At 40.2% G+C, this 114917-nt stretch overlaps 1 protein-coding gene and 3 long non-coding RNA genes across 8 annotated transcripts; 1 reads left to right on the top strand and 3 right to left on the bottom strand.

The window, feature by feature from the left end:
• Nucleotides 1-9699: 9699 nt before the first annotated feature.
• Nucleotides 9700-11616, bottom strand: LOC146753770 (uncharacterized). The gene is made up of 2 exons (XR_014939099.1): nucleotides 11324-11616; nucleotides 9700-10069 (listed from the first exon to the last, which is right to left on the bottom strand). It is a non-coding gene; the product is annotated as an uncharacterized LOC146753770 (long non-coding RNA).
• A 12452-nt stretch (nucleotides 11617-24068) lies between these two features.
• LOC107306492 (uncharacterized) lies at nucleotides 24069-46401 on the top strand. 5 transcript variants are annotated; one of them, XR_014939097.1, is made up of 8 exons: nucleotides 24069-24497; nucleotides 26491-26531; nucleotides 39117-40672; nucleotides 41197-41281; nucleotides 41407-41696; nucleotides 42073-42159; nucleotides 43316-43410; nucleotides 44264-46401. It is a non-coding gene; the product is annotated as an uncharacterized LOC107306492 (long non-coding RNA). The 5 variants fall into 5 exon arrangements; XR_014939098.1 differs by having other exon boundaries at nucleotides 26438-26531; XR_014939095.1 differs by lacking the exon at nucleotides 26491-26531.
• Nucleotides 46402-56367: 9966 nt separating this feature from the next.
• ARRDC3 (arrestin domain containing 3) lies at nucleotides 56368-70216 on the bottom strand. The gene is made up of 8 exons (XM_015849702.3): nucleotides 69833-70216; nucleotides 66839-66920; nucleotides 64431-64578; nucleotides 63130-63232; nucleotides 62524-62780; nucleotides 61972-62134; nucleotides 60987-61141; nucleotides 56368-59170 (listed from the first exon to the last, which is right to left on the bottom strand). The coding sequence occupies exons 1-8, from the start codon at nucleotides 70110-70112 to the stop codon at nucleotides 59114-59116; spliced, it is 1245 nt and encodes a 414-aa protein (XP_015705188.1). The 5' UTR covers nucleotides 70113-70216; the 3' UTR covers nucleotides 56368-59113.
• Nucleotides 70217-71009: 793 nt separating this feature from the next.
• On the bottom strand, nucleotides 71010-72989 carry LOC146753769 (uncharacterized). Its single transcript, XR_014939094.1, has 2 exons — nucleotides 72854-72989; nucleotides 71010-71831 (listed from the first exon to the last, which is right to left on the bottom strand). It is a non-coding gene; the product is annotated as an uncharacterized LOC146753769 (long non-coding RNA).
• Between the last annotated feature and the right edge of the window lie 41928 nt (nucleotides 72990-114917).

The following is a 114917-nucleotide window of genomic DNA, read 5'->3' as shown; positions in this document are numbered from 1 at the left end:
TCTGAGAAATATTTATTTTAATTACTCCTTTTTGTTTGTTTGTTTGTTTTGTTTTGTTTCATTTTCAGAAATACTGGCCAAACAGAGGGAATGTTTTACATATCTTATGAAGTCAGTTAACATCTAGATCACAAAACACGAATTTACTGCCTGCAGAGCACAAGTCTTCAGAATTCATTAGTTCCAACTAATTGAACTGCCTGTTACTTCTTTCAGCCTGGTATCCTAGGGAGCCAGGAGATATGGTTTAGCTGTTTTCTGTAGGTATGGTAAAAGGAGGACGGTTGGAGTAGATGATCTTGTAGGTCCTTTCCAACACTGTGATTCTATGATTCTATGATCTAACTCTAGAAGGAAAATTGTTGTGTTGAAACTAATTAAAGACCTTCCTTTTTTTTTCTTATATAAGCTCTATATTGGTGGTGGTAATACATGTTTTGTTCAAAATTAGGTCCATTATTCTAGTTCTTTTTCAGGGGTAGTGGGGAAGAAAGAAATGCTTAATTCCTTGTAATGGAGAGAGAGAACTTCTCTAACTTCTCTAGTAGTTCAGTATTTTGTGAGTTCATATTTCATTTCAATAAATAATCCGCTACTTATTTCTGGGGAGGTTTGAAAGTAAGAAATTTGCATTACTGTGTTTTTGTAGACAGAACAACACAGAGGAAAGGAAAGGAATTGGACGTTTAACCTCACTCAGTATGAAGAAGACAGAAAGTGTCTTCCTGATATAATCCACAGAAGGCCAAAACTAAAAACAAACCTGAGATCGGCAACAGTGGGCATTATTATCTTAGTTTTAGCCTGGTTATTAACAACTGTGGGACTTAGCCTGCAGTAATCGTTTTCATTTGTGCTGGCAGCATGAGGCTGACAGTGACCACTCTGCTGCTCCTCAAGGTCAGATACTGACCCCCCTGCTCTCATACATTTCTCAACATCGAATTGCACCAATTGGGAATTATACATTATATTTACAGGTTTTAAAATCAAGTCTTGACTGAATCTATTATGAATATGAATGCAACTTCTGTTTTGCAGATGGAGAAGTTGGATTTCCAAATCTCCCACAAAAACCTGACATTCAGCTTTAGTTAATGCAGCCCAAGGCTTGGGTTAGTGCAACCTCAACAAAGGCAGCTGAATGTTGTGAGTGACACATCTGTTTTGGAGACACTTTGTCTGATCACAGCAGCATGTTTACATTGGAGTTTATCAGTTGTCCTCTATGATCCTGTGTGTTGGCGTACACTTGGCCTCCATCCTGGCTCCACTGATATGAGTGAAGGTGAGAAGCACTGCCTGGACAGGCCACATGGGTGCCCAAGGAGGATTAGGCCCTCTCACCATGTCCCAGCATCAATGTCAGCCTTGGCTTTACCCTGCAGAAAGAAGTGTGACAGGCCCCAGAGCGTCTAATGCTCACATCCCCACCTAAGGTTTTGAGGGCCTTGTTTTTGACAACATCAAGAATGAACATATGCTAGACCAGAGGTGTATTGATGGTGAACCACAGTGAGAGTGTTGCCCACACCATTTAAGAGCTGATTTCACATTGTTACTCAAGCCGAACTGAGTGATGATGGCTGCAGATAAACACTGAGCCTCTGATATCAGTGCATTTCCTCCTTTCTCTAGGCTGGGTCAGCCTTAGTTCTGCAGCAGGAATAGTTGGTCAGACAGGCCACTGTCTTGGGAGCACCTTCTAATGTTGAGGACACTGAGGACAGTGTCCCAACCTACAGAGGTTGATGGCTGAGGCTGAAGAATATGTGCATGACCCTCCACCCCCACCCTTCTCACATAGCCTTTTTACATGAAGGATTTAAGTAAAAGGTGCATGTCAGTATTAAAAGCAGAGCATGGTATAAAACTTGGCAACTAACATAGCTCCACAAGAAACAGGACAGTCAAGTCCTTGTCTGAAGCCACTGCTCTTATTTCTGGCAAAGACTTTAGTGACATGAAATGCACTATCTGCTCTCTAGTTTGCAACAGTTGTGCCTGCAGCAGGATTGCCCCTCTGGGAGGTGTTTGCATAAAAGCAGAGACAAAAGTAATTCTGATTCTGTCACCTCCTTTGTCCAGTGTCTTGCTTTCTGCAGCCACAGTGACAGCCCTGGGCAGTGCCAAGGGTACATCTCGGGTCTCCTGCCTCCCCTGATCTCTGGAGATATCTCTTATGTCTAGGATCAGATGATAGGGATGAACTACTCTCAGAGGAATGTTGCTTGCATCCAGATAGCAGGCCTAGATGGGACAGAGATAAAACACTGCCAGTAAGTCAGTGCTTTCAGTATCTTGAGGGCAAAATTCTTGAACAAGAATGGGTTGCACCTGAGCAAACCCACCTTTAAGTCTTCAGTTTGGGTAGTATCATGAACAACGTATGTTGTTGTCATGTTTTGGAAAAGGTTTGTTGTCTGGACCTGCAGAGCATGGGAATGACTAGCATTGTAAAGAAAGAGATTTGGAAACTGGTCTGGCACAAGCTGAAAGAGAAAGGTCATAGGAGGCTTTAAGACTGGTTTTTGAGAGTCACTGTCAACCACTGGGACTCACCTCACTGTGTAGCACAGCCTGCAGCCCTGCACCAGGAAAGTCAGGTCTGGCTTCCTCATAAGCAGGACCTAGGGAGTACGTGGGCATCAATTTTCCCCATCTTTGCTCAGCTAGATTAGACATTCAATAAAGATGGGTTAAAATGTTGTGTTACAAAGCTTACCCTCAGATGTTTGGCAAGTTTTTCTTTGAAGCCATAAAAGGAGCTCTGTTTGATTCTGAAATGTTGTTTCAGGCTTGGTTTGTTTTCTAGATTGATCTTTAACTGCTTTCCAAAGTTACTACATGGTCTGAAGAGAGACACTCTTCTTTTGATTGATTGTCAAGTCTGAGGCTGAAAGTCTGACTCTGGCCACATAATCTTAATTAATTCTTCCTCTCTTTGGTTTTCCATACGATGGTGTCCCCTATGGCAAGAATAACTTTTTGGTTCTTTCTGTCATTTTTTTTATCAGGAGGTTATATAAATGCTGTACAATTGGTGCCTGCAGAAACAGGTCAGCGTATGTGTTGTGAGGGCAGATGGTATTGTGGTATGTTGTGAATGGGAGTATGCATCCTGCCTACTGCAGTAGCCTGCTGAAATAAGGGCACAACTGGTTCTGAGCCCACTAGCTCAATGAATTCAGAATTCAGCTTCTGCCAAAGACATTATTTTTCTTGAATTAGAAAATACTCTCTTAAGCTTTTGCTTCATTCATGTAGAAGCTTCAGGGTACTGGAGTTATCAATTTGTATAAAAATAGTGGGAAAATATTAATAATAAAAAGCAGCAGTTTATTATAATATTGCTTTGGTAACCACAGAAAATGTGAAGGTTTTTCTATGCATCACTAAGTTGGAAACACAGCAATGATATAGATTTTGTTAATGTCTGGTAAATCACTCTTGTTGTTACACTCTTACTTAGTTCATTCCAGAATGCCTGACATTGATTTAAAAGCAAACATACTTCACAATGTTAAAGGAAAGGGAAAGGAAATGTTAGGAAATGTTGTAGATAACATGCTGAGTTCCTTTTTTGTGTGTGTATGGTTTTCTTTTTCTCCTTTCCCTTTTCTTCTTTTCTTTTTTCTTCTTTTTATTTCTCTTTTTCTTTCTCTTTTTCTTATTGATATATTTGATCGTTCACAAATACAGGGTCTTCAGTATCATCTAAAGATCTAGGTTACATTTTGCTTGGAGATAATGTATTTGTTTGGACTCTGTGGCCAAATGGGAAGTCAGAGGATATTTATGAATAGTGCATTTCACTGAAAGTGAACGCTTCTTCTCATGGAAAGTCACTTGAATAATCAGTCATTAATTTGCAAAACAAACAGCCCAAAAGAACTTGGCTTGTACCTTCCATACACATCCAAGAGGATTTAGTCAGAATTAACTAGGTATACAAGCCTATCACGTGAGGCTTTGCTGCAGTTTCCATTTGACTGCAGACTATCCATTCTGCACCAGCAAGAACCCCTGTGCCATAGGTGAACCAAAGTGATTTGGACCTCCATATTCCATACAACTAATTAGTAATGAAACATACTGAATTTTCTAATTGTAAGAAAGTGCCCAACATCTACAAAGCCCACACCAAAGCAAAAGCATAGCAACTTCCTACCTGCCTCATTTAGGCTTTCCAAGTCACCCATCACTCTAATGATCCCTTGTTTTTCAAACTGTACCAGACACTGCCAAATAAAATATAACCATTTAATCATCTTAAATAAGAGCTATAACAATATTAGCCACTGCCTAATAGCCTTTTTTAAGGCACTAAAAAAGTAAAGTCTTGCCAAGAATACCGTTACCCTTCTACAGTTTAAATCAATAAATCATAATTGTACTATGTACTTTGACCTCTTTTCTACCACAGTGTGGAAAACAAACAGCAGGAAGCCAGAGACTGGTTAAGTAATCTAAAACAATTTGTAAACTATAATTAAAGTGACTAGTTGGGCATATTAATTAGTAAATCATTCACTGTGTCAACAGTATATAAAAACACTCAGTTTCAGTAAAATATTAGCAGTGCAGTACTCCTATAATGTGATTGCTACTGTCAGGACTGAAAAGGGCTATGTCCTTTTCCACAGTTTCCATTCAGTGTTTGAATGTGAACTGATGACCACATGGTAGAAGTCAGCTAATCAATTTCAACCATTCCACCAAAGTTAGATGTGTCATAAATTATGGGTAGCCAAAAGTGCTTTATTTCTAACCACTAATTATGGATATTTTCATCAATATTCCCAAACTCATATTTCTGCAGACACAGGTCAGAGCTTCTCCTGTTTGCATTGCTCTCAAGTGGTTGCTTTCTGTCAGCAATTTTCAATTGCTTTACTGTCATTCTGCTAAAAGTCGGTGGGGCAAACAGCCATTGAACATTACAGCAAGCAGGATTATTTGTGACTTTGATATAAGAGTGTACTCAGTGAAATAAACATACTCTGATAATGCACACAGAAATTCCAGGCAAAGTTTGTTCTTGACCTTGATTCTGGCAGCGATCAGATCATAACTTGAATTTGTGAAGGAAAGTGAAGAGAAACAACAACTCTCCTCCCCTGCAAGAAAGGGAAGGAAGGAGAGAGAAGCCAAGAGATGGGATATTCTTAAAAACATGGCATTTTCTGAAAGAATGGAAAGAGCGTGGCTTTGATGAATTTTCTCATTGCATTGCCAGCTCTGGATTCCTCAAAGTGCATCTGTGCTGCAGGGATTTACAGCAGGGCAGGGCACATTCTCCTGGTCAGACATAAAAGTTTTAGGTACCTAAACGGGGATTTAAGAAGAATTTTTATGTTACCATCAAAACACCAATCAAAGCCTCTGGGCTTCCCCCCCTTGCCCTGAAATGGCACTAGGGCCACTTCCTCATCTACTGCCCTGAAATACTCATGAACTTGATGCTTGTACCACAGCGAAGAACAACATGGATTTGCAGGATCAGGATTGTGCTTACACTACCAAAAAACAAATCCAGATTTTTCTGGAGGTCATCTCAGGCCTTCCTTTTATACAATAATTGAGCCACTGGGGCTCAGGTCCAGGAAAAGAGCACTGCCCAAAAGGCAGATGTACCACTTTCCTCAACTTGTGAAATTAGAGGTTTACTGTCATGCCTGCACAAACCTACACAGTGCAACGAAGCCCTCAAAACACACACATGAGAAAGAAAAAGTAGAATTTACCTTGGGAGTTTCAAGAAGAGAGCTTGCACAAACACACATCAGAGAAAGCAGCCATGCTTGCTCAACAGAACACTTCCCCAGTGGTTAAAGACAAAACAGATGTTGGCATGGTTGAGAGGGTCCCCTGGGGAGGATGAACTTAAATCTCCATGTGCAGGTGTTCTGAGCTCCATTTCAGAAAATAATCATTATTAAGAAATCTTCCAATAATTGTTTTTGTTATTGCAGGAAGTTAGCTCACTGCCTAATAGGCAGTCATTGCTCAGTCAAGTGTAAGAGCATAAATAAGAAAATTAACTAAGCTGCTCATGAGTCACTTTGTGTACCTCCTATTATTTTTCTTTTCCTTTTTTTTTCTTTTTTATTTTTTTGGCACATTATATGTACAACACTTAGCTGTTCTGAGCAGCTTAATTTGGAAGTTCACGTACACATAGGTGTGTTTATAGTAGTAAATCCTTGCTATGGCTGAAGTGCAGCACATTTACTTTGCAGTCTTCTAAGTGAAGAAATATTCAAGACTTTCAAGGCCTGATCTGAGGCCACAGAACAGTTTTGCTACCATGCTAGATAGGAGCAAGATCATACTCGAAGAAGTTTAGTCTAGAAGGGCAAAGTGATAGGAAACTTGGTTTATTTGTCTTTAAATGGCTGGAGAGGACCTCCATTTTGCTACTGTAGGCACAGAGCACATTTGTTGTTAGTCTGTTCAGGCAACCGTATATACTTTATTTCTGAAACTGAAAGGTTTATTACTTGCAAAAAAAGAAAATAAATAAAAAGTTTATATATATATATATAATTTATATTTATATATAAGAGTTTATATATAAATATAAAAGTATCAGATTATTTGTAAACTTAACATTTTATATGACAGTTGTACTTCCACAAGTAACAAGTCAAAGCAAGTGTCTGTGAACAACACTTAGAATAAAATACGTGAGCACTGAGTGAACACACATGAATAATGTGTAGATGGCACTGCAAGTCAGTGAACATATTTCTGTCAAATAGACCTCTGCTTACACTGGCTGTCCCTTCAATGAGCCTTTTAACCATTTTGATACATACAGGAAAACTCTATTACAGAATAGAAAATTGCAGCTCAACAACTGAGCCTCTAAATTTTTCCTTCAGATGGTTGCTCCGTTTCATAAGCTCATTAGTTACCAGAGGTAAATCTGAACACTGGTAGCTTCAGGGTGTACTAAGAGCAGAAGATTTTCATGTTGTGAGTATTTTTCAGATCCAGTGTCCCACTGCATTCTGTATTTATCCTGCTAAAGGGCTGTGAGACTCTTTACTGTAACTGCTTAGCATCTCAAAAGAAAAAGGACAGCTTTCCTCTATTCCATCTAAGGAACCTGAGCACACAAATACCTGTAGAACCAGACAAGATTTAGAACAGAATCCTGGGGAAACTGGCAGGTACAGCTGCTAAGCTGCTGTCCATCATAGTTGAAAAGCTGCAACAATCGAAGTCCATAGTGACTGGGGAAAAGGTAATATCACATCTTTTTTGATAAGATTAAAAAGGAGCACTCTGGGAACTACCAACCAACTGGCTTCTCCTCAGCGCAGAGGAAAATCAAGGACAAGTTCTTTCTGCACACTTTGCTAAGGCACAGAGGAGATATGAGACAGCCAACAAGGAACATCATGTACAGACTGACTGCAAAAGGCATTTTTTGATGCTAAATAATTAGCAAAACTTTTGATAAGCATTAAAATATGTCTTTTGCAGTCACTCTGTACATGATGTTCCATGTTGGCTGTCTGAAATATCTGTGTCTTACATATGCCTTAGCATAGTGTGCAGGAGGATCTCTTCCTTGATTTTCCCATGCACTGAGGAGAGGCCAGCTGGCTGGTAGCTCCCATGGCATGTCTATGAATTTGCAGGTGAACTAGTTTGCAATTCAGTTGTATCTTTTCTTTCTTTTAGAGATCTCTGCTCAGTTTTGGCTCAAGTGTTGGTGAGGCTAGTACTCTCTGGTACCTTATTTTTAAGTCATACTAGTTTTGAAGATTAGTGCTTTCTGTTGTCTTTAACCAGCCTTGAAGATTTCTCTAATGAAACACTCATATCTGTAATGATACAGATACAGAGCTCCAGATTATTTTATCTGTGAAGTTTATCATGCATCCCTGCACACTGTTGCGCTGGCAGTGTGCCATGTTGAAATAAATGAGTCAATGAGACAGCACAAGAGAAAAATTCTGATTCATCAGCAGATCCAAATGTCTACACTTGTGTAATCTGAAAGGGCTTCATGTAATGCTCAGTGGTCTGTTGATGCTCAGTAAGGTTTGGTGCTTTGTAGATGTCTCTTGGTGTCAAGAGGTTTCTTTCCTGTGGTGATACAGTTGTAATGTCATGCAACTGTGCCTTACTTAAGTAGATACTCTTTGCCAAGCTATTAGCTCCATTCCAAGATCCTGTTAAGAGCTGATAGCCTTCCCTTAGCTTCAGCCTAAGCTGTTACAATTTTACTGTTGCCTTTTTTGTCTTTCAACAGGGAATGATGTACAAGAAAATTTTCCGCCGCTGCTATTGGTGAAAGCTTGGCATGGCTGAATATGAACTCTTCCTGCTTGCCTTTTCTTCTTCATTAGGTTCATTGTACACTTAAAGCTTACAAACAGGAGGAAGGTTGGCTTTTTACATGGGAAGATAGTAATAAGAGAAGGGAGAACGTTTATAAACTGAAAGAGAGGAGATTTAGATTAGATAAAAGGAAGAGATTCTTTACTTAGATGAAGGTGAGGCCCTGGCACAGCTGCCAAGAGAAGCTGTTGGTGCTCCATCCCTGGATAGATGGGGCCCTGGGCAGCCTGGGCTTTACTGGGGAGCACCCCTGCCCATGTCAGGGGGTTGGGACTGGGTGGGCTTTGTGGTTCACTCCAACCCAAACCATTCTGTGATTCTATGATTTGTTGGTTAAACAGATTTATGTGTGTATTTTTGTATGTATTCACGCATCTATCTATCTACCTATTTATTTATTTATTTATTTGGGTCAGAGCATTTGAGGTGTGTGGGTCTGGGGGGGGTGGGGGGGCTGTTGGTTGTTAGCCTCTAGTTTTACTGCCCTTGTGAAGAAGGGTCTAAGCTTTTGCATTTGTCAGAACCATCCTTTGCAAGGCAGGGAAACTCTTTGTACCAAACCACGTACTCTAGACCAGATGTAAAGATTTTCCCCGGGAATCTGTACTGCAGGAATTCAGAGATCTCCTGAAATGGTCTCCTCCTGCCTACACTGGTCACTCACTCACTTTCTGCAGAAGGTATTGAGTCATCTGTGGTTGATCTCACTGCAGAGGCACTGCTTCCTGAGGTCTTGTTCTCCTCACCATCACCTCAGCTGTGCAGTTTTCAGGGTAAGGTTGTGGGGACAATTCCTGAAGGGATCAGTTTCATGCCTGTTTGGTCTGTGCACACTCAGCTGCAGCAGAACAGGAAACTTTAACAGCAACATACTGACAACAGCATGAAGTTCTGCTAAGAATTCTGTCTGAAAGTGTGATGCTGTACCATCCACTCACCAGTGAGGGAATTCTCACAGTGCCTTTGAGGTAGGATGTGTCATCTGTGTAAAAAAAAACACAACAAGCACAGCTGCTTCTAAAGGCACCTGAACCACATCTCAGGAGATCATAGATTCTGTGCTTAGGGTTCATAGATGCTTAGAGTGCAATTTTGAACACAGAGTTAACACTTTAGACAAGAAAGAAAGTGGAGATGTGGGTAAGTATATGCAGCTATTGTTTTCCTGGGAAAACTAAAGTGTTTAGTGAACTTCCTTGAAGAGTGAAGTTTTGTTGAAATTGTCATTAACTTGTTGCTTACCAGTGTGTTCACAGTGCCATAATTACTCTCTTGTTTCTTTGCATCAATTGTCCATGCTTTAACTAGTTTCTGTTGTGATAAAGACAACCCCTACAAAGGTTACACTAAATAAGTTAAATATTTCGATAATTCAATACAACACACACAGTGCATGAAGCAGTGCAGGTTTCCACCATTCCATGGCCAGGAGGATGCTCAGCAGAGCAGTGCATGTCCACCAGCCTTTGTGCTGGGAGGAATCACACAGAGTCTCAGCTCAGTTCCTGGGCCAAAGAAACAGCTGTTCATTTCTCTGTGTGCCTTTTGTTGGGTACGGATGTCAAAACAGAGCTTGATTTCTGTGAGAGGACATTACTTTTCATCTCTCTGCATCTTCCTGTTTTCCACATTGTTTCCAAACAGCAAGGGAGGGTTTGTTTTGTAACTTCTGCCTTGGAGCTGTCCTCAGCAAACGTGGGTGGATGCTGCCCTGATGGAGATCAGAACAGATAAAGGTTTACGGAGTTCAGTAATGAATATTCCAAAAGCGGTTTTTTATCAGTAGATGAGCTTTTGGACTGATACATCATATTATTTTGCACTGGGACTTGCAGCAGTATGTGGAAAAATCATAAACTGGTTTAAGGGCTTAGGTTTAATTAATTGATGTTGCATCATACACTGGACTAGAATGCTGATAAGCATATTTATGCCCTGATTTAAGGCTTTGCTTTGCAGTTGAAACCCAGTTTTAAAAGAAATAATAAATGAACATTTGTCTTTCAAACTATAGGGGTTGCTCTAAAAGTTCTGCCTCCTATTTTATGATGTTGGCCCACAGTGTCAGAGGCGGGTGTTGGTGGTATGGCAGCAGAGATTGAACCTTCCCACTGATATCCTGTTACATGTTGCTGTGCAACAGATGGCAGCAGAGGGGCAGCCTGATGGAATGGTGTCTGACATGGAAGAGCACATAGAGCAAAAGTGTCACTGCATTCTTCCATCCAGGAAAAATGGAACCCACTGATATTCATTGATGTTTGCTGAATGTTGATAGAGACCAAACAGTGGATGTGAGCACAGTGGGGCAGTGGGTGGTACGTTTCAGCAGTGCCAACAGTTGGTGACAGTGGGTCACCTCCGCTGGTGCCAATTGTTATGTGCATGGTATGCAGACTTTTGTTCATCACCAGCAAAAGAGCATTGCTAATGCTGGTAGCTATTTTGAAAAAATAAACTAATAAACTGTATTTTTTAGCTGAGAATTTTCTCTATCAAATAACGTTAATCTGCTTTTTGCATCTGTTGTAGCTTCCATGGAAATGAATAAGAGGCTATGTTAACAAAGTGACCTATACTTTGGCAGTGTTTTTAGAACAAGGCTCAACCTCCTTTTAACCTTTTTTTTTTTTCTTTTTTTTTTTCTTTTTTCTTTTTTAAAGAATAAGTCTAAAAGACAACAATATTCTTTCAGAAATACAAAACAGCAGGAGCTAAATGCTATTCTCCAGTATTATGGCATTGAGCTGAAATAACAGTGAAGTTGCATTGCATTTTTCCCATCTTGGAGAGAAAAGCCTGTCCCCAGGAGCTTGGAAAATGCCTACTTTTTCCAAACTGCTAAATAAAACTGTCAGTATAATTTTTTTTATTTGTTTGTTTATTTATTTATTTATTTATTGCATGCAAGAGAGAGAGAGGAGAAGAAAATGGAGTGGGTAGAAGAGGAAAGGAACTGACTTACCTGTAATGGCCTGTAGAAAATATGCACTGACCAAACCTGTTTAACCTTTATTTGAATAGTTTAAACAGATGGCAGTGATCTTCTTGATCAACAATATGAAGTTATTATCAACAGTAAAACATTCTTGTGAGTGTCTGCCAAACCCTCCATCTTGGCCAGTGTCACTGGGACACATCACTGGGAGCTTATAGAAGGAATGTGTTTCTTTTTCAGAATGCATGATATGATATCCCCTTCTCTGTGCTATCACTATCTGAGCACAGGTTGTCCCTGTGTCTCCTATCACAAATGCGACTGAGCCAGGAAGGTTATTAACCCTTCTGCACTGAGTGAAGGTCACTCAGTCGGCTCAGAGGCTGCAGTGTGAGGATGTGATCTCCCAGAGGATTAATGAATAGAGCACTGGAAAACTTCATCTGGAAAAGTTGTCACCAATTTGATATACAGAATAATTTCAGCACATTTCTTAATTTGGCTGTGGAAAATATTCTGATGAAAGTGGAACAGCAAGACAGCCATGTGGTGCTTCTCATTGTAATTTGCCTTTTGTTGTTTTGTAGTGAGGGCTCCAACCTTTTCCATCCTTAATTCACTTTCCATATAATGGAGATTCAATGCTTTGGAAATGGCAGAGGTGAGGCAAAAAGTTTGAAAATCTCAGGTGACTAAATTTGAATGTCATGTTAATGTTGGATTTGATGGAGCATTTAGTGTAGAAATCTGAGTTTGTGGTGAATGAAACAATCACCATGATTATGTGGTGAATTTATGTTCAAATATTCGATTACTCTAAAAATCCTTGTTTTCAATAAGCTTTTTCAGGATGATAACTGGAAGAGAGTACTTTGTAATTTTATCTTCTTCTTTTATTACCTCCATTACCTGCCCAGAGGTGGTTGTCCCTGTCAAATTTTAAGGTGAAATTCACAAAGGACTCAAGTCACTGATACGGAAAGACATGCTGATCTGCTCTGATGCTTTACAGTTTTGTCCCACAGTTGCTGCTACTGATTTAAGACCACTGCTGCTAGGTGAAAATAGTAACAGAATCCCTTTTTTCCTCTTTTCTTGATATACTGTGGGGGAAGCTGGAGGGGTAGGGGTAGTGGGCGGGGTTGGAAACAGCTTTTCAGTGTGGCCTGCAACATTGAATGGGAAAGTTGTGGTATTCTGACAAGGATATATTAAACCTGGAGGAGTCAGGCAGACTATGATTACTACTTACGTTCCCAAAGGGTTTCACCAGTTTACTTTATTATTATTTTCAAAAGTTTAGAAAGCAAAGACAAATTGTCCAAATTCCACCACAGCAGAGTAAGATGCTTTATGGTGTTGAACTGGTTCCTTATCATCCTTGATCAAAATCATAAGCTGACAGGTGACTTCTGGTACATTATATGGTATTGACACCCACTGAGTAGCAGCGTATTTCCCAGGTCTCACACAAAGAGAAAGCCTATTCAAAATGGAGTCTAGAGAACTACTGTTTTTTAACCCAGTGCATACAGGGAAGGAGCTTACATTTATTTTTAACCAGATATAAGCATAAACTAGTGATAAAGGACAACTTCAACAAAAATTGCAAGATATTTTTGTCAGAATAGTTGGAATTTGGCAATTGGTCTGTGTCCTGATTTTCCTCCCCTTGGAAAAATAGAACACCTTTAGTTCACGCTGAACCTCATGAGGGCTATGAGGTCTCTGTACCCTAGAAACAATCAGGCTGTTGCTGTTTTGTAACTAGATTTTGCTGACTTTGAATAGCAAATCTTAACAAGAAAAATCAATACATTCAAGATAAATATACAAATATGTTGCAATCCTGCAGTATTAAGCAAATGTCAGGCAAACAAACATGTGTGGTATTCAATTTTCCATTAGTCATTTAGAGTGGAAAAACTTACATGGTTGTCACTTACTGGGGTAGGGAATTCAGCTCATTTAACAAAGAAACCTCAGTGCAGCATTAGGCTCCTTAGTTAACATACATCTCATTCCAAAGGTACTTTGATATTTCTTGTGCTTATATAAGATCAGCTGTCACTGAAAAGCTATAAAACACATGTGGACTTAACCAAAAGTAGGTCCTACCCCTCCTTGTCAAAGTTCCATCAACTAAAGCAGAGCTATACAACACTGAAGTGTAATAATGATCTGGAATCTTCTTAAATGGTGTATTTAAAAAATATGGAGAAAACACAGAACTTTCCTGTGCTGCTTTAGCACATGCAGTTTCCTTCTCTGCCTGGCTCAGATGAATGATTTTTGCTGCTTCCCAAACTGAGATTCCAAAAAAGCTGCTTTTGACTTTCTTTTCTCTTGCTATGTTGCTAGCATTTGGGGTAGGAAGGACAGCATGTATCTTATGTATCTTATGTAAGTAGGGCTCTAAGGCTAATCAGTGCATCTTGACCTGAAGCAATTCTTGTCCTTTTTTTTTTTTTTTTTTTTTTTTTTTTTTTAAACTTTTTTGTTTTTCAGAGGAGTTGGTCAGAATTTTGTCAATTTAAGGGGAACTGTCTCATATTCACACACTTTCTGCATCAGGAAAAAACAGACACTGGCAAGAAGAAAAGGAATCTGTATGTGTTCTGTCCCAATATGCTGTACTGACTAATGAAACAGGGACTGATGGTGACTCAAAGCTGAATAACTTTCATTTTTAAGAAGCTGCTAGGCACTCAGTCATCAGAATGCTGGTAATTTAGGCTACTCTTAACATCTGCCATGGCATTTGTTAATTACTTTCTTGCTGCCTGTTACTATTCCGTGGAGGCTCTGTTCTTGCATCAATTAGGATCAAGCTCAAGACACAAACAACTGAAAGATATGTAAGATGGATGATTTTCCAAAGGCAGCTCTGTGCCTTTTCCATGTTGGTTTCACTGCTGGGTAAAGAATACCTCAGAGAGCAGGCCAGCCGTGTTTTGCTGAGAGGCCAGAAGTGTTTGGTTTGAAGGTGAGGGATCAGGATAAGGAACAGCCTGCTCATGTGGAATTTTATCAGGAAGGGTGACTCACAACTTTGGAGCTTACTGTGTCTGGGCCCATGCTGCAGGCAAGCCAGTCGCTGCCCTTTATCAGGATGAGATGCTGGGGTGGGCACTGCCCTTGGGCAATAGGCTTGTCTTGAGGCAACAGAAAGAGTGTGTTTAACCCCAGTTGCTCTTCCATGGATGCTCAGAGTAACCCTGTCATGGAGCAGTGTGTGGCTTCTGGGTAATGTGCTCCCTTCTGCTTGCACTAAGGCAGCCACTGCTGAGGGAAGAACTTATCAGTGCCACACCAAGTGCAAGCAACAAGGCCTGACCCTGCTGCTTGCCTCAATGGGCTGACACCATCTCCAAGGCTGAAAGGCCTCCAACTTCCTTAGTTTGTTTACAGTTCATATGAGTCCTGTTCTTGCCCTTTAGAGACAGAGCTCATTTTGGAAAGAGTTAACTTGGCAGTCATCCCTGTGGATGAATCCAAAGCTAACCACTTCTTTTTAATGTATGTGCGGCTCACTTTTATTGAAAGCACTGGCTGTAATGAAGGGTGATACAACAAGCTTCTACCACAAACAGAGTATAATTCTGTGCTCAACATTCTGCCAGCATGTTTTGCCTTCACTGGGTTTTGGATTTGAGAAAGAGCACCTGGATCTTGCAGGGCTGTGAGATTGAGGGCAGGCCTGCAATGTGCCTGTCTGGAGGAGCTCAAGCAGTCCTTACCGATAAGCATCTCTGAGCAGAGAGCTGTACCTCCCTGGAGGTTTAAGGGCAAGAGTAACTAATTACAGATTTTTTTCTTGCTGAAACTCTTCTGCTCAAGAGCACATAATGATAATTTTCTAATACTTAACAAAGACCAGGGCCAAATGAAACTGCTTAGCTCTTAACTCTAAAGTTCCCTCCAGCAAACTGAAGCAGAGAAGGTATTTTTAACACAACATATCCAGTACATCAAGCAGAGATACCTCATGTCTTGTAATAAAGCTGACCTTTTATTTTAGTTTTCCAAATTACCAAATGGCTCAACAGAACTAACATGAAAAGATATTTGGTAATACCTTCACCTTGTGTCTGAAATGTGTAGTATACAGAAGGGAGTTAACTGCCTATCTGCAGCAGTTGGATGTGCCAATTATCTGCCAAATGGCTTGCATAGTTGAATGACTCCATGTAATTTTGCTGACATCCTGTAGAGAGATGTTTGCAATAGCCCTTCAACATACATAAAATCAAGTAATGAAATGGCATGCTGTCCTTTAAAGGCTTTTTGTTCCTTTTCATTTTATTTATTTATTTTATTTTATTTTTGTTAAGCCTGTATGATAATACCTTTATCATCATACTTTTAAAGAGTGAAATAAGTTTTGAGTGAAGTTGATTTCTGCTCTCCTGTCAGTTTTTCCCTTTTGACTTCCTTCAAGCACTGTACAGTTTGTCCAACAGGTTAGAGGGCCCTGGTTTCCACTTGAGGGAACTTCTGCTTATTTAGTGAGTGGTGAGGTAGATATCCCCTTCCTTGTCTATTTCCTTTTCCTCCTAAGGCTCTTACTCCTACTGGCAGCTGGGTTACATTTAGCACAGTTGTGTCAAGTGTGCCCATTCAGCATCATTTGAGAATGTTGAATTTCTGATTAGTTATATACACTGTTATTATATGGAGTACTGGTTTTGTTCTCAGCCAAAGCATCTCTCTCTGTGGAAATCAGGCTCCTCATCAACACGGAAAATCTGGGTAGGCAGAACCAATGTGAGAGCACAGTTGGAAAATAGTCATTATCATGAAGACAGACTGAAAAGGGGAAAAAATGACTTGAAGAATGAGATTTATTTTGGTTTTATTAGAAAGCTTCTGAGGAACAGAGCTGTCACTTGTACAAATAAATATATGTTTGCTTCTAACTGCTTCCAGCAAAATTAACTCTGAGTTCAGATATCTTCCCAGGTTTGCAGGTGACAGTGAGAGACAGCATATTCCTACAAGGGAAGAAATTCAATGCTTCCCTTGCTCAACTCCTTGCAAATGTTGCTGAAGGAGTAATTTTGAATGGAATGATACTGGTCAGAGGAAAGAGTTATTATCTTTGGCCTTAAATTGTACCGAACTGCATAGGTTACCATAAAATTCTCTCCTGTAGAAAGCTGTCATGTTTTTGTTTGGTTTTTTTTTTTATTCTCACATTCTTCCCATGAGCAACACAGCATGGGCTCAAAACAGCAAATACTTGTACTATTACACAATAAAACTGGCTTCTTGGGAAAGTGTGAGGAGCTAATTCTTAATCATTTCTCAGACCCCCACCTCCAACCCAGCTTCTAAAATGCACTGATTGTGGACAAGGATGTGATATTCTTTTGGTATTTAGCCATCTGCATGAACCATATCACCACGAGTGTCTAAAATACAAGAAGGGTAATTCTGTTTAGCCACAGAATTGCAGAATCATAGAACCACAGGGGGTGGGAAAAGACCTTTAAGATCATCTAGTCCAACCATCCACCTACCACCAACGTTGCCCATTAGTCTATGTCCCTTAGTACCACCTGTACACCTTTCTTGACCACCTCCAGGGATGGTGACTCAGCCATCTCCCTGGGCAGTTCCAGTGCCTCACCATTCTTTTGGAAAATAATTATTTTCAAATATCCAACCTGAACTTCCCCTGGTGCAACTTGAGACCATTGCCTTTCATCCTATCGCTGTTACCCAGGAGAAGAGATTGACTCCAGCCTCAACACAGTCTCCTTGCAGGGAGTTGTAAAAAGTGATAAGGTTTTCCCTGAGTCTCTTCCAGACTAAACAGTCCCAGTTTCCTCAGTCAGTCCTTGTAAGATTTGTGCTTCAGATCCCTCACAGTTTTGTTGTCCTTCTCTGGACACATTCCAGAGCTTCAGTGCCTTTCTTGTAGCAAGGGGCCCAAAGCTGAACACAGTACTTGACGTACAGCCTCACCACAGCTGAACACAGAGGGACGATCCTGCTGGCTGCACTATTTCTGATACAAGCCAGGATGGCACTGGCCATCTTGGCCACCTGGGCACACTGCTGCCTCATGTTCAGAGGAGGTTACTACTAATGAGTGACATGGAAAATGTCCACAGCTAAATCAGTGCTGTGGACCCACCCACCCAGTGCTTGTCTTGAAAGTCTCCAGGGACAGCACATCAATCACATCACTAGGCAACCAGTTCCAGTGCCTCACCACCCTCACTGTAACAGACATGTTCATTATATCCAACCTAAATCTACCCTCTCTAAGCTTGAATCCATTTCTCCTCGTTCTATCACCACATACCTGGCTAAAGAGTCTGTTCCCTTCTTTCCTGTAGCTCCCCTTTAGATACTGAAAGGCTGCTATTAGGTCACCTTGCAGCCTTCTCTTTTCTAGGATGAACAGTCCCAGCTCTCTCAGCCTCCCTCAACCTCTTCATAGGAGAGGTGTTCCATTCCACGGATCATTTCTGTAGCCCTTCTCTGAATGTGCTCCAGCAGATCTATGTCTCTCCTGTACTGCAGACTCCACACCTGGATGCAGTACTCCAGGTGAGGCCTCATCATCACAAAGTAGAGGGGCAGGATCACCTCCCTTGCCCTGCTGGACATGTTTATTTTGATGCAGCTCAGGATACAGCTGGCTTTCTGGCTGCAAGGACACATTGCTCACTAATGTCCAGTTTCCCATCCACCAGTACCCCCAGGTCTTTTTCATCAGGGCTGCACTCAATCCTTTCACCCCCCAGCTTGTATCGGTAATTAGGATTGCCCTGACCCAGGTGCAAGATCTTGAATTTGCTGAATTTCATGATCAACTGCTGGATCCACTGCTCAAGCCTGTGTAAGTCCCTCTAGATAGCATGCCATACCTCTGGTGTATAGACTGCACCCCACAGCTTGGTGTCATCAGAAAAATTCCTGAGGGTGCACTTGACCCCACTGTCAATGTCCTTGATAAAGACACTAAAGATTATCAGCCCCAGCACTGATTCGTAGGGAAAACCACTTGTCGCTTGTCTCCATCCAGATGTTGAGCCATTGACCACCACTCTCTGGACTTGATCCTGCAGCCAGTTCTTCACCTGCTGAAAAGTCTACACATCAAATCCATATCTTTCCAATTTGGAGAGAAGGATGTTTTTGGGTACCATGCCAAAGGCATTACTTAAGTCAAGATAGATGACTATCAGTGGCTCTTTTCTTGTCCATTGATGCAGTGATACCATCATAAGAGGTCACTACATTGGTCAAGCAGGATTTGCTCTTGGTGAAGCGATGGTGGTTCTCCCATATCACCTCTCTGTCTTCCACATGCCTTAGCATTGCTTCCAGGAGTATCTGTCCTTGATCTTCCCTAAAACAGAGATGAGACTGATTGGTCAACAGTTCCCAGGGTTATCCATTTTACCCTTTTTAAAAATGGGTATGGTGTTCCCTTTTTTTTCAGTCACTGTGGACATCCTGTAATGTCCAGTACATTCACTTGCAAGACTGTTCTGGAGACAGGATCCATATTTAGATGAGTAACTGAACATTTTCAGTACTACCCAAGTGACTCTGAAGGACCATGAAATGTATGACAGTTGTGTTTGTGAAGCTCAGGGGGGAGGTCTTGATATATCTGTGCCATTTCCAGCCACCTTTGGAAACCTATGCAGGATGAGTGAAACAAAGGAGGGCTATTAAAAAAAAAAAAAAAAAAAAAAGAGGAAAAAATAAAAAATAATCCCTCTACCTTATTAAATGTTTAGAGAGGCAGAAAATAGGTGGTGAGCCATCTTGCAGATTAATATAATTTTCTGCAGAAATGCTGGGCAAATACAGTGGAGTCTGTAGGTATCAAGAAGAAAACAGGGAGATGAGAAACAGCCAACGTGTATTTGTCCAGAACAAACCACATCTAACCAATTTAATTTCTGTCTGTGAAAAATAAGGAAAGCTTTCTTAACTGATAGATACAGCAGATGTTACACATTCTGCTTTTCATAATAAATTGTTGCATTGTTTCACCTGACACATTTTTGGCAAGGAATCACAGTTAGCTGTATGTGCTGATGGGCTGATGTAATACTAATTAGAGAATCACAGAATTGTAGAGTGGCTTGTGTTAGAAGGGATCTCGAAGATCATCAAGTTCTAACTGCCCTTCTGTGACACCTTGCTCCTGGATCCCAGGACCCCATCCAGCCTGTCACTGAATGCCTCCAGAGATGGAGCATACATCCACAAATTCTCTGACAATCTGTGCCAGTGTCTCATCACACTCTGATTAAAGAATTTCCTCTCAACATCCAAATCTCCCCTCTTTCAGTTTTCTCCTATCACAGCCTGTGTAAAAAGTTGATGTTCTGTTTATACGCTACCTTTAAGCACTGGAAGGTTGCAATGAGGTCTCCTCAGAGCCTTCTCATCTCCAGGATGAACAAGCCCAGCTCCCTCAGAGTTTCTTCATAGGTGAGGTGCTCCAGCCCTCTGATCATGTTTGTCACCCTCCTCAGAGATCTCTCCAACAGCTTTGAAATGACTCTCTGAAGGTGTTAAATTAATGTTAGTAAATACAAGAAAGACACTGAGGCTCTGGAGCATGTCCAGAGAAGGGCAGCAAAGCTGGTGAGGCGTTTGGAGCACAAGTTTTATGAGGAATAGCTGAGGGAGCTGGGATTGTTCAGTCTGGAGAAGGGAGGCTCAGGGGAGATCTTACTGCTCTCTACATCTCCCTGAAAGGAGGTTGTGGTAAGGTGGAGAGGTAACAAGAGGTCCTTTCCAACCTTACTGATTACATGATTTGATGATTCTGTAACCTCTGTTCAATACTCATCAATCCTTTGTACTGAATGATGAAATAACAGTACATTCATTAAATCTGCAGATAACAGAGAATGAGAATGTGTGGACAAGCTTGGAATTAAAGCTGATCTTGATGAGTTGGCGAATACTAGTCTACAAGAGCAAATCCACAGCACTGTGTATCAGTAGGAACTACCACCTCTTCAAACGTTTAATGGAGAACAACTGAGTAAGCAACATTTCTGAAAATAAATAAATAAATAAATACCTGACTCAGTGATGATTGTAGTCTACAGGTTTTGCAAGTCAACAGCACAATTTGGACGAGAGTAAACAATCTCCTGATGTACAGATTAGAAGACTGCCTGTGAAATTAAGGTCAAATAGTCTTTCCTCCTTGTGTTTAAGTGCAGCAAGATTTCCATGGCAGAGCTGTGTCTTAGTTAGCGTGGATAAAGGAAAAATCACTTGGAGAGGATCAAGAAAAACATCAGTTTGTCAGGGATCTAGAATAGAAGTTCTTCAGAGGAAAGATAAAAATTGTTAATGTGTTTACCTAGCCAAGAGGAAGCACGCCTCCAATAGAAAAAGTTGCAAAAGCAAAAGTATGTCCTTCTACGCAGGTGGCAAGTACATCAGAAAGCAATGAACCAAACTTGTAAAAAGGGATCTTTAATAGTTAAGGTTTCTACATAAGAAAAAGGAAGTACTCTGCTGTGGAGCACTGGTGGTCTGACGTAGCTGTGGAGAACAGGTTAGGCAAACGTTCTGGAAGGATATGTGTAATTAAACCTGCTTCAGAGTAGAGGCCAACATTAGGTTTTTCACACCTTCTAGTCTGTGACATTGAGTACTCATACAGGAAACTTTAACCAAAGGTTCAATAGATTTGCAAGCCTCGGTGCAGGAAAACAGCTTGGGATGTAGTTCAGGACAGTAGCAACTGACAGATACTTGTAAAACAAGCCTAGGTTGTAGGTAAGATTATGTTCTTTCAAACCTTTTTTATGTTGTGGTCTCACATACAATAGGCAGTTTATGTATTTTAATGATTTTCAGTCTGGCCCCAAGTGGAGCTGTGTTGCTGGATGTCAAAACTCAACCAGACATGCTGAATAAGTGTGCACAGAGGGATGAATTTTGTGTTGTGAATGTCTAAGTACACAAAACTGTTTAATTCACATTGCCAGATTGGCATGGACAGCCTTTTTGTGCAGCAGTTGTTCCTTTTAAAAATAGCATGCTTCGTCTTAGCAGTAAGTGAGAAACAAATAGCTCTTAATTTGTAATGGAATTGTTTACTTTAGATCAGTCATTCATTTGTAAATGATTCCATTATTTATTTCAGTATCTTGGTGGGCAAAATGTTATTAAACTTTGGAACTGTATCTCTTTGTCTTTTGGAGCACAAAAATGGGAATAGAAACTTTCTTAACCTCAAATTATGAACTTTGCTATTTTTTGTGTTTTATTCATTTCCCTAAAAATTCTGAGTGTTTGCTCTATCTGCAGATGAACAGACATGTACTAGCTTCCTTGGAAAGCAACAAGATTTTGTTGCTTTTGCTTGTGTGTACTTCTCTCAAGGTAATCTTTCTTTGGCAGATTAATATCTATTTCCTTGGATTTTTGTTCATACAGAGAGAGTGTGTATGTGTGAAAATGAACATACTACTGGAAACAACCACAGGGAAGCTAAACAATGTGGATGTAAAACTGACACTACAAGAATGTTCCTTTTCTCTGCCAATATCAAGCCATAGGAGTTTGATGTTTGAACTATTTAATAGAAGGAAAAGTAGTCTGCATTTGGCTTGTGAAAGAATTAAGGGTTGCAACTGAGAACAAATATCATCCTTTGAGATGAACTGAATGCAAAAATTTTGGCCGATAGAAGAAATCAGCAGGAGAGAATGCAGATGAAGAGAGTTTTGTGTGCATGCAAGCTTGAAAAATAAAATATTAACTAACTTGCACAAGTAGACCTTTAAGCAGAATAAACTAAAGAATTCAAGAGAACATTCAGCATTAGTAAAGCTGCATCTTACAACTCTAATTTGCAGCCTTTCTGCCTTGTCTAAGTTGAATAAAAACATTTTCCATAAGAAAATGACTGAAGAGGCACTTTTAACATCACAAAGTATGCAATGTTTTGGAACATTCATATTGCTACATAATGTTTTTTAAGACTTTGTGCAACTGACTTTTAGATTTTACCTAAAATCCCTTCAAAATCCCTGGCCCCAAGGATGGTGTCACTAACAGGGATTTTATTTGTTTGGTTGGAGTTTTTTGATCATGTGTTCGTCTACATGACACCAACCTACTGGCAACTGATACAATGTACATGACTCAAAGGGGGAAACTGATCTTTGTCCAAGTAATTAGCAAGGCTGACCAATAGAGCTTTAATTAAATTTGAAGGGAAAAGAGATAAAGTCAGGTTACGGGACAAGTAAATAAAGTTGATATTGTTATGGGAATCTGCCACAGGCCACCCAGACAGGGTGATGGCACAGATCAATTATTCCTCAAGGAAATCTAGATTGGTTACCTTTGTCATTATCGATGACTTCAGCTTGCTTGACATTAACTGAGAACACCACGCAGCTGATGCAAATACATCCATACTAAACTTGCAGCCATCTCTGGACTTGTATGGAAACTACTACTCCAGCTGGATGCATTTATATATTGTGTATGTAAGCTTTCATGTCTAACTGTGTCACCATTTTTTTTTCAAGCTTTCTTACAGAAGCAGCAATAACAATGTTTTTAATACATTAATCTGTGGTATCAACTCTATTTCAGGAGTGGAAGATTTTTCAACTAAGTGCCTGTAAGAGATTATTCTTTTATACCTTTGCCTCAAAGCTTGCTGAAGGACACAGATGAACAAGTCCAAGTAAGTCCTGGGCCGGTGGTTTCCTTTCCCAGTGAATCAGAGCCAAGAGGAGTGAGGCTTGCAGCAGACAGCCTTCCCCACTGGCCACCTAGCCCAAAGCTTAATGGAACTGGGAGGGTCTCATTGCCAGTAAAAACAACTAGGCGAAATATTGATCATAAGCCTAATTCTCTCTGGACACTGGGCTGGCAAAAGGGTGTTCCACGAGATTTGATGAATGGATTACCCACAGTCAGGGTAGAGAAATTAGTTAACTGGTGGCCAGAACAAAAGCTCAAGAAGCTCAAGGAAAGCTGATGCCTTCACCCCCTCCACCAAATGAGCGGGAGCTGGGCCATGAAAGGTTGATACTTTAGCAAGCTCACAAGGAAGGGAAACAAGATTTTCTATTTAATACCTTCTGTCCCAAGGCTCCACCACTCTTGCCATTACCCTTGTGAGTCACAATCCAGTGGAACCATACTAACAAAGCCATAAAAAGGGCAAGTCAGTGTCTTGTTTTACTTTACAGAATTACTTGGATTGAATGCAGAAAGGACTCTAACAATCTGTGTTTTGTGACAGAAATACTGAAAATTTGATCACACTGGAATGCTGAATATACCTCTTGATTACGTTTTGTATTTTGGTTGCAATCGTACTGTTTTGTGTTGTTGTGGGTGGTAATGTTGTACTTCTATTTATTTGTTATTGTTAAGTGCATGCTTGTTGTTAAATGTATGATTAACACTTCTCCTTCCTATTCATTATGTAGTATTCGTGTCGCCACTCCTGAAGAATCACAGGGTGGTGTCTGTGGCAAGCTGGTAGTGTGTGCTGCTGCAACTCTTACGTTTGCTTCTATGTTTTACATAAAATGTTGTATCCTCTCTGAACTTTGTAAACTAAGGACAAGCCCAACACATCAGGAAATATTCTGTAATGGTTGTATGAAACATTTGATTCCCCCTCCCTCCTTCTTTTATCCTTATTTTTGCTGTCTTTTTCTCACCATCATGGATCGTCACTGTCCCATTTTTTAAGCAACCTTTGAGTCATGGTAATGTAAGAGATTATTCTTTTATACCATTGACTCAAAGCTTGCTGAAGGACACAGATGAGCAAGTCCAAGCAAGTCCTGGGAAAGGGTTGAGAAATGCTTTGTCTGAGACAGCAGATGGACAAGGCCAGGGGAAATGAGAGATAAGCTGCAGATGAATGACCGTGAAGTGGTCTTTTTTGTGCGCTTATCTCAAGGAAGTTAGCCATCTCAGGGGGTGCATACGACTCTTACCCAAGCACGGGACATTACAACTCTTACCCAAGCACTCGGGGACCTTACGTAGTGTAAGAGGCCATGCTTTTTACATTACTGTCTCAAAGTTTGCTGAAATGGACAAGTTCAGGCAAGTCCTGGCCAAGGTTCCAGGACTGCCTTTGTCTGAGACACACAGGAACCAAGGTTCGAGAAATCCCTTTGTTTAGGAGATGGACAAGTCCGGGAGCTACGAAAGGGAGGTAAGATACTGATCAATGGCCCTTAAGTGGTCTTTTGTGTAGGCCTATCTCAAGGAAGATGGCCATCTCTGAGGACTGATGGCCCTTAAGTGGTCACTTCACTACAAAAAGGAAGAAATATTCACTCTGCCTGCAAGGAGAGCTGCTGGTCTTGTGTGCTCTCTAGAAAAGATTAATCCAGTGCTGTGAAATCAAAATGTGTTGAGAGACTGTTCCCAGACAAACAGCTGCTGCATTAGATTTTCATCATCACAAGACTGATGAGATTTACTTTGGTCTGCTTTTTTTTCCATTGGCACAGAGCCCCAGTGATAACAATTCTTGTCTTTCTGCTGGTTATATTTTAACCTACCTGCTGGTTTTCTTGCTTGAGGAGTTAAACAACATAGACTTTGGGGGCAGGTCTGAAGTAATTTCACACTGCTACTTCTGCTATTAAATGTCCAGTCCTCTAATAATTATAACACTGTAATGCATGTGATTGACTTATGTAATGTAGAGTAAATTAATTAATAGATGTTCTGGGTATTGGATTGCGTTTACTGACAACATCTGAATGCATTAGTGTTATTACCTTTCTGTGTGTAATGTATTACAAGGCAGGAATATATAAATGCTTGAGGGATATTTCAAACTTTAAGGGTAAGCAGCACTATTTCAGCAAGCCATACATCCCCAGCAAGGGTCAGGTCCAAATCTAGAACTCGATTCCAACCAACTCCAGTATTTCCAGACTGCTTTAACCTTTCTCGCCTTTTATTTTCCAGTTTGAAAGTTAGGCTTCTGTAAGGCTGAGTAGTCTAACACTTAAAATAATCTCCATCCAGTATTCAGTGCTCCTCTCTTTGTTGTTCAAGGAGTCTAGCAGGGAAATGCTGCCCAGAAAATGTGAAATTTTTAAGGTTCTTTATGTGCATTAACTAACATGCATGTGCTATACACACGTTTTGTTTTCTTACCAGCATGGCCTTTAACTCCCATAGCGTCCTTTAGTATATCTCAATTTATAATCTTACTAAGCTCTGTTCTTTCTGTTTCACAAACACAAAAATATTTGAGCAGAACAGAATGAGTCATAAAGGCTGCTTCAGAAATCTGGAGTGGTTTAGCAATCAATGTGACATGGTTAGTTTGTTTCTTGAAAGCTTAAATAACCCACTTGATATACAGGAAAGTACATTGCTTGACTTAATACTTCCTTTAGCAGCTAGTATTTGTTTGGTACTTGGGATTTGTGGAATGTGTGCAAGACAAAGCTCACATTTCTTAGAATTTCTTCAGGACGACTAGTAAAAGTGATAGCTAAAATTACACAGAGGATAGGATTACACACAGAGGATATTCACCTATCCTCTCTCCCAAATTAACTGACCAAAATAGAATAAATCAGTATCCAAAGGCTTTCATATTCCATAGAGGCATAGTTAGCAAGTTAATAACTCAAGATAAAATAAATTGCCATTTATTTACTTAGTTATTTACTTGTTGAGAGAGACAGTTTTAATCAGATATATCCTTAATGAATTTCTTAGCATTTTTCCAGAGTAAAAGAGATCCCTCTTATTATGTTCAGTGTAGACTGAATATTAAAATACTTCTCTGGCTTCAAAGTAAACGTTAAGAACACAACAATTATGAAACTTTCCCTTGTAAACCAAAGTCACCTCTGTCACTTTGTTGGCCAGTACAAATCTGTCTTCACTTAGAAAGAGGTAAATATAGTTAAAACAAAACAAAACAAGAACAAGAAAAAACACCAAAACCAACAACTACAAAAAAAAAAAAAAAAAAAAAAAAGACCAAAATCTTGCCAAAAGAATACATCACAAATGTTATTATCCTTTGTGGAAAAGCTAGAGAGGGTTTTCAAATGCTAGAGAAGTTTTTAACTCTTCATTGTAGGAAACCAGATGGTTATCCTTTCTGTTCCTCCAAAACAGACTTTCACTCCCTCTGAAAACTTGAATTAATACACTGCAATGTGCCATTTCAGCTCTGCAGGACATAAATCCAGAAACGATGGTGTTACTAGTGGTAAGTTCATTTTGTGCTGTGTTTTGGAATCCCTCCTATAGTCAGTAAATGTACAAATATGATTCATCAGATGGTCTATACACACATAATAGACATATATGTGGGAGCATTAGATCTGAATATTAGCAAGTAAAGCATTTCCATGAAGTAAAGCCTTGCAGTTGCTCTATGGTTTGTCTGGGAAACATATTTGTCAGAAAAGTGCAGTAGTAAGTAATGCTTGTTTCAAAGCCTTGCCAGTTTCAAAATGAGGGTGCAAGAGGGAATAGATGAATTGCTGCATAACTTTTTCTTTCCCATTTCCAGTTGTTTCTTTTTCTATAATAATAATAATAATAGTAATAATAATAAATCCTTCTGAGATTAATATTTTGCCATTTTGAAAAGCATGGGTGTGGAATGTCATTCTAAACTCTATGATCTTCAGAAATAGGAACTGCCAGACCTGGCAAGCCTATTTCTGGGGAGACAGAAGTTTCATGGCAAACCACATACTTGCAGCTGTGGGAGCTAGAGGTTTCATAATTTAGTGCTTTTCATTCCTACACATATTGGGGAAAGAAAGTGCAAAGGGGCAATACTGCATCCCATAGAGAAAGACGACTTGGAGAAAGATGTTGTAAGACAACTGTCTTGCAAGATCATTGGTTACACTACTAGTCCCAAAAGATCATTACTAAGGAATTCCTCAGTAATGGAAGTGTTGTGGAGGATTTGGCAAAGCAAAATTTAAATTTCAAATTATGTAGATTCATGACATGAAAGTGCTGTCTTTCTTATGTGAAGGAGCAGAAATACAAATGCAGATTTCTAAACTATTTAATAAATTTTCGATTTGACTCTTGAAAGACCTTTAGATAAAATGATTTTAAGTCCAAATGTGTTTTGACTGGGAAACAATAACAAATTCTGAACTTTAACCCAACCTTTTAGCTTTATCTGAAAAGAAAGAATGTAGTCAGTGCAACATGATATATGTATGTCTTTATTTATTCCACAATAGAAATAAAGCACAGCTTACAGTGAATGAGTGCCTTCAGAAGAGCATTTCAGGTGCTGTGGTGCAAAATACTTAAAGCTTGTCCTGGTGGAAGTGAGAAGGGCACAGTTGTGAGCACTGCCACAGACCTGGGGTAGGAAAGCTGCTTTATTCTGCCTCAGTTTCTCCAGTCTGCCACTCATGGGTTTGATGAAGGACAGGCTGGTGAAAGCTAGCAGAGCCAGGTCTGTACCCATTTTAGCTCTTTCTGTGGGGGAATGTGGTTTGTTTCTGTCCTACAGGATTGCCTCCCATCCTCCCTCAGTCTTTAAACAACTACTAGGCACTGTTGCAACTCCCCTGTAAGGAGGGGAAAGCAAGAGGATAGCTATTGTCAGAGCACCCTGGGGCAACACCAGGAGCCTTGTGCAACTGCTGTCTCTGTCATACTTTCATACTTCCATGAGACTTGTTTGTACCTTTTTTTCCCTTTTTTTTTTTTTTTTTTTGATTTAGCTATTTTATAATAAAGTTCACGTGAGTCCAAAGAACAACAATAAAGCCAGTAGTTTCCCAGTAGTGATGACTTCTGGCAATGAGTTTCATATGTCCTAATCTGAAACAAAGGCAGTACAGGAAGAACGAGTGACTCAGTCGTTGATGCAGAGTCCCAGAAAGTAAACACTGTCTAACTAGTCCTATCTGGTTTTTAGGAGCTTGAACCAGGCAGTTTGCTGCAGATGGATTTCTTTTGAGTGAGTGTGGGTATGTGTCAGGAGTTGATGTAGTTTGTGAAAGCGTTCTCATCAACACATCCCAAAGCAGAATTTAGATGTCATGAGGGAAGGAGAGAGGAACAGGACCTCTTTTTCTTACAGAGGAAGAATAGAAGGCACTTAACACACTACCAAAATCTGTGCATGTGCCTAGGCTTTACCTATGGTGCAATCCTGTCTGCTGAACCTACAAAGCTCCCAGCAGCTTCATGGCTCAGCTTTGTGGAGCACACCCCTCACTGCACTGGTATGGAGGTGTACTCTCCCATTTGCTCCCATGGAGGTGAGCTCCACCTGCTGAGCCTCCTGTCTGGAGGTCTGTGAAACTGTAAGGATTTCACTGCCTGTGGAAGGAGGACCGTAGAAAAATGAGCTCTGGCTGCAACCTTCTTCTTAATATCCCTGGCAACTCCCAGGAGAAATAATGTATCTCCTTGCTTGCTCAAGTTTTCAGTCCCTTCCTTCACAGTGGGAGTCCCTAAAATCACAAATCTTCCCAGAAAAGCAGATGGAAGAGGGAAGGCAAGTGACTCCTCTCCAGCACCAAAACAGTGACCCCTGAAGAATGTTGCTGCACGTATGTGAACTAGCTCTGTGATTATATTTTAATAATATACCAACATGACCTTTGAATTAGCTGTCCTTCCAGTCATCCCGGGGAGACAATGGCAGTCAGTGTTTTGCACAGCACTTCTCAATGCATGTTGGAAAACACTGCCATTGCTAACTCTTTCAGAGATGGAAAAGCTGCCAAATAAGAAATCAAGTGTCTTTAACATCGTTAAAGTGGAAGCACAAAGCTAGGGACTGTGGGCAGCTTTATCTGCCTCAGCAGCTCAGGCCAACATTCTTTAGGCATCAACATTTCCATAGAAGCTAAGCATTTAGCACTTGCGCTTTGGGATTTTCAGACAGTATCTTCTCAAATTAAGCAACTGAGCTACTGACAAACATCTTGTTAAATTCTGTGCAAGTTATTTAAAAATCTAAAAGTAACTTGCATGATTAGTGTTCCCTTATCATGTTCAGGGAAGCACTAGCGGCATTTCAGAAATGAGAACACCAGAAACACTATCTACTTAGCGTTCTGAAGCGAATAAAAGCAACTCGGTTATCAACCCAAAATGTTCTTCGTTGTTTTATTTTGCCGCTTAGTGCTAGCAGCCTGTACCAAGCACTAGCTCGATTTGCGTCACAGCTAAGGAGAACTAGCCCCAACCCTAATTTTGTGGTGTATAGCAAAGATAACCTTATGACTCTGCAGCTCGGGGGGTGGCAAGGCTAAGAAGTCGGCGTGATAGAGATATCTACGATATGTGTATATAGATAAGCATTTTTGCTGCGGAACAGCTACCTGCCGAGGTAGCCTGACCCTTACCGCGGCTCATAACGCGCTCACTCAGCCGCTTTAACGCAGAATCAGCGCACGAAATGGCAGCGCTGGGAAGCGCCGGGGGAAGCCGCGCCGGGAGTCCCCTGACTCAGCGCTGAGTCACCGCCGCCCCGCCGCAGAGCGCGCCCGGATCCGCACGTCGCGGCACGGGGGGACAGCCCGAGGACGGTGTCCAGCACCCCCTTTCCTACGCTGAAAGAGGGAGAAGGGAGAGGGGGGGGGAACAAAACAAAGTAGCCATCGGAAGGGAGGTGAAAAAAAACCGGAAAGAAAGAAACCAGTAGCAACAAAATAACCCACAAAACAACCAACCCCCCATTCCGTCCCTCCCTGCCCCCCACAAAAAAAGTAAACTAGCAACTAAAACAAACAAAAATATCCAAATCAACCGGAAATCTCTACCCACCCCCTCCCCACGCTGAATTAAGACGTCAGACTCCTGCCGGCTTCTTTGTGGTGTTTTCCCCCCCTCCCCTACTTTTAATGAACTTCTGGAGGAATTTAGTTCAATTTGGAAGCAGGAGTTTCACATGTAACATATGCTTAGGGCCTCAAAGCAAAAGTGTATTCTTTTTGTATGATTGAAAAGCCTGTTGGAAGCTTTTCTGTTGTATGCATTCACTTGGACTGAAGAAAACAACAGTCCCTCCTTCCTTTGTCCCTACGACACACAAGGCTCCAGGTTATGCACAGAACTCCTGATTATGGTTTGCCATTAAAAGTTAAAATCTTGAAGGATTAAAAAAAAAAAAAAAAAAAAAAAAAAAAGAAAGAAAGAAAAAGAAAAAAAAAGAAAAAAGAAAAAAGAAAAAAGGAAAGGTTGTTTGCAATATTAGCTGAATGTCACAAACCCTCTGCTTAATCCAGTGAAGCTCCTTGTTTTGTGAATAACACTATTTTTGCGTGTTACTCTGCCCTGCTGTAAAACCAGTTGCAGTTTGTTGTCACGGTCTGAATTAGCACATTCAGAGACCTGGACTCGTTGTTAAGCAGAACTAACTTCTGAGTAAGTGAACATGCTTATACAAATTCCTGCTCAGCAAACTACTGTTCCATGCTCTCTGCTGGGAGAGTGAGAGAGACTATGAGCTTCAGCTTCGTATGTTGCAAAAAACAAAAACAAAAACCAAAACAAAACAAAACAAAACTTAAGCAAAACTGGTTAAATGGAGTGTATCAAATCTTCCGTGTGCAAGGCCAGACCCTGAGCTTCTCTAATCAGCGTATCTGTAATTCTCCTTACGTCTGGCATCACCCGAGGGATGTATTTCACTTTATCTGATTGCCTTCAGCATGCAGAGTTTGTGCTGCGTCAGAAATGCCTGTTGTTATTTTTGACTGTGAGACATGTGGAAGTATATGTACATGCAAAACGAATGCAGTGCTGACTTTCATTATCGGTTTTATGTAACCAGTCTGGATTTCTCTTTTGTTTTTTCTTTTTGTTTTTGTTTTGTGTGCATGCGTGTATTTTGTCAAAGAAAAGCATTTCTAAAAGTAACAGGTAGTTCACGGAGTTTTAAATTCCTTCATTTTTTTCTGCCCAGACTGAAAGGTTTTCAGAAAGCAAGCATCAATCAATACCTAAGGTCCTTAAAAGTGATTTAATATAAAACAACAACTCCTTTCAAATTATTATTATTATTATTATTATTATTTTATGTATTTTTGGCAGAGGGAGCTGGTGGAGGCAAGGGTTTGGGGGAAATGACAGGCCATGTTTTGCTTTGAATTAAGTGCCAGCCTTTTTGTTTTGCTTTGTTTTTTTCCCCGAGCTAAAAAAAAATGTCAGCTGTTTTAGGCTGATAGTGAAAAAGGAAAGTGAAAAGTCAAAGTACTCAGTTTCTCTGCAGCCTTTCAAAAATGAGACCGATCAGAAAATGTTAAGAATTGGATACTAAAAGTTAAAGATGCTAAAAATTGAAAATGACCACCATACTTCTTGTCTCAGAATCTCTCAGTGTATTTGGAAAGCATCACAGATACAGTCTGTTAATAACTTTCTTCATTAAAACTGTTTTTCTCCAGTGACTTTTCTCTGCAGATGAGTGCTAATCTGCCTCCGCAAGAAAACTAACATTCTTTGATGTTCAAAGTCAGCAACTCCCATCTCCTTTTTCTTCATTGCTTTTTATTTGGAGTCCAGACTTTCCCTTATCTCCAACCAGGAATGCAACTTCCTTTCAAGATCTGATCATCCCCTGGGTTTGGCTCTCCCAGGCTCTGTCATGGCTCCCTGGAAGGAAGGCCTCACCACCTAGCTGGGCATGGTGGCCTTACAGATACTGCAGGTGCAACCTCAGGCCTGAGCATAGGGAAGCATATCTGCTGATGTGTGATCTGATGATAAGGTTGGAAGGAGAGGCTCTGAGGGACAGAGAGAGGACAGTACATGTGATCCTGAAGGCTTTGGAGAAGGCTGAGGACTGATGATGGCTAAGGGGAGGTGGAGGGATAGCAGAGAGCTGAGAGACCCAGCCAAGAAGAAAAAGGGCTATATGGCCTGACTGGATTGATGTAGAATTGAGAACACAGACCATGCCTAAAGGAGCTCTTGTGTTGTTTCATTTCTCTTTTCTAGTTTCTTATAGAAAAGCTTTCTCATGTTCCAAACATGGGAGGCACTTAAAAGAAGCTGTCCCAATAAGGAGCCACACAAGCCTGTTTTTCACAGCTGTTGTGTCTGTGCAGCCACAACACCAATGGGTACAGCTGGTTCGGATCAGCAGATATGCTGGGTTCCTGTCCTCCAGCTCTGCTTTTGATCCAGCAGCTGGAAGCAGGCGAGCCTGGCACACAGTGACCTGGTTTCTGCACTGTCCTTCAGGAACTTGTCAGCAGTCCAGAGCACATTCTGTAGATGGCAGCCTGGTGACGGAGCACCTCAATAAGAGCCCTGCGCAGGCTGGCTTGGTGCTATATTTACTGCTGTTTGCAGTGGTGTCAGGAGCAGCTCTCCAGGCGCTTCTAGCATGGTCAGAACTTGCAAGCCTCAGAAAATGGGTGTTGCACAACAGAATTACATCCAGCATGAGTTGGCATAAGGTACCACTACTCAGCCTGACCTACTGAATATCACCCCTACCTTCCCTACCATGGCACTGACGCTCCTCACAGCCTTCCAGCAGAAAACTATTTTTACACACTTGGTTTTCTGCCAGTTTCAGTCCCTGAGTTGACTTACTGTAAGGTCAGCTGGGCACTGGTGCCAATGCAGGGGGGAGCAGTGGGTTGACCAGAGTAGAGAAGGACAGGCTGTCCTGCCATCCGGCTGTCCTGCTGTCCCTGCAATGCTAAGGCAGAGAGAAAACTGAAAACAAGATAAACCCGCTGTAGGGGGTGAAAAGAAAATTTATTTAAACATCCTTCTGCAGCACCCACAGAACATTCCTTTTATGAAGACAAAAAGGATATAATTAGCTCGAACGTTTTTATTCTCTAGAAGGGAAAATGAGAGTTCAGACCTCTGAAAAGCAAAACAGCTGACAATTGCTGATTTTTTTTTCCTTGCTCTTTTCTTTTTGTACTATCCAGAAGTCTGTGGTAACATTATGCCTACCTAAGAAGCTAAAATCCCCCAAAGAAAGCATTTGAAAATAGACTCAAATTGCTGTATAAGCTTGCACATGCATATAAGTCATTTAGCTGTACATGCAGACATGTTTTCTTTTTTTTTTTTTTTAATCACATCTTCATCAGTGAGCTGCATGTGCAGAAGATAGAGGGTGGTTTCTCTTCTCTGACTTCCCTTCAGTTAGCCCAAAAAAATCCGACTCACAGTGAAATATATTTTGTATGGGTTTGATGGCCTTAGCTTTCAGCCTTAGCTTCCAAGGCTCAGACAAGCTAAGATAAAGGGAGGTAGAACAGTGCCCAAACTGAGCCCCAATCATGTGTTCTGTCCCTATGGCAAGCAGAGGGGGATCAGACTTAATAAACTTTTCCATTGCATATCAAATGGAAAATAGAGAAAAAAAAAAAAAAAAAAAAAAAGATTTCTGCAAGTTATTCAGCTTTTTATTTTTGTATTTTCTCTGGTTAGATACTTCATTATAGTTCTGGCATTGAGACCTCAGGCCATTTCATACTTATAATCACAATTCCTTTAGAGTCCTTCAGGGTTCACCTTCTAGTTCTTCAAACCTGACTATGAAAGACTAATATATATTTTTCTTTCCTAAGAAATTGCTTAAATTCAATGTCAATGGAGTCACTCTTGAATCAAAAGGCAGAATTATTGCTGCTGCATGCTTGCTGGCAGGGACCAGCATGGGAGGGGAGTTCTCTGGGAGGGTAAATCATCCTCTCACTCATGGGGCTAATGAGCTGAGAGTGTTAAGGAGATGCTGAGCTGCACTGCTGTGGTTATGCTCCTGAACTGTATGAGGCCTGCCAGCCCAGCCACTTTCACTACAGTACTGAAAGGGTGCAAAAAACACTACATCTAAAGAAAGAGGAATGTTTTGCAGAAACAGAAACTTGTGTAAATCACCTCTGAGCAGATGTTTTGAGTGGTGCTGGTGGATCAGCAGTTTGAGGTCAGCAGTAGCTTGCATAAAGCAAAACTCATAAACAAGTTGGTGAGTCAAGCTCATTTCCTTGACTAACAGGAATAGGATTTCATAAACATAGCAATCACTTTGTGCTCTCCAAACTGACTGTGAACTCTGCAAGCCAGTCGATGTAGCATAGGAACAGGGGGCAGGCAGCTGCTTCCAGAAGCTCTTAAAGAGAGACTGTGAGAAAAGAGGCTCTTTCAGAAAACATGACAGACTTTAGACTTCAGATAACAGGGTGTCCTTGTAGTAGGACTTAAATAATGTAATAGGACTTTATTTCTGACCTGATTCTCTTTAATGTTTACAGTACATGTTATCTACTGTGGCCTTATTACCCATTCTTAATGTGTTTGTGTAATTAAATTGTGCTTTAAAAAGATTCAGCAGGCAAAAACAATCTGCTTAAGAGCACAGACTCATAAATTTCTCCGTCTTTCTGGTGAGGCAACAAACATCTTCAGATCCTGTTTACTTCATTGGAAACTCAGATGGACCAGATTTATAGGAGAGTTAGGACTTCACCAATGCAATAATTTACATGTTAAATTCAGAACACTGCTACTCCCTCTGTCTTATTTTTGCCAGCCCTGTAGAAATGCTATACTTCAGCTGTTTTAATAGAGAATGTATTGTGGGTGTTTGGTCAAGTAGGTAACCCAGATTTTAAAATATTTTAATACTTAAAAAGCTGGCAATATCTCCTGTTCAAAAATATTCTGCCCTTAGTTCTCATTGCAGCTGCAGTCCAATTGCCCTCTATGAACACACTTTAATGGACATTTCATGCTTGCAGTCACAATGAGGCTTGGGTGTGGGTCAGCTGATGCAGATAATATGCTGAGGCCCAAGCGTGGCTCAGCAGTTGCCTGTTGGAGGCTGTAAAGGTAGCTTTCACATACCCTTCTTCAGATCTCAGGCTGGAGCGGAGTCTGCAGAAACGCTCCTCCACTGTTCTGAGGGCTTGAGAGCATTTGTCATTAATGCTTTTTGTCATTAATGATCCTATCTTAAATCTTTCATGCTGTTGACATTACAAAGATATTGAAACATCACAACGTGAAACTAAGACTTTTTGGACAAGGGGTTGGTAAATAAACTATTAACTATGCGGAGGGAGAAATGTTTGTCTCCTTACCTCCCTGACCTTACCTTTCTCTGGTTTCTTAATGAGATTTAGCCTTGATGGAGAGCCAGGACCTCATGTAGGTCATTTGAATTCCTTGGATTCTTCAGCCAGGTGTTCCCTCTTTCTCTACAACATACTACCACCATACAATCACATTTCAGTCACTGCTCTGCCAATGCCACTGCTTTTACCCTTGCCATCAATAGGTTGCGTGCAGGCAAAAGGAGATGGGAATGTGACTTCCTGCTGGTGCAAGGTGATGGCATCCTTCCTCTTCCTCCATTTTAGTGAGATAGTGGCAGGGCCTAATGGAGCAAGCTTCAGCAAGACCATCAAAGGGAAGCACCAAGTCAAGCACAAAACTAGGTTCATAGTTTCTGAGATGTTCTAAGTGTGAAACAGCACCTTAACATGCAACAGTCATAATAGTGAATGCTTCAAATCATTATTCGACAGTGAGGTTTGATCATCAACAACCACTGCTTCCCACTATTCTGCTGTACCTATATCCAGTAATATTCACGCTACCAAGTTTTAGTGTGTGTACTAACCTTCTGCCTGGGTGATTAGTTCATGCCTCCATCTAGGAAAATGCAAAATGTTGAAGTGAAAGTTAAACGAAGAAGATGGATTGGCTAGCAAACTTCTGTGGATATTTGTACAGCACTTTACAACACTGCAATTACTTTAGCTAGAAAATATAATTACTGTAATTATTTTGGGAAAACATTTAGCAGAGAAACTTAGATTGGAAACCCAAAGAACTTAATATTGCTTTCTGACATATGGTTATGATGAAGCTGTAGATAAAACCTTACTGTAATGGTATGTGTAACCTCCATGTTATAAATCAGAAAAACATTTAGGCTCCTCTCTGGAACCAGAGAAACATTGTGCGCTACTGCTGAAAACAGAAACACAACAAGAGAAAAGTTTAACCTTATAGCCCAGGAGATTTCCTTTGCACCATGTAGTAAATACAAAGACTGAAACAGTAACTGGTAGAACTGTGGGATGGAGAAACATTATAATCTGCTGCTGACAAGCAAGTGGCATGTAAATCTCAGAAACAACATGAGGAGCCCTGATCAAGCCAGAAGAAGAAGCTCAAAAAGCCCTGTAAGTGAAGTGCTGGTTTAGCTAAACAGCACCAGTGAGAAATAAGTGGCATATTCAGTGTAATATATAGATTATTTCTACATATTCCTTGACCAGGAATTCACAATAGTATTGAGGGTGTAACAGGAAAAATTTGCTGCTAAAAGATAGCTCATACAGCAAACATCAAACTGAATTTCAGACAACCCACTATTCACATTTACATTAAGCTTTCCACATCTGTTCCATATCTATTTTATGTTAACCATAATTGAAAGCTGTTACCATCTGGATTTTGGGTGGTCTACAAGGAATTATCATGAAATGAGTAAGTTCAGATATGAATTACATTTCATTCTAAGTCCTCTGGTGGATTGTGGGAGCTGAAACGAGAAGCCGAAGAGCACAGACTTGTATGGAGTTTGAAAGTATGAAAATAATTCTGCTGAAAATAAGAAAAACTGTCACTTTCAGTCTGGAGAATGGTGGGCTGAGGTATAGAACCTTTCATAAGATGATATTTGATTATTTCACAGAAACTTCTAATAAGTATCCACATGTCAACAGACCTTACACTTCACAGAATCTGTTATCAGGTGAGGGATTTTTTTGTTCTGTATCTGGTGCGAAATCTACTTCAACCATAACAATTCTACTTTTATAAGCAAGAAATTTCTAAACAACTAAAAGAGCTGAAACACAGAGTAACTTCTTTGCTTCTGGGGACCCAAAGGCATGTTTACTGCAAATTCATGTCTGGACTGCCTTACAGACTGGATACTAAGTGTGTACAAGCTAAATGATAAGTGCAAATTCTTTCCTTTTGCACAATTGTTTTCTTGTCTTTGAAGTCTCCAAATTGCAAAACAAAGGTACTTTTGTGAGAGTCAGGACTTCCATTTGGAGGGGAGGGGGGGGAAAGCAACAAAAACAGCATGCATCTTTGAGTAAAAATTCAATTTTATGGCCCTTGGCTTGGGCGTTACATCAGTAACTATACAAAAATCGAATATATACCATTCATATCACAGAATCATAGAATGGTTTGGGTTGGAAGGGACCTTTAAGATCTAGTTCCAATCTCCCTGCTGTGGGTAGGGACAGCTCTCTGTAGACAGGTTATTCACAGCCCCATCCAGCCTGGACTTGAATGCTTCTAGGAAGGGGACATTCACAACCTCATTGGGCAACCTGTTCCAGTGTTTCACTACCCTTTACTTTGTTTTCATCTTTGTTACCTTTTCATCTTTCTTATCTTTGTTTTCACAACCCAATTCTGTTTCCGTGGAATTTAATAGTACTTTTGCTACTGGCACTGTTTAGGGCTTGTTATAGGCTTCAGGAGTAACTGTCAATGTCAAGAGCTTCATGAGGTATAGGAAAATGTAACCACGTAGCTCTACAATACTGACTAAGATAACAGAATTTGATCTGAGACTTCCAATTTGTGTTGTTCAGTGGTTCAATTACTGTTTGCAACTGCGTACTGGTGAGCTTCTGCTTTGGAGTATATACTGGATTAATGATTCTCTCCAAACTGAGTCAGGCCAATTTATATTTGAGCATTGGTATGGTTTTAATCTTCTGATTAAGTTTGTAGATATAAGACTGCATACTAATGAATGGCACAAGCTGAAATTAAGACATTCTTGAGAAAAAAAAGCAATCTTTCCAACACAGAATCATTGAATCTTTTTGAGTTGGTCAGGACCATTTAATGTCACCTAGTCCAACTCTCCTGTAGTGAACAGGGACACCTACAGCTACAGAAGACTGCTCAGAACCTGGTCCAGCCTGACCTTGAGAGTCTTTGAGGACGGGGCTTCCATCACATCTCTGGGCAGTCTGTTCCTGTGCACCACCCTTACATATTTCTGGTGGGACTGGTAGTTATGTAAATAGTTCAGGTTGCTTATGTTCAAATCTGCCTGGATTTTCATTCCACACTGAAAAAAATAAAATAAAATAAAATAAAATAAAATAAAATAAAATAAAATAAAATAAAAAATGTATTTTTGAAAGCCTGTCCCTGAGACTAATACAGATAGCAAGTCTTTAGATGAAATAGCTGGCAAAAGTGTCAAACTTCTAGGAACTCTATCTGTAAAACAGAGCTTTCCACAAACAGGAAGTGTTAATTAACTCCAAAAATATCCACACCTGCCTAATCCTTGCAGAATCACTGAAAGGTAGTGCTGTAGTGAATTTTTGTGGCAAAACTTTATGATAGACAATTTTGACTTAAGAAGAGGCATCCACAGCTGTAGTTCATTTCTATCTTGTAGTATATTTTTATTCCATAGGCCAAGACCTGTGGTTATTAGCCACAACCCCCAAAGCAGTAGGTATTAGCTCACATGGGAGAAGGGTTGTTATCATAAAAATTACCTACTCTGTGTCCTTTAAGCACGAATCTGGGCTGGAAAGGAAATTTTCCTTCACCTGTGAGTGTTGCACAAATTATTTGATTCTTGGTCATGGGTTCAGTGTGCTTTCCAGCTATTTCAGCTTCCAAATGAGTTACAGAAAAATGACAAGTAGAAGAAATCTGTAGAGAAAACAGGAAGAAAGTATGATTAAAGCAGTATTATATGCTGTTAAATGTCATGCTGTTAGATGGTTAACATTCTGTCTTTGTTTGCATATGTGCACAGGCTGAGAGCTGGAGAAAGACAATAGTTTCTTCATCAATTGTCATCCTCACTACGACATGGGAGGAATGAGTCAGGAGACTTGAGACTCAGTGGTCTTTTACTCTTCTGCTGGTCAGAAATGGTGGGTTGCTTGTTTGGATCTTGAAATTAACATCTCTGCCAAGGATAAACACACAGTGAATGAAAGAAAATGGAGAGCAGCTGGCAGTGACTCAACAGAGTCCCCCACCCTATCCCTTCAGAGAATATTTTCTTAGGATTTGTAACTTGGTTCTCAGTAACGTTAAGTTCCATTTAAGATGGACGTAGAAATACGTAGTATGTATTTTTGAAGTCAAAGCAAACACTGAAGAACAAATTGTGAAATTTCATTTGGCAGCAGGAGGTTGCATCATTGGCTTTCCTTTCAGCCTCAGGAGGTTTCATAACATCTGAAGACATCATCATGAGTGTGAGAAAGCTGACATTTAAGAGTCTAAGAATGGGAAAAATTATTAACCATTAAGTGTCAAGGATGTGAAGTGTTTGAACCAGTATTCATAGGTTGCTTAAAGAAGTCATGATTGCTCACAAATAGGAAATAAAACATGTTATGCAAGGAGGAATATGTATTCTTGGGTCCTGTAAAATGTTTCCTTTATACCCACCCCGTGATACTGGGAGCCTCCATACGCTTCCATTTTTCAAAACTTTAGAAGCTCAGGTAGTCTGGGCACTTATGGTGGAGGGCCATACAGGAGCACAGGATGGATGATACAGATGAGTTATTGTGTGAGACTGAGTTCTTTTTTTCTTGAGTACCAAATGTACATTGTTTTGCATAAAAACTCATCACCCATTTTGCTGTTCACTAACGTAATATTTAGAGGTCCTCCTGTAGAATTTTAAAATTTGCTTCATTGATTCTTCCAGATGATTTTGTGCTGTCAGAGGTTGCTGTCATATTGCTATTGATTCTTATCTTTAAATTCTTTCTGTGTAGAATGACTGACAGTAATCTGTCTTGCTGACAGCTTTCTCCTACAATGAAAAATGACTTTCTTCCCTACTTGTAAGTCCCATTTGCCAATACTTTGGACATAAAATAGAGGATGACATGAAGCAAAATTATCTAGCTTTTGTTTATGTGGATATGTGTGTTTATCTACATACATATGCATATATGTGTGCATATATGCATATCTATTTTAATGGGAAGTGTCTTAATTTTCTTGGTTTGCAATTTTATGCTATGATGCTATTTGAAAGGGTGAATACCAGTAGGTCTACTATAAACTCTTATGTATCCATGTTAATGCTAATAACATATAAAAATAAAGACAGTATAACTTAATCTGGCTGTGAAAATATGTACTTCTTTTTAACCAGCACTGCAGTGCAAAGATATAGTTTATCTTTGTTCATGGATTTTGTGTGATGTTTGGCAGGAGGGGTTGCATCCTTTTGCCAATGTTTTTTTTCTTTTATTGTCTTTAGAAAATTTACATTGTTTGTGAATTATTTTCAGCACAGTCCTAAACCCAGGAACCAGCTGATCTTTCTCTTACAAGTCTGTGGTATGTTTTGAAAAGGCTGTCTAACTGAGGTTATATGTTGCAAAAACATCATCACTTTTATATGAAACAAGAAGACAAGTAAAAACGGAGCAGGACAATCATTTGACTGACTTAGCTGCTTACTATCATTTTATGCAGAAGTACAAGCTCTCAGATGTTGTTTTTTCTACCCCCTTTTCTCACTAGAAGAAATTTAGTTTGGAATAGGAAAAGCAGAATAGGGAAAACTGTCCTTCTATACATGACTTCCAGTCTTAAGTTACTAACCAAAATAAAGCATCCCTGCATAGCTTAGATCTTCTATTCATGTATTGTAATTTTACCATCTCATAGTCATGTTATTTGTAACCTAGCCTTTAGAAATTATTTTCTTTTAATGAAAAGAAAGGATGCATTCAAAACAGATGTTATAAAATGCTATGTTAATATTTCCTATAGATTTGCAACTATTACCATTTGACTAGAGTTCCAGCATTTTTCTCATAAATACCAATTTCATACAAAAACATTTATCTGTGTTATAGGACTGCGCATTGCAAGTGGAAAGTGATCCGAATAACCAAAACACTGTTAGATATCTTCCACACGAGTGACTCATTTAGCCAGCTGGTAAAAACCAACACGTTTCATTGTTTCTAAAGAGTGCTCTTATCCTATTTTCTAAAGATTTAACAAATATATTACATAATCAGGTTGAGGGAAGTAATTGTCTCCCTCTATTCTGTCCTTATTAGGCCCCACTGCATTCAAGTCTGGGGACCCCAATGCAAGAAATATATGGAACCACTGGAGCAGGACCAGAAGGGAGCCACAAAGTTGATCAGAGGGCTGGAGCACCTCTCCTATGAAGAAAGCTTGAGAGAACTGGGCTCGTTTAGCTTGGAGAAGAGAAAGCTCTGGGGAGACCTCTTTGTTGCCTTCTAGTACTCAAGGGGAACACAAGTGGGATCAGCTTCTTACATAGGTGGGGATAGGACAAGGAAGAATATCTGCAAACTAAAAGAGGGAAGACTAAAGTTGGAATGTAAGTGTAAGCTTTTTTTTTTTTTTTTTTTTTTTTTAACTCAGATGGTAGTGAAGCCCTGGAACAGGCTGCTCAGAGATACTCTGGATGTTCCATACCTGAAGGCATTTGGGGCCAGGTTGGATGGGCCCTGAGTAGCCTGACTTGTGGGTGGTTACCCTGATCATAGCAGGGGGCTGGGATTGGATAGGCTTCAAGGTTCTTTCCAAGCTAAGCCATTTAATGATTCTATGGATATCATCTAATTAATTACAGCATGATTGCTTACATATGTTTTTTGAAGGCACAAATTTATATGCAGTCAAGACTGAGGACTGTAAGTGGTATAATGTATGGTTTACACTTTACTTGCTCACCAAATTGTGTTTGCTCCTAGCTGGATCTTTCTGACATGCAGAGGCGGGGACTCATCATTTCTGCTACAGAAGACCACCAACAAAATAGAATTACTACAGGATACAGGGTGATGATTCACTGGATGCTCTCTCCCTTCTGAGTAATGACTGAAGCATAGCTGATGCTGAGGATGGAAAAGACAGCTTGTCAGAAAAAAAGAAAACAAAAAACAAAAAACTATGGCTATTTTTAGTGCTGTCCTTATATCTTGGTCAAAATTTCCTCTTCCTGAGACTTTCTAAGCTGTGTTATGACTTCAGTCTGCATTGGTAGTGCTTTAGGTAGAATTAGGGTGCTTTGCTGTACTACGGCTCAGCATTTATGTCAGTTACTGCCGAAAGTTTTATGTTAAAGTTTGTTTTAACTAAAATGAACTGACTTCTAAAAATTTGCAGATGTATACACATCCCTGTAGACAATAAGCAAACTGTTGTAGGGATTTCCCTCAGTGCCTTTTCCTACTGTATCCAGCCCTGGTACATTAGTCAACCGAAAACTGGCTATACCTGTTTATGATATTTCCTGTGCCATGCCTAAGATACAAGATTTTGAAATTATATTTGGAATATTTTTGAAATGTTGGAATTTCATGAGGTAATTCCCCCCTCATTTACTTTTTTCACATTTCTTAATGCAATAAGGTATTGGGAAAGTAATGACAGAAATGTCTAACAAAGGAAGAATTATTTCATTCCTATACTAATAGGAATCACCATTCAGACAAGACAGCTTATACTGAGGATGTGTAATGGTTCTTGTTCAGTTTTCCTAACAAAAAGATGTGCTCAATTTAATGAGGTGCATTTTTGTTAGATGTATTGTTAAGATATTAAAATAATATTAAAATAATATTAAAAATCAGCCTTTCTGATTTATTTTCGATTTTCTCCATTTCCATTCAAATGTTTTTGTGGGTTGATTTATACATATTGTTCTCAGTTCTTAAGGTCCCCTAAGTATGGTTCATTATCTTCAGAAATTAATGTGGAGGAATTACTCAGCATATATGGGTCTATGCAATTACTACCTGCTACTAATGTGAACATTTTGGATACACTTTTTTTTTTTCACCTTTTCCTCTCGTTGGAGGATTAGCTCTCAAGGGAGCTATTTCCTAGCTATTCACTATTTATTTATTTACTTATTTCCTGAACTCATGTAATTTCTGTTTGCAGTTTGTAAAATTAATCTTTTTTAAGTGTGCCTTTGTGTTTCCTATACAGTTTTAAACTAATCCATGGAGCAAATGGACAGTCCCAGGAGGGGAAAGAGAGTTATGGTCATCTAAGTAAATTTAGTATCTGAAGCTTTTTGCAAGGTAATAAACTACATGTTGCTATACTATATATATATATATATATTTTTTTTCCCAAGTGGTAGAAAACTTTCTCTTACGTTTTTCCCTGTGTTGTTTTTACCATTTTCCCCATTCACTGAGTAGGGCAGAAGTGGCTGAATATTGTGGCTGAATTACTTTCCTTTTTGTGTATTGAGGTAATTAATGGCATAGCTTGCAATTCAGAGAACGGTAATGATTGATGTATTGGGTACTAAAGGCTCACTCGCTTAAGATGCCAGCCCAGCCCTGAGACTGTGACTTAGATTTTGCTCTACCTTGTTTTATTCTGTATCCTTACAGGGATACAGAAACTCCTTCAGGGCTTTTCCTGAAGAGAGACGACACAATCAGCAGGTTCTCTGTGTTCAGCTGTTGTGCATTAAATGCTTGCTGCAAATACATTTTCCCATCTGCGTGGCTTGGAGGGAGATGGAGATGTGGAAGGAGAGCAGCAAAAGCTAGGACGCTCAGTACCAGGAGCCCCGCTCCAGCTGCTGACAGCAAGCTTCCCGGCTTTTGTTGGCTGCTTTGGACAGGGGGGGGGGGGTTGACATCGACTCCCAGGGGCATTCTGAAGAAAGACAAAGTCTGCTTTTGCATTCAGGTTTCCTTCTAGAAGGCAAATCCTACTGTGGAGTTTATAAACAGGGCTAAGCTTTATTTACCTAACAGATAAGGAGTTTTATTGCTTGCAGTGTTATTTATGACACTAGGAAAGACAAACAGAAGGATTAAAGGAAAGATATTTATTGTAGGTACCCAAGGGAATATTTTCGTGAATAGGGAGTTTAATAAGTGCCAAGCTGATTGTTTTCCCTGTTTCTCTCTACAGAAGCAGAGTTACAGGATTGTCAACATATGAAAAAGTGTTTAGTAGTCAGTGTACAACATGGTTGTGTTCATCAGCTGAGAAAAGTAATGGCACCTAACAGTGAAACAACATGGGAGTAGCACAGCCTTGGTGCTGAACTCATGACGGAGGAAAACTCTGGGTCCTCTTCTCATTATTGTGTGTCCTGAATTGACATAAAACCACAATCCTCTTGGGCTGGGGGCTGGGTAGAAGTATGTTGGAGACATAAAGATTCTGTGATCCTATGATGGGCTTTGGGACCAATACTGACCTTGAAAAGGAAATGTCTGCTGCCTAAGCAAATGCAATGAATAACCCTGTCCTTGTTTGAAAGAGACAGCTGAGGGGACGACCTAGCTCTGGGCATCTACAGTGCTGTTCTTCCCAGCTGTTTCAGAATTCCCTCACTGCAGAGCATTTGTGGATGATCAAGCCAATTCAGAATGAAGACTGATGGATTTTCCTATGTTAATTAAAACTCATTTAATACTGCCAAGGACTACAGATGAAGCTGCCAGACATCTCCCTTCTCAGCATATGAACATATCTGTAATGTGTGGCCTCACCCTGATGTTGTGCATCTCAGAGTGCAAGAGGTCAGCTTTAAGGGCAGCTGAGAGAGGAAGCTGCCTTAGGCAGCTGCTTGTGATGGAAGGCAAGAAGGATGAAAATATGAAATACTTATCACTGCTAGCAGTGAAAAAATCAACAAGAAGGAGAAACTGATTTCTTTTTGTCTGACTTTTTTGCCTATCTTTTACCCAGTTAAAACTGGGTAATGAAGTCAAAGACAAATGGTGATAAAGTGAAGTGTAAAAAATAAGCTAAGGGAGGTGTAGCTTCTGTAACATTCTCATTTCCTTCTCCATCTCTTTCTCTCTGTTCTTCCCATTATCTGTCATCAACTATTTCCTGTAAGCAGCATGTTCTTTTTGCTAATTGTGCAGAAATTCATACTCTCATCTATTAGCACTTCATGGTTCCTGTCTGTTACAGGGTAAAGTATTGCCAACTCCAGACATTCCAAAGAAATTACAAAAGTGGATTTTTCTTAAAAAGAGGAAGTTTGAACTTGCTATGTATGGGTAGTGAATATCAAGTTTTTGACGTCAGAATGCAATCTGGTTGTGTTTTCAAGTCTCCCTCCACAATACTCTAGCCATGTATTTGTTTTTTAAGTAAAGATTCTCCTGTTATCTTTTGCTTCCAAAGGCAGAAGGGTTATGATTTTAACCATAGAACAAAACTGACCTTCTCATGATGACATAATAACAGAAAATAAAATTTGTACATTTTTCTTTTTTTTTCTTTTTTTTTTTTTCCTTTTACTGGGAAAGGAGAAGAGAATCACAAAGCACACCTGCCTTCCAGCTTTGATGCCTTGTGCTGTGGGTGTTCAAACAAGTCTCTGGGTGTGCTCAGCGGGAGCTGAGTGGAGCCTTCATGGCAGTTGCAGCCCCTCGCAGGGAGTGGAGGGCAGCACTGAGTTCTGCTCTGTGTGACAGCAACAGGGCCCGAGGGAACAGCATGGAGCTGAGCCAGGGAGGGGCGGGTGGGGGTCAGGGAAAGGGTCTGCACCACAGGGTGGTGGGCATGGAATGGGCTGTACAGGGCTGTAGGCACGGCCGTGAGTGCCAGAGATCAATGAATGCTTAGACACTGCTCTGAGATGTGGGGTTTGGATTTTGAGTGGTGCTGTGTGGAGCCAGGGTTTGGACTCAGTAATCCTTGTGGGTCCCTTCCCCATTCAAATTTGGGGTATTTTCTGATTCTGTGACGCTAAGTCTACAGCACAGTCCAGCCTCAGCCCCCCGTGCCAGTTCCTCCTTCAGCAGGTAGCCTGGCCATGTCTACAGCACTGACAGAGCCCTGGAAGTTATGAAAATGGAGCACTTCTGACCGCTGGGCTCAGCCATGGTTTGAGTTTGTGATGTGTCACGTGCTCCCCACCTGCAGTCTGAAGATAACTCATCTGTTTATTGGATGGCTCTGAGGATGGGTTAAATAATTTGTGCCTGGCATGGCTTTAATAACGTCAAAGTGAGTGTAGTACACTGTTGCAACTGCAGTTACTGCATCCTGCTAAAAAATAAATAAATGCAGACTTTGGCAGATGAGTCTTTGCTTAGTGAATGTGATGCTATCAGGGTCTTTGAGAGGGCATTGCTTCTTCTGGCTCCTTCCCTCTGGAGAAGCTGCGAGAAGCCAGGACGCGCGTGCTATGGATATGACTGCTAGAAACAGCTGCTCGCCATTATCTGCAGCAGAGGAGTATGTCAAGGCTGACTGGGGTGACTCAGAATTAAAAAAAAAAAATAGGAGGGGAGGGAGAAAGGGAGGTAAAACCAGGCTCTGGTTCACCAGAACATGACTCAGCTGCTCAGTAGGCCCTCTGCTGAAGCTCACCATGCTGGTCCTGCAGTGCTGCATAGTCCGCAGCAGCAGCACATGCAGGCAAAGACCTGCGCTGTGTATTTGGCAGGATTTCACACCAGAGCTGTCCCAGCATCGCATTGTGGTGCTCAACAGTAATTTACCATTATGAACAGGAGTCTGTCCTGCAGAATTTTGTCACCCCTGAATTTTCACGTGGCTCCTACTTGTGTGTGAATACACACGTGATGAGGAAGGAACAATGCTGAAAAGAAGAAGTGCCGTAAACCTTGTAAACTTTCACTTCTTTGTAACAACAAAAAGGGTGATGCCATTATGGCTGTTTGGATGTGCTGGGATGCACAACACATCAGCTCTTTTCCTCCTTCATTTCACTTTCCAAGCCTATGTACTTCATAAATCCAAAATGGGTGTCTACCTTTTAGCACATCTTCATGCCCCGGTGGCACAAGTGGTAGGAATGCCGCCTTGCAACACCAGGGCCCGGGGTTTGAATCCCCCCTGTGGTGCAAGTGGTAGAAGTGCCGCTCTGCAGCACAGAGGCTCGAATCCCGGGGGTTGGACTCGATGATCTCTAAGGTCCCTTCCAACCCGCACGAGACTATTACTATTACTATTACTATTACTATTTTAAATGTGCTTTTCTTCAACGCATTTGTTTCTTTGTTTCAGCATTCAGTCTAAGAAAGTTATTTATTTATTCCACAGCGAAGGCTTTTAAAAGATTTTGAAACATATGGATTAGCTGCATGTGGCGACAGCAGGAGTGAGAAAATAAAAGTGTTCCATGCACAGGTGTGCTCTGAGATTTATGACCCCAAGCTTACCAAATACATGCTAGCAGATGCTAAGAGGGATATCTCAGTCTGGTGAGTTAACCTCCCTAATCATTTAAACCTGGCAAAGTGCTGCCTCTTCTGCAGAGTGTGAGGTGGCTAACAGTGTTTTGATAGCTTGCAGCAAATTACATGCACATACTTGAAAACAGGAAAATAGAGAATCTTATATGCAGCCCCATCACCTCCAAACTGTGTGCTTTACCAGGTTAGCTTCAGCGGGCAATATAAAGTTGCAGAATTCTGTAAAATAAAGTGTAAACGTTTTTGTAAGCAGTAAGTTTTAGTTTTAAGTGTCCAGAAGACTTTTTGTTGTGTTTATTAAAGAAGGAAGAAGGGAAAGCATTTTCAGAAAGGAGAGTAAATTGCTGGTGTCTTTTTCTGCCTAAAAAGCATCCATCCTCATTTTTAACAAAATCTTAACATTAAGTCTTTTTCAGATTTTATTTTTTCCTGTCAAACTACTTGATGTCTTTTAGTCTAGCACTGTTGAAATGTGTTGCTGATTATAGCAATTGCCTAGTCTTCCTTTACTTAAAAAGAAGCACTTGGAATTGAAAAACCATAACGAAGGAAATCATTTGGGTAGCTCTCCCTGGCAAAGAATCCCTTCCCTTCTCCTTACAGAAAGTGCTGCTTGTATGTTTTATGATTCACTTTTCATGAAACCTCATTCAAGTCCAAAATTATCCAGGCTTCACTTAACACTTTATGGTCATACTCTAAGATGTGGGAGATGGAAAGTATGTGGAATATATTGCTATTTAAAGTCTCAGGGACTGCTCAGCTTTGAAAATTTGAAGGCTGTACTGAGATCATAGTGGAAAAAGTGTATGAAGGTGGGAAACTGGTCTTCAAAATACTTAATGTGTTATTTTAAAGACTATAACATGAGTTCACTAATACAGTTTTCAAATACTGAGTCTCCAGCATACTGAGGCTTCTATGACATAAGAATTACTTTGGAATCAGAAAAAAAAAAAAAGAAAAAAAAAAAAAAGAAGAAGAATATGGTTAGGTGCTGCACTTAGTGAAAATGATCAAGGCTAAAATGTTCAGTAGAAGGCTGGCCTAGCGCATAGCTGCAGTTGTTGCATTAGATAGTAATGTTTAAACTTGGCATATCTGTGTGCAAGGGTGTTTATTAATCCACTCTTTAAAGACGCAGGACAGCTGGGAGCAGTTGCAGAGAGCAAATTCAAGACATAATTTTCCATCCCATTCTCAGTGGAGTACATTCATTAGCTCCACTGTACACTGAATGTTCTCAGTAATATTATTATTTTTTTTTCTCAAAGATGTATTCTTGCTGAAAAGTTTCAATTGGATGCAACAAACACTGAATATTAAATCTTTGACTCCAAGACTGAATGAAAGGCAAAGATGGGCACTGAAATGTCTGTAAAAAGTGGAGGACCACAACTTCAATTTACTTTAGGTTAAAAATGTCAGGTTACCTTGGGTTATAAGAGTTATCTATAGTTAACCTTCCCTTGTATAATATATCCCTGAGAAGGAAGCTCACACATCATTTCCTAAACCTGAAGTTTAATTAGGGACCTGGGGAAGAATTAGGTCCATGGAGACCCCAAGGGTCTTCTTACCTTTTTCAGGGCCTCCAACAACTTCTTTCCCATAGTGTTCTGACCACTGTGTTCTGACTATTGGCCCTAGGTTAAGCTTCTTGGAGCTACCCTTAGTTACAAGCTGTGGTGTGCTGCATGGAGCTGTATTACTGTACAAAAATTCACAGGAGACCCTTTTCCACTGGTAGGAAATGGCTCCATTTGATAGAACACAGCTGGTCTCACCTGGGTGCCATCCTTGTGTTCAAGGATAAGACACCCTGGAAAGGTGTTCTTCAGCGTGGTATGCATGCAGTGCACTTTGCAATGCAGATTTCTTTCTTGCTGTCCTTGCACACACACACTGCATTAATGCAAAATTCTCCATTATGACAGACATTCACTAAGTGTTTAGTTCATTAAGCTATAAAAATAAAACCTCAAACCTCGCAATGTTACCTAATTTATTATGAATTAATTTTGGAACCTTCCCTGAATCAAGCAGACCAGTTCAGTACAAATACTGGGACATGGTGATCTCAAGGATATTTCCAACACAGATGGATCTTGGGTTCTAAATCAGCACAATTGATATCATAAACTCATTAGGGAATGGGGTGTGCTACAGTAAGTATGGAGTAGTTATGGACACACTAAGACTGTGTTGCTGCCCAGGCTCACACAGCCTTCACTAGTTTTTGTTGCCAACTCCTCAGGTTTGGGCTGAAACAGCCATACAATGAAACTGCAGAAGTCATTTGGTCAGTAGGTCACCTGCATGGAGTGGTCTGGTGAGGGACAGGGCCTTAACTGCACAGCACATTCTGCCAGTAGGATGATGCAGTCCCTTTGCTTCAGAAGGAACAGGTTACATTTCAGTACCTTCACTATACATGTCTTAAATGTCCTACATGTTCTGTGTTCGTTTCCTCTTTGTCAGTGTGTGGAGATGAAATTTTGAGGGTCAATGCCATGTGAGTGATAGATTTTTTTTTTTCTGCAGTTTGTCAGAGAGGTCCCCTCTAAGAGTCACTTGTAAAAAAAACTGAAAAATAAAATAAATAATAATAAAAAAAAGACTTTGAATGCCTCACATTTCCTTTAAATAACATAGCTACCCAAAATAACATCTTTGATTAAAAGTCACAATATTTATGTTTCACCATGTCCTACTTACTGGCTCATGGGCTTTGCATCTGGCCTGCTGATTTATTTGACAGACACAACATCCAGCATAACCAGGCACATCGCCAGCTACTCTTCAGATGTTGGTGCAGGGGAACACACCACTTTCTCAGTGGGTCAGTACCCCCAGAAAAGCCTTTTTTCTGTCTGCTTTGTGTTCGTGGTGTGGTTGGAGTGCAGTGTTCCCCTGCTGCTTTTCTTCCACAGGTATAAAGATGAATTGAGAAGCAGAAAATTTTCTTTCCTGGAGGTGTAGCAATCATAAACTAGAGTGAGAAAAAACTAAGTTAGAGAGCTGTTGTATTAGGCGCAAGCGGGCTTTGAGTTGTGATGCGTTAGGACCCTCTGCCTTGAGTTAAGGACTAATGACTTGTGCAGTCCTGGTGGGCGCACTTACGTTATTAATCCTTACGTGTGTAGCTTTAGTAGACGATAAGCATAGAATATACAAGTGTGAATAAGCTTCAATAAAGGGCCTATCACTGTTCACCACATTGGTGTCACCTCAATGATTGGCCAAGCTGCAGTCTTCCAGGGAAAAGGACACTAGAAGTCTACAAATGGTGACCCTGACTTTCCTGAGGAGTGAAGCATCTGTCTGTCTAACGGTGCAGGATCCCACTGTGGAGCAGTAACACTTTACTCGCGGAGTAGTGGAAGCCCGGAGGCAGGGAGAAGTGAGTATAACTCTCTGTCAGGCGGGAGGCAGAGCCAGGTTCCCCCTAGGAGTTTAGGTGGGAGGCAGAGCCAGGATCCCCCTAGGAGTTTAGGGGAAGTGCCGGGTGTAGGTTTGACGTAGGTTTGGCAGGTTCGACGTACGTTCGGCTGGAAGCGATATGAAAGCCATTATTAAGGTGATTCTTCATGCATATTGCAGGAAAAATGCTCCTTCTAAGAAGGAGGTTGCAGCGGTACTCTTGCTGCTGGAAAAGGAGGGGTTGTTATCATCCCCTTCTGACTTATACGATCATAATAAGTGGGATGCGTTTACTGCAGTGCTCTCTCAAGGGGCGTTGATCACCCAAAAAGCCTCGGAGTTTAAGGTGTGGGGTTTGATTTTGGGTGCGCTTAAGGCAGCAAAAGTAAATCCACAGGATGGTTGAAATTTTTATCTTTTTAACTCAGCAAAAACAGCCTATCCCCTCCAAATCTGTCTGATGATCTTTTTTGCCTATTCCATGTACTGTGTTTACCCAAGTCGAGGCCAAATAAATAAATAAGTGAGGCAGTAAATAAAGACAGCCATCCAAATCTTAATAACGCCCTGCAGAGTCTGAATAGGCACTTGCAAGATTCAGTTTGTACAACTGTGTTTGTTGTAATCCATATAAGCAGATAAGACGTGAAAAGCCTGGGCCTGTTATTTCTGTTTCTTTAATAAGACCAGTTGCTTACATGCTATTTATTTGAATAATTGCAACCATCTTCTTCCCCCACCCTTCCTTTTTCCTTTTGGAGTGCAACAACTCCTAGAAATAACCAGAGTCAGCTGTGAATTCTGGAGGCTCTGCCAGGAGCAGGCAGGCTCTGACCCTCACAGGGAACAGAGTGACACAGTTCCTTGTCCCCTGGCACCAAAGCAGGTGCCAGGAGAACCTTTTTAAGCAATCACACTAGGAGGAGTAAGCTGATTTCCTCCACAGCTGCTCCCCAGGGCGGTCGGTGTTGGACTGAGCAAGGATGCACTTGCAGGTGAAAGGCACTTGATATCTGTGCTGTCCTCTGTGAGCTGTGCTGTGCAGCATCGCACCAAGGTGGAGAAGGCTGGAGGTCCTGGGTATGAGCATCTGAATGTAGTCCCATAACAGCATTTTGAACCCCCTTATTAAAACTGTCACCATATTTAGCAAGATCTATGAGCCACAGAGGCAGAACATCTTCTTATAAGGTTGGAAAACACAAGAGCATGTTGAAGTCCAAAGTGTCCTCTCTTGAACTTGCAAGAACTCTGTTCCACGTAACAAGTAAACAGGCTTCTTGATGGCATAAATCAAAGAAGCTCCCGCCTGCTCAGAGTACACGTGCAGGTGATGGAGGCGAAGCAGTGTGCCTGGCGCTTTGGTATATAAGATGTTCCCCAGAGGGTTTTGGGGGCATTCTGCAAGGGACTTTCCTGCTGTAGTGTGCTTATGAGCTGCAGATTGCGTTATGGAGCTAAAGATATCTCTGTGTTCGTCAGTGGCGGGATGTCTGGCTTCTTTCTTGGTGGAGGATTTGGGCAGAGAGGCCAGTGCAAAACTTGGGTTTCTTCTTCTCACTGCATGCCCCGCTTTGCTCCCTTCCCCTTAGGGTCTGCTCCTGGTGAGCCAAGGAGAAAGAGATGATTTGTTTGGAGTATTTTGTACTTATCAGCTGGTTGCCAAGAGAGTGAGGTTAGCAGAGCTGCGCTCTCTGCTCACAGCAGCAAATAAATGGGAGCGACGTGCTGCTCGCACTGTGCGTCGGCTCCAAGCTTGCTTTCAAGTGTATTTGTTCTCATTGCTTCTGGGAGTGCCAGAAGTCTCGTTAGCATGAGGGCATGCAAAAACATGGAAGAGCACCAAAAAGATGCCAAAGAAATGAATGTGTTTTAAAATGACTTTCTAATTGCAGATTGTAAACAAAAAAGATGAGCACGAGTGTATGGTAATATGGCCTACATTAGAATAGGCTTTCCATATGTTAGTTGTGTGAAAGCAATGTTTATAAGCCAATTTACAGCTTCATTTCATTCTTATTTTTATTTTTATTTTTTATTTTTTATTTCAGATTGTGTATGTTGTTGTAGCACAGTAGTAGGACATGTTATCTCTCAGGTAAAAAGGTATGAGATGGCTGCAGGATATAGGAGAAATAACAGGCACCAAAGTAGGGTATTTTGGGATACTGAACAGTTTGAATAAAACACAGGAAAAAAAAAAAAAAAAGAATATAGTGGAGTAAGAGAAGATTGTTACCTGCTTTGAGTTAATTTGAATTATAAGGGAGAAAAAGAGGGGAAAAAATGGAATAGAAGTAAGCAGTGTTGTGTTTTGAACGACATTGTTCTAATTCTGCCAGGGTGAAGGATTGTTTTCTCTGTTTCTTTGGGAGGGCCCCCTTGTGCAGTGTAATTGATGAACCATGAATTGCTTCAGGGGAATGCAGCCTGGTCACAAGTAATAGTGTCTGGTGCATGACAGCACAACAGACAGCAGCATCACTGCCATTCCTGTCTTGACCTTAATGGGCAGAGGGACATTTGCTTTCATTTGTGAGAGGTGGTAAAATAGCTGCAGAACACCAGAGCTTATTTTTCTTTGTGTATACTACATACCAAATCCTGAAACAATTTTGGAGAAACTGAGCTGGAGTTGGAGGAAACAGGATGATCTGTCTTTATGGGCAAGATAAAGAGGAAAAACGGACAGGTGTTTGCAACTCCAGTGCATTTAGTGTTTACCCAAACATGAAGGTGTAAATTGTCTTCCTGTGCTCAGCTCTGGTGAGGCTGCACCTTTAGTGCACTGTTCAGTGTTGGGCTCCGCTCTACAAAGAAGACATTGAGGCCCTGGAGCATGGTCCAGAAGGGCAATGAAGCTGTGAGGGGTCTGGAGCACAAGTCCTAAGATGAATGGCTGAGGGAGCTGGGATTGTTCAGCCTGGAGAAGGGAACACTCAGGGGAGATGTCATTGCTCTCTACAACTGCCTGCAAGGAGGTTGTGGTGAGGAGGGGTCAGCCTCTTCTCCCAGGTAACAGCAACAGGACAAGAGGGAATGGCTTCAGGTTGTGCCAGAGGGGATTCAGATTGGATATTAGGATAAATATTTTCCTAATACAGAACTAGAGGAGCCACGGAAGTATTTATCAAGTGCTACTTGTTAGCTGGTGGGCAGACATGATAAATTTGCCTTCACGATTGCTGTGACCATCTCCAGTGGAAAGTTTCATTTTGAATCCAGGCAGACTGATGACAGCAAGGCCTTGTTTAGAACTTGGCAACTGCATTAATTTTCAAACAAAAAACAATAACGTATTAGAATATGCAGTGACATTTTCCTTCTCCTGTACTTCCCCCATATATTCTTTTGAAAACAGAAGAATCATAATGTCTTTGGAGAAAGGCTGACTGACATCACGTTCACCAATAAACTTCAGAAGTAACATTTATTAAGTCAGTGAGCAGCTGGTAGTTCCTGGCCTCCCCGACTGTGAGCATTTGGAGAAGGAACACAGTACGAACACCAGGGAGCTCATGGCTGGGTTCTCTGCTTGTTTACAGTGATGCATGATGCTAGAGAGATTTTTGTGGTTACCTGTGAAACTTCAGGATAAACACTTACTTAATACCTGGCTTTGCCTTTTGAGACTACTTCCTTACTACTTAGCTTTTCTTTTTTTTTTTTTTTTCCTTTTTTTTTTTCTTTTTTTTCCCTTAATCTACTCTTCCTACTCCCTTAAAGTCTAAGTTGCTTGAAGTTTATGTAATATTTAAGCTCTCACCTTAGCTGTCTACGATGTCCCCATTCTTCACCCAAATATGCAGACGTCAATAGCGAGGTGCCTGAAGTAAACTGACAGCACCTCGTCCTTCTGTGCTCCGCGTCCTCCCTGGTGAGCTGGATTAGATGAAAGGTTCACCATCCAACTCATGTTTCGTGGCTGCATCTGGCCTCAGCTCAGAAGTTGCTGCTGTGTCCTGGTGTCCACTCAGTCAGGAGATACAGTGCTAAAAATAGCAGGCTGTAGCTGGGCAGGTCCAGGAGTGACTGACTGCTAGGAGAAGAAATGGGTTAATATTTTCCTATTTCAAGGATATAATATGGAGGGCAGGTAGAGCATTACCTGACCACGTGCCTTCTTCCTAAGTTGCTGTCACTGGGAAAGAAGTAGAGGAACTATCATGCAGAGCAAGTCCTGGCACCTCCTCGAGGCCTACAAAGCCCTGAAGATAGGTTAAGAAGTGCTACGTACAGATTGCTAAAAAATGAGGTCAGTTTTGCACCGTTACCTGCTCTCTCTCATCAGATGTGTAAGCATATAAGCGTTGCAGCTTGAAATCTTTCTGTATATTTTAATGGATAGCTGTATGGACAGCAGATATGGAAGGGCCATTAGTTTCACATATTGGTCTATCAGATTTGTATGCATGCACAAATCTTTTGATACTCAGAAATGAAAAAGGTTTGCTTTGAAAAATATTCAGACCTCAAAGAATGAAGCTTTGGTAACTTCCAGCTTTTTAATAATTCTAAAGGTTAAAAGAATCATTGAGATGCTTTGGTTTAAAGTGATTTCAAGGAAACACTGCTTGAAACTGCTAGATGTGTGTCCATTAAATGACACTGATGCTAATTTAACTAACACTGTCCTATGCCATTGGAAACTAGAAACCAACAAGGGTTATCCTGGTATGAAATCACCACCATTGCTTTTGTTGCAGGTCTTCCTGCAGTCTCCATCAGCGTGTCTTACAAATTCACAAACTTGAAATGCTCTGAAACACTCATGTTTCATGGAGTGAAGCAATTAGATGAAATGTTTGGGCTGACCCCACCAGCAGCTGCACATCATAGGGTACAGTATCATAGGGTACAGCACCCTGAGCATGCTGTGGTCCTCCACCCGTGGCTGGAGCAGCACATGCCAGCCTGCTGACCCTCCTCTTAGGTCAGGCCAGACGGCAATACCGGCGGATGACCGGCGGATGACGATAATCCAGCCTGTCGCGGGCTCAGCTGTGCGCGGTATGCGGAAGCAGGATGCCACAACAGCGCTTAGGGAGCTGTAATACTGCACTCAGCCACCGCTGGCAGCAGACTCAGAACAGGTGGCCATATTCAACACCTGGGGACACAGGGCTGTCAAGGGAACAGCATCAGACACTTTCCTGGCCCCTTGTCACCAAACAGTGTGGCCAAAACCCACCTGCGAAGCAGCAGCTTCCAACCTTTGGAAGACACCCCCCCGCACTTCCTCTCATGGCCATGTGCTGCCTCCCCCTGCGCAGCAGACAGCACCGACAAGGTACTTTTATGGTACTTACACCTACAGTTTTCTATGAACATGCTCCGAGTAAATTATTTAGGTCATGCAGAAAAGAATGTGGCTCACACTGACAACATCTGACACCTGTCCTGTTGTTTTTGTTTTTTAAAAAAAAAGTTTATTTTTCCACAAGTAAGAGCAATAGGAAAAAAATTAAACTGTTTTCCACATATTGTTTTCTTAGAACAGAGTCTACAAGAACATATTCAGCACCAAAACTAAAAAAAAACAAAAAGAAAAAAAAAAAAAAAAGGAAAATACAAACAGCCATAGAATATAATCTATAAAGCAAAACATTTAATATTGCACTTTGTTTCTCTAACGTTTGGATTTTACTTACTTTTTCCTAATTCGGATCAGAATTCTATATAAAATACTGGGCTTTAACTGTGAGCCTCATGTTTTATATAACGTTGAGAATTGACCAATACTTGTGAAAGAGTAATGCCTCTGAGAAACCAAGAATTGAAAGAAATATTTTACTTGATAAAAGTTACAGGATTTTTCACTCCCATCACAAAGGTTGTGACTGTGAAGCCATGTCCATTACCATATTGGTCAATCCTGCTTCATACACAATTCTCCATTGTATTGTGGTAAGAACTTTAATGCTATGTGTATCAGAGATTGTTCCCTAGTCTGTCAAAACAACAAAAAGGAAAAAAAAAGTAAAACCACCAAATGCCCTTTTATGCCAACGATCCCCTTAGCTTTTTTTTTTTTGTCTGGTTGGAGAGGGTAGAGAGAAGGGACATTCACAAAATTGGCCTAGTAACATAAGACATCACCCAATTTCCTTTTTGTCCAGTATTCTTGCTCCAAGTCCAAACTTCTAACTGAATCACTTAAAACGTGACTCGTGTTATCACCCTGTCATCGTTTTTGAAACATGAATTTTCTTTCATGTTCTTGTAAAGGCCACTTATGGAAAAGCCTATTGTGTCGTATGCATGAAGCCTTAAAAAGAAGGCAGAGGTTTTTTAAGAACAAGCACCACACAGAACACCAGCCTTCTCTTATCCCCCTTCCATCCGAGCTTTTATTGCACAAGGAAATAGACACATAATGGATTAGACCTCAATTTGTTTAAGTGGTCAATACCAGAAGCGTGTCCCTTTGTAAATGGTCTGTGCTACACGAGTTCTGAAAAGGGAAGCTGACTTTTATAAATCTCTAGGCATGGAAGTGCTGGTATTTGTGTTAGCAGATGTAATGGCTCCAGGATGCTCTTTTCTTCCTAGGAGTACACTCAGGGGCAAATGCTCTGCATCATTTCTTGCACTCTGAATGCGTGCTGAATTTGGCTCTTCTGTTTTAAAGCTCTTGAGAGTACCACAGAAAATGCAATTACTGAAGCAATTCTCAGCTAACTAATACCCACGTATGGCTGGTAACACTGATCTTCTTCCCCCACTTTAATTATACTTCTACTCTTAATATTTTTACAGAATCATAAACCCTGAAGATAATACAAAGTGCACAAACTGAGCTCTTAGCATAGTCCAAGCTTTTCCTGCAGTATGAAATATACTTGCTACTAGAGACTCATAATATATAGTATTTTTGGTGATTAGGTAACTATGTATAAAAATAAATTTACTTTCTCTTCCCATCTCTACTAGACTAGTTGAAATATCTCTCTGCCTGTGAATCCTGGACAGCATTTGCCTATTTCCTTTTAGAATTCTTTTGAGGCTCGGCTGGTGTTTAATGGTGCAGCTTTTACTTGTGCCTTTATTACTCTCATTTTTTAAAGCTTCACAACTTGAAACATCTCTTTTTCATAATGTAGAAAGAAAAAAGGGAATGAGGGTGGCTTTTATAACTTTTGTGTATGTCCCTATTGCAGATCCCCCTCTCAAATAAAGAACAAAAAACAGAACACACACAAAACAAAGAAGTAACTCAACAGTGCAACGTAACAAAACAAATAGCATTTCAACAGTTTGGCAAGTGATGAGTTCACCTGAGATTAAGTGATTTTTAGGCAGTCTGTAACAAAATGCTGCTTTGCGATAATAGTAGAAAGGCAACAAACTCTTAAAGAAATCAAGAAGGTATACAATCTTGACAAAGTCTATTAGTCTCCTTCTGTTATCTCTCCATCCCCCACCCTAATATATCCCCATTATGTTGCTTATCTACTACAGTAGGCTGCAAAACATACAGCAAGAAGGATTGGCTTGAAGGCATTTGATGTTTGTAAATAAATCCACAACAGGATCCAAGCTGAAGAGGTGATACGTGACCAGCCTACTAGGACAATTCTGAGCATGTGCATATGCAGGTGAAGTCCAGGCTACATTAAATTAGAAAAGAAAAAGTCAGTGCATTTGTCAAAAGTCTGTAGCTGTTGGTTTTTTGTTGCTGTTGTTGTCAAAGCTTTCTTTTGCTCCTTCTTGTGCAGACCACAAACAAGAAGAGGGGGGGTAACAACAGTGCGGCATAAATGAGAAAAAGCTGTAGTGACACTGAACCGCACAAAATAAGCAATGAGCATGTGCAAATCTTCAAAATCATAAGAGAAAGCCATCCCTCTCTTGCAATGTGGTTTGAGTGTTTTGACACACATGACTGTAGGTTAGTAAGGCTGCTCCTAGTATGTGCCAGTATTTAAATGAGAAAAAGGGGAAGGGGTAAGCTCAGATCTTCAAGCAAGTGGAGCAGTCCTACAATGTTACTGTAGGCTTCAAAGTGTAATCACAGGTTGTTTTCATGTATTCACCATACAGGCAAGAGCAAAACCACTTCCTTCTAAAGTGTCTCCACTATAACGCCTTGACCTTCAACATGGCAGGTATGATTCAAAACCCAAGTCAAGTCAGCTTTTTACGGATTCCTTCAACGAGAAGGGCAAGATGGTCTGTCATCTGTAGGCTGATCTGGGTTTGGATCAATCTAAACAGAGGGAGAAAAACAAAAAATAAGGTTATTTTAGAACCTATTACAGAGAAAAAAAATATATATACCACGTCTGAAGACCATGTTACATGGCATCCTCAATCCAAAGACTACTGAAATTACTAGAAAATTTCAAGTGATAACTTAATAATCAATGCCAGTAATCAGAACAACAACAACAACAAAAAAAATCCTATACTACAATTTGAGGGTGATTTTTGGTAGTTTTGTGGAAAAGCAGGCAGAAGAATGAGCTTCTCAAAAGTTCAGCTTCAGCAGCACAGAAATCTTCCCTGTGATTCACCATTGGTAACAGAACACACACATCACTTAAAATTTAGACTGATTTTAAGATGTGCTTCAGACTACATAAAATTATCAGTACAAGTCCATTCTACCTTTAGAAGTAGTTGATCCTAAATTTTAAATACCTTCCTCTCTTCTTCCTACAGAATTAAAAAAAGGTTCAACCTAACTTCTGTAAAACACTATTATGTTGCTTAATAGAATATAGTCATTTTGGAGTGGGAAAAAGGAGAAGGGTGGGGAAGTATGTAATGTAGGAAGGTCCCTTCCTGAATCTATAAGTACCTGAAATGAAAAGGACTTAAGGATTTAAAGGAATTAAGCTGCAGAACAGCTCTGAGAAGCCTCTCACACTTGAAAGAAATGGCCTAATGCTCACTCAGAACTGTTTCAAGAGATTTTAAAAAAAAAAAAAAAAAAAAAAAGGAAAAAAAAAAAAGGGGAAGGAGTGCATCATTCTACATATATTGCTGTTTTTATTAAACTAAATGAATTCAGGCAAAGCATTAACCAAAGGACACTACTCTCTTTCTGGTAAAAGAGGTGGTAGAAGACAAAAAAATAATACAAATAAATGAAACTTTGTAAGTTCTATCACGGGCTTTTACCATACTAAAAATACAATTAGAACTTCTGAAGAACCATAGAAAGAATACCTTTTTTTGTTTGTTTGTTTTGTACATCGTCTTTGGAATTCATAAATCGTACATAGTCAGATATAGATGAAGTTTCTGAATTTTTGCCTGCTTAAGCATTTAAAATATTAACACACTGTGCCCCTATAGGCCCAAAATGCTGTGCTGAACAACACAGCCTATTAGAATGTATATTTAGGACAAGGGGAAAAGACTGGATGAGGATAGGTTTAGCTTGTGTATTAGGAAGAAATTCTTTACTGTGAGGCTGGCGAGACAACAGATTGCCTGGAAGACTGGCCCTCCTCTGGAAGCATTCAAGGCTAGGCTGGATGCGGCTGTGAGCAACCTGGTCTAGTGGGAGTGCCCCTGCCTATAGCAGGGGGCTGGGTTTAAATTGACCTTAAAGGTCCTTTCCAACCCAAACCATTCTGTCATTATATGAAAATACTGCATCCTATACATGAAGTTGGTAAACTAAGTGTGTGTGTACATGTACAAAAGAACATGTTGCAGACATTTCAAGCAAGAGTTCAGAAATTTCTAGAAATAATGAGACTTCTGAGGAATCTTGTCATGGCTTTCAGTGCAAGGAAAGAATATGATAGCTAAGACACATGAATGGGGCAACATTCAAATTTAAGGTTGCACAAGTCGGGTTGAAAGATGTAATCATTTGTAATCCACACTGTGAAAACGGTATGGAAGATTCTTGATACAATTTATCAGAAACTTCACTAGGAAAAAACAAAAGTAGCTGCCTTACTCATTGCAGCTTCAACCTTTTCGTATTGTTTTCCTGACACTTCACATATTCCACAATTCAGATTCAGTAAGAGAGTATGCTGATTAATTTAGTCTGAGGTGCTTACTTCTGAATAGAGTGGTGGAGGCAGAAAGCGGAATTCTTGGATGTACGCAAACAATGGTCCTTGCAGCGCTCTCTCAAAGTCATCACAAGCAGCTACAGGAGGGAGGCTGGACTGTCTCTGTTCCTCTGTGACCACTTCTGCATAGCTGGGAGGTGCTGCAGGGAAAAAGTACACGCAGTTCAAACAACAGTTGTTATGCATTTCAAGATACATGAGAAATATTAAACTTATTATTCCAAGATGCATTGGCAGGTAGACAAGTGACTTCAGTGACAAAATAAAATTGTTGAAGGAAGACTAAGAAAGGAGTAAATTTATTTTACTTTAACGTTATGCTCATGTTTATTAACAGGCCAGCATCTGCTTACTGCGGCTTAGTTAACTCCTCACCCTTTAAATACTCATATTTAAAGCACAACCTGAACTCTGAGTGTATCTGTACAGGTTAAGTATGAAGGAACTGAATGTAACCCTTTACTCTAGAAATGTACGACTTAGTAGTAAAGTGATGTTTATCAAATATGTGTGAGAACACAGAAAGAAGCTAATCCGTTGTTAAGGGAGACTTCCCTTTGACAAGAATAGCATCTTCTCACTGAGACAAGTCAGTTAAGACTGGTAAAAAACAAAAACAAAAAACCCACCAGAAACTGGATTTATTATGGAGTTACAATGCCTTATAACTAAAGATGCAATTAGGATACTGGAAAGGGAATCACTTCTATACAGGGACACAGGAATCCTGAGATTTTGCCTTCAACAGTTTCTACACAGCTGGATGACAACTATTTTTCCTAGAAAGAAAGTCAAGGACTAAGTGAATTCTGATCGAGCTCATAAAGGTGGCAAGAAAGCATCCACAAGAGACTTCCTGTCACCTTCATTATAAAAGGATGTGGTCTGGGTCTGACAGCAATGAACAAAGCATACTAAATTGAAAGCAACAAGACTAGCAATTTGATTAGGATTTATGTTGTGACATTACCTTCTGGTCTTTCAGGCAGTGTCAGACCAAGCCAGTTCATATTCATGCTACACTGGCTGCTCACACTTGATGTCCTGCTACCAAATGGGTGTAGAGGAATGGTACCAATGACCAGTGGTAAGTTAAGGAATAAATCCATGGCTCCTGGAATATCAACGTAGACCTGAACAAAACAAACAAAAAAATATGTATGATTACAGTGTACACTTGAGTCAATACTTAGTCTGCTAACTCTTTTTGCCATGAAATTCTCCAGGAAGAACTTATCAACTTCATGGTGCATGTCTTTAAGGAGACAGATTCCACAATTTATAAAGCAGGATTCTTAATCTGAGTCCACACACAAAAATATCTACTAATGACATGTTTGTTTAGATAACAAATCACAACTGTTTAAAAAACCTTATGACTGAAGTAAAATTCACTTGCAAAACTCCTGCTGGGACACTAGTACTAGCTACTAGGAAATGTAGTCTCTTGTAGCTAACATAGAAGGCTTCACTAGCAATTTTTTTTTTAAGCACAGTGGAAACTAAACATGCTTCTGCATACCATTAGTGAATACTCCACACGGATTATACTACAGTCAAGGATTGAAGGAGAAACAGGTGGAATTTTCAGCGCTTTCCCATTCCAGGTTTCTGTTTTGCCAGATGATAAAGATTCTCCACGCAGGTTGGCAACAAGCTGTTTGACTTCCTTCATTTTCCCCTTGGCATAAAATGCCTGTGTTTGGTAAATGGCTGCCTTTGGCACCACCACACGGGAAGAGCAGTTCTCAATCTCAGCAAAGATCTGAATTGATTCACCTGAAACAAAACAGAATTTAATGTAATGTTTGCATTTACTAAGCATCTTAAGTGAACTGCCACTTGATACTGTTACCACACATTAGACTCTGCTATACCCTTAGAAACATCCATTGTTCGTAAAAGGATAGGATCAGCATAACCTAATCTAGAAAAAATAATGAATAACTCAAAAGGAAGCAAACATCGTTCAACAATCTGCAAACAAAACTAGCATTCTTCAACAATAAACTGAGATGATGGCTAAATGCAGACTGAGATGCTAAGAGTAGTTGTAATATTTTGTTTATATGAAAGCAGTTTTAAAAGGGAAGGAAAAACACTTCCTATAATTACTTTTGTTACGTACCTGGGGTGTAGCCCTTCCTTTCAATTTTGGCACTTAAGGATATTGGGCCTGAGGTACAAAACCAACAACAGAGAGTCTTTTCTTTTGTGCCTGCTTGGGGTGACTGCAAAAAAAGAACAACATTGGCAGTTTAATCGAGAGTTCCATGAATCTGCTTGTATATTTTAATCCATACCTCCAAATTATTTGTCATGTATTTATTGTTAATTGATAAGCAAAGTTTGTTCCATTTATAATTAAAAAACCTCAAGCAATTTAAATGGTCCAACACAGATACACGGCACATCCTATTTCACTGCTCTTTCAGCGATTTTTTTTTCTGCCACCCTCTAAACTACTGTCATTTTTAAAACAGTGTGTGACTGGAAAATAAACACTGTGTGGCTTGGAAGACTTTATAGCCTACATATACCAACATATTGTTGGCAAAGCTTCCTACTGGAAGGCCTTCCCACTTTCCATTACACAGCATTTCAGAAACAATAACTAAGTTTAGGTACCACAACCTTAGCTCTTCTGATTTCTCCTGTTTCTGAACAATCCTGTCTCATCTATAATGAACAGACTTTAATTTTATGTGGTATCAGGATTTCGGACTTGATCCAAAGCCCATTAAAGTCAAATGGGAGTCCTTTGATTTTAATGGAGTTTGTGCAAGGCCAATGTTCTGCAAGTCTGGTTTTTCACTCATACACACAAGAAACCTATTTCAATGGACTTTTTTTTTTTTCCCCTCCCACAGATTAGTTTAAGGGGGAAAAAAAGAAATCTTAAGCCAGATTGAAATCAGCTCCTTACTGAAAGCGGTTGCAACACTAAGATTTTAATAAAAATGACATTTCTGAAAAAGATCATATATAGAATTGTGATAATTTCTCCCCATTGGTAGAAAACCATCCATTTGGAAATTACGCACGCCAGTACATTATTTCACTTTGCATTTTTAAGTTAGCAGTCTCTCATTAAAACGTTCTTTGAAGTTGCACTGTTCCTTCCACAGATAATTCAAAATTGAAGAGGAACAGTTCACAAAAATTTCCTTTTTATAGAGAAATTAAAATTTAGCAGTATTAAATTGACAAAGGTATCTTACATATCTTAAAAATGAAGCAACTCCAGGTACAGGATAACAGCAAAACAAGTAATTGAAGAGTTGCCAAACTGATAGAATACTTAAAAGATCAGCTGCTGTTAAAAACTAGTAAATAGATACTAGATAAAATCCAATGTTGATATTCTTTCCTGTATTTTACTTATTTTTATGTCAGAAAAAAAGAATGAGTAATTCTGTCAATTCTTACCAGTAATGAAGGAGTGTTGATATCTATATGTTCAAAGACTGTAAATTCCTTCTTTAATTTTACTGGTAGAAGCCAAGGCCTATGCAATTCGGCTTTCACCCAATAGCGCACACTGCCATGTCTGCCTTCGAATGAGGTAGCAAGTGGTCTGTGCAGGACACAAAGGTCAAAACTGAGTAAAATCTCTTTCTCACTCTTTATAATAATGATATAATCAGATTAGGGATTAGTATGTAGAATTCTATTTTTAATGCACTGTAGTATTTAACTAAGCGTAACTTATTTGCAAAGTTTCCATATCTGAGCAAAATTCAAGATTAAAGATGGGAGAAAAAATCATCTCCAATTCACCCTAATTTAGTTTTGTATAGATTTTAAGAATCAATGTAAGAATTGTACTAGAAAATGCCAGGAGAGTTCACATTTCCTTTAAACTCAAGAGGCTGCTTTCACATCCACCATGCCCTTTTACGGCTGCATTAAGACTACCAACTTAAAATTAGCAACAGTACCAACTGGTTTGAATACTGTATTTTTGAAGTAATTGTTTATTGTTTGCTTGGCTGCTAAGTGTCTTCTTTTAGCAGTTACTGAACACAGTAGTTCGTGTAATTTTAAGTAAATAATTCAAATGACAGTTCTGAATAGAGAAGGGTTATCGGAAGTACCTTCCAGTTCTCATCTACTCCAGTGAGAGCAGTTTATAAAGTTTATGCAAAATACATGCATGTGTTTACGTATCATATGAACACGCATGCAGAGTTATCAGGACTATTCCACTCTGAATGTTTCAGAGACTAATGAAATCCTTTCAAGAGACCTGGAGGAAAACTGTGGAAGAATCTCGAAACTTTTCACCTTTGCTTTTAAGTCACAGAACTCCCTTTATCTCTAAGTAACAGTAAATTTCCTTTTTTTAAAAAAAAAAAATCTAAGAATTTTTGTAATTTAATCTGTTTACTCAAAATGATGTGCAAACCTTCTGTAATTCCTACTGGGAACACTCCTAGCCATTCTAGTACTTTACTTAAATGATTCTTTGTCAGTAATAGGTACGACATCTGTTTACATTTCTGAAACATATCTAGTCTATATTCAGTCGTAGATCCTGTCTTGTACCCTGAAGGGCAAAAAAGAAACAAAACAAAACAAGCCCCTCAGTGTTCTCCTTTTTACTGTTGCTCTGGATTTTTTTTTTAATTAACTTTGGAAAAATCCCACTGATAGGAAATCACAAGAAATGGTAAATAGGTGCCTCCAGGTCTTTAGGCTTTAACACCAGTCGTCCTTGTTTTTCTTCAGCGTTATCAGAAGCTGATTGCACAACTATTTTTTCAAGTTACTTATAAACACTGTGTTCTAACCACTGGTTGTGGTACTTCAATTTAATACTAAATATTTCACAGTGATCTACTATCTTGCTTTTTCAACCCTTCCAAATCAAGGGAAGATGAAGACTACTATTTTTACTTTTTGTAGTAGAGATTTTCACATAATGGCAAATTGTCTCTGATGATCTCCATACATGGGTCTTTTTCAGCACTCCAGCAACTATGTACGTTCAAGTTCTACACTGCTCACTTCTTATACTGACCCATGAGGTGGTTATGACCTGCAGGTTCTATTATAGCCAGCACCTCTAATAAACAGATGGTTTGCCAGCTTTAGTATTAGGCACTTAACTATTTCACGCAACAGTGTCTGCCAAATTTATCCAACTGTAACAGCTTCACTGCCTGAATTCCATAAGGAAGTCTCCTTCCTCTCCCATTTCTCATCTGTTTTCAGACTGTTGCTATCCCTACGCATTTTGTATTATTGGAGCTTGTAGTTTAGCTCTGCCTCTCACTTCTGCTTTCTGAAACAAATGTGATGAAGGATGGGAATGTTTCTCAGTTCATCCACTCATTTATCTGCTTATTGCCATCCAGCCTTTTCATACAGAGGCCAGCTTGAGAAGACACATCCCATTTAATCTGGAACAATCTCCTCTTTCATTGTTAGTTAAAATAGTCACTTCTGTTCCAGACTAAGCCTAAATAAGCAAGATGGCGTCTTATGGCCAGTTTTGCTGGTCCACAAGGCTCTACTGGTTACATTAGAAGGCATCTCAGCCACTCCACAGGACTCAAGCCAGTTAAACTTCACTCCTCTTGGAAGGGGTTAAAATATCAGAAGACATAGCCAGTCAGTACCAGCTAGGTCAAGAGTGAGTGAGCCACCAGGCAACAATGTGCTCCCATTTTGTGGGGTTTGAAAGCAACCTCTTCAGATGAAGGAGATGATGTCCTCTGCAGCATGCTGCAGCACAATTCCTGCCACCATTGAAAAGGTTTCCCCTCCACCCGAAGCAGGCGTGTCTGCAGGCATCGCACTGCCCCAGCAGCATGGTATAACTAGGAACTTACGTCTGTGGAAGCTCAAAGCTGAATGCATATTCGTGCCTTCCTGAAGGGATCGTGTGAAGGCCTTCCTCAGAGTTGTCATCATCTAGGAGGCAAAAAACCCAAAATGCTATTCCACTAGCACTCATTTCATATAGCAAAATATATCACATAGGCATCAATTGCAAAATAAAAGGAATCTGCAATCTCATCATAGTGCTTTACACAGCGTCCCAGGAACTACAGTTACTAAACTCAAGGTGTGCATAATCTCCCAGGTTCAATTGGAAGCAGAAATCTGCTTTAATTCATAATCCCACTTCTCAACATTGTCACAGCTGTCACCGCTGCCATTCCAAGACCTGCCAGAAAGATCGGTGGTGTAAACCAATCTGCTTTTCCACAATGATTCTTGTTTAAAACTTAAGATGAAATAGAGGTAGCTTTAATAACACTAGGCTACCTCACACTCAGAACTAACTCTGGTATGTAAAATACATTTAGTAATTCAGTTTTTTGTTGTTTTTTTTTTTCTTTAAATGGGAAAAAAAAATACTGCTTTGCACCAGCATTCAGAAATAAATCACAAAAAAAGAGATGGCCAAATAATGTGCACGGAGGGATGGAGGGGAACAAGCCGAATTAAAAAGTTGCAAACCACCACCTGGTTAATACCAGATAAATTCAGAGCCACGGACAAACAGCGGTCTGCCTGATCAGCGCTGCCTACAGCCAACCCATCAAAAACTCCGGTGTTTAACTCAATATTCCTCGTAGAGCAAATATTTGCTGGTTCCATCAAGAACACCAACCTTCGGTTGCGGTCACCATTTCTTGTACTGCTTTAAACCCCACCACGGGTTTGTGGTTTATTCGGGTATCATTACCATTAAACTAAAAAATAAATAAAAATTAAAAATGCTGACTCCAGCAAAATCGGAAGTTGGGAGAAAAACAGCCGAGATCACCTCCTACCCATAAGGGCTGGGATACCGACAGGTACCGCTATGGTTTGGGCACAACCGCTTAATGCCAGCGGCTGGAGGCACTAATGGAGGCACAAAGGGACATTTTAGGCTCCCACTGTGCTACAAAGATATGGTGTGGCAAAGAAACGGGCACACGGCAACCTGGGGTGGTGAAAGGAATCTTGAAGAACTGCTTAAAAATGCAACAGAACAGCGAGAAACAGGCGGAGATGCATTCACACAAATGCACCTCCAGCTCGCCGCGACTGAAGGAGAACCAGTTAAGCGCTGCTAAGGGGCGATGCGATGGCTGCGGGCGGCTTTCTCGTCCTTTTATTGTTATCCCGCAGGTTTTCGCCCCGCACACCGCCCCGGCCCCGTCCTGCCAGCTCAGCAGTCCCGCCGAGCCGGGCGGCCGCGGCGGAGCCGTGGTAAACAAGTGCTGAGCTGTCAATCAGCGGCCCGGCTGGAGCAGGAGAGGACCGGCCTAAACCGGCGCGAGCAGATCGCAGCCAGCCTTGCATATACATACAGTATACATTACACTCGCCGCAGTCGCTCGGCAGCTCCGCTCGCCGCCCAGGGGGGAGGAGGGAAAGCGGGGGCGGGGAGAGAGGAGGGAGAGGAGCCGCCCGCGTCCTGCTCGCCCCGCCGGCCGCCCCGCTACGTGCCGACACGCAGCGCTGGACCCTCCGGGGTGCTCGCGGACACCGCTGTGGGGTGGCGGTCGGGGTGCGGAGGACCAGAAGCTGAACCCGAACGGTGGGGAAAGCGCTGAGTCCCCCTACGGCCGCCCTGCCCCAACCCCGAGGCTGCCCGGACCCTCGGCCCCTCGTCCCCCCGCCGCAAGCCGGCTGCGGGCAGGGGGACCCGCGCCCTCACGGTGCCGGCCAATCAGCGGCTGGCATCGCCTTAGCAACAGGCCAACAAACCGCGGCCGGCCAATCGGAGGCGCGAGGGGGCGTGGCCTCGGCCGCCAGCTGCGGGGCGAGGCGTGAGGCACAGTCAGTCATTGAAACTCGGCCGCAGGGCCGCAGCGCGCCGGGCATCGCCCGGGTGGGGGCTGCTCGATCGGCATTGCGGAGCACCCCGCGATGTCCTTCGGGCTGAGCTATACGCATGGCCGCACGGGCACGGCCGGAGGCTGCGGTCACCTTCACGGACTTTGGTACGGGGGAATTGTTTGTGAGGAAGACAGCTCGGTGGGAGCTGGATGCATGCGATAGCGATGTTCAAATATAGCTGAGCTCTGACTCCCAAGTTCGGTAGTATCGATAGATGTTTAGGAAACGTCTAACAACAACGCAGCCTGCAGGGAAACTCATCCAAAAATCCCCAAAGAAAACGGGAATATTCCCTCAGTGCACCTCACAATGCAGTAGGTATGCAGCATGTTGAAGGAGAAAAAGGGGAGAAAAAAAAAGCCAAAAAAAAAAAAAAAAAAAAGCGGCCCTGAATTACATAACCAGTTTTAACATTATTTTCCTGTGCTAGGAATTAAGTCATCGCCACCACCTGACGCGCGCAGCCAATCTGCAGCGCCGAGCGGGAGCACCCCCCCCCCCTCTGCCCAGGACCGGTCCCAAACAGGATTGAACCGCTTCTAACAAAGGGTGGAAACTTCGCAAAAACAAGCGCTGAGTCCGCCGGACCGCCGCGATGCGGGCGTGGGGAGGGCGACACGGGGCCCGGGGAGGGGGCTCCGGTGGGGGGGGAATAGAAAGGGGTACAGAAGGAAGGGCACGAGCGGACAGCGGGCTGAAATCCGAGCGTGTGTGCGGGAACGGCGGCCCAGTGCTGGAAACAGTCGCATCATCGGCCGCAGAGCTGCCGCCTGTCAGAGGGCCGAGCCCGGCGGAACGCGGCTCCCGGCTGACACGGGGCTCCCGCTCCTGGCCGGGTTGCGGTGCCCCACGCTGCCCCCTCCATCCCCCACCGCTCTCCGTCCCCGCGGCGCCCCGGCTGCTCTCGCAGGTGACACAAAACCGGTTATAAGCAGAAAATAACACCCCCCAAAAGCCGTGAGACCCCACCGCGCCGCGCGGCTCACCTCTCTCGTGGCCGATGAGGACGTCCTTGTGGTTGAAGTACTCCACCTCCTCCGTGTAGTTCTGCGTGTAGGCAGTGTTGGAACCGGCGTTCCTCGACTCGGTCCAGCGCACCTTGGCGTGCCCGCGAGCGTGGATTTTGAGCGATTTCACTCTGATCTCCCCCGTCACTTCTAAATTGACCCTTCCTGAGACCGTGTCCCCGCTGGAGTAGACGGGGACGTTGCTGTCATTGAGACAGTCAAAGCTTATTGTCAAACTCTTCACCTTCCCCAGCACCATGTTTTATAGCAAAGCGTAGAAAAAAATATAATCAAAAAAAAAAAAAAAAAAGAACTGACTGTAAGAAAGCGGAAAAAGAAAAAAAAAAAAAGCAAAAAAAAAAAGCCTTAAGCAAAAAGCGACCCTCGCCGCACACCGACCCTCGCCGACCTACAGCCCCAGCATGGGGAAGTGAGAGCCGGCGGGCTGGGGCGGCCCCGGCCCTGCCGCGGATGCCGGCGCTCCGCAGCGCTCAGAGCGCTCGGCTGCCCGGCGCTGCGCTCCGCTCCGCTCACAATGACGGTGCCGGAGCGCTGCCACCTCACTATAAGCGCTGTGACAAACAACCCCCCCTACACGAACTCTACACGCTCACGCATGCGCCGCAAGAGCGGTGCCGTCCCGCCCTCTGCCCGCCCCACTGCCCGCCCCCAGCTCCCGGAGGCATCGCGGGCCGCTTCTCGGAGCTCCCGGAGAGCTGCGTTGTAAAGCGTATTATGTATTTGCCCGCTGTCTGCGGTAAGAAGTCACCCTCGGCCCAGCACCTGGCTGGGGAGCTCTGTGCCTAACTTCAAACAGTCAGCTTTTACCGCTGCCCTTGTGCTGGGACCATCTGTCTGTGTGCACCACCGTGCGGCACGTGGGTGCATCGACGGGAACCTGCGGAGGGGCGGGGTGCCGGGCAGCCCTGCCGGTTCCACCCGGTTCTGCCTTCCTTGTCGCAAAGACTTGGGGAGATGCAGCTCTTCCCTTGTGTCTATTAACGCTGAAAGACCCCACTTTGGTTAACAGGCACCCACGTGGATTTATTCCTTTTGTACACATGTTGATAAGGAGGGGAGCTGCTTACAGTGATAAGGCACATTCTCCTTTATTTCCTGTATCTTTTTATCGTATGTACGCACATCACTCTAAAAGTAGTGCCTCCCATTTATTTCAGTTGCAACTACAACAGAGAGCACAGTAACACTATTTATAGAAGGAATTCTCAGGTGCAAAACACAGTCACCATCATTAGCTGTGCATTTTCAGCAGCCATGACCAACAGCCTGCACACCACGCTCCTAACAATCTGCATCAGCAGGGGTGACCCACTGTTGCTGTCACCAATGCTGAAATGCACCACCCAGCACCTCACTGTGCTCACATCCACTGTTTGGTGTCCATCAGCATTCAGCAAGTGTCAGTGAATGTCAGTGAGTGCCACTTCTGTGTGCAGGAATAAAGTGACACACCTTTGCTTCATTAACACTTTCATGTCAGACACCATTGTGTCAGACTGTCCCTCTGCTGCCATCTGTTGCGCAGCAATAAAGCATAACAGAATTTTGGTGGGAAAGTTCAGTTGCTGCTGCCAGACCACCAATATCCTTCTCTGATGTTGTGGGCCAACATAATAAAATAGGAAACACAGCTTTGGAGGCAGTCCTCATAATTCACTTTTCCCATTCTAGGCTTGTTGGTGAAGTTGCCGTTAAATCTGCAGAGCTTGTGGTCCCAGTTTGCCTCCCCTCTCCTTAAGACTGCTGTCTTTGGCCATACCATTTCTGGACGCTTAGCCCCAGCACTGCTGCCGTGATACAGGATGCATTCCACTTGTTTCATGTGAGCTGGGTTTTGCTGATGAATGTGTGGGTCAGCTTCAATTGTGTTAATTTTACCTATTCATGGGCAGTTATGAGTCCTGGTGACAAGTTATGCTGGCAGCAGACAGCTTTTGTCAGTTCTTGGGTTATGTTTCTGGAAGAAAATGCAGTGGATGGTAACTTGCTTGTCAGACATACTGAACATGCTGCTAACGACACTGATAAAGCTGTATTGCATTGCAACAGTGACACAACTGCACTAAGGGGAAATGTGGGGGATTGCAGGCATAGCTGATGATTATTGAGTGTTTTTCCAAATGTGTAGAACTGAGTCCACTGAATTTAGTAGGGCATTTGGATAGCCATGCTATATGCTAAATTACATAGTCTTTGAAGCTCTCTAATTTCCATATATTGCTATGCTGTTGTTCCGAGTTAATTAAAACATATCCTTAGTGATCAGATGGGCAGATTTACATGAAAGTTGACCCACTTTTCAATGCTAATTCAAAATGCCTGTTAAAGCTTGGTGAGGGGGGGAAAAGAAAACCCAAAACCAACAACAACAAAAATAAAAGAACAGCAACTATACATCAATTTCATATTCACTCTGCTCTTTTACACATATGTCCTATTATGCATATTTGCACCCCAAACAGCTGACATTGTCTCTGCTTTGAAGTAACATACCCAGTACCCCAATCAGGACGCTTTCCTCTGTGTTACTAATGTTTGTTTTTGCTTTTCCCCCGTCCTTCCCAAATATGTCTTCCCTAAAAACTTAAGTCTCTTTCCTGCAGCCTTTCACCTTTTTGCCCTTTCAGTAAGGAGAATGGGTTGGGACAGCATTTCCTGTATCGCATCTCATTGGTGACAGTAGGCACAACTACATGCTCCGTAATCTTCAGATTCTGCTAGGAATTAATTAGTATTTAGTATGTTAAAGCTTCAGATTCAGGAATTGATGTGACAAGGTAAAGAATCCCATCTCCGGCAGAGACCTTTGAACCTGATGAGTTAACAAATGAGTTAGTTAAGAGGTGCGACTTCACCGGAACAGCTCAGAAATCAGGACACGAATTGAAACAACCCATCTATCATCACCCGATCCCCTCACATCTCATGCCGTAAGCACTGCCTGGCTGTGAGCCGCACTCAACCCTTTTCTCCGCTCACCTCCCACGCTTCCTGCTGCCCGGGTTGTCCCGACTCGCCCGGGCCCGTGTCTCACCAGAAACACCGCCCACCTCCTGCTTGCTGCTCCTTCTGGCCGTACTCAGTCTCGTTGTTAGTCACTTTGTCCATCACCTCAACTTCATGTTCGGATATGTGCAATTTCAGTTTGCAGCCCTCGGCATATTAATTTGTGTAATTTAAATTTGGAGCACTAGGCGTATTAACACAGGGTGACATGGTTTGGTTAAACGAATTTTAGAGACATTAAAATTTAGATCGTTTTGCAGAATAGCGTTGCTTTCACGCACGTTCAAGCATTTTCTAGTTCCCCTCAGCAGTCAGACATACGGATTCAGTCCGTGTATGTTTTTTTGCCTCTGTCTGTGCTCCGTAATTCGGGTGCGTTGCGCCATCCGCTGGTCAGCACGGTGAAATGCTCACTCTGCTTGTGCCGGTGCGTTCCCATAAACCTGCCACGCGGCAGGGAAGTGCTGCCGGCCTTGGTGAGCTGCTTTCCCCTATCCTTCCGAATCCAGCACTTTGACACCCATTCAGATTCACTCTCATGGCTTGCTCATTGCCACCTCTTGCTTCCCTTGTTCCTGTTACAGATTGTCCCTGTTTCTCACTTTCAGCAACTGCTTATTATACAGTCTAATTCCTACTCACATAGAATAGTATCCACCCACAAGCTGCAAGGAGAATACCCCTGAATCTGAGCCCTCTGGACTACAGGCAACAATTTCTCAGGCAGTTTAGAGGCTGAGAATCCCAATCTTTTCACGTTTCAAGACATAAATTAGACCCTGAAACCAGATAGCCCATTATTTGGAAAATTTTATCTGAGACTCAGCACCATAATTAGAACATTTGAAGTACACCATTGTTGAAGATGATTAGTATTTAAATAGGAATTAAAATACCTCTTTCTAAAAGCTGTATAAACACTATAGTGAGGTCAGTGTGATGACACCAAATCCTTAAATAACCTGCTTCTATTTAAATAGAGAAGTTGCTATGGAATGTAACTAAAATGGTTATTCAGCGACTATTTTCAGATTCTCAGTTAATTGTAAATATTAGTGAATGTTCATTACTTCCCCCTTCACCCCACTCAATTAACTGCCTTGGGCTAGATGTTTTGTTTTTATCGATCTTGAAACAGGATTTTAAAAGTTGAATACAAATATGATAAAGTCTTACCATGTTAAATTAAGACTGGGCACTGAAGGCTTAGTTTTTACGCACTTGGGTTGGTTATTATTTATCAAGAGCCTCCAGTAATTTTTATCAGGCCCTCAAATTGGCACAGCCTTGTTGTCTGGCTCAGATCACTGCTTACAAAAGCAAGCACTTCTCATGTTTTCTGGGCCTCTTACCAGTGGTCTACCTTTTCTTGGGCAAATTTAAGCATTAGCTTCTAGTACACAATTTGCTTCTTCAGTCCATATAATCTATGATAGTGACCTAAACCTTCCATTTTACAGGGAATAATTAAAATATGCATGGTGTAAATTACTGTGGAAAAATGACTATAGCACAGAAAATTCTATCGTCTTGAATTTCCTGAAGCCTAGCACTCAGATGAGGTAATCATTGTGAGTTACTAGTTGACAACACTCTTCTCTAGTGTTTTTATTGCTAAGTTCTCCAGATACTGAAGGAGTATAAAATTTTAATGCTAGTCCAAAACCTTCCCCCCCCCCCCCCCCCCCCCTTTTCCTTTTTTTGCTGACAAAATCCAGGAAGGCAGTGTTTTATTATTGGTGTCAGTAGCTCCAAGGAAGATGGCAGTGTTCCAGTCTTCGTAAGAAGATAAGGATCAGAACTCACTTAACAAACTATTTCCTGAAACTGGCAAATTCTCCCTTGTTTGTCCTGTTCTTTGTGTTTTCATGTATGTGTGGTGGAAAGAAGGAGAAAAGGAAGGAAAAGTTTGTAGGAGGTTATGGAAAGAAAGAAAAAAATCCTGGCTTGCTGGGTAGTACTGACTGCATTGCTAGAGAATCTTCACTGGAAAACTGAAAATTCATACTGAGTCATCTCCATACAGAATACTGATCCATCTGAACTGTTCTGACTGCAGGTGTCAGCGTGTTCTGCTCTGTTTCTAAACAGTTCTCCTGATTCAGATCTTACCCTGAGAAATCTGACAACCTAGAGTCACACTCGTTCGTGTCATAGACTGTAGTAGAAGGATGTGGGTGTACAAATGGAAGGCATTTAGGCCACCACGTCCAGAATCAATCCTAAAGCAGTCTTAGATCCAGAGGTCAGTCCGCAGATGGCTGTGCTGATACAGTCTGAGCTGGAGTGACTGTTCAGTTGTTAGTGCAGTGGCACAGAGATGAAAAAACTTACAAAGTGTCACAAATGGAAACAAGTACACAATGCACTTCCCTTGTAAAAGAGAAGCAGGACTATATTTAAATGTTTATTTATATAGTATGAATATATTGAAGTGATTTAACAACAACTTAAGAAAATTTGAAACGTTTGGATGCAATTGATTATTTACTACATAGAGAATAGGTGTCCAGCCTTTTGGCAGGTCTGTGCTGCACTGTGTGAAGGGGAATTGTCTTAGGCCTCATATAAAAGATATCATATAGTTAATGTATATAAGTAACTCAAGTTATCTTTAAAAAGAATATAATAATAATAATAATAATAAAGCATTAATTCTAAAATTTTGAAGTACATTCTGTTTTTTTTTCTCATACTTCACATTGTATCTATGTTTTAGATTTTATTAAAAAAAAAGTTTAACTTATTATCTTACTTTCCCATTAAAAGAAGTGTAGCCACTAAGCACAGAATTCAGCAAATTTACAAATTCAGAGGGAAAAAAAGTGAATAAATATAGGCACAACATGCATCCTCTGTAAATCTGCCTTTGGCACGCTCCGATTAGCAAATCGACATGTGTTTGTTTAGGCAGTTATTATTTGTATATTGCCCCCATGTGGTCAGAGTAGCAGAAACACTAATCAAGTACGTATTGCAAGACTAATTGAAAACACATCACAAGTTACTTCATGCTTTAGTGAGATTTCTGAAACGCTGAATATTACAGACAGGCCTTTTTCCTCTCACCTTTCATTTGGTACATCAGAGGACACTACTATGCTTGTCAGTGTTTCAAACTGGAAAGTCATATACTGTTATTTTATCTAGAAAAGTAACTTGTTGCACATTTTGTTAAGCAAGGAATGCAGGAGTGATATATTTTATTAGACTCATCTATGTATTGTCTGGAAAAATTGAAAAACAGACCAGCTTTCTGCTCTCAGCTTTGTTTCAGATCTTCTGCAAGGCAGTATTTTTAGAAAGTAAGCTACCCCAAGGAAAGATGAATTCTGTTTTAGGCCATTTATTTTACTTCTGAACCACAGTAATGAGCACATCCAGCCTTCTTTTATTACTGAGATAAGCACTTCAGTGGTAACTGTGATAGCTATTGCTGCTGAAGAAGTCGTAATGATTATTTCTACTTGTTTCTTGTCCCTTCAGGCAGAAGGGATGTGTCCCTCAACTCTGCTGGTGTGGACCCTGCACATGCACTGCCAGCTCAGCATGTGTATGAGGAGTGGCAGAAACACACACAAGGCTCAGCACCTCAAAGAATGAGTTCCCAATCACATACAAACCTAAATGGCAACTCTGTGTTGGGTGTGGTGTCTGGGAATGTGAAAATATGAGGATTTGTTTCTGGACCTTAAGGATGGGACAAGGCACAGGTAGGAAGGGAAGTGTGAGAGCCCAGTGATTTGGTGTGAGCACAAGTTGTGGGAGGAACTGATGTAAGGTGTTTTGATGTCTTTTGGTGGGCAAAGTGACTGCACTAAAGTGACTGTGGACAAGGGAAGAATAAAGAAGGATAAGAATAGTGAAATTACACCAAATGTAATATATACCGGAAAACTGGTACTTGCCCCCTTTGTGGCATATTGCGTGTTCCACTTCTTTTCACACAACCTGACATGCTAGAAATCACAGTATTTCCCTGTGAGAAGTTTTGCTCTATCCAGACTGCATATCTCAAGTAAATGGATTGGTTTCCTGGCATCCCAACTCCAGCTCTGCATGGCTGACCTACGTCTTCAGCAAAGTCTGTGGGCTACTATAGGTACCTGTACATTCTCCTAGCCCCATTTGCAGGTTTCATTCTCAGATGCTCAATTCATGTTGTTGCTCTCTGGACACTGAGGTGCAAACATGGTCACCACACAGCAGTGAGCTGCTGCTAAAAGGGACATGGAGACTCAGACTGAAAGCATGAATGTCCATGCTGCTGTTCAGGTCTCAGGCTGCAGAGAATGCCTGGCCTTGTCACTGCTACAGGAGGGCAGCAGGGATACCAGCTATGTGTTGTGTAAGCAGGTGGATGATCTGCTCAGCCTGGTGGTAAAGCAAAAGGAGGAAGTAAAAAGGCTGAGAAGCATCTGGGATTGTGGGAAGGGAACTGACTGGTGGAGTCTTACTCTGCCATCCCTACAGGAAGGGCGTGGGGGAGATGCTCTTCAAGCAGTGAGGGATCATCAGCCCTCTTACATTCAGGTGGGAAGGGGCAACCTCAAAGTTAGTGACAGATAGAGACAAGTACCTGTTCAGGGCAACAAGCAGACTGTCACTCAGCCTTTCCCACATTCCCAGGTTCCCTTACATGACAGGTGTGAGGCTCTGGAGCTGTAAGCTGGGGATGTTGGAAGTTGGTGAAAGTCCATCCATGCAGGAGAGGTTGTCCAAGGTTTGTCAGTTTGCTCCACATTTTGTTATGTAGGTCAGGAAAAAAAGAAGAGCTGTCATCATAGGGGACTCTCTTCTCAGGGGAACCATGGCCCGGTTTGCTTCTCGGACCCATCCCATAGGGAGGTGTGTTGCCTGCCTGGAGCCCAGGTGAGAGATGTTGCTAGGAACATTAGTCGCCTTGTTAAGCCCTCTGATTATTATCCTTTACCAGTTTTCCACATTGGAAATGAAGAGGTAGGCAAAAGTTCTTGAGCAATCAAAAGGCACTTCAGGGCTCTGGGAAGACTTCTGAAGGGATCAGGGGTGCAAGTTGTGTTCTCCTCTGTCCTCTCAGTTGGTGGCTGGGATCTGCACAGAAAGAGGAGGGTGGATGTGCTGAATGAATGGCTTCGCAAATGATGTCATGCTCAGGGCTTTGGGTACTATAGCTTGGGATGCAGCCTTGAGAAAGGGGGATTGCTGATGGTGAAAGATAACAAGAAGGGATTCTATAGGCACACAGGCAGGAGGATGCAGGCCAGGGACAGTGTTCCCACTCTGATGAAATGGGGGAGATAGCTTCATCAGACAAAGAAAAAGCTGAGGTACCCACTGAGTACAGTGGGTGCTCTGCCTCAATCTTCATGGGTGGATGGTGAGCCACTAGGTGAGGGTGTGGGGAATAGTTTCTGTCCCACTGTAACAGTGGAACATGTCCAAGGCCTTCACATGAAATTGAATAAATTCATGGGACTGGATGATATCTATCCTAGGGTTCTAAAAGAGATGGCTGATGTGTTTACCGAGCTGCTCCATCATATTTCAAAAATCATGACTGTCTGGTGAAGTCCCCAGAGACTGGAAAAAGGGAAACCTTACTCCTATTTTCAAGAAAGGGAGAAAGAAAGACCCGGGTAACTACAGGCTGGTGAGCCCCACCTCTGTGTTTAGGAAGATCATGGAGCAGATCATCCTACATGCTGTGTAAAGGAATGTAAGAGAGAAAGAGGTGATTCAAGACAGCCTTGGCTTCAGCACGGGCAGATCTTGCCTGACCTTGGTGGCCTTCTGTGGTGGAGTGACAGCTTTGATGGACAGGAGAAGGGTGACAGATGTCATCTACCTGGATCTCTGCAAAGCCTTTGACATGGTCTGTCACCACATCCTTCTTTCTAAATTGGAGAGGTGTGGATTTGAAGGATGGACTTTTTGGTGTATTAGGAATTGGTTGGCTGGATGCAGCCAAAGGGTTGTGATCAATGGTTCTGTGTCAGGGTGGAGGCCAGTCACAAGCAGTGTCCCTCAGGGTTCTGTCTTACAATCGGGGCTCTTCAGCATTGTCATCAATGACACAGATGATGGCATTGAGTGCACCCTCAGCAAGTTTGCAGATGACTCACGATTTTTCGCAGTCATGCTGGGTGAAATACAAGTCACCGAATAAACAGCATTTTGATTAACATCCGACATGATCTGAGTAACACTGATAGGGATGCAGTCATATGCTGAGGTGAATCACATTACTGTTTTCTCTTTCATTCCCTTTTCCATCTGTGATAAGAATAAAATTATTCAGCAATGAGAGAAACACTTCAGGCATTCCTCCACTACCTTACTCCAAGAGATGAAGCCTTTCTTCCAGGTGTAATCCCATGGATTTCATTGAAATCACCAACACAGTGAAGCACAGAGCACCAAAATACAAATAAATGATTGTGACCAAAGTACATTTCTGCTGTCTGCTGCCTTTCCATGTGATATAGGTAACTGCTAAAAATAGCTGCTGAGGAAGGAAAATGGATGTTAAGTTTTAATGACCCTTGCCCCTGGCTGGGAAATTGACAAGAAAAATGCTTTGTGCTCTGGCAAAAGCACACACAGGCATATTTCTTGGATTGATAGAGACTGGTGCACAGAAGGAGTCCCAAAAGATGAAATGCTTCACCAATATAGGTGTTGATTTATCCTTCAACAGCAGCTTAGAAGTTTTTGCAACTTCTCTGCTTAAATAAATCTGTCATGGAACAAGCTTGCTGCAGTATAACATATGGAGTTGTCAGTAGTTTTTATCTTTGAAACTGCTATTAATATCCTTTGGGAAAAGATTCACTTAAAAGGCAGCAGAGCATTAACTTTATGTAGAGATTGATTAAGAAGGACTTAAGGACATTAGTGGGTGCTACAGAGCAGGAAGTGTGATGCTAAGCAGCTAGAATATGGAAAACATGACAAATGGGGATGTCATATTTTCATTCATTAGGGTCAATATTTCTCAGACCTTCACACCCAAGTTCTGCGCCTGGACTTGTCAGTGAGCCTTAGGTGGCTTAAGTAAAGTGGTTTAATGTGGGAATAATTGCAGCAACTTCACTAGTGGTACTCAAGAAGGGCTATGGAGAGGCTAAGTCCCATTTCCTGCTGAGGAGTACAGAATTTTTTTCTTCTTTTTTCTTCAGAAATAGGAGCTCCCTCTGAGCAGAAGATCCAGGTGGCCCTGGAACAAGATGTCCTAGTGGCAGACCTTGGTCTAGCATGCGCTGGCCAAGTATATACACCTAATAATCTATCAGTTGCAGAGCTATTTTGTGGAAGTCATTCCACTGTATTATTTTTGTGTATGACTTTATGTAGTTCTGTGTCAAAATAAAGCCTAGTTTTCAAGTTTTTCTTACACGAGTGCGTCTGATAAAGATGTGGGGATTTTCTTACCTATTAATGTAGTGGATCATTTTTTTCTTTTCTTATTATGATATGTAAGTAGATTTATTATTAATTAATTAATTAGTTAGTTATTATTATTATAGATTAACTGTGGTAATGCATTTAACCAAGAGTAGGTTCTTGTGTATGTTTGTGAGTAAAACCAGTAAAACCAGTGAATAACACAGGTGATATATCTTTGATGGCATCTAAACCAATGAGAAAACAAAGCAAAACAAAACTATCTCCAATCTCTTACAGGTATTCTGATGATATGCATAGTGAAGTACTGGCTAATAAAGGACAGCAGCTAAAATGGGGAATGTTGTATGTTGCAGAACCTCATGTTAGCTCTTACATCTAAAATAATAGTGTATAGGGAGATGAACAATGTGAAATTTTAGTGATGTCAGCCACAGTGCTTAGTGTTATTAGTTTAATTAAACTTGAGCAAATACCAAGCATCTAACTAAATAATAATTATAAGAATGAGAATATGATGGAAACTGGGGACCTTGGGAATGTTTTTGGTTCTGGTTTTGTTTTGTTTGTTCCTTTGTTTTTGCCAGACCAGGCGAGTTATACTGAACACTTCTGGATATAATTTTCAGTGATGGGCAATTGCACTTCTGTTTCACTAACTTCAGTGCTGTAATTTGTAACTGCTACCAATTTCTGACTTGTATGAATCATAAATAACCCTTGAGTTATGGAAGGGTTTTAATTTATTTATTTATTTATTTTTGTTTATATATTTTTTTCTTCCTTGCTTGTCCCCAGCTGTATTAGATAAAAGTGACTCTGAGCTATGTGAAAATGAAGCATGCTGCTCATTAGCTGGGTTTTATTGCCATCTGGTGGGTGATTGCATGTATTTCAGAAAGAGACATTTATGTTCTTAGCACTGTTCTGGTATTCATTTAATTTCAAAAAGAAAGCATGAAATCAGAAGCTGTGTAAACAGTGTCGAGTATATAATGAGAGAAGGACACATGGAGATGTGGCACAGCCCAGCTCATCACAGCAGTAACTAGAATGCAAAATGCTGCTCTGTATTGGGTATTTAGCTTTTGTTGCTTTTATGTCTTTTATTTTGGGAACTGGAAACATAAGCATATTAATTCTCTAGCACTGCAACATAGAGGCCAAAATAAAATTTCAGAGATCATAAAATGAAGGAAGACCCTTGAGATCCTTGAGGAGATCTTTTGTGTATATAGTGCACGTAGCTACATTTAGTTAGTTCCTTTTCTCTGATACAGTACTGCTCAAGCGCAGCTTGCATTTCTGCTTCAGGGTGTTTGGTTGCTACCCTCTGTTCCACGCTTAAGTGCTAATACTAAACACTGTTCATTAATCTAATTGACAGATTTTTATGACTTTGCCACTTATGTTTATATGTCTTTCTACAGCTATCAGAAATGTAAGTTTCTATGTAAATAAAGGCTCTGCCTTCAGATTCCCATTTCATTCTGGGGGTGGGGGGGGGGGGGGGAGGGAAAGTTTAGATCATATTCGTCTTGATCAGCTTTTATGGAATGGAAAGGAAAATGAGTTTACTTCAATGTAAACCCATAACAAAATCTGTGTGAGACCTTGTGTCGGCACCCATTTCTAGGGATGCCAGTGTTGGGTTGGATGAAGATTTAACTCCAATCTAACAACAGGGTGAGCAGTAAGATAAAAAAGAGGTTTTCTTTCCCACTGCTGGTGCTGAGGTTATTTTCTGTATGGTTTTCCATCATGTAATCTCCAGAAAGATGCTCATCTTAATTTCTTCTCTTACATGTGGGTACTTCAAGCTTCATTTTTTTCATTGGTCTTCTAGGCTGTCACCCTGTTTCTCCAGTCTATATTGGAAAAAATATTAATAACAATCCAATTTTGGGTGATACCATTAGGAGCTAGGAGTTGGATTCAGTCATCTTATGGGTACATGGATGTCTTCCAACTGGAGATATTGTATGGTTCAGTGACTTTGTGATTCTATGATTGTGTATCTGCCACTTTTATTAAATCCTCTGAAAACACACATCTTGGTGTTCACTGATTATTCATCACCATCAATTAAATGTTTTGAAACAGTCCTCTCCCTGCTAATTAAAAACAACACCACAAATTCCTTCTAAAACTCCTAACTATGAGAAAATATGCTCTACTCTTCTCTACCATCATCTAATACATGCTATAAGCAGAGACAGTATCTGTGTTTTCCTGAGTGTGGATAGCATCACAATTTTTGTGCCCAGCCTTCTGCCTCTATGATCATGGCAGACAGTTCATACCTTGTAACATCAAAAAGCAGCAGCATTCTCAAGGGAAACACTTTCACAGAGCAGGAGCCATTGCCTCTCTGTTACAGAATGTTGTGATGCTCCTGATGAACATATTCCTTTCAAATTTTTACTAATTATATTCACTTTCTATTAAAAATACATAAATTTGCCAAGTGGTCCTCTGCCCTGGCACTTACAGGGTGTGTGCTTTGGCTAAGTAGAGAAGTGCTGTGTCCATAAACTGCTGGCCATATGCTGGTATCTGCTGTGTCAGATCTGAGAACTGGACTCCACATTTCTGTTTCTAGAGGAACACAAGTTTTTTTCCAGAGGCATGTAAGATTTGATACACTTGAACCCAGGAACCTCAGCCACTCTTCACAGAGCTCTCCCTCCAGACCCTTCACCATCTTTGTAGCTCTCCTGTGGATGCTCTCTGATAGCTTTATGCCCTTCCTACAATGTGGCAGCCAGCCCACATGCAGTACGGCAGGTGAGGCTGCACAGTGGAGAGCAGAGGGGACAATTCCTTCCCTTGCCCAGTGGCAGTGCTGAGCATACTGCACCCCAAGGTACAGTTGGCTGTTTGGGCTCCAGGGCATACTTCTGGCAGTGATTCAGTGTATTCATTCATCCCCCGGTCTTTACCTAAATGCACGGCTGTCCTGTCCTGGATGCAGAATCTGGCACTTGCTCTTCGCAGAATCGTTAATGTTGGAAAAGACCTATAAGGTCATCCAGTCCAACCATCCACATAACACCTATATTGCTCTAATACTGACTAAATTATGCCCCTCAGTGCAACATCTCCAAATTGCTTGAACACTTCCAGATGACTCCACCACCTCCCTGGGAAGCCTGTGCCAGTGCCTCACCAATCTTTCTGTGAAGTTTTTCCTAATATCCAATCTGGATTTCTTCTGGAGCAACTTGAGGCCATCACCTTTTATCTTATCATTGTAACCTAGGATAAGAGGCTGACCCCCACCTTGCCATAATCTTTGTTTTGAGGAGATGTAGAAGGCAATAAGGTTTCCCCTGAGCCTCCTCTTCTCCACACTGAACAAGCCCAGCCCTCATTCTGACTCATCCTTCTGAAAATGTGGCCTAGGCACCTTGCATAATATAGTACTGCTGTTTATGTAGCAAAAATGGTAAGCTCAGAGCATGAATCTCGTTAGGGCAGTGGTCATTCACATTCCCTGTAACACATGCTGCCCACATTAGTTTCATTAGATACTTCTGTTATGTGAAAAGGATTATTGTGTTCTTTGTTACCTTTTCTATTTCTTGATGTCATTACAATTATTGCTTCAGGTTCCACAGTTGCTATACACAGTTGTTGATGTGTACTTTCCAGCTGGTAAGCCTGCTCTGATGGCAAATCTTGGAGCCCTACTCCTCAAGGGCAGGAGCAGGGGGATAGCTTTCCCAATCAAATGTTTTCTGAACATGTTTGCTGTCAATTCTGAATAGCAACAACTGTTTCTAGCATTCTCATGTTGAAAAGATAACTCTTCTTAGGAAGTTCAAGTGCTTGTACTAGAATCTCGTCATAATTTATTAACTAGATTTTGAGATAAGTATCAAGATATATTGAATTAATCGCTACATGGGTTTAATAAAATACCGTGTTTATTACAGAAGTTCCCACCAGTGAGCCAGAGGAAAAATAGGTGTATGGAGCATATGCCAAGAAAGTCCCTGGCTAGGGTTTGAACTGATGTCCTCTATGGTAGAGTTACTCGTTATTTATCTTATTTTATTTTATTTTATTTTATTTTATTTTATTTTATTTTATTTTATTTTATTTTATTTTATTTTATTTTATTCTGTGTTGAAAAGCAACAACAACAACAAACAACAAGCCAATCTTTTATAAAGACAGAACCTCAGAGATAATGCCAGGAAAAGCACTGTAGTAGAACAGGAAGTAAGTGGGATTACAGGATCTGGCTGCTGTTTGGCCTAATTAAGGTTTTGAATGTCACCTGTTTTGGTTTGTTGGATTTTGCATTTCAGAAAATTTGAAATAATGCTGCTCTTGAGTTGGTTACACTGAAGAAGTTGGAGTGTGATGGAGTATTTTTCCAGCTGAAAATTGTAGGCAGAAAGAACTAAACTGTTCCTCACCAGCAGCAAAGTGTTACTCAACAGGCTTTTGAGTGAGAAATGCAGGCAACTGATGCTGTATGCATACAGCTGATACTGTATTTGCTCAGAAGGCAAGAAAAGACTCACCAAGGCTGAACTGTTAATGTAGTATGTAACAGTAACATTACAGAAGTTGGCAGGAAAAGAAGTTTGTGTGTCTTTGTGCACCACAGAGTATGGCAGGAAAAAAGATCTAGTTCTACTGCTAACCACAGTTTTCTTTATCCTATTTGTGCTTCTTCTGTATTAATTAGACCAAAAGCTCATCAGGTAAAGAGACTGTGACAGTGTGCATATATGCGGCCTTGGGCTCAGTCTAGACTTGGGAATGGAAGAAGGGTATATGTCTTGGTGTGTGTTATTTTTATTTTACAGGTAACAAAGTTCAATAATTTATTTACCTGTCAGCCTGATTTTTCCTTCAGTGAATGCTGAAATGCGTTTTCTTACTTATTTTCCTTCTTTTGGATGTAGTTTTTCTGTCTATGTTGCCTCCTGGAACATGTTTCTGTCTCTGCTTATCTTTCCAGTTACAGTATTCTGTTTCTCCCATTCACTTTTCTCCTCTGTTTATTTCTTAGGTGGAAGCTTCTGAATGGCTTTTCTCTGCCATTGTCACTCCCGCACTGATTGTATTTCTCTTTTTATTTACCTTTCTGCTTTATCTTTATCCATTCTTCCTTTCTCAGTATTGTTATCTGTCTGTCTATATGCCCCCTATACATCTGCTGTTACTCATTATCTTCCCCTATGTTGTTTCTGGACTCAATCCAAAAAAGTTGCTGTGGTGCTACAGAGCGAGAGCTGCATGCTAAACTATGTGTATCTTTTACAGGATAGCAAGGTGCTCAGGGCAATATAGTGGCTCCTTGGGAAGGACACAGAGCTTCTAATGTTTTGTGCAGCCTAACACAAGCTGGTAGAGATGGACTAAAACAGAAAGGGATGGGATTTCAGGCACAGCAGGGAGCTGTGTGCTGTACCTAGTGCTTACATCAAATAATTTTTATCCTATTGATGACTAAAATGTATATTTTAGTAACAGAATAAAGGTCACACTGTTTTCAGTCATCACAAGTAGTTCTTCTGCTTGGTTGTAGTCCCTTCTGCAGCAGTGTAGGCAATAATTCAAGATTCATTAGGTGAGAAGAGTTAGTACAAATCAGTGATGATTTCTGACATGTGGCAGTAGAAGAGAGCATCTGGCATGCTGCATTTATATACTCAACTCCTTTTCTTCCCCTCTGTATCAAAATATTGCCCTTAATTTAAACATAATGCTTGCGTGCAGGCTGTGACTCTGATACTCTGATAGCGTCACTCTTTCTCTGAAGTATGTATCTAAACATGATGAACAGAACTTGCATAGAAGAGCACTGTTTCTTTGCCTCTGATATTTATTATTTATGTTTATTATTAATTATCGCAGTTCTTATTTTTAAATTTATTTATTTATTTATTTGTTTATTTATCTATTTATTTCCTTTCTCCTAGGTAAGAAGCAACCAGTCAGCTGTTCACAGTCCCTTCATCCACCTGATTACAGAGCCAGGTATGTCATTCCTTACCACCAACAAAGGGTGCAATGGGCATTGGTATTCAGGAGCCATCTGTGCCACCAGTGGAGGTTCAGCAGAGGGCACCCAAATTGCTATGAGTCGGAGCCTTGGTTTCTTTTATGTAGAGCAGGGTAGGTTGTATTGATACCAGACACACACGTAACATTCCCCACAGGACCAGACAAAGAGCCAAAGATTTAAATTATTTACAAAATCAGGAATTCTTTGTTCTTGCCTTAAAGATTTGAGGGGATGTGGAATGCTCTAGCCAGCTGTGTGACAGTTAATTCTGCTCTGTGCCTCCTGTGCTTCTGATACAGGGCCTTTTCAGCCCTCCAAGCAGTCTCCCAGCCTGCTCTCTGAAGGTCAGGGATAACAAACATACTAATGTAGTCACACATGAAGAGGCCTGTTGCAAGACAGTTAATTTCAACTAAGCTTTAGAAAATTTCACTATTTGATACAATTAAGTGTATCATCAGTATTTTTTAAGAGCTGAAAATAACATTTAGATTATGGCGTTTGAAAAATTGACTATAATGCAACAGTATGGCATTATATCCTCCAAAGAATTACTCTTATTAAAAATATTTCTATTCTTATGATGTTGCTCTAGAAGTGACTTAAATATTTTAATGCTTGTAAAATGAGCAAATCCCTGCCAGCTGAATGCAGTTACACTGCAGTGCTTTTGGTCAGACTTTAAAAATGGCTACTGATTGTCCACCTTCTACCACTGAACTCTTTGATTTATCAGTTTGTAGGGGTTCTGTTTGTTTGTTATTAACATTTTAAGTTAAAATTAAACCTCTATAACAGAAATAGTAAATATCTCTAGCATATTGAGAAACACACTTTAATTGCTGTACTTTTCCATAGTCAAAAATTTCTAAGTGTAACATTAGTGTCTAAATAATCATGGTTCTCATGAAATGGCATTTCCATTATAGACTCTGTAACTGCTATTCTTTGATAATAGAAATGGACATAGAACCAGGAGTAGATAAAAGTCACAGAAGGACTAATGGCTCTGAAGAAGTCCAAATACAGTAAATACTGTCCAAATACAGTAAATTTGCAGATACCTTAAATACAAAATATGTTTCTTTATGAAACTGAGTGGTGTTGATGAATAAGATCTGGAGCAACAGATTTTAAAAATTCCTATATCCAGGAAAAGTAGGAAGTAAGGAAGAGGAAGGAAACGTAGGCCAATTAATAGACTCGGCTTAAATGATCTGAACAATTTTGAAGTACCAGAATTGCCATCGACAAACATTTTTTGAGCTCTTCTGTTGACTTTGGAGAGAAAGACTTCTAAAGCATTAATTTATGGATCCTTATTTTAAATAAGGTTGTAATTTTGGTCAGAGGTCAAAAAAAAAAAAAAAGGGGGGGGGGGGGATGGGGAAGAAAGAATATTAATGCAAAGAACACTAAAATACTAAAATCTGAACTGAAGTTTATATGATAGGAAGGGCTAGAAGCAAGTATGAATGAATGAATTGCTCAATTTCTGTTCACTAGCTCTAGAAAGAAAATAAGACAGTACCATGCTGGATTGCTAATGTCAAACCTGTAGAAATACCTTAGACAAAGGAAAGGCTGAGACCTAAAGGAAGTCTAGAGAATGTAGCTGGAATGTGTTTTCAAGGAGCAGCACAAAGAGCTGTGTTCAAAGCCTGATGTTCATACAGAGCTACTAGATTCAAAGAAAACTTGAGAATTTTGCAAAGGTGCATTGAGAGATATTTTGTATGCTTAAAAATAAACTATATTAAAAGGAATATGTTTCCAGTGTACAAGGCAATAACTACAGTACAGACTGAAAATTTCCTCTGGGACTTGTCCAAAGATCAGCTGAGAGTAATAACCTGAATGTTATCCTTATTGGGTGGGTTATAATTAGCGGGTTATAATACACTCAGTGTAAATATTATAGTTTGGGTATTGATACAGAGCTCAATGTGGAAACGTAAGATTAGATTGTTAAAGATTGTTAAAGATGTGTTGAATGCAAATGCATGAAGTTAAGATCATGTAGTAGGAAAATTATTCATGCTATAAATATATCAAAGTTGTATTAAAAAATGCCTATAAGAGATAATTTTACAGTATTTCATGAAATGTAGTATTTGAATACAAAAAAGATGCAAAGAAAGCACAATACAGCCTTGTGGTGTTAAGTGTTGATTAGGATTGAGGATCTGCCTCAAGGGAGGTGGTGGAGTCACCGCTCCTGGAGGTGTTCAAGGAACATTTGGATGTTGTGTTGAGGAACATGGTTTAGTGAGAACTATTGGTGACTGGTGGATTGTTGGATCGGATGATCTTGTAGGTCCTTGATTCTGTGATCTTAAGGGTCTTTTCCAGTGCAAATCATTCTGTGATTCTGTGGCTGTGTAGCAAAGGAAAAGCTAGTTCTGTATACGAGCTGTAGTAGTGACACATAGTAAGCAACAGGTTTTGATTTCGTGTGATTTGAAATATTTTCTAGGAACAAATTTCTTTCAGACAAGCTACTTTGAGTTTTTTCCATTACACTGTGGGAAGTGGTAATGTTATTTAAAAAGTCTGAAAAATCCCTGTTTAGTGTTGGTAAATAACAGCAGCATTGTTCACTGTATTATCAATTAAGAGAAAAGATTGGAAAAAAGTGAAAATATTGAACATAACTACTTGACTAGATGAGAACTGATTATTTATTTATTTATGTGTTTATAAATACGAGCATTTAAAATTATTTTTTCCATAAAGAATTAAGGTTCTAGTTCTCACACAATGTGATGCAGAACCTCTGTAACTGTGAATTGGACAGAACTTTAAAGTGTACAAAGAAGGAGAAAAACGAGTGTAAGTTGATAGTTCCACCTTAGAAGAGACAGTAAACCTGAAGCTGACCTACAAGTGAAGTATCTGATATTGGCAGATTCTTCTAAAAAAATAATGGAAAGAGCTGAGTTTTGGGCCCCATGAACTGAGATATGAGTGATCAAGGAAGGAATAAATGATACAGAATTAATTATAAGGACTATCTTGCAGCAAAAAGACATCAGGGAGAAGAAGCATGAAAAACTGTACAAACCATGACGAGGCATTCCCAGGGGTAATATTACAAAATAATTTTCCAATTAAATATGAAAATTGCTGAAAATAAGTAACAAGTAAACAATATGAAAAAAAAATGTAAAGATTACCTTCAAGAATTAAAAGAAAAAAAAATCAAATTACAGGACAGAGATAAGAAATCTTTTCCCAGTGATAGGAGCTATGACATAAAAAGCAATAAGAATGAATGAAAGAATTTAGCACTAAAAAGGTCATCTCATACTGTTCCCATTGGTTATAGCAAGTCCAAAGAGTGTTTTTTTAAAGGGCAACGGGATTTGAAACATTTGGGATTTAGCTGAAGTCCATGAAAATGGGTGCTTTGTGGTCATGGTTTTTGGAGTCAGAAAAAAAGACACGACAGCAGTAAAACTTGCTGGTTTTTTGTTTGTTTTTAAAGGAGTTCAGTATTTTAGAGGGAAATTAAAGACATGACTGTTCAGAAGTGAAATGTGGAGTGCTTTTGTGCATACGCATTTTTGGGCAGGTCTGTAGTAGAAAAACTGTAACGCAAATGTGAGAGACTATTGGATTCCAATGAAATGGTAAGGTGAAGTTCTATTTATTCAAAGAAATATATCCCAACTATTTATTTATTTTAAGGAAAAATAAAATAAAATAAACCTGCAAATTTGTTAAAACCTTGAAAACAAATATTTTTGAAAGAAAAAGGAAGCTTTCTGGTGATTTTTATTTTGAAGCGATAATTTCTCATACTGGAGACTATTTTTTAATAGATACACATGTGTACAATAATTTCCCTTTTTATTTATTTGTTTATTTATTTATTTTAAAGTGGAAGAATGCATCTGCTAAAATCTTGGACAGAAAACTGTAAAGTAGGTTATTGTGGATTGGGAGAACTTCTGGACTATCTATGAAATTAAAAGAGTTAAGATTGAAAAGTCGAATAATCTTTTAAGCTTAAAAGGCAAAACCAGGGAAAATGATGACACTTTAACATGTCTTTCTGGCATTTCATAATTAATCTGGTGAAGAGGATTAAACTCTTGTCATATAAGCTGTTCCAGTGAAAGTCTGAAGTGCTCTATCAAATTTACTCTTCTATTAAAATTACTCAGAATTACACAACAGTTCTTTTAAAATCCTATCTGTTGTGCTGGTCAACATTAAGAATAACACAAGAAGAGTGTTTTTACTGAAGGAGTACTTTCTGCTTCTCCAGAGTAGGTTTCTCTTTATTTGCAGTGGTAGAGACTACACTGTTATTGTCAGAGTTGTGCATTAAGGAATGAGATCTTTCCTCTCTCATGGTCTGAATTTCATTTCCCTCATTCCAAATAGTGAGAAAAGATTTGTGACATCATGAGGGGAGGACAACATCTATTGAAACCACATGAGAAGTGAAGTTGGGGAACACAGAAAAGTATTATTCATTTTATCAAAAACTACTTAACAATGGAAAAATATATATAAGTTCTAACCATAGAGATAGATCACCAGGATCCTAAAGTTCTTTTCAAACCACTTTGCCTTGTGCATGGCAGTTGGAATTTTTCTGTTCCCTTAAAAAATGTAGAATGGAGAACTCTGACCTTGTTAAAATGAAGTTTTTCAATGAAAATCACTAGTTTCCAGCATTGGCTATTTAAAATCAGTTCACAGGACATTTATTTTTAAGTGATTTGCCATAAAAGTATAAAAGTGATGTTGTAAAACCAAAGAGCACTCATACATAGCAGTAAGGGATAGATGCCGGCTTTTGTGAGATACTCAGGATCTTCTTTATGAACAACGCATTTGTTATAAATGGCTTTATAATGGCATTATAAAATGGCTTTGTAATTCACAGCTTCCATCAAGTAAAAGACACTTCTTACATTGCACAGATGTATTGTATACAAACGTGCTTTTTAAATGCAGAGAAACATTATCTGAGGGGGAAAAAAAAAAAAAAAAAAGATAATTTATTCTCTTGTTTTAAAGAACATTGTTCAAGTACTTTTACTGCATGTCAGAAATTATTTGGAGCCACAGCCAGAAGGTAAACTTGTAAGACAGGAGCCAGTGTCATCATAGGCTTTGGAGTCTGCCCTAGGAGTGTCATAAAGCATGTGTGCTCCCTGATATGTCTCTTTGTGCCAAGAATGATGCATATGGGATGGGTTTCTGGTGTTTGACTTTAGGTGGGTTTACAGAACTGCTCAGCACCTGCATAGAATGTGACCTTGACCGCTCTACAAATGACCCTGTGTAAGACTCATTGGAACTGCTGGTGATGGCAGCTGAATAAAGCTTCAAATTTTTATTTATTTATTTATTTATTTATTTTTTATTATTTTTTTTTTCTGGGTATTTCCAGCAACATTCTTCAAATTGGTGACCAATGAGATGTGGGGACAGAACAAATTTGGACCTGGCAAAGGTAGAAGCTTCTGTTCAAGTACAGAGTAGATTTAGCTCTAAACTACTAGCATTTCCAAGCAAAATTCAGCAAACATAGACTGTTCTATAATGGGAATATTTTCTAAATATGTAGTATTCTTCTTCCTGAAAGCTGGATAGGCTTTTCTGTTCAGTGGAAGCAGATGATTGCACTTTGGACTCATCTAACCTAATTAAATCAATTAAACAGCTAGAGATCAGCTGGTTAACACTGAAGTGAATATGACCAGGTGAGCCTCCCCATCCTTCTTCTACCTGTATTTCAGCTTTATGCATGAGCAAACTTACTCAAAAGTAGTTTATTTAGTTGTATTTGTTTGCCATACCTCACCTTCCTGGATGTGAAATAGTATACATACATGTCATTCTCAGCACTTCACTCTTTTCTTCTTTTCTGCATAAATATATATATATTTTACCATACAGCAGTTGAAAGTAACTAGAACATTGTCTGAGGGTGTCTCTCTGTTGCTGTTCCCAGATATTTCACATCTCAAGTCCTTGATGCATCATTTAAAATACACGCCAACTGCTTTTGGGTAAGCTCCTGGGTTTAAAAGTAAATTACAGTAAATCACAAATAATTGGTATTCAGCACTCAAATAGCAATTTCACACTGTGGCTTATCCCTGTGACACTTCTCCCTAAGGGTCTTGAGTACCTCAGAATATTTATCCCATCAAGTTCATGCAAACTATTTAAAATTACTCCATTTGTAGCTATGATTAAGTGTTGTGACATGCTCTGATTTTTCCCTGCAATTTTTTTTTCTTTTAATATTTCCCATGGGAACTAAGCAGTCAGAAGTCCCTTCGAGCTTAAGAAAGAGTGGATTTTAATGAACTGCCCAGAGAATGGCTGTTTGTGCTCAAGTGCAGTTAATAGGTTTCAACAGCAACTTCACAATAGCTTGAAACAATGAAGTGTTTGAGTCTAAATGGATTTTACAGTACACTACATGAATGTGATTTTAAAATTCAGTTTAAAACTTTCCTGTATTACGCTCCTCTGTATTTCTTGCATATTTTAGTATTGCATTTTTTGGTTCAGTATGCTGTTTCTGACAGTACTGCAATACTTGCTGCAGCTGTAGGTACTGTTGAATATTATTGGCATAGCATAAAAAAATAAAAAGAGTAATGAATTAACATGGTTCCTGATTTTAGTGCATGGTCTTTGTAAACACTGTGATGGTAAATGACAGCCTGTTTTGGCAGCTATTCCCTGTTTAATTTAAAAAGCTTGCTTCATCCAGATACCTATTCAACACCCATTTGCTTTCTGGGAAGATAAATGTAAAGAGCATCTCACCATACCTGCCAGCATATCTACCTCCTGCCAACACCACCCCATCCCCAGACTTGAGCCTTATTGCATCTTGAGATGAGTTTTCTATATAAATCCACCATTATTTCAGATCTGTCTGGAGAAGCAAGTCTGACCACTAACAAACTGCTGATAATTCCAGACAAGGTTTTTGCTTTTCTGGAGATTACCTAGCACGGTTACATGTAGCAAATATCTTCTAAAGAGATAGCAAACAAGTTATTACTAGTTCAGCTTCTTTGTCATTTAATTCAATTTTCTGGTCAACTTATGTTACCTTTAAGTTTGCTTGTCTACAACCTTATTTTACATACTCTGCTTCCCCCCCCCCAACCCCCCCGCTTTTTCCCACTGACCTGTGTTTGACAATGAGAAATAGCTCCTTCCTTCAGCCTAGCTTCCTAACTGTGCTATGCTTTGCACCTCCTCATTTTTCTATAAACTATGGAAGAATAGTCCTTTACAAAGCTAACAGCAGCACAGTTTGTCAGCTTTGGCTGCAGGATTATTTTGCGCGGCTTCAAGGCCACCGAAAGTGGTGGATTTAAAACCAGCAACCATTGTCCTGCCATTTCTCCTCCCTGTATGATTTCCCCCCTACAAGTTGTCATTACTCCCAGTAAACAAAGGGCAGTTCATGGCGACGAATGCTATCACAAATGGCTCTGCTTTCTGACAGCTCTGGAGATGAAAGGTCCCCAACAGCACTTACTGTAGCTTGACCGAATTCTGCGCCTGTTTTCCTGTGCTGCTCAGTGGGATGGTGTAACTTGTGTCTCTGCATCACCAGGGAGCGCTGGCTTTTTTCCAGCATCTTCAGCATTTGTATAATGTTCCACGGCAGGAGCTCGTCTTTTATCTTCAGCGCAGGCACTTTCTTCTTGCTGCCCTACAAGATTATCTCCTACCACTGGCGACAGGCCTCGAATCTCTTTTCCTCAGATTAAAGTCTGTAAAAGGATTTGTTTTGAAATGTTGCTGCCTGTTTTGTTGCAATAACTCTCATGCTCCGTATAAGAAGGAGAAATTGGTTGGGAACTGATTTGCAAAATCTCTTGGTAAAGGTGGTGGCAATCCTTGCTGGTTGGGAATACGTGTTTTCATACTTGAATCATATTTTGAGGCATGACACCTTAACTAGTACTGCAGACAAAACATGTTTATAAAAACACATGAACTGCTTCTAGTGACCTCAGAAAATCTTGGCGTTTTAATTTTTTCAGGTGTATTTTTGCACTTATATGTGCATAGGATACAGATACCCTGATCTTCCCTCTCAGACATGACATTATTAACATCACTTTGAATGTTTTAGCCTGGAAGCCTGGCATGTACTGCAGTCAGTATGTGATGGGTTCCATAGGAAATGAGGAATTAAAAAAAACAGCAACTAGATGCCCTTCTCCAAGAGGACACTAAAAAGGAATAAAATTTGGTTATTCTGTGTTTGTTTTTAAATTTGATTTTAAAAATTTAGATCTATATTTTTAGATATTGAATGTGTGTTCTTAATTATCTTAATTCTTCAGTCACTGAAAGGGAAAATTATATTTTAAGGGGATTTTGACTTTTAGATAACTAGTTCAACTTTGACTTATGCAGTTAATATTTAGAATAATATAGAACAATAAAACTGTGGCTGTGTGCAGAGAACTAAGAGAATCCAAACAACTGTCAGCCTCATGTAAGGAATGGACTGAGTAACAAGAACAAAATACCTAAAACCTGTTGTTCAAACAAACTATCTGAGTTTTTATTATATTTTTTCCTGAAGAGTACTACTCTTTAGGTTTTGAACAGAAACCACAGATAGTGGTATCAGAATGGCAATTCTGTGCAGGTGCTATTTAAGTTAAGTACACAGACAAACTGCTATCTTTATACTTGTCTCCACAGTAGGTGTTTGGTTTTTTTTCCTTTTTGATTCAAGTGGTTCTGTGTTAAGAGTTATAATACAGTCATACCCGGTTACTTGTTCATGTTTGCAAATAAAATGTATTTCCATGTATAGTGTCAGCTATTTCTACAGAAAGTAGTATTTTGATTCTTATGGTTATATCTTGCCTATTTATTGTTCGTAACGTGAGCTTTCTTTAGAAATGCTAGCTGGCAGTCATATTCCTTGAAATACTGGTGGCAAGCTTCTTCATATGGCATTGCATCTCTCCAGCAAACTGGATAAAGTCCTGAATAAAAGTCTTCATTTTTACATGTGCAACAGAAAGCACGTTTCAGCCAGTGATAAAGTAGATTTTATCTTCACTATTTCACTTCAGCCTAGATAAGATCTGTACAACTGCAGGCTCTATCTGGTGGGAACCTTTGTAGACAACCACATGGGACACTTGATAGCTAAGTACCAGAGAATTCCTGGTGTAGGCTCAGCAGCCAGCACAGAGCTCACTGATCACAGTTCTGCAGGTTTATTTTGCAATAATATCACTTTTCTTTTTTTTCCTTCCACTCCCTCAGAGGCCTTCTCTTCTTGCCTTGTAATTCATAAAAGGCTTTCACAAGATCAGACCTTCAGTTCCTTCTTGAGTCTGATTCCATTATAGTTTGAGATCAATGATAAGATCTAGCTTTGAACTCTTGCAATAAATAGACCTGAGAAAAATCTCACTATAATTAGTTTTCCCCTTACCCGTAACATTGACTGCAGGATTAGGGATCAATCTAGCAATATATTGAGTACTTAGGCAAGTTGCTGAGCACTCTGATCTCCCACAGATGTCAGCTGGATTTGAATACTGATGGCTGAATTAAGTGCCACAAGAATATTAAAAGCAGGGTTTATAAATCAGTCTTTTCCCATATTACTGATAGTGGTTATTGCCACTTATTGTATCAAGTATTCCCTTCTTTAACCTGAAATTGGTACTAAACACACAGATTTAGATCTAGCATTACTTTAATAAAGGACATCTACTTTATGAAAAGCCCTGTCATACCATCTATACAGCTCCTTTTAGATAAAAGGAATCAGATATTGAATTCTTTAATTTTGGAATAAAAACCTTTGCAGAACTGATGGAGGGGATACTTGAGTAACTTGTGGCTTGAGACCAATGTGATGAGTTTGTCTCTTTCTTTAGTGTCAGTTGGAAATAAGTCTATTTGATAATCGTTTATTCATGTATTTACACAGACATGCTATTTCATTCTAAGGAGAAAAACCTAAATTCTACAATACTGTAGTAGTATCTTACTATATTATATTTTGAAAAAATATTTTCCACTTAAAATTTTAATCCATCAGGCTTAAGCCTGTTAATTACATTAAGAAGAAAACACAACTTTTGAAGCAAAAGTCCAAAGTAACTGTATGTAAACAGGAAATGAGGTGCTTGACATATATAATTTTAAGTAGTGACTGCAGCTAGAATAATTCTGGGATTGATTATTCAGCACAGAAAGGAGAGGCAGGAAAGGAGCAAAAGCATTAGTCAGTCCGTTCACAATAGCTTATGTTATCACGGTTTTGAATGCGATATATCTAGAGTACATTATTAGCTGCACTGATCTCTGGCTGAGGTGAATTAGCAGCAGACTGAGGGGATAAACAGTGAGGAAGAAAATAAGTAATCTCATAGTTTGATCTGGATGTGGGATTTCAGTAGGGCACTTTGAGGAGACCAGGAGAGGCCCCAGTGCTTTACCGTGCTGTCACACACCTTGTTCATGAATTATCATTTGAAGAATATTTGGCTGTGACTCTTCACTAGCTGTAAGGTGGCAGAATGTCATGGGGGTTCATAAATCCACAGAGTGTTCCAGCTCAGGATCTGGCCTTCGCCTCTTGTGTCCTTTTTCACCAGTCTTCAGTGAATAATGCAAAAACAATTAAACAAAAAACACACACAGATGCAAAAATAAAAAGACAGTGGCAGCTCCCCATCACCCCAACCCCTAAACACCCAAACAAAATACTTATGTGCATTTTAAAACACATTCTACTCTTCCTTTGTAACTTCTTTCAATATGAGATCTTTTAGCAAAAGAAAGAGAAAAGGAAGCCACATGCTAAAGAAACTTCACCTTGAGCTTTCCTTTGTACCTATGTATCTGGAAAGTGATTCCTTATGCCTTGGAGGGTGAGGATACTCGATGACCAGTCAAAGCCCAACTGCAAAAATGTGATCAATGTTAATATGTGATTAATTCACAGGAAAAGTAATTAGAAAGTTCATAATGAGCATCATTGAGGACATTGTGTGGAACCGTAATTTTTTTTTCCTTTCTTTCTGATTATTAAGATTTTTTTCAGTTTTTAAATTGCTTCCTCTAAATTTTGTAAAATTAGTAAAATGTATTTCTCAGTGGATCCAGTGCATAAAAAATAAATTTTATGGAAAGGTGTGCAAAGACATTGGTTAATTTCAATGGTCTGGGCTTTTACCTATGATCAGCTTCTGAGAGACAAGATGACTGTTGAATGAAATGCAATGAAAAATAAGAATGCTGAGAGGCATGGAAAACAACTATTATGTTATAAATATAAGCCTTACAAACACATGGAAAAGAATACTACATAATAGGTTTTCAAATAAAACAAAAGAAGTGATGTAGTGATATCTTAATACTAAAAGAAGACAACACTCATTTGTGCTTGCAAATCCTCTGATTTACACAGTAGATGTAAAAATTGACTGCACTGATTGGAAATTTCTCAGCTGACTGTGCAGTTTGCATATAATGACCCACTGTAACCTTTTTGACTTGAAGCTTGCAATTAAACCTTTAACTATCTCTGTAACTGAACATGCAGAGTCATTAATTAAAATGAAAAAGGCACGTTTTATGAGTTTAAAGAAAACTTCATCAGATCCATCTAACTCAATTTATAAGGTTACTCTGGGGCTTTCTAACAGCTAAAGGAAAAACATTTGTGGATGCAGACTTGGCAAAAAGACCGCACTTTCCTTCTGTGCATTATTTGAAGGTTGGCAGAATACTTCTTACACTTGAAGGTTACCTCCAGATTAATTGTTTCTTCAACAGGTTCCTCTGAAATATACTAACTTAATATTCTCACCGACTGCGCAAATATTGATTTATAAATACACTTTTCAGCAGACCTAATAATCTTATTAGCTTTTGCACACAGTAATCAGCATTGCAGTATGTAATTCATGAATTTTATGAGATTGTTGGATTTCTAACTGTCATGGGAACTGCAGACTGCATGCAGTTGGTGCTGCATGCATCACTACATGATGTTTAATGAGGCAAGGTAAAAAAAAACTGAAAGATTTTTCATTCCCTCAACATGTAGCTGGTGTGTGATGCCAGATGTAAAATCATTGATGTACTTGCCAAGTTCCCAGGAACATGTCATGATTTATTCAAACTCAGACAATCAGAATTAAATCAATCTTCTGAAAATGGTCAAATTCAAGGAGACTGGTTAATAGATAAGTAGGAGCATTCCTTGTAAATAAAACATTAAATATATATTAGAAATGAAATTATTATTTACAGCTTGCTTTTTTTAGGTCACAGTTGTTCTCCTCTGAAAGAAGAGCTAATGAATGCTGTTCTTAATCCCCAAACTCCATCAGAATGACTTCATAATGAGACACATAAATTCATAAGAGCTATAACCGAAGGAACTGTGGCATTCTGAGAAAATAATACAAATGCCTCTTCCAATGTGCAGTATATTTTATGAAACAACTGTCTGAATATTTGCAAATCTTTCCTTGTGTTCTGCAAACAATGCAATGAAATTGACTGATGTACAATAAATATCAGATTGGGGAAATGACATCAGCGTATCAAATGACGAAGGTATACTGAGATAGTTGAAGTCAGTCTGGTCAGATTACTTTACTGTTTGTTGAAAAATGGCAAGAAAAAAATTAGAATAGATGAGTCTATTATTATAAGGTACTTGGTAAGCTCAGGTTTGTTTGTTGTCTGTGCATTAAATGCCTCAGAAGATGCAGGAATTTTACAGCAAGTGTGTTTTAAAATACACATTTCTTATAGAAGTGCTTTCTTATGACTGTTGCCTTCTGTAGTTACCTGATGACATTGATGACATTGTTGTACTCTACATACAGGCTTTTGACTTCTTCCTGGAATGAGAACAGACAAATTTACTATAATTTACTTTATACCCTTTTAAGGTGAGATTGTACTTTGACAGATTGTCTGATGATCATTAACTGGAAAAAACATCAAAGCTGCTGCCAGCAGTTAATTTAGAACTTTTTTTTTTTTTTTCTTTTTTTTTTCTTCCTCCCAGGTTTTTTTCATTATTTCCCACTTTTCTGGAGCAAAACAACAAAGTCCAACAAAGGGACTCATTTCTGAAATAACCTCACAGACACCTGGGCCAAGCATGGCAGTGAGTATGGCATTGAGAGGGTATCTAACATACCCAACTGTGTACCAGCCTCCAGGAAAATTCCAATGATACAGTGGAATGCTAAAGACTGCAATGAGAGTGATGGATACTGGGACATTCAAACACTGGGACACATGTTTAGCAGGCAGTGGAAATGTGTATCTCCGATCAGTGCCCCACTGTTACTGGGGCACTGCATGTGTGCCACCTTTGCACATGCACTGTACTTGCTGCCCAGCATGATGCAGACCATCCGGTGCACTGAGCCAGGGCACTGGCACAGAGCTCCAAAGGCATCAGTAAATGGGGCAGGAGAGGTGTGAGGTTGCCCAGTGCCCTGGCAATGCTCTTGGGCATGGCTCTTGGCAGCAGTGCGATGTGATGGCAGCAACAGCAGGATGGGTGCAATACCAAGTAAGAAAGCATTAGTGGATGTCAATGTGTGCCATTTTTTTTCCATATTGAGGAATTCAATGACACACCTTTGCTCCATATGCACTTTAGTGTTAGATGCCATTCTGTCAGACTGCCCTTCTGCTGCCACCTGTCACACAGCAACAAAATGTGATGGTGGGGAGGTTCAGCCTCTACTGTCATAACACCAATATCTACTTATGATGTTATGGGCCAACATAATAAAACAGAAGGTATTACTTTTGGAGCAGCCCTAAAAATATACAGTACTGTTAATGTATAAGTAACAAAGCATTTTAATTTTAAATACTTATCTTAGAACAATAAAATAAAGAGGAACGAAACCATAGAACTAGTGGGATATTTGACTTGTTTTTGTGAAACTAAGTCACTGGTCTGGTTTGATGACACTGGTTGCAGTTCTTAATGAGGTCACAAGGTGTTCATCAGAAATTTTTAATGAAATTTTACTCTTCCTGTACCTAATTTTAAATAATTATTGTTCAGAATGTGTGTAATGCCAGAAAGCAATGACACGGATAAGGTGTGACTGGGAAGCGAGGGATATTTTTCTCCGCTATGATAGGGATTCTGAAACTCCTGTAAAGAGACATGATTAGATTTCTGAGACGAATATCTGATTGCAACTCTATACATTCCATTTGAAAATTTGCAAGTCATGTATTTATATCAACTAAGAATGGTCTTGCAAAATTTATCTATCTATCTATCTATCTATCTATCTATCTATCTATCTATCTATCTATCTATCTATTTATTTATTTTTCAGCCTCAAAGACCCAAGCTGTGCGGTGTGGCTGACATGCCCAAGGGATGCGATCTAGAGAGATCTAGACAGGCTAAGCTGTGGGCCCAGGAGAATGTCATGAGGTTCAACAAAACCAAGCTGAAGGTACTGTGCCTCAGCCAAGGCCACCCCCACTACCATACAAGCTGAGGAATGAAAGCATTGAGCACAGCCCTGACAAAAAGGACTTGGGATTACTGGTGGATGGGAAGATGGACATTAGCTAGCAATGTGCCCTCACAGCCCAGAAAGCCAGCTGTATCCTGGGCTTCATCAAAAGAAATACAACCAGCAGGGTGAGGGAGGTGATCCTGCCCCTCTACTCTGTGATGGTGTGGACTCACCTGGAGATCTGCATCCAGATGTGGAGTCCTCGGTACAGGAGAGACATGGACCTGTTGGAGCACATCCAGAGGAGGGCCAACAGAAACAACCCAAGGGGTAGTATGTCTCTCCTGTGAGAACAGGCTGAGGCAGCTGGGGATGTTCAGCTTGGAAAAGAGAAGGCTTGGGTAGACCTGAGAGTGACCTTTCAGTATCTAAAGTGAGGTCTTAAGAAGGAATGAGAAACTCTTCAGCAGGGTCTGTTGTGATTGGACATGGGGAAATGGTTTCAAACTTAAAGATGGAGATTCAGCCTGGCTATAAGGAAAAATTATTTTAAAGTGGGGGTGCTGAGGCACTGGCACAGGTTGCCCAGAGAGGTGGTAGATGCCATCCCTGGGGACATTTTAGGCCAGTCTGGAGCAGACTCCTGGTGACATTTGATGGTTCCTTCCAACTCTTATGGATTCTGTGATCCAATTTTCAAATTCCTGTATCAAAACTGAAGACACAGGCATGTATTCTTTGCTGTTCAGAGCCTTGTGTTTTGCCCATGTATCAAGATGCATACAATTATTTGCCATCACTTAAGTCAGCACTGTCCAGCACTGCCTTCCCTGTGCCCTGCTTTCAGTTGACAGAGCGTTAATAGCACGCTGACAGTTAGTCTGTTTTTGAGCCATAAGCTCATGCTTGGGGATGCTCTGCGGGGAAGAGACAACATTTCTACAGCATGGAAAGTGGGTGGGCAACATGGCAATTGTGGGTGGGCCACATGGAGCTTGAGGTGCATGAGTTGGAGATGCCTCATCTCATCCAACCCACCAGCCCATAACCACCAAATCACTGTACCATGGTTTCCAATGTTACACCCTCTTCTTGAAAACCTCTAGGGACAGGGACTGCACTGGCTCCCTAAGCGGCCTGTTCCAATAGCTCATCACTCTTTCAGAGAAGAAATTCTTCTTAATATCCAAAGCGAACCTCTTGCGGTTCAAGGTAAAACCATTACCTTTTGTTCTATTGCTGGTTATATGGGAGAAGATGCCAACCCCATCCTCACTACAGCCTCCTTTCAGGTTGTAGAGAGTAAGAAATCTCCCCTGAGCCTCCTTTTCATGCACTGATAAGCATGGAGGAAATCCCCCATTCTCCAAGCTGTGCAATTCCAACTCTCATGGTCACTCCTCAAAGCAGAGCCTCTCCAGGCCCTTCAGCATCTCATTGGCCATAGAACTCATTCACTCCAGTATGTGCATGTCTCTCCCTGGACTCCAGGTATGGCCTCAGAAGTGCTGAGTAGAGGGGCAGGATCCAGGCCTCAAGAACGCATTGCCCCCGACTAAATGTTTATAAAATAGATGTGTCAAAAAAGGTGATATTCAGGAAACATCACTAATATCATACATTAGGGAGAAAAGTTTATGCATCGGTGTAGTGTGTGAATTTCTCTCTTTTGTTTTCTTCCATAATAACCTTTGAATATGTTGGCCATTTTGAGCTGTATCTGAGACAATAGCTTTGGAGGGAGGTAAGTCTCTAGAGATTCAGTTGGCAGTTATAAAAAAGGAAGTAGGTTTTTTTGACCTTCCACTGAAGGATAAACTTCACAATTATTAGGCCTTAGTGGAACCCAGTCTCTAGACAGAAATTCACCGAAGCCAGTTTTTGCTAACAGTTCTGCTTGTGAAGTTGCTTGTCTGTGCTGCTTAAAAGGTATGTAATTTGTTTCATCTCAGTGTTACCATTGTAAAAGTCCTGCTAAAAGCTCATTCTTGAGAAGCTAAGTAGGCAGGAACATTTAAAATCTCAGAAGAGCTTTGGTTTGCAGAGGGTTTTAGAAATATGAATTGTTTTATCAGTTGTTCTATCCTATAATTCTGCGTGTAAGACTAATTAATGAGTTGGGCAGGACAAGAATTGCTTTCATGCACCTAATACAAACTTAATTTCTTTTTAAAGTCAGATTTTGTTATACAAACAGTGAGAAAATAAATGGGTACATTACTGTAGGAGTAAGGTATGAAGACAGAGCAAGTCAGATCTATCAACATTTGTTAGTACAAAGGGGTGACTTTCCTTGTCATCTGTGTTTGAATCATGCCCATTTTTTCATTTCACAACAAAAAAAACTTTTCTGTTTTTTGTAGGCTTTTGATTAATTTCTGCCATTCATAAATAAGACAGCACTCATGGCTGAGCAAGGCTACCCAACTGTAATATGTAGGTTTTATTCATCTCACTTTGTTTGTTTGTTTGTTTCCCACAGACTTTCTTTAATTTCTGTAAGCTAAACAGAAAAATCATCTGGTTTAGCTTCCTAGATATGAACCAGAAAAAACCAAGAGCAAGAAAAAGAAGTGAAAGGATTTTTGTGAATATCCTTCCAGTGTGTTTTTATACCCTCATCACTAATTGATGAGGAATATATTGCCAAGAACAGCTGGCTTATGTGTGCAACTACACGAAGGCTTGCTAAGTACCTGTAGTAATAAGCTGACCATCTCTCTTTGTGAACTTGGATATTTCTCAAGATCTTCACTGTACAGTTTGTGCATTTTGAAAAATTCAGTCATGTTCATTCCTCTGTAATAAAAAATACATCCTACATTAAAGTAGAGTTTCCCTTGAGCAGGTGTTACTGTGCGGATCATTTTATAGCAATAAATAGACTTTCATATAGCTAGAGAAGCATTTTATTTGGACTCTTGTCAGTGTTGAAAAAAATGTTTGATTAACCTTTCCAATTAATGTCAGTGTTTTTATAGCAATCTTCAGTTCACCATAATGTCTAGTGAAAATTCTTGATTTTCCTTGCCAAAGAGACCTGTGTGTGAAGAATGATGAATAAGGGAGCTGACCTGCAGTGTTTCTTCCATCCACGTAGTAGCTTTCGTATAACTAGGAAAAGTCTGAAATGGACTGGGCTTACTTTTGTTTAACTGTCTGATCTACCCTGATCTAAAATCTGTTTCCACACGCTTTGATCTGTTCTGTCTGAGGACTACTTGGTCACAAAATGCAGATTAGTGGACTACTACTTTGGTAAGAATTATAAGAGTCATAATTTCAAAGGCTTGTTCCAAAGCAGATGGAAAGTCTGAAGTCTCCCTTTAGTGAAGGACTGCACATTCTCTGCAAACTTTGTGTTTGGGTTTATTTGCTTTCTTACGGATTACCAGGAACAGTGCTTTGATCTTACTAGAGATGGAAGCTTTAGTTTTTGAGAAAGCTGTCAGCTTTGCAGGACATTTTCATTGTGGTGCCTGCAAATGTCTGTGCATGTATTCCTTTGCATTAGCTTCCCGGTCTTGTGATTATGATCTCTGTGAAACCAAAGAGAGAAGTTTTGATTCCCAGCAGCCAAGAAGGAGAAAGCCAACGACTCCTTAAGAGAATTTCACAGCTCATACATTTTGCTGATTAAAATGCTAAGGGATTAAGCACGATATTTTAAAAGAACTTTGTAAAATGCTTTAGGTCTGAGATATAATATTCAGAGTTTATACTCTTTAGTAAGAAATTTGGTCTACTCATTCCATCACAGTGAAATGCATAATGTTTTGTTTATTTTTAAACCAAGCCTTCCAGGTACGAATAACTGAAAACATTTAAATGAGGAAAGATACTCGATGATGATGACTTGTACTGTGATGCTACATATTTCAAACTTCTATTTCAAGACCTACTTGGTGTTCAGATGTTGTTACTATTTCATTTCTTTATGGATTGCTTAACAATTTGGGTTCCTTTTTGTATACCAGTGTTAAGATTATATCACAAGCATAGTTGACAGGTTTCTTTGGAGTCTCTTAAAAGCCATTGTACAGGAGTGTAAAGAATCATGAATGGTCACATTTATTCCCCTGTGTTCATGCTTTGACTTGCCTTCATCTACTATCTTTGTTTCTTTTATCTGGATAAAGATACACTGTCAGTCTGGCATGTTTCATGATGTACAAATACCAATAAAACACGGGAAAATGTGGAACTTAATTAATATTCAGCTGCAAAACAAAACACTTTAAAACACTATTTGCAGTTTTAAGTCACTTAATTTAGTATACACATGCATTTACAAAAAGGAGTGCTTGAATATTGCTTAAAACTTGTCTTTTGAAGAAGTTCTGTAACACTCAAAAACCCACACAAAAACACAGTACACTAATAAACGTATCTTATAGCTTATAAACTTACGGCACATTTCAAAACCTAAAAATTTATGCGTACTTTAATTTTTAATGTAAAGAATTAAAAAAATAAATAAATTAATGTGCCATACAATCCTAGAAAAATCTCATATGAAGTACATACAACTGAGTAATATATTTATAATTTTCAGTTAAGTATACTCTTTTCACTGCAAATCTTGTGCTCTTTCTGTCTATTTCTCAGGAAACAGAGACATTTATTTACATGTCTCCTACTAAAAAGTATATATTTTTGTTTTCCTTTGAGGTAGAATTCATATGTACACAGCCAGTGTACAAAACAAAATTATTTTTAATGTTGTTAATCATACCTGTAGGTACAAACAAAGTTTGCAAGTATTTGGAAGCAGAAGAGAGTTCACTAATTGTTCATAATTAATAAAATTCCATCTTAAAGCACAAGAACATTTTTGCATACTCACTAAAGCTGATAAGAACTTCAAACAATTACAGTATTTATATGTCAACTTTGTACACTTCTGAACATTATTTCTTATGGTACTATGCCTAGTATAAATTTCCGGCACTATTCCATATAGAAGGAACATGCTCTGAAAATTTTTCATTTGAAGAATCTCCTCTGAGGACATTCTTTGCATAGTTTCAGGTATGATCAACATGGAATCCAAGGAAGATAAAAATCAGGAGATTAACTTTTCTGAAATGATTGCTGAGAAGCACATGTGCTTAAGAGAAATGTGTTCTGCATCCTTCTAAATGAGACAGAAAATGAGTAGTTTTTCTGACAAAGTAAGAAGTAGATTCAGATCTCAAAAATCATTTTAAAAAAGGGTAGATTAATTGCATAGATTAAAGGATAATGCTGTTATCTAATTATTATTATTATTATTTTTAGTCTATCCACTCTTTGCAATCAACATGCAGAAATAATAATCACAAAGCTACTCCCATGTCTACATGAATCTGCTCAGGAGATTGGTTTGCCAAATGTTTATGCAGAATTTTCAGCTTGGGTTTTACACAGAAGAGGCCTGGGACAGTATCAGAGAAAAATTAAACCATAAAAGGTCCTTAGTTGCTTGAACTATGCATTCACTTCATTTTTTTCCCTCCAAACTGAGTTTGTGATCTTAGATTTCTGATCAGGTATTATGTGACATGATGAAGTATAGGTGTGCTACAGGTGTATAGCAGGATACCAGTAATTTAAAGTAAATTACATATGCATATTTATGTGTTTCATAATTTTTTCAAAGATTAGCATTGAAAACTGAATGCCTTGACACACAAGAAAAACAAATGTAAAAGTGAAACAGAAAAGTTAAAATAGCATCTATTGTTTAGCAGAGACTTACATGACCCGAAGAATAACTTGGTTTTCCTCATCAAGGCATAGATGACTTGATATTCTATATCAAGATCAGACTGTCTAACAGAGCTTTCTCCCTCTTGTAATGTACCCCTGGAACAAATCAAGTACTACCTGCATTTCTAGGCAAAACGTTTTGCATAGTTTCACAAGCAAATCCTAAGATGCTGATTATTTTAATTATTTGTTAATTAAATTCTATTTTTGAAATGGGTGAATTAAATGTATTTTAATGAATGGAATGTTTGGCACATGGACCACTGCCTTTAGTCAATATCCTTAATACTTACAAGCATGAGTAAGAAGTACAGTGTGATAAACATACTGTTTGTGCTGTAGGGTACATTTTAAATGTCTAAATAGTAATCAATACCAAGAAATTAGGTATTGACTAAAATACTTTCATAATAAGTAATTATTGGTTTGATCTTTTGGAAATTAGACATTTTCACTATGGGAATAAAGAGTAAATATATGGTCATGAAATCAGTCTGTGACCTTTTGATACAACTTTCTTCTTTCTATGAAATTAGTAGGTTTAACTATGGCTGCACAGCTGTAAAATGCTCTAAGCATCAATTTTTAATTATTATAAAATCAAGATTGGAACAAATGTGATTAGCACAATCCTTTGGCACACATCTGGATTTGATAGAGGTCTGCCAGCTTTTTCAGGTTACACTCATAATAGTGCTGACCTTCTCAATACTGCATTCACTTTTGGTTAGCATTTCCTTAAGCATTGATGGTCTAAATACTCTTTCAGTAATCTCTTTAGCTAAACTTCCATTGACTTCAGAAGGAATAGAGTCCACTCAGCAGTGAATGGTACTGGAAACTGCCACTGGAAACTGAAATTATCATTTTGGGTGTTCTGGCCACTGGGGTGCATCAGTGACAGATGACAGCATCATAAACTCCCTGGAGATGTCAGCCTGCAGGGTGGATTTCTACAAGGCAGTGCCTCACTAGCTTGCTTGGCAATGTAACCTCAGTGTGGGGCAACAAGTGTGCCAGAAACATCAAAGTTATGGAAAAAAAAATGTTGCAGTGTCTTTAAGGAAGGTTTTGGGTGTGTTTTTCATAGAAACATACCTTTCCCAGGCAAAACAACTGAAACAAATGTTTCTTAAATGTTGTGATAAAAGGTAGATGGAAAACAATTTTATTAACTTATTTATTTTTCAATTACTGCCCTGGCAATGTACATAACTCTTGAAGGTGTACTGAGCTCTTGTGTAAACTCCTATTGTCCTCAATGCACCAAAGTGCTGTGATTGGGGTTCTTGCAGGAGATACAGAACTTGTATTGCATTGGATATCTGGGAAAGGCAGAAATGGACATGGAAATGGAGGTGTCAGTAGTGGAGCTAAGACTGTATTTGCAGCAACAGCTCTTTTGTTTTTAAAAGAAGAATCAAGGGAATATGAAAATTTTCTTAAACACTTAAAACAGAATGAGTACTAAAAGTGCTTAAAAGTTTACTGGTTTCAAATATAAGTATTACAGTGATGGTAGTGTATTGATTGAGGTCACCTTCATTAAATCCATACTTTCCCACTAGGTTTTGAAGGCCCTGGTCAGAGTGCCATAGTACAAGATGATTTTGAACCTTCTCTGTTGAGCTTTCTCTGTTGTGCACTGCTATCCAATTAAAGTGCTTATAATCTTGTTTTCAGAGAATACTCAGGACTCAATTCTTGTTTTTCTGTATGCAGCACCTCCTGCCACACATAAGTAGCTCATAAGAAGTAACACCTGTTCAGCATGTTGCAGTCACACATAACATAGAAATATGTGAATTTACAATTCCTAGAAGTCACAGCTTACAGTCAGAAGACAACCACAGTAAAGCTAACTCTCTTCTGTCTCTGATGGCTTGAACCAGTATTGACTATCACTTAAAATCTGCACTTTCATACTTATTTTTAACAAATTCAAGCAAAAACATCAGACTGGCTTGAGGTAGTCACTGACAGAAAACTACTGGACAATGTACATGTATCACTCTGAAACACTACAGAAAGTGGAGTCACAGTTAATAAAGACCTGTTTCCTTTATATACAGGGTAAAATTTTCAGGAGATAATCCTAGGTTTTTTGGTGTCCATGAAGGGCAAGCAAATTCGCTGCCTATATAGCAAATATCGAAATGACCCAAACCTTTTCATCCTCCTCCTCATCATCTACTGTCACCAAGATAAAATCTGAAACTTGATAACTGCCTTCAGGTGATTGGCTGTTTAGTTAGGCTTTTAATAAGCAAGTACATTTACTTCTGCATTCTTGACTAGCTCTTTCCTGGGCTATCTTGCAGCATTTGGAATAAAAAAAGTTCACATGTGCTCTTGGTTTTCTTACAATGATGCTGCATCTAATGTGGTGCAGAGTGTTCTAAAACCACCCACAGCCAGTCATGGGTCGTTTCCATATGTAGGGAAGAAGCTTTGGGCTGGGCTGACATGTGCCAGCAAGTTCAGTGTTTCCTTTGCATCCTGGTGCTGGCTGTTTTTGCTAAGCATGTCAGAGGAGCCAATGCAGCGCTATCTATTACAAATCCCAGTTGTCTGGCAGATGGAAGAGCTCTCTGGATACCCTACCGTAGAGAGTTGAGCTGTGGTATGTGGACCTGACAGCTGCTGTTTGGTTCATTTTTTTTCAGTGAAAGGTGTGGAATTGCAAAATGCTGAAACTCCAGAGGCAGCTTGAGGGACAGCTACAGCCATCTGCAGTGTATCTACTGGCTTCTATGTAAGCCATCTGCATAATTCAACTGGTCTACTATTTTGGATATTTGCAGAGTTTTACTCTGCTTTATTACCTACCAATTCAGAATATCATATCACTTAAAGAGTGAAAGGCATATGAGGAACTCTTCTATTCACTGCAAGACTGATTTTACTTCTGTGGGATGCACATTCTTTCACAGCTTCAGCTGAATAGACTGTTTTCATTCAGTGGAATGCACATTCTCTTACAGCTTACAGTCATGTAGCATGTGAGGTGGTGGTGCTCTCTCAATTTTTAGTAATTTTATTATGGCCTTTGTAGTTTTGAAGAAATAGTATTCTGTTTTGTCTCCTGTTTTGGCTGGAACAGTATTGTAACACTAAGAAATACCAGTTGGGATGCAGCGAGTGTGTGAAGGGCGGGATCAGCCATGACCTTGGCTCCTCAAATCAGAGGTCTCCCCCATATTGCATATTCAGTATTGCACTTATTGTCATGGGGTCAGAGTAGAAAATCCCTGTCAGAGTGTAGATGGCTAGCTATTAACCACGTTGCTTTACCTGTTTGTCATAAACAAGCTCCAGATCTATACTGAAGAAGAAGCAGAGTAATGTGTATATGGGAGATATGACTCATGAATGGTTAATGTCCAGCCAATCCTGGCCAGATACTGAGGAAGACACTTAGTATTTTTCTGTTCTCTGGGTTTGTTTTAGTTGACAAAGTCTAGTCTGATGGAACAGAACCAAACTAGTGCTTTCCATTCAGGCCTGAAACCCTTTCCCTGAAAGGGAATAAAGAGATTGAGTTTTATTTTTTCATGAAGGATGACTTTCTAATGGCTCTAAGGGAATCTGTTGGAAAGAAATATGGCCATAGTAACTAGTCTGGTTGTCTGCAATCCACTACAAGTCAAACAGTTTTCCATACAGATTCCAGCTGTCCAATTTTATCAGGGAGGGAAGGATGCACTGAAAAACAGTATCAACCTGTCATTGCTATCAAACTGATCTTGGCTAAGTAGATGGAACTTTCTTTGTGCCATTTGATTTGTGTGAGCTCAAGTGCTTTGCATGGAAAATTGTTTTCTTTAAGTAATAATTTTGACTTGCATAACTGCATCTGCAGATGTTGTATGACAGGTGGAGCAATGGGTTTAGAGAAAGGCATTCTGTTTTTCTGTCCTCCTTTGCCCCCAGTCTGCCATTAAACAATCAAATGACCTTCACTGAGCTGTCCAACTGCATTGGACACTGCCCTAAAGAAGAGGGCTCTGCTGCCCACAAAAGGTATGTGGGTAGATTGCAGTGTGTTCTCATGCTGCTGTAAAAGTAATGTTTGATTTGCTTTTTCTCCCACTGCTTCCAAACTGACACTCCATAAAGAAGTGGTCCTTCTCTGCCTGCACCATGTTTCTATTGGTGCCCAAACAGACTCAAAGTAAGTCAGATTTTCTTCACTGAGCAATAGGACACAGTGGGATTCTCCACTTCCCTGGCACCTTTGACTAAGGTTCCACTGCATTTTTTGCTTGTTTTGTTACTCTATAAATGTTCATTGCCCACAATTGAGCACCTTACATCACATGTTTAGAAGAAATAATTAAACAAGAAAAATTACATCTTTTCTTATTGTGAAAAATGACCTTTGTGGGAAAAACATTCCTAACTATTTTTAGTCTTTCACAGAAAAATGATTTAATTTGTCTGATTCTTAGTAGGATATTGAGCATTCCTAGATGGAAGAACCTCTTTGAAAGTATGCCTTTAAATGACTCCTTCCATTAGTTACACAGTCTGTGGAACAACTTCAACATCTTGTGTTGCCTTTCCCAAGAAGCACTGCCAGTCATGTTTATCTTACCCCTGTTTCTTTGTCTGTCACGGCAAGCTGCCTAAATTGTTCCTGAAATCACAGGCAGCATAGAGTGGTTCCCCAGTGTTCATGTAGGCCCCCTTTAAGTACTAGTAGGTCTCAAAGAGGTCTCCCTGGAACCTTCTCTTTTCCAGACTGAACAATCCCAGCTTACTCAACATTTCTTCATAGGAGAGGTTCTCCAGCCCTTTGATCATCATAGTGGCTTTCTCTGCCCCTGCTCCAGCAGCTCTGCTTCTTTCTTGTGCTGGGAGCCCCAGGCTTGGAAGCAGTACTCCAGCTGGGGTCTCTTGAGGGCAGAGAAGAGGCGTCAATCACCTTCCTCAGGTGAAGAATGAGTTCTATAGCCATATATGTTTAGCACATTCTTAGAGCTGATAATCATACTGAAGGTTATCATTAACTTAAATGCTAGCTCATGTGTAGCTTTTTGTCTACCAGAATGCTCAAGTCCTCTGCATGGTGCTCTTAATCCACTCATTCCCAGCCTGTACTCATCCTTTTGTTCTTGCATGTTGACCACACAACAAAGCTTGGTGCTATTTGCAAACTTGCTGAGAGCACACTGACTCCCACTGTCCCCAGAAACATGTTACCTACTACTGAAAAACAAACTACTGAAGAATTAAAGCAGTTTTTTTCTCAGCTGCTTTATGCAAGGCCTTTGCTGTCAGAGTACTCTTGTAGCTCCTGCAGGAAGTCTTAAGGCCCCTTAGCTTGTTAGATGTTGGACAGAGCATCTACAGTGCAATTTGTTCCTCAAAACAGAATCACAGAATCACTGAACTGTAGGTGTTGGAAGAGAGCTCCAGAGACCACTGAGTCCAACCACTGCCAGGACGTCTACAGTACCAATGTGCAGTTATTCTGCAAGGGAAATGTGTGTGGAGTTCTCTGGTGGACATCTCTACACATTGTCAGGAATTAGCTGAATTATGGTATCTGCACAGAACCTTCTTTTTTAAAACCTAAAAACTTCCACCCACTTCTTTGGAATTTTAGTATTGGCATTTTTCCCTGCTAGAACATGCAGTCTTTATGATATTCTGTAGGAGAATGAAAAATAATATTTCTTTTGGTGTTAAACTTGTTGCTTTAGTGTTCCCTGATAGCTCTAAGCATTTGTGCTTTGCTGTAATCTAGCAAAAGATGTGTTTTAATGTAGGTCAGCTATTCCAATCATGCATATTGGATAGTGTTTGAAAGAGCTTTATAGGCACAAATTGTTTTTCTTGCAATTGTCTAAGAAATAAATGCAGTAGTTCCCTGTGAATAATAAATAAAAATACTATATAATGTGCAGAGAGAAGCAATGAAAAGAGTTGCTTTGCTCAGGAAAAGCTATGTCTCAGTTCAGGTTTTCTTAAAAGCAAATTGGGGAGCTCTGTAATTGCATTGCCTGCGTCTGTCTCTGAATACTGAAGACAGAAATGTGCTCCTGTTGTGCTGTGCTGCCCTTAGTGAGTCATATTCATCCCATTCCTTTATTTGACAATATTTACTTGTCTTTTTTCCCCCCATATCCCTTCAGTATGTGGTAAAAATGATTTTGTGCCTTTCAGCTCCTTTCCACGACAATTAGTTCTCCAGTAGTACCTGAAATGATGCTTGTTTGCTAATTCCAATGGTGTCTGAAGGAGGCAGGAATGGCCTTCTGAGCTGTTAGACTTTGAAATGAAATACTAAATCAACTGCTGATAAGACATATATATCATATTAAACACAGAGAATCCACCAGAAAATCATTACACTAAAAAGCGACAATTTTGATTGATTAAAATAGTATGGGCTGGATAGTGTTAAATCATAGTGAGTGATGTGACATTACAATTTTACATATCATATTTCTGTCAAGACAATGAAGGTAAAAGGCATTGTCATCAGACGATAACGGACAATAAGAGGAATCCTGATGTTAGATTTATTACTTGGTTTAGATTTAGAAAGAAGTAATTCTTGTCTTGTGCCACTTATCAAATGACTGTAAATTTAGTGATGATGTAAAATTCGAAGGCAGAGCCACTTATAGTTTTGACAAAGTGCCAGCTATAAAGTATTTACTGTTCTCAGTGGTTCTGCCTTACACACTTAAATATTTATCAGAAACATGAACTGTTCTGATAAATGTTTCTGATCTTTGCTGTGGATTTTTTTTAACATTTAGATTTTTCATCAGAAGCAGATCTCCCATATTTCATAGTAGTAACAATCTCTTGCTCTGTTTTAAATTAAAAGGACAAAAATACATTATTTTTTCATAAAGCACATTCTTAGCATATTTATCTTAAAAACGTGAAGCACATAATATTTACAGGACTGTATTCCTTTCATTTTTTGATGACCGTATATAGAGATAATTGGTGTCAGGAATGCTGAGGACAGTCATAACTCACAAGTGCTTTGTGCAGCAGCAGCAGCAGAGTCTTGTCACCGTTCATGTGACAAGGGATTTCCTCCCACCTTTTTGTTGTATTTACTGTCTGTTTGTGGCTGGAAGGCCAGCGTAGCACCCATGTTTGTCATCCAGGGTATGTTCATGGTGGCCCTAATAGGGATACCGGATCTTTGACCACCTGCCTCAAGGGAGCACCAAAGCCAGAGGGGACATGGTGGGTCTGTGCAGGCAGCGTGGTTTTGGCTTTGCTCCGGCAGCAATCCTATCCTGCCCACTCTTCCCCCTCCTCTTCCCCCCCAGTCCCCCCCTTTGCACCACCCCTGTCAAGATTTCATTGCTGGTTTAGCATTGGTTGTAAGTGACAGACCATTGCCTTTTATACCAAATGACTACAAAAAGTATTTAGAAAGCTGCAGAGGATTAATTTTTTTTTTTTTTTTTTTTTTTTTCACATTCATGGTCAGGGAATGTGAGAGTGACTTACATTAAATTTCCCATGCCATTTGGCTTTCTGAGGCCTGTGCAGTGAAAATAAAAAAGTTTCCATGGCCTAGATGAATTTCTGATGAATAGATGAGGCTGGGTGTGGAGCGGAGTGCTGTGACCCTCTGCAGCTTGCAGCCAGCCGCTCCGCAGCTCCTTTGACATCAAAGGTTGCAGATTGTTGCGACTGAATAGAGCCCTTGCAAATCGCGTCTGCCAAGCACAGAAGAGCCGGGTAGCCGTCATCTTAAAAAAAAATAAGGGTTTGTGAATCGAGGCAGATTATGAAGGCTGCCTTTAGGTGCCTCAGAAGCCTAAGTGGGAGAGCAGTGATAAATCCATGGAAACTCTGCCTGGAGTCTAGCTCGTTTTGTACAGGCTTCTTTTCTTCTCACACGCACCCAAATGGGCACAGACAGACACACACATAGCCAGGAAGAAGAACAGCAAGAGCACCTCTTAACTGGAACCTCCGAGTCCTACAGCGTGCTGGGAAAACGTGCTGCTTTAAAACAGTTAGTTTTAAAATGACAACTGCACCTCCAGATATTGTTATTTTTGCAAATAGCTACAGAGGGCTAATGTTTTCTGTAGGCAGAAGAAGGTGGGAGGCTTGAAAGCTGTCTCATTTGAGAGCAGTTTTTTGTTCCGCTCATGCAAGCTGATTACACTAAGGGCCTGTTTGTCACCAACTTTCTGCTGGGCTGTCTTTGGAAGGCTGTAATTGAGGCTCTGTGATCCTATAGCAAGGATTTAAGGGGTTTGAGCATTCTGCATGGCCACACTTTGCCTGCCAATTTCAGAGATGATCTTTGACCAGCACATCCTGACTCTGTACGCTATGTTCATTTGTAACCATTGCGAGTGAGGAAATTCTTGAA

The sequence above is a fragment of the Coturnix japonica genome, chromosome Z (genome assembly GCF_054131305.1).
Source record: "Coturnix japonica strain WE chromosome Z, WE-NBRP24, whole genome shotgun sequence".
Taxonomy (NCBI): domain Eukaryota; kingdom Metazoa; phylum Chordata; class Aves; order Galliformes; family Phasianidae; genus Coturnix; species Coturnix japonica.
This window is presented reverse-complemented; position numbering and strand designations above follow the sequence as displayed.

Excerpts from the sequence above, each read along its gene's own strand:
- ARRDC3 (XM_015849702.3), bottom strand. The coding sequence starts at position 70,112 with ATGGTGCTGGGGAAGGTGAAGAGTTTGACAATAAGCTTTGACTGTCTC. Across the intron at positions 64,579-66,838 it reads AGCTTTGAGCTTCCACAGAC|ACCACTTGCTACCTCATTCG; the intron begins GTAAGTTCCTAG and ends TGTCCTGCACAG. Across the intron at positions 61,142-61,971 it reads ACTGCCTGAAAGACCAGAAG|CACCTCCCAGCTATGCAGAA; the intron begins GTAATGTCACAA and ends TTTTCCCTGCAG.